Source organism: Osmerus mordax, chromosome 24, assembly GCF_038355195.1.
Source record: "Osmerus mordax isolate fOsmMor3 chromosome 24, fOsmMor3.pri, whole genome shotgun sequence".
Taxonomy (NCBI): Eukaryota; Metazoa; Chordata; class Actinopteri; order Osmeriformes; family Osmeridae; genus Osmerus; species Osmerus mordax.
In genome coordinates, this window is record NC_090073.1 from 3,274,629 (window position 1) to 3,417,077 (window position 142,449).

Below are 142,449 nucleotides of genomic sequence, written 5' to 3' on the forward strand. Positions count from 1 at the left end.
TGGTGCAGAGAGAGAGAGACAGAGAGCGAGAGAGAGAGCGAGAGAGAGAGAGAGTAACAAAAAGAGACTGGCGTCGCGTCCGTCCACCATTAGTCAGCACATTCCTGGCAGAACAACAAAGCACGCGGTTGCCTGGATGTGCCACGGACAGTGTTGGCATTTCATAACCCCACCCACCCCACACTGGTCTTTGTTCTCCAGCCCCAGTGCCAGTGGACAGCCAGAGGGGCTGAAAGGGTGAAGCAGGCCTCCCAGAAGGTTCTCATCAAAGGACCGACTGACAGGGCATTTCATTTAGGGGACATTGGCCAGCTACAGTCATTGCCGTATTTCTGTTGATCATCTGAAGCTTCTGCAGCGTCCAGATGCCTGTACATCACATCCAAGAAACAGCTAGTCCACACCCAGACCCCAGCAGAGGAAGGGCCCAGAACCAGGGCCCAGAACCAGGGCCCAGAACCAGGCCAATAGCCAAGTACTTCCCAGCCCCAGGCCAATAGCCAAGTACTTCCCAGCCCCAGGCCAATAGCCAAGTACTTCCCAGCCCCAGGTCGAAGTACTTCCCAGCCCCAGGCAGATACACTTACCCACACACAGCATGTGAACTGAAGGACAACAAGGTCTTCATACAAACGAGCTCTGACAAATAATCAATGACGGTTCAAGGAAAGAGCAGCAAGGGAATCAGTCCCCAAAGAAGAAAAAAAAGTCCAACAAGAGGGGAAAAAGAGAGGGGGGGAGAATGAGAGAAGTGAGTGAGAGACTGCAGAGAGAAAGAGAGAGAGCGAGGGGGCGAGAGAGAGAGAGAGAGAGGAATAGTAAGGATAGGCAGGGCTGAGCGAGGCTGCCTGCTAATCTCTCTTGGAGAGAAACATCAAAGGACGTCTCACCCACTCAGCCCAGTGGAAACTAACATAGCTGCTGGGGTTTACCAGTACCAACATGCACTTCTTCCAGGTGGAGCCAAAAGAGAGAGTGAGAGAGGGGTAGAGTGTGTGTGTATGTGTGTGTGTGTGTGAGAGAGTGTGAGTGTGAGCAATAGGTCGAGAGTATGTGAAAGAGAGAGACACAGAGGTATGGAGTGAGAGGGAGCAAAGATAGACAGAAAAGCAAAGAGGTAAACAAAAAGAGAAAGAGAGAGAGAGAGGGCGAAGAGTGAGAGAGGAGCCGAAGGCAAAGACAACCCCAGAGGGCAGAAGACCGGTGTGGTGGCTGCTTACTGAGGAGGAGCGTCGGCACATTAAAAGATCTGAAAGAGGCAAACACCCGACAGGAAACGGTGTTCTAGAACGTCCCACCTGGACAGATCCATCACAGGTGACCTGCGTGGTGTGACAGGTTGAAATGCGATGTGCAGATCTGTTATGAGTGGCTCCTGTGAAGGCCCCTGTGTGTCTGGTCTAACTACACTGGGAACATACGCACACATACACCCGCCGACCCACACATACCCTACACCCCCACCCCACCCCAGGGGGCTCATGGCTGTGTGCGTCAAAGAAGAATTTGTCTGAGGGGAGGACAAGAAAGAGGGGGGAGAAAAACAGTTTAGTCTGTTCTATTCCCGAAAAAGAGGAGAAACGCAGCCTCAAATTACTTTGGCCCGAACATGAAAGTGGAGCGTGGTGGCGGTTAGGAGACGACAGCACTTAAAATACAGCTGCAACCACCAAGCCAATAAATGGAAAAAGTATTCGAGCAGCACTTTTAACCTTTTAAACCCAGTCTTCTCTCCCTCCGTCTGTCCCTCTCTCCCTTTCCTTTTCCCCCCCCCTTCTCTCACGCCGTCTCTCCCTCCCCCTCTCTCGTCTGGGTGGGGCCTGGTGTTTGCTACCTTCCGTCTGGGCCCGGCCCGTTATGGCCTCTTGGGGTTTCCAGTCTGTGGTGGGCCGCGAGGGCGCAGACTCCCACAACCCCACCAAGCTCTCATTATAGTCTAAATACGGTCCGACACAACTGGTGCCAGTCCCAAGGTATCCTCCACAACCCCAGCGTTCATCGTTGTCTGTGGGGCGCCTATGGAACAACCCAACACTTTTTTTGGGGGGGGAAATGTTCAATTTGTTGTATGTATTTGTTTATAGTCGGGTTGTGAGGAAATGACAGGCTCTCCATGAGAGAGTGTGTGTGTTTGTGGAAGGGGGGGGGGGGGGGGTTGTTGGTCCCTTGCCTAGGACTTCAAAGATAAAGGCTTGGGACAGGACTTGGCAGAGCTCTACCCTTCTTTCCTGTCACTTTGATTCTGACGACGTTCCAAGTCCTTCTAAAAGGGAAGTCAGGCAGAAGACACATGTTCTCTCCGGTCCTGCTTGTCAGCGCTTGGACCGCGAGTTCAATGTTGTTCCTCACAGTGATGCCGCTGCCACGTCCCTGCTGCCTCGCGCCTTCTGCCTCGCTCGCCCTTGCCGCCTTGCCCCCTGCCTCCTCGGCCCCAGCCGTCTCACTCCTGCTGCGTTCCCTTCTGCCGCCTCTGGCTTAGTCCTTGTTGACATCCCGAGCCCGCTAGAAATCAGAGGCAGATGTGCTGCGACCACACTCCAGACAAGGGAGAAACGGCAGGCGTGACGGCGGGAAGACGTAGCATCCGGACGAGCGGCATACGAGCTCCGCCTCAGCGCTCAGCGCCTGACCCCCGGCATCAGGGCCGTCCGAGTACAGCACGGGGCCAAGGACGTTGGGATGGAAGCAGGCAGATCAGCCCTGAAGGACCAGCGAAGCTCTCTCCCTCGGGCCAGGGAGGTCAGGAGGAGTCCAGAGGTCAGGACTATTGATCGGACGACAGCTTGGTCATGGCGACGCTCGTACAGCCTCCGTCGTTACAGCCGGGCGGTTCGGGCGGCGACATGCCTCTCCCGTTCACACGAGCGCCTGGAACCCGATAGGCCACGTCACAGGAAGGGGCCGGCCTAACACTGCAGCATTCTACAAGGACATCCAACAGGGGTCAGTGGACGGGGTTAGGGTGGAGAAGCACCTCACTGGTCATAGGGGTGACCCTTCAAGGGGTCTACAGAAGGTCATCAAGACAGAAGGGTGCTCCGAAGAACGAGGGCTTGTGGCGGTCACAACTGCTCGGCCTATGAACGCATCTATATCGCTGCTCTTCAGTGGTAGACGCGTCCACAGAGAACACGTGAGCTGAAGGAGACTTAGGCCAGTAACACTTCACCTCTTCCCAATATCTGGCTCAGCTTTAGGCTACGAGGGGCTGAAACAGCCACCGTGAGGCTCTGCGGAACCAGGGTCAGGCTCATTCCCTTGTCATCTGATTACTTAGCTATCAAGCAGTCAAACTGAAGGCGACCGGGGAGCTGGTTTGGGAGTGCTAGAGTTGGGCGCCTGGTTCCTGATCATCTCCTCTCGCTTTCCTTCCCTTGGTGCAGAGCAAGTAGCACACTGACATCATTTATTATTTTTGGCCCGGGCAGTACAAGGCTCTTCCCCCCCCCCCCCTCCTCCTCTTCCTCGCACACTCAGGCAAGGCTGAGGGGGTGTTGGTTTTAGGGGGGAGTGTGGGATGTGGAGTGTGTGTTGGTGGTAACGGCGGTAACGTCTTTACACAGGAACCCTGCCAAGCAACCGACCCCTTCTCTACCTGCTGAGGTCTGGCCACCACTGAGCACTGAAGGTAGTGTAAAACCCTGGGGTCCCACTCAAACAGCAGGCTTCCCTAACCTTAGGACAAGACGAATCAAGTGCTCCTTTCACAGGAGGAGAGGGTGCTTAAGGCCCAGACCCAGACAGCAAACAGCTTAGGGGTGCAGTGGTTTTGAAGTCAGAGTGTGGGTGGAGGGCACCACACAGGAACAGGCAGACGAGACAGCAGGCATGCAGATATCGCCACTTGTTTTTTGAACTTCGTTAAGTCACAATCTGATCATGTCCCAAAAAACTCACGGTTCTTGTATAACGTCACCGTTGGAAATAGCTCGAAAACTGTGGTCGCCACAGCCTCACAGAGAAGTGACAGAAAAAATAAATTTTCCACACAAACAAATGATAAAAAAAAAGGGAGCCTGTATAACTTTCTGCTGTGTCGGTCACACTGGCCCTTCTTTAGTATAGCTTAAAAACGAAAAACAACATGAGCTGCCTCAAGAGTGGTTAGAAAATATGCGAGCTAAGAAAGCAAACCTAAATGGAGAAGGTGGTTTGAGACGTAAAGTTGAGGTCCGAGGTTTCTGTTTGCCAACGCAGCCAAATGACCGGAGCTGTATATAGACAGAACCCATTCCTTAGTAAATACCCCCTCGCTGGACCCAGCCAGAAGAGACGCCGGAACACTTTCAGTGGGTCCTGTGAGAGTCGTGTGACAAAATGGTTGGCGTTTTGACTGAAAATGTAACACTCAAAATGCACCAAGACACACCATTTCTCTGCCTCTGTAGCTATTCGTTCAAAAGCATGTGCCATTTCCAAAGAGAAGACTGTCCCCAGCCAAGCAGTGTTAACACAGTGAGCAGCCTAGCATGACGATAAGATAGGAAGACAAATGCGCAAATGACTCACTCAACACAGACCCTGCAGTGTGTGCGAGATAATAAGATGTGTTTGCGTCCATCGGTACTACACTGACACACGGGCTACTCTACGTGACGTACTTCATCAGGTTTGAACACTACACTCACCAGTGCCAACACATTTCCAAATGCCTTGACACCAGTGTCGCCAACACTACATTTGGATATTTCCTTACACCATCTGCAGATTAACTATGCTGACGCCACCACCAGAATGTCAACTAAATCTCAGCTGGTATCCCCTTACTGGTCATCCCTGGTTATGGTTGAGGGCGAGGTTCTGTTAATAGACATTAAGCATTTGTTGAAGCACCTATTAAACATCTGCAATCAAGTCAGTGCTTGAATCTTCTGCAATGAGCATGGCCTTCTCAAAACGTTGTGATAAACCGCTCTTCCCTGTCCTCCTACTAAACTGTGACGGCTTAAAGATGCTTGGTCCACAGATACTGACGGATCAAATGCGACGATAATACGAACTAGGCTTTTGCACTCAGCCTTCAAAGAGCGCAAGTTAGCAAACTTTCATCTGGGGCACAAACGTTTTAGTTCCCCGTGTCGCCTTTGCTCTCGACCATTGCCGACAGTAAAAAGCACGTTTTCACGTTTATGGCCTTAAACAGAGTAGGCCACGAGGCCGATTGCAGTACTAACAGGACCGTATGGATAGGTATAAGAAAAGGTGCATAAACCTACGGGGCATGCGAAAAATGACTGCGCATATATAGGCTAGGCTAGCCTGCTATGCTAGACTACCAAGAGGACCATACAACCCGCTTTTTACTAAGGGACCCCTTTAAGTGAAGTGAACATACAGATACCCAGAATAGAGCCATGCTTTCTGACATGATGGAACTAGGCCTACTTGGCTTAGGATGTGCATTTTTTCCCCTGGCGAAACAGATCTCAGACTTCAAAAGACTTGTTAGATAGCAACAAAGTAACTTTAGAGGGAAGAGGTGAGACGTGTGCAGTGCTTGAACATGCCGTATCTCATTTAGACTACCCATAAAAAATAATTACCCTCAAATGAAAACAACTTTTAATCGAATCACTTTCTGGTATTTTAAGGTACACATGTTTCCAGTCCCACATTCTAAGAGGATGATCTTATTTTGAGAGGCTGGGAATAAAAATGTCAGTGATAATGTCTGTAATGATCGTGTCAATGAAATCCCTGTGCACCTTTTCTTTCATTCAAGATTTTACGAATGTCCGTAATATTCTTGAAACGATGCTGCACGCTGGGATTTGGATCTAAGCAACAAAATAACCTGTTATAGGTTTCTCTGTGAATGAGTTCCACAAGACAGGAGCCATCTTGTGACCACATATGCTTGCAACTTAGTACCATCCTCACACATACACGCTCACTGTGCAACGCTACCCCCCCCCCCCCCCTCCCTCCCTCCTTCCCTCCCTCCACACCAACACCAACACCCGTGGAAAAAAGTTTTGGGAGTAGAACGACTAAGTCAAATCAAAGCGCACACTCCGCTGAAAGGCAATGTGTTGCGGCAAGATAAACGACTTGTCATTACCAAAACTGAATGTAGTTCAACATACTTGCACGATCTCGCCCTCCGCGCTGATTGTGGCTCCAGCTTTGGAGAACCGTCCTTGCAAACCAGTCGTGTAAGTAGTATAATCTCCATTTGGACTGGATTCAAACAGAACTACTTCCACAAAGGCTGTATCCTTGGCAAAAACGCTTCCAAGAGAAGTGGTGACCACGAAGATCACCAAGACCACCAAATCGGCTACACAATCTACCCTTCTCCTTGGTAAAATCATCATCTTGCCGGTTGTATCTGCGCCGATCGGAACATAATTTCCAAGGATTATTCGATGATAGTGCTGAAATCAAATAGGAGCAATAGCGATGCGTCAAAAGAGCGCCCTGTTCTCCGAATTGTGCAACGAAAGCTGTGCCTCGACCGAAGCCTGTTTATTTCACCATTGCAGCCTTGTCAATTACATGGCTTGCTTGCTAGCGCTAGCGCTCCCCCTCTTTCTCCCTCTCTCTCTCTCTCTCTCTCCCTCCCCCTCTCTCTCTCTCCCTCTCTCTCTCTCGCTTTCTCACTCCCCCCTCCTCTCTCTACAAAGCGGATCTCCTTTGATCTCCAAACACGTGATTTTTTTTCTTTTTTGATTTTTTTTTCTTCCTCCCAAAAGGGTTACCCCCACCCACCAATCGTTCTGACCCTCTCCTTTTCCACTCCCCGCTCTGAAGTGCCAGCACTCGCTTAAGGACGCACGACGCTTTCAACAGTAACACAGACGAATACACGATTGTTATGTTGTTCACTGAAACACGATTGTTATGCTAAAGACTGTTTTACCGAGTAGCCTACATGCTTAACATGACCATGTGTGTTAAATCAACAGTAAATTCCGACAGAGACGTTGTAGCCTATTGCATTTGTTGTGCCTTTTTTCTATTGCGATTCACATATTGTCGAAGTTATGGAGATGAGAACTACCTTAGAACAAACATTATCCTCTTCATTAGTTCACCGGGCGTTTTTTTTCAGCCTCTACTGATATGTTTACCCCTGTTTTACAGTACAGTTATATCAAACTCCCACGGACCGCCCCTGCTATCCTGTAGCATCTTCAGTTTGTTAGTAATTCAAAAATACTGTCACGGTAATGCCGCGTTTGTCAACGTCCAATATATTGCTATAGGCCTAATTTTTAATGAAAGAGAATGCATCAAGTGTTGTAAAAAGGCTAATATAAATGTGTCAATAAGTGAGTGAATTCGTACATCTGCTTTTGTGATAAAGTGCACTTAACTAACAGTTTAATAGTTTTTACTCTAACTTATTATCAGTAATAGCCTAGCCTACTAAGGTAGTTATGCCATAGGAGCTCTTCACTAAACTAATTGATTTCATCAACTCAATGCTCGTTATAAACCATCACTAATTCCCTGATTTAACGCTGATCTTTAACCTGTGGAGCACATAGGACTAAACAGGCCTTGTTCCAAACGCCAGCTGTCGCACTCACTTCGTCATCAGCAGTCGCTTGGTTTCAGAGGTGACACAACAGCAGTAGATTCACTCAATCGTGCTGCATTTAGAATGTCAGGGAATGAAAGACTTGTAATATATTCTAACATTGCAGAAATTATAAACATGAATCTTCCTCGGTTCAGCTTCCTTAGTGTCAGTAACATATGAAGGAATTTACACTGTATTGCTGTTTGTTGTCGTTTTGTTTAGTTGTTTATACAGTTATTGATTGTACTCTGTAAATGCAACAAGCTTTGTGGGACCAAGACTTTCTCTAAGAGAGAGAGAGAGAGGGGGGGGTGCTCAGGGCCTGGAGGGAAACAAAAAGGACAAATGAACAATATCCCGTCATTCAAGATCCTCACAGTGGTTCTCAATCTGGGACTGTCTTACGATTTGGATCCGTATTCTTATTATATGAGGTTTCTATGTGTTGTGTACTGAGCGCACCAGACCCACGCATTCTCTGGAGTAGCTAGGCCATGCAGTCTCACAGTCAACAGGACACACTGCGATAGTTTACTACTTAATAGACTCTTATCCTGAAAGCTCGTGTATAGAATCATTCTCTGAGTCAGACTTCGCCTTGTGTTGTGTCCGTCATGTCTCAAAAGAGCTCTTCACCGGTCTGGGTTCGATAAGGAATAGTCTTTTTAATCCGTATACGGAGTTCTTGATGGACGTTAAAAGCACAGAAACAGGTTCTGGGGGCCTACTAGGGACAATTATGGAGCGATCACATGCAACTGAGGGATGGTATTGTACTAAACCTGATCAAGTCCACATGTGCTAATCATGCAACACACACACACATGTATGATAACCGTAATCGGTATCAGATGTGTAAATAGTGTAATTACTTCTGAAGAAATACTTCTATTTATGAGTTGTCAAGTAATTTACAATAACAGTGATCCAAAGGTTTTAAATAATAGTTTGTATGGGTAATTGCGAGTTGGTTGCCTGTAATTTGTTAAAATTGTTTTAGAATCTAGCGTAGCCCTGTGTCTTGACATTCTAGAACAAATGTCTGCAGTTTGTTCCATTGTTGCCCTCGGAGCACTTGTGGTCCAAATCAGCGGAATCATTTAAAGCTGTTTGGGGTTGAGGAAGAAGGCAAGCAGAAGATTCTCAGAACCTCCTCTACCGTCATGTCTGGCCTGAGACCCAACAACAAGTCCCCAGTCTCTGATGCAGTGTGACTCAAATGCCTTCGCAGTGACAATGCGTCGTAGGTTAGAAGGGGACAGGCAGTGACTGAGAGATCTCTGTGCGATACATGAGACACGACGACTGGGAGAGGTCCAGACGTCGTCTGTGAGTTCGACTGATCGTCATCCAATTACTGATAAGAAACGTGGCTCATTAGCGGGTCGCAGGGACCACAGGGGTCAGTCTGTGTGCAACAGCCGTTTGTACCTAGAAAACTATTCCGGGTACACGTTAAACCATAACCATGCTATAACATAAAAGGCGTTCAATGAATGAGCATCCTATCAGCAGGTTATATTAAATTATTGATATTTGGGTCATTTTACCAATAAAGTTGAATCATCATCCCAAAAACTTTTTGTTTACATCAAGGGCGCCCTCTGTTGGTGAGTTTAAGACCTGCATAGTGCTGCCTGGACTCTGCCATGATCCACCCCAGCTGAGAGGCATCCCAAACACCCCATATTCTCTCGAAACCAGGAAGTAACCTCAGTAAACTCTCCCAGCATGAGGAGAGTCAGAAGGCTGTGTGTTTGACTTCGAGAAGTGTTTCAGGAGAGAAGCCCTCAGGAACTTGGTGGTGGCGTCTTATTTATGAGGCTCTCAATATCCAGAGAAGAATGTAAACTTGGTACGAAGACAAAAGTCCAACACTCACACACACAGAAACATTCTTACACACACACACTCATTGTGCACTCAAACATCCAAATAAATTGTACTGAATTGGAAACACTCATTGGCCATTACACTTTCATTTTTGATGTCTGTGCCGGCCAGCATCTTGATGTTATCCATTTCATCCCAGCGCGAGAAGAACACAGCAACTTTGCATGAATGGATGAATGGCTTTCACTGAGTCTTCACTTTGGGGTACACTGTGGATGACATCACTGTGAATGACATCACTGCTAACATGCAACATACTTCCAGTTCTCTGACCTGCTGGAGTCAATTAGACACACGCACACACACACACACACATGTACACACACACATACATGTACACACACACAGCACACAGTCATGGTGGAGGCTTCTCCTGTGGATGCCTTTGGGCCCCTTAATTGCTTTATGTAATAACACACTGTTGCCTTGCACTCCTCTGGTAGCACCGAACAACAGCACCCTGCCTCTCCCCCAGCCCCTCATCCCCCCTCCCCCATCAAAAACATAACGTCAGCACCCACGGCAACAAAGAGGCCATTTAGCGGGAGCGAGGCCCGGCTTCGTGCGCGGGGGTGCGCAGTGATGTGTGGATCGAATGGCTCTTACCCCGTCCATGGTATTAATAGTAACCCCACGACCTCAGCTGTGTGGCCGCTTTCTCAGAAGTTACAGTTAAGGGCTCGGGGGGGCTGGGAAGGTTAAGGCAAGGGGGTGATGGGGGAGGGGGGGTTGTGGAAAGATAGCGTTTTCCTGGCCGAGGAAGCCCCTCGCTCATGGGTTTGTTGCTTAACGCGTGCCGCACAGAGAGCTGCGTTCTCAAGCACAGTTCACCCTCTCTCACAGTGTTCTGAACCCCTCCGCCCTCCCCCGGAGAAGTTCACCCTCTCTCACAGTGTTCTGACGCCCCTCCCCCCTGCACCTGCACACGGAGATCTGCACGAACAGGTATATTCTCAGAGGGGGTGGGGGGGGGTGGGGGTGGAGAGAGGGAACGAGTGAGAGCTGTGGGAGGAAGAGAAAGACAGGAGGGGCAGGGGAAGGAGAGGGGGAGGTAGAAAGGGGGAGAAGGGGAAAGCTCCAGTCAGCTATTTTAGCTTCCCTATCACCTTTCTAGGAACGATTAAATTGAGATTTGGTTCTGCAAAACCCATGCACACACATGTTCTCAAACGCACATCAGACTATAAAAGAATAAAACGTTGAAATGTCACGTGACATGACCGAGTGACACGATTCCCTCCAGTTCCTTCAATCTCACACAATCTCTTTTTTTCATTCTTTTCTTTCCTTGTCTCTGTCTTCATTTCTTTCTTTCTATCTCTCTCTTTCTCACACACACACACTCAGTATAGAAATCCACACAAAACAAATAAACAGTCAAGGCAGACAACACAGAATAGTGTTCATCTGACAAAGCAGGCTTGCTAGACTGGTGCCAGGGTTCCTTGTTAAAATAGCAACCTCATCCTGAAACAAGGCTAACATTTCTGTTAACAAGCAGGCTGTGAGTAATGCCCTGGTGTTGGAGGGGGGATAACTGGGTCAGTCATGATCCATCAAGCTGCTGTAAACTCGGGGTCTGCCCTGCTTTGTTGTCCATGACAGGAGAAGACATAATGCTACAGCAGCCCCGTGGAGATACGATGGAGGAGGGAGGAAGTGATGGAGGAGTGATGGAGGAGGGAGGAAGTGATGGAGGAGTGATGGAGGAGGGAGGAAGTGATGGAGGAGATGATGGAGGAGGGAGGAAGTGATGGAGGAGATGATGGAGGAGGGAGGAAGTGATGGAGGAGTGATGGAGGAGGGAGGAAGTGATGGAGGAGATGATGGAGGAGGGAGGAAGTGATGGAGGAGATGATGGAGGAGGGAGGAAGTGATGGAGGAGATGATGGAGGAGGGAGGAAGTGATGGAGGAGATGATGGAAAATACAATGGAAGAGATGATGAAGGATGTGATGGAGGATACGATGTAACAGATGATGGAGATGGTGGAGTAGGTGACAAAGGAGGTTGTGGAGGAGATCGGTGGAGGACGAAGGCAGGGAGCACAGAGTTTGAGAAAGTTCTTTATGGTTTGGAAACAATCAACTTTTTAGATGCAGGCATCATAGCTGGGGAGGTAGAGAGGCCTCACTGGGGTGTGTTGGCCCAAATGTGTTTGTGTAAACACCAATCACACAGTAAACAAGAGAAGATCCATTGAAAACACCACTGTTGGACCCTGTGGTAAAGCTCCTCTGTGAAGACCTGCCTAAAGCAGTTTGTGAGGAAATTCAAGTCCCCTTGAGTATAAACATCCTATCTTTATGACGCAAGAAGAGACTTGGGGATTGGGAAATAGATTTATTGCAACATTGTGTTAACATTGTATTGTTAGGGGCCTTTCACACTCCAGATGAACTTTCTACTCAGCTAACTGCCTAACCATCATCCCTCCTGTACTCCAATCAAAGACTGAAGCCCCTCAACAGCGTGACTCCAGGATTTGAGAAGGTGAATGGAGTGGTTCAACCCCAGCACCACTTGACTCTGGGCTGGGTAAGTCTGAGATAGGGGTTGGAACCCAGTTGAATACTTGGGTGTTCAGTGTGACCTGCTACAGTTCCACCAACTACCCGAGGGGGCTGCAGTGAACAAGCAGGGTTCTGATCCGGTCTCAACATCAGCGTCCTTCATGTCCTGACATCCTCTGTTCTCTTTGATCATGGGATCTAAAAATGACTTCCTGTCAACCACACGGCCAGCAACAGGAAGTTTTTAGGCTTTGTAACCGACAACAGGAAGAGTCGGGGGGGGGGGGGGGGGGGGGCAGAGAGTTGACAGCCTATAGGCATCCAGCGCTGCTGGCGTCTCTGCCAGAGTAAACACTCAATTAATGTGACCAACAATTAGTTTAGTTTCACACTGTGTGTTTGTGTTAGCAATGATGAGATGGACTCAGCAGCCTGGTTGGCTGGGGATGAGAGAGAGGGGAGGGGGTCCAGCCAATCCAGAACTGAGTTGACATCGAAAACCCATATCAGTGTTAAAAGTCACCGAGGGGCTGGTAGTTCATTCTAAAAGGTCACACATGAGCTTTAAAAATGAAGTTTCATCTTGGTTGGTTTCACTTATGTTGAATAAGTATTATTCTTGTGCTAAATTGGCACACTTTTCAGGATTGAGCTGGAACAGAAACAAGAGTGTGCATGTCAGAGACCCACCGGCACAGGAGCCTACAGAGAGTAAAAGAAGTCTGACATGATGATCTCTGTCAGGTTGAATCCTCAGCTGTTAGGGTGGGTGTAAACATGTGTCACTCAGTTCACAGAGCTGAAACAATTTAGCCACTAACTGGCTTACTTTCTTATAGTCTCCTCTCTCGGTTAGCTAGCTTCGCGTGATTCAACCCAGAAAGTGTGTGGTGTTGCTGAATGAATCGGTGTAACATAATATAAAGACAAATGCTGACGACATGAGGAGGGGGAGGTGTTGTATTAGCTCTAAAACCAGATGTATTTAACCAGCGCAATCAGAAACATATCCAGTCAGTGTTTCCACTTGCAACAGAACATCATGAGGTGATTTAAGACAATGCTGCTCACGTAAAGATACTCCATTGTGTCTGTGTGTGTGTTTGTGTGTTCATTTTTTGTCTTTGCATAGCAAACGTTTTCCCTTTTAAGAGGCTGTTGGGGACTAGTCCATCACATGGTTTGTGTCTATCTCACATGTTGTAATTCAACTTTATTTGAATCATTGCGACTCCAGTCTCTGGAGGGAATGTGTAGAACGCAGTCTGTCTTCCGATCCCAATGAGGCCGGGCCAAGCGCTGGGAAAACAACAACGCAACAGCCGCCAAAAAACAATCCTCTCTTTGTGAAGCTGTCCAGGTCCGTGTCGCTTTTGATTTGAGTAGGCTACAAACCTTTTCTCGAGGGGGGTTGTTTTCGTTTTTTCGTTTTGTCTTGGCAACAAACTAGTCTCTTAATCACAGTCTTTTGACTGGTCTCATGTGTCATGATCGAGACAGGATGTTATTATGTTTGGTCGATGGAGACCGTTTTACACAGTACAATTCTCTCTGATCTGGCTTCATCTGGTGGGGGAACAACCGTACTGCAACATGATCAGTCAACAAAACAATAGGAAAAAGCTGTTCAGTTCACGGTGATCTCTGCCACCAGGGGGCAGTCAAAGACCCATGCATTGAGAGGGGACCAAATCGAAAGCCTTGGATGAAAGGGGAGTTTCTAGAAGTTAACATCTTTTCCCCCCTTCTATCATCATGGTCAGCTTCCAACAGCTGTGTTTACTTTGACAAATTGAAAATATTTATCCAGATATAAAAAAGCATAATTAGGCTATCACCTCTGGATACATTCAAAATTTTTGGCCAGGACATCTCTCTTCCTCCTTCAGTGTAGTAACTGTCTGAGTCAGATGTGACTGTCTAAAGACATTTTTACTGGGTCTCTGTCATCATGTCAAAGATCCCCACTTTGAATGTAACAATTCATCAGGATATTGGAACAAACTAGGGAAGTTGTAGTTTGACTGCCTTGCTCTATAACACACCATTCTGTTCGCGAGCAAACCAAGCCTAGCGGAACAGCAACCCCACATCCCTGCTCTCTATCCCAAGCGTGAAATGTCCATGGCAACAGGATATTATGGACTGCCTCGTTTGATGTCACCCCGCCGCTGGTGTTTTTTATCGTGGCGGCTGGTTGTTGTTGTTGTCGTTTTTGAGTCAGACAGAGCTAGGCTGGGGCGGGGCGGGGGGGTGGGGGGGGGGGGGGGGTGTTGACGGGCCAGTGAGTGGAGAGTCCAGCTTTCTCCCTCCCCCCAACAGAACAAAGCCTGGCTTATCCAGCGAACACAAGCCCTGGCCGGGGCCCTGAGACCAGCACAGGAGGGGGGGGGGGGGGGCACCCCACTCCAGGATTCAGGTCAATTTACACAGCAACATGGTTCTGGCTGCACCAAAACGTTTCCCAGCGATGGCGTCCAATTAGCAACAAGGACACTTGTGATGTTTGCGGAGCGGCCAGGAGGAAGCAGAAGGAAGGTGAAGAGGATCGATGATGGTCCGTTGGATTACCCACTGGTTTGCACAGGGAGTCAGGTGGCTGAGCGGTGAGGGAATCGGGCTAGTAATCCGAAGGTTGCCAGTTCGATTCCCGGTCATGCCAACTGACGTTGTGTCCTTGGGCAAGGCACTTCACCCTGCTTGCCTCGGGGGAATGTCCCTGTACTTACTGTAAGTCGCTCTGGATAAGAGCGTCTGCTAAATGACTAAATGTAAATGTAATGTCTTCTCAGAGCTGGGAGAGGGAGACTGTGTGTACTTTATGTACTGTCCGACTGGGACTATGTTGTAGAAAGGCTGGCCTGGGGCTTGTTCGGTACAGCCTAGCTCTGCATCGTCTCGGTGTGCCGATGCCCAGGTACAGCGGTGGGCCTCTTAGCAGAAGGAGAGCGAGAGAAACAGATCAAAGAGAAAAGGCAGAAAAAGGGTGACGGATTGTGGGAAAGTCGCAGCCAGTGCAAACACCATATAGTTGTAGTGTATGTGTGTGTGTATGCATGTGTGTGCATGGATGTGTGTGTGTGTGTGTGATCAGGTGGTGGAGGTGTGTGTGTACGTGGACGTCTGTGGGAGTGTGTGTGATCAGGGGTGGAGGTGTGTGTAAACACGCAGGCCTGAGGCTTCTCACAGCTGGATAGCGTCCCTGGGTGTGACCCACTCCGCCTTGTATTGTCTCAGCCAAACGGCAGCCTTCTAACTGGTGCGACAGCAGGACCTGCCTACTACGCACACACGGGTGTCGGTGTTGACGTAGCAACACTGTTGACTCCCACAGCACCCAGGCTCTCTACGGAAACTAGTCTTCTGCAGCCCTCAGCCACGTGAAATGAATGTCAAATGAATGTCAAATGAATTTCCCTCGCGAGACAAGATCGGATGACTTTCCATGTAACTGTAAAGATGTATAAAATACATAGCTGTACTCTTCGTACGTTGTTTTCGAACTGAAGAACCATATGATCGTCTCACGGCGTGATGATTTAGCTGCTTCTTTGTGGTTGCAGTCTGTTTTATGGTCCTGGAGGCATGTGTGACCAGCACGGTCTTTAAGTGAAACAACGTTACTGCAAAGAGAAAGAGAGAGAGTAGGAGAGGGAGAAAGAGAGAGAGAAAGAAAGAGAGAGGAAGGAAGAAAGAGAGCGCTCCTCTGACACAACCCTCGCTGTGTACAGATCATCCCCAACCAACCACCACAACAGCCTGCCTAAAAGCTCTTCCACACCAGAATCAGAATCCCAAATGTGTTTTGATTGCCATGTACGTTTTCACAGACACAGAATTTACTGTGGCAGGAAGGTGCATACAAGAAACATAGACGGATCTTCACTTTGCATACTGAAGTTACCACATCATTAAGGGTCATTCCCTTCCCCCCCTGTGGCCACCTGGACTCCTGGAGGAGGGGAAGGACCCAGGAGACAGTGATGAATGTGGACCAGGTCTCCCCGAGTGCTGGTCTGTCATCTTCCTAATCACAGAGTCCAAGGCACAGCCCAAGGGCCGGGGGTGGAGTGGGGTGGGGTCCTGCTCGAGCACGTAAGTAGTGGTTAAGCCACTGAGATGAGGGAGGGAGGCAGGGCAGAGGAAGAGGGGGGAGGGGGGGGAGGATGGAGGGTGCGTTGGTGGTTAAGCTGGATCTATCTGTGCTGACAGGGCGACTCCCTGCTCATTGTGGACTGGTGCCACCCTCATGGTCCACGACGGCAAAACGTGAATGTGGAAAAGCGACTCCCTCTGATGGTCTCTCTCCACAGGGCAGAGGTGGAGTGTGAAGGCGCTACATGTCTGGATCAAGGGTCCTCCAGGTTTGAATAGGTGTGAGTCAATCTCACAAATAAGCTTCATGCAGACCAAGGCTTCCTTTGAAAAGATCTTAACACAAATCTGCAGTTTCAGGAATGACAGGGTCACAACTTCATATCATCCAAACGTTTTCGAGTCAGTAACTGTCTGGGTCTGAGGCCCCACATCTAACGTGCTCCTCTCCTGTTCCGCCATCTTCTCTGAGCTCCTCTCGGTATCTCTGACCGTGGCTCCTTCTAACAACCGGGTCTGTCTAATCTCTTCCTCACAAGGACGGCAAGGTCTATGTGTTCCTGTGTAACTGACAATAAGTACTCAGCCTGTTGTCTCTGCTCTACTGCACACACCCACATAATGATATCATATATGACAATGAATTGAGCTTCTATCCAATGTGACATGCAGTACATTTGAACAGGGATTTGAACTGTGATCGCTTGAACCTGTTGTCAAGTGTTTTACCACCGAGCTGTTCCCTCACAATGTGTATACTCTATCCATTCATGTAACAGTTACTTTGATATATTTTTTTCTATCAAGTTACATTTAGTCATTTAGCAGACGAGCGACTTACAGTAAGTACAGGGACATTCCCCCCGAGGCAAGTAGGGTGAAGTGCCTTGCCCAAGGACACAACTTAATTTTTCACGACCGGAAATCGAACCGGCAACCTTCTGATTAATAGTCCGATTCCCTAACCGCTCAGCCAGCTGACCCCACAATTCAGGACAGGTTAGAATATATATAACGTTGTGTTTCCCTTCTTCAGCTGTACGGCTTGTCTCTCTTACGGTCTCTCGTCAGGTCCCAGAGCTGTAGTGTAGCGACTCCATCTCACTCTATCTCGCCTCACAGTGTGAATCATCCTCTAGACGTCTAGGGGCTGTGTGCTCAGCCCTCTTCTGTTCTCCTTGTTCACTCATGACTGTGCGGCAACCAAGGCCGTAATCATAATACATATTTGGGGGGCCCAATATTCAAATCTGGTCAAAATGTCCCCCCCAATATATTGATATAAAAATATAAATGTGCTATGCTACGACAGGCAACCAATATTGCTTGTCCGCTGTCCGAAATTATCATAACAAATTGTTGACTCCATGCCTATGTCCTTGGCAGCAATGCACAGCTCCGACCTCCTTGTTAAGTTTGCTGACGACCCAACCATTGTGGGCCTCATCTCTGACAGTGATGACTCAGCCTACAGAGAGGAGGTTGATACCCTGACATCATGGTGTAAGGACAATAACCTCTCTCTCAACATCAGTAAGACCAAGGAGATGATTGTGGACTATAGGAGGCGGCAGGAGGAGGAGCATGCACCCCTTCACATCAACGGATCCGAAGTGGAAAAGGTCAGCTGCTTCAGGTTCCTCGGGGTGAACATCAGCAATGACCTCACCTGGTCTGCTCACACGGACAAGGTGGTCAAAACAGCCCGGAAACGCCTCTTCTTCCTGAGGAGACTGAAGAAGTTTGGCATGGACTCAGTCATCCTCACTAACTTATACAGATGCACTATAGAGAGCATTCTGACTGGCTGCATTACAGTGTGGTATGGGAGCTGCACAGACAGGGACCGCAAGGCCTTACGTAATGTGGTCCGGTCTGCTGAGTTCATCATCGGCAGGAAGCTCCCAGCCCTACGGGACTCCTACCACACACGATGCCTCAGGAAAACAGGCAGGATCCTAAGAGACTGCTAGCACCCATCCTTCAGTCTCTTTATCCCGTTGCCTTCTGGCAGGCGCTACCGTAGCATTCGGTCTCGCACAAGCAGACTGGGCAATAGCTTCTATCCAAGGGTCATCAGGCTTCTGAATGGACATTGATACATTTATCACTGGTCACTTTACATTGTTACATTGATACATTTCTCTCTAGTCACTTTACACACTGTCACTTTCAGCTCAATATTGCACTATTGCACTAACTGTACCCCACCTGTCTTAGGCCAGTATAGGTCTTGTCTTAGGCCAGTATAGGTCTATAAGGTTAGTATAGGTCTATAAGGTTAGTATAGGTCATTATGTGCATTAGTGTATAATGTGTATTGTTGTATATTGCATACTTTTTTTTTGTACATTGAGATGTACTATTATTTTATTTTTATTTTATTCTATTTTATTGGAGCTTATCATAAAGGTAATCTATGTTCTTAGTACTTATATGTTATGTTATGCTAGGTTGCTTGTGTTGTCTTGTCCCAAGAATTTCAGTGCCCAGTCTGACCTTGTGTTGTTCCGTGCATCTGACGATAAAACTTGAAACCTTGATGCTGTAACTAAAGATCGTCACTTCAGGATGGTTAAATGTGATAGCAGGCGTGGATCTCCAACAACTCCCCAACAAGTCAAAAATAACCTGACGCCTCCCGACCCCGTGGTACAGACCCTCTCCCCACCCCGGCAGCTCTGCTACAGGGGAGGTCCCCTGTCTGGAGGGTTCCACAGCACAGTCACTGAAGAAACGTAAAAGGAGATTTTTTGGTATGTAAAAGGGCCATAAAGAAACTCCTGTCTCTTGTCTATTTCCCCCATCACAAGGGATTACGAGCCAAACTCCATGAGAGGAATTGAGCCGACTTCCCTCCACAGTGAGAGGGTCGGATTCAACGGGTTCTGTTGTCCTCCTTCGTCTGCCGACTAGACAAGAGAACCTCCTCCCCCTCTCCTCTGTCTTCCTGCCCCCTGCCTCCCATCTCCCTCCTCTTCTCGTCGCCTCTCCTCTCATGCTCTCCTCCTCTTACTGCTCTCCTCCTCTTATCTTCTCTCCTCCACCTCCTCTTCACTTCTCTGCTCTTCCCCTTCCTCCCTTCCTTCCTTCCCTCCTCCTCCCCCTCCTCCTCCCCCTCCTCTCATCCTGATGTTGTTTCTGGAGCCGTGCAGCAGTGTAAACAGACATGTAATGGACAGTGTTTGGCCTGGGTGTTGAACCCCCCACTGAGGTGACAGAACGGATGGCAACAACCACCCCTGGTAAACGCTTCAGCTCTGCATGGCGACAATGCTGATTCCTCACTGTTAACAGACAAATATTCTAGTCCTTTGGGAAATGCAAGGCGATATTGCCTGATAGCGACCTTGTTTGGCACTGTGGTAATAACACTTGATGAACAACTGTGAGCAAAATACGTTTGGAAACATGATGTAGCTGTAGGAAATATGTGTGAACGAACACAGGAACTGAGATAGAATCAATGAAATCAGACACTGAAGTAATTCTATGGAACTGTTGTGTTTCAGGGTGATAGATTAACTGTACCACATATCACACAAATTATATAGAATGTATATATATTATAATGTATACAGTTCTAGTTATAGAGTATTTACAGTTTGTAAGCTTTGGTTGCAAAAGCATCTACTAAATGAGTTCATGTAAAAGGTAAATAAAGTATTAGTTGTAGTTATTGAGTTGTAGAAATAAATAAAATAAATATTCTACTTCTGGTTAAAACTCATCTAGTTCTTGTTTACATGAGTTTGGTTCCTTCCTGAGTTCTAGAGTTTGAGCACTTATTGTTCAAGAGTTTTTACAGAGACTACACACCATTAGTTATTGGATTCTTGAGTGATACACTTTTAGTTCTAGTTTATACACACTGTTCAAACCACCAGGAAAAAACGGGGGCAGAGTTGAACAACTTGTTTCAACAGAATGATGAAATTCTAACAGACAAGGAGAAAGAGATTTCAGAGATAGAGTGACTATGAGAAAAGTAGAAAGAGAGGGAGAGAGAGAAAATGAGAGACAGAGTATATACATATGCATGGTTGCACAACATTTTTCAACATGATAGTTCTGCTGAATTCCAAAATAACCTCAAACACAGGAAACGGTCTTCAGGAAATACACTTTCAGGCTTTAACGAAGTATTTTCAATGCATTCAAATAGGAGCCTAGCGTTGCTGGAATGCAACAGAAACGGCCAATTTGGCCAAGGTTTAAAAAGCACTGACGTACTCTAATCAAAGTCAATTGTGTATCCCAAATTAAGCGGCATGATCAGTTATATCCCTAGATCATTAGCTACGTCAGTGAAGGACATGTAGTCTCACTGTAAAACGCCTTATAACAACATTTACACATCTTTGTTTTTTATATGTACAGAAATGCATACATTGATGATACCCCTTAAATGAATATAATAACATTGCACAAAATGGCTTGTTTTGTAAAGGTCTGTTGCTCTCTTGTTGGTTTCTGTAATCGTTGTGATTTGTTTGGCAAAAAGTCCCAAATTTTAGAGTTCAGGCTATAGACACCGTTATGTCCAAATCAGACAAAACCGTTTTATTTTTAACATTCATTAGAATAAAAACGAAACGACACATTAGTATAGGGAAAGCCAAAGAGAAAACTATTACTGGTCTCATTATTCGTCTGGGAAACTTCTATGATGTTATTGAAGCGTTGCCTGGACGGACATTACTCAGTCTCGAAACGTAAGAAATAGCTGAGCACTACGTAAACACGGTGAAACTTTGAATGCAAATTACATCAGCTGCGTGGCCAATAAGAGAGCGAGTGGTGATTTCATCACAGACTCTCTAAACCTATCAGATTTCACCACGACAGTAGATATAGATTGCTAGTGCTACACCCATATCACTATTATTAGAGAATTTACAGGGGTGAGAAGATCCGGGAAACCTTAAGTTTCTTTGGGCGTTAGTTATAATACCCCTATATTTATAAACTATACAGCCCATATCCCAACATGGTGGTCGTCACAGCGGCGTCAGGCGGCACACACAAAGTGCTCCTGATATCTGGGAAACAGAGCGGTTCATCCGGCGCAACACAGGGAAGCTTTAGCCGGTCAATCTCGGTCGTTATGCCGTCGTCTGCAAACCAAGCGTCGTCGGATTCCGACTCCACTTCCTCCACGGGGCCTCCGTTGCGCAAAAGACAGCGACTCACACATTTGAGCCCAGAAGAGAAACAGCTTCGCAGGTCAGTAATGTGAAAGTAATATTTGCCGTGCATGTTTGTGACGAAGACTTGTATTTTGTAATACAAATGGAGGTTTACGCCCTACTATATTGATTTACTGATTGATGGGATAACAATAGGCAAGTCCCGTGATAAGTCAGTGACACTGGATGCCTTACACACGTTAAATGGAAAGCGGTCGCTTATATTTATTAAATAGGCTACCGGTTCACACCCCGGACTAAAATGAACCCATTGCCATATGCATCCACATGTATCAAGGTCTAGATTAGTATTCGTCCTACAAAGGCTGCCTGTCAACCTTCGCCTTATCACATAGATTTTGAGTAACAGTTAGCTGGTCCCATCCAGTTCTGCGAATGTGGAGCAGGAGGTGGATATCCTGTTCTGCCTGCGTGGCAGGAATATGGCCGAAGATTACGCAATAGCCTAGCACCACCAACTCAGTCTTGTCATCGACTTAGTCAGCATCGCGGAAGGAATGTTTTTTTAAATTTCGTACCCTCCCCCGCTTTCCAGGAAACTGAAGAACAGAGTGGCTGCCCAGACCGCCAGAGACAGAAAAAAAGCCAAAATGGGAGAATTGGAACAGCAAGTTCTGGACTTGGAGATTGAAGTAAGCCAGTTTCCTCATGAGTGAAACGCTACACTTTCTACTTGCAACTTTTTAAACGTGGCAGCTAACAGTTTTCAACGTCTCTGCAGAATGAGAAGCTTCACATCGAGAACGAGCTGTTACGGGAGAAGACGTGCGACCTCATGAGCGAGAATGAGGAGCTGAGACAAAGGCTAGGGCTGGACACCCTGGAGGTCAGAGACAAGGTAAGAGGATTCCTACTAATTCTAATTATGATGAAGATGAGTGGAGGAGTGGGGGGGGAGGGGGGTGTACAACCAGCCACATGGTCCACAGACATCATGGAGTCTATAGACTTTAAGTAACACTCGCCTCTCTCCCTCCCTCTCTACCCGTCTTCTCCATCTCCCCCTTTCCGTCTGTTCCTCCCTCTCTCCCTCCCTCCTCAGGTCCAGGTCCAGGTGCTGGAGTCCAATGGGATGGATGCAGGTTTGGAGACGGGGTCTTCTGAGTCCGCAGTACTCAGGCTACGTGTGCCTCCGCAGCAGGTGCAGGCCCACCTCTCCTACCTGAAGACGTCCCAATGGATCCAGCTGGTCCTGACGCTGCAGACTCTGAGGTGAGCCCAACTACATTACCCAGCAGCCCTCCCCGCGGTGGGGCCAGACCCAACCCCATGCCACGCCCTCTGGAACAGACCCAGCTCAGCCTGGGATGAAGCGCTAGTGCTGTCATCACACCACCATAAGATGTGTGTGTGTGTGTGTGTGTGTGTGTGTGTGTGTGTGTGTTAGAGCCTCCATAGCTGATTTGTCTGGTTGTAACCCCTGGTCCTTTCTCCACCTTCTCTTTCTCACCCCCCAGTCTGATCTCCTGTTGGGCATTCTGGACATCCTTGACCCAGAATACTTCCTCCAGGGTGGTGGGGAGGAGCTCCAGGAGCAGGCACTGCTGCTGGGAGGAGGGGGGGCTCCAATACCGGCCCCCGCACTTGCGCCTCTGGGGCCCGCACCAGTTAAGCTGGAGGCCCTTAATGAACTGATCCACTTTGACCACATCTACACCAAGCCCGTGGAGGGCGTGTGCGAGGAGAGCGTCACCGAGGTCAAGATGGAGGAGGAGGTGCTGGTGGAGGAGGAGGTGGTAGTGGTGGAGGTAGAGGAGGAGGTAGAGGAGGAGGTAGAGGAGGAGGAGGAGGAGGGTCGGAGCGTCAAGGAGGAGACGGAGGAGGTGGACATCCCCGAGTCTCAGCCTGACGTCAGCGGGCTCTTCTCCGCCTCCCCCACCCTCTGCGGCGGCTTCGACGAGGCGCCGTGCCTGGCGGACGCCTACAGCGATTCCGGATACGAGCGGTCCCCTTCCCCTTTCAGCGACATGTCCTCCCCCCTCTGCCCCGAGGGGTCATGGGATGACGTGTTTGCCAACGAACTCTTCCCCCAGTTAATCAGTGTGTGACCCCCCCCCCCCCCCCCTCGCTGTCCAGTCCATGAATATTGATTCTCCTGCCATTCAGTGTAGTATTATGTGACTACAGAACATTTGCTTCATATTGATGTATAAGAACCTATTTTACCAGTGAGTTCTCTCTATATATATCTCAAGATTACTTTGTCCTTAGGAAAATTTTCTCTTGGACATAAAGGCTTCATAAATACATATAATCATAGTGTAGTAAAGTACCGAGTTGAGTGCATTCAAGTTAATGCAACACACTGCCCCTATTTCACACTACTTATATCCTGAGATTAGGAGATTCACTGAGTGGATGCTCGGGCTAAAATTAAGAAAATAATCTCCATTAATACAGCCGGACTGTACCAGGGGGTCATCCTGCATTGACTTGTGGGAGAAAGTTGTTGACATTGTAATTTTGGCATAACTAATTATTCGTGGGGGGGAGGGTTTGTAGGATTTCTATAGTTTTGCTAGCAAGGACGAAATGTGGGTGGAAAAATCCAGTATTTTGTGTAAATTGTCCATTTTTAAAGGGGAATGGGACTGATCGTTGAAAATACAAATTTTATTTATTTGTGTATACCGCTTCGGAGTTCTCTGTATGTAATCCGCCTCAGCATGTAAAATGGCGTTCTCTACCTTTGGCCTTAGTGTCGCTCTCCTTGTAGCCAGTAATCTCTGCATTAAAAAACTTTTGCATCGCATTTTGTCTGTGGATCGTCTCTTCTTCACTTCTCTTGAGCCGTAGAAAAGGATCCTTTTATACGTGAACCTTTCAGGATGTGTTCCCGATAGCTACTGCTGCCTGACCCTCATTACAGTCAGGTTGTTTTTAGGGCTGGGTCATGTGGCATACTCGTAAAACAAAGCATCAAAGGCCAGGGTTCTGAACAGCATGGCTTTCCTTGATATTGTTGAGCTTTGGATGACACAATTTCCTATTGTGTATTTTGTCCTAATTTGTCACCTGTTTCTGAAGTCAGACTTGCTAAGAACCTACAGGAAGTGGGCTCGTTCCTGTGCTCTTGACTCTTGATGGTAGTGTGGACGTTTCTTAATCTCTGAAGAGAAGTTCTGAACGTGGCAAGTCTCATGACTCCTGGGACCTGGCCACCTGACAGCACAGTTATCTGCTCTGGATAAGATAACAGCGATCGCGTTGGAGCTGCGAGGGCAATGATTACCCTGGACGCACTGGACTGGAGGATTAAAGCCCTTCCCATCAGGTCACTCCAAGGGGTAAAGGGCATCAGGATAAGATTTACGGGAAGACAGGCAGCCAATATTTGCATTTGAATTCCCTCTCAGTTTGTGTCACTCTGACACCCACACACCTGCACACTATCTGGTAAATGGACCGGGTTCTAATGTTGCATAACAGCTCGATGAACGCAGATTCCTGGAAGTAAAGAACACGACAACCGGCGAAACTCGGGTCTTAAATGGGCCAAAGGTATGGATGTCTGTCAGATGCGTGTGTCTGTGTGAGTGATAAAGACAGAAGAAGGGGACAGCCTTTCTATCCCAGGCATTCTAATCTCATCATCACATTAGGCATTCATGCTTGTGTTGTAGACTGGATCCACCTAACGTGCCCTGTCAGCTCCAGGGGGCTGAAGATGGTACGACCCTCAGGATAGTATGGCCCCTCCAACAGGCTGAGAATGGTATGACCCGCTCTCTATTGATATAGAGCAGCCTTTCTCAACCCTGGTCCTCATGGTCCCCCTTTCCCGGATGCTCTAAATGTTTTCCTCTTCCAACACCTGATTCAAATGAATGATAACGACCCATTCATTTGAATCAAGTGTGTTGGGAAACATCTAGAACATACAGGGCAGTGGGCCCTGAGGACCAGGGTTGAGAATGGCTCATCTAGACTGAGGCCCTGTCAACACAAGCTGAATGAATCAACACCTACTACTGTGATGTCATTGACCCTAACTCCTTGTAATTGGTCTGTAATCCATTGTCTTCTTTGCAGACAAGGTATACAGAGTTGAGAATGTTAGAAGCTTTCAGTGCATCTGACGGGTATCGGTGAAGTGGTGTTCGCAGAGGTGATGTTCGGACCGATTGGATTACAAACACGATAACAACGTTGGTTTTAGGCTGAGGTGGAACTAAGTTTATTTCGGTGTTTCGCACTGAATCTTCGGTGTGACGCATTCCCACGCAAACTTCTCTAGAAGAGTGCGGTGAGCAGCATCCTGTCTCCTAGCCACTAACCACATTAGAAGTTGAAACCAGCTCACAGCTGCTCAGACGAAAGCGAGAAAGCCCCGAGTCCTCTCGACAGGTCTCAGATCTCCGCCATGCCGGAATAGACACCAAACGCCGAGATCCTTCTGGATTCGACAGCATGTGAATGTGACCAATCGGCTCTCGCTGCAGGCTGTCATCACACTCAGACTGGGTTTGCAGTGCTGTGTCATGTGGTCTACCTGTAAAAACTTCAAAAGCTTCAGTTTTCTGAACTGTCTTTCATGTCTTCTGTCTTTCGTGGATATGATAACATCTTTGATCTTTGGCAGAGATGAGACAAAACTGCACTCCGTAAGCAAATAGCAGTGGTGAGGAACTTACAAGTCTGGGCGTCGCTAATTCATGTTTTCGTCGAGCGTTGTCAGGCAGAACATTGAGTCCTGTCCTCTCCAACCCTGTCAAATATGAGGTCGGACAGCATTAGATGTCAAAGTTCAACCCTTAAATTAGCGTCCAGCTAATATGACGCTGTCATCGCTTGTGGCTTGAATTGGTTAATCCCACGGACGGTCTCATGTTGCCGTGCTCTGTGGTCCTCTGAAGGGTCTGGGGGGGGGGCTGGGGAGTCTGGAAGGGTCTATGGGGGTCTAGTGGGGGCCTAAGGGCCAGCTGGCTCTCCAGGAGAGGGCTCACCACCTCTCAGGAGAGTCTCCTCAGACGTCCAACCCTGCGACGGCCACGGTCCACCGGGGCGTTTCCGGGGCGCTGTGAGAGCCGGGCTGAGGGGGGTGAGGGACACACAGCTGCAGGCTGACCTTGGGGAACACCGCTCTGATGCTCTCTCTCTTTCTCTCTCGGTTTCACTGGCTCCGAGTCTGAAAAGGCAGAGCAAGAGACAGGCTGGCAGATCTGACTGGAAACCGAGGCATGATTCAGAACGAATGGGGAACCATGAAGTGCAGGCGGTCGACAATCACATGCCCCCACCCCCCCCCAAATCCTCGAGGGAAGCTGGCGGTTGAAGTGGCGGTAGCAGGAGGGGGTGGGGGTATGCTTCAGCATCAATGCTTCTTAGTGACCTAAAAGAGACAGAATTCCCTATGGTTGTTAGTCCTAGTCCCAGAGACTAGTGTTCAGGTTTGGGATGGTCCTAGTCCCAGAGACTGGTGTTCAGGTATGGGGTAGTCTTTGTCCCAGAGACTGGTGTTCAGGTATGGGGTAGTCTTTGTCCCAGAGACTGGTGTTCAGGTATGGGGTAGTCTTTGTGTCAGAGACTGGTGTTCAGGTTTGGGTTAGTCCTAGTCCTGGAGAATGGTGTTCAGCAGGGTTATGTTCAGTCTTAGTTCCAGAGACTGTGTCATTGGATGAATAATTCACTGTGGAAAAACACATTCTCAGCAGGCTAGCATCTGTTGCTGCTCTTGTTAACTTCCTGTTTTGGGACATGGAAAACCCATCACATGGGTCACATTCAATCATTAATGGGCAATGCAAACTCGCAGAGACTTGTTTAATGGAGTGATTAATGGAAAGAGTCTTTTAGCCTTTTCACTGTGTGAAGACACAACTTCTCCATGATCGCCTCACCCCTCGTCACTGTTAAACCTACTTCATTGTTTAAGCTGTCATCCCTTACAATTTCAACAAGGAGCAACCAAAGAATTCTGCGAGAGTAAAACATGTCTTTCCGGAAGACAGTAATTGTTATGCGTCGGCAAGGCATTAGTGTGCGTGAGCTTGTTTGCGCAAGAGAGAGAGAGAAAGCGGCGGGCGTGTGTGTGTGAGAGAGAAAGTGTGTCAGCAGACAAACAGAGTGTATGTGTGGAGACCAGGACCCCTGGAGGTCGGTTGGTTTCTTAAGACTGGGTCACAGAGCCTTCTAGAAGCCCAGACGCCCCCTCCCCCACGTCCACGCTGGCTAACCATCTCACCCCCTCAGCTAAAACAAACAGCGGAGCACAAGAACTCCTTCTCCACAGTCACCCCTGGCAACAGAGATTCCTCACATTCTGGGAACTGTGTCCGTCCTGTGCTGTGAAGCCCAGTCTGAGGAGCATTGTCCTTAAAGGGGGGGATTGGGATGTGGTGGTGGGGATTGAAGTGTTTGTATCACGTACAAGCAGGCCATTTATGCACCATGGTCACACGTATGCACGTCTGTGGAAGGGTTACAAAGGTTCAGTGAGGAAAGTGGATACAGTTACACTTTCCTTGTTAGTATCCACTTTCCTCACCGTAGAGTGGTATGGGAGTGAAAGGAAGAGGAACTGACCACCAGTAAAATAAGCTGCTTTCTCGTTTGTTCTGGTTAAACCTGAAATGGCACCACAACAACATTCCTGTTCAGAAGAAGGAGAGCTGCCTTCTTTGTCATGGAACTTGACAGTTGAACTGCCTCACTCGACTAGTGTGTGTGTGTGTGTGTGTGGTCAATGACAGCGCTGATCCATTAGGTATAAAGACATCCTGGAGTGCTTGTCATGCAGCATGCTGACTGACGCAGGCAGTGTTGCCTCGGTCACCACCTGAGGATGACAACATTCCTCCGCAGACAAAAAAGCAGGAAGGTCATGAATAGAAACCGTCCAGTCGATGACAGGAAGATGAGTACCCTGGGGGGCTCTATTGAGGTTCTATCTGCTACTATCCCAGCATTAGAGACAGCATTAGAAGCCACATTAGAGGCAGCAATTGAGTCAGCATTAAAAGCAACATTAGAGGCAGCAATTGAGTCAGCATTAGAAGCAACATTAGAGGCAGCAATTGAGTCAGCATTAGAAGCAACATTAGAGGCAGCAATTGAGTCAGCATTAGAAGCAGCCATAGAGACAGCATTAGAGGCAGCCATAGAGACAACATTAGAAGCAGCATTAAAAACAGCCCTGAGGAGAAAGTCACCAGACCTGGAGAGAGCTGGGAACTAGCGTCATGGCTCACATAGTCCCACATCACCATGGTTTCACTTCCTGTACATGTGGCAGATGAGGTAGCATCAGTCCTGAGTGGTGGAAATATACCAGAGCCCCCCCTCCCCTCTCCCCCTGTCCTCCCTCGTCAAAATACATGAAATATACAGGCACACACACACACACATGCACCAGAGGAACATAAACAGCTTAAAAGGAATGTCCATAAATCAAACATGTTTTGATATAAACAGGCTGCAGCTTGAGCACTGACATCAGCACAGGTACAACAGATGGCAGTTTGAATTCTCTCTCCAATTTCCTCCCCATACAACACTGCTATCTGTAGGATTCAGACATGGTCCAGAGCAGGATTGAGGTGTGTACGCAGTGTTTCCTTCAGTGTAGGTGAAGACTATCTTTCCTCCAGGCTACCAAGCCCTGTATGGGGGTCAGGGTCAGAGGGAGTGGCGGTGGTGGTGGGAGGTGTTGCTCTTTCCCTGTCTGTTTTCAATCCCCCCCCCCCCAATCCCCTGTGGGTTTAGGCTCACAGTCAGGAGTTTGTAGGGATTAGCACAATCAGGTGGTTGTTGCAACTCTAAAGAAACGTTTAGCATACTGAGACGGACTGAAAGGCAGAGAAACAGACCGCCAGACAGACAGGAAGACAGAGAGACAGGCCGACAGGAAGCAGAGAGACATGCAGACCGACAGCAAGGCAGAGAGACAGGCATTTAGGAAGGCAGGCAGCAGGATGCAGCCAATTCACCCCAGCTAGGATCTCGAAAAATAGACGACAACTCATAAACAATCTTCTCAATATGGAAGTAGGCTTTGTGCCTGATTCTTAGAACACAAAACAAAAACGAGAGAGAAGCTCAGAACTCAATGCCCGTGTGAGTGTGGTGAATCAGTAGAGGCGTGTTGTGACTCCTGTCCTAGAAAGGTCCATGTATCAAACATCAGAAGGTTAAACCAGCCTGTGAAATTCCATGTCATGTTTCTATTTTCCTATCTGGGGGAAGATAGCCTGTGGGTCATGGTCAGATGTCTGGAAACAGAGCAGGTCACAGCCAACTTGAAGCTAAAGCTGGCACTGCCCGCAAGGTTGACCTAACCTAACTACCATCAACTTGACTCCTGCCTTTCTCTGCCTAGATAAACACGGTCCGGAAGGCCTGGCTGGCTGTTGTTGCCAGCTGGTAAATACTGAAATCCAGCAAGTTAGGTGCTTTGAACCGGGTGATAAGACAACGTCTACCTACACAGAAGTGCTTGTGCCCAAGGGGAACCTTTATCAGATGGGCAAAGGGCTGAGTGGGACTGCTGTTGGAGCAACACACATGGAGCAGGGACACAAGACAACAGTTTGAAAGTCTGTGCTGTTAGCAAAATGGGGGACAGTTTGAGGTAATTGTAGCGATAATGTAACCGCGACAGTGTATTCGCTATGTAAATCTTTTTAAACAAGGCTTTTTCAAACAGCCTTCCTTCGGTCGTTCCCTCCCTCCCTCCCTCCCTCCCTCCCTCCCTCCCTCCCTCCCTCCCTCCCTCCCTCCCTCCCTCCCTCCCTCCCTCCCTCCCTCCCTCCCTCCCTCCCTCCCTCCCTCCCTCCCTCCCTCCCTCCGTCTCTCTCACGCGCGCGCGCACACACACACTTTCACAACCACAAAGAGAGCCTGACGGTAATTGAAGATCAAATATTGAGTTTTCCGTGGGTGGCTAGCTGTGCTTCTGCTGAACAAAGAAGCCCAAGGGCTCGGGCGGTAAGAGCTTAACCCGGTCCACACACTCCAAGCACACGCTCACCGGCCCCCATTCCAAACACGCTCCTGTTTGGACACGTTCTGTGTCGTTCACACGGCCATGCCAGCAATGCTGCTTTTAATTCCTACTTATCCGCTATTCCAATGGAGATGCTTTGATGAGACAAACATCCCAGTAGCGGTGTGGTCTACCTTGGTCTAGACGTGCCGCTCCGGGGCAGAGCTGGGGAGAGAGAGGTGGGGGGGGGGGGGGCACCCCCTACCCCCTCGGCTGGGGTTAAGCTCGGAGGTCCAGGCTCAGACTGTGTGGTATTCCTGAAATGTGTGCCTCTCTGATCCCGCCCCTCCTCCTTCTCACTCCGCCCTTTCCACCTCAACCCCCCCCCCCCCCCTCCCGCTCCCTCCCCCTCTCTAAAGGGTCTTTACAGCCTGCTCAGAGTATCTTCTCACCCTTTGATCCCCCCCACCCCCCTCCCCCCCACCCCCCACCACCACCACCACCCAGATGGGGGCGAAAACACACCGAACAGCTTATCAGCTCGGATAAGGCTGCTGGAAGGTTCTCCGCGCAAACTGCAGAGTCCACGGGAATGGCGAACGCCGATAACTCTGCAGGTTGTTTTTCAGTTCCCAGCTGTCTTGATTACAATACAAGCACTCATGAGATTCGTGAAGGGACAAGGCAGACCAGAGTCCAACCTGGACAGTTTATTTGTGTGTGTGTGTGTTGCAGCCAGGAGGATATTGTAGCAGGTTGACAGAAAGCACTGAGATACACCCTGTCTTGCCCCTGGGAAACATTGTGACCTGCCACACACACACACAAACGCACACACACACAAACACAACCGCGAATGGAGAAACCGGAGCATCTACAATGCAGCCATTTTGGTCACGCCCTGCAAAGGAATAATGTTCTGGAAGAATCCTCCCCAGAGTGCTCTGACGGCTGGGTATACAGTATCTAGCTGCCATCACGTGACCCGAGATCCGAGTGTGTGTGTGTGTCCTTCAGTTGGTCAGGGTGGTCCGACGGGGGCAGAGGAAGCCTGGAGGCCAGCCAGGCGTCGTAGTCCTGTCTGGACATCTGGACCACATGTTCCCTGACGATCTGGAAGGGTGGGGATGAAAACAGAGAGAGAGAGAGAGAACCGATTCACACAGCTGCACCCGTACACACACCCCCACGGAAAAAAACACCCACTCTCCCATACGCGTGGGCTCGTTTGACCGCGTGCGTGTACCTCGATGGCGACGCAGAGGTCAGGCAGACACAGTTCCCAGGGCTGCAGCCCCCCCAGCACCCTGAGGAAGTGCTGTGTTCGTACCCGGGGGGGGCGCTGCTCGGCCCAGCTCCTCAGCCTCCCCAGAACCAGGCCCACCCCATGGTCCTGGAGCCCCCGGGAAGCTAGCTCCTCCAGCACCGAGGACAGCCTGGGGAGGGAGGGGGGAGCAGGGGAGACGTGGGGGGAGGGGAGAGGCAGGGCGGAGGAGGAGGGGATAGCAGGGGGAGAGGAGGTGAGAGATGGATATGGGTCCGGACAACTCGACTACCCCGAGTTCTGCTGAACACGCACTCGAGGAGCCCAGGAAGTGGTTGCAGCAGACCACACACCCACCACAGGTTGTCGTGGTTCCGCGGCCTCTCTGTCGCCTCCGTCTCGAGGGGCTTCCTCTCCGCTACCGAGGAGGTCACGTGACGGGGGAGGCGGTGAGGCCGGGTCACATGATGCAGGGCCTGAAACCTCCTGAGGCTGCTGTCCAGCCTCTTCCTGGATGGAGAGAGGAAGCAGAGCTGGAGCTGAATCGCAAGTATGGCAACACACGCAGCACACACGATTACATAACAGTTCAAACAGTACAATTCTGAACATTTTGTACTATTGTACAGACCAGTGCTATCTGTGTTTACATGCATGTACCAGTGGTCTATCTCTGTTCACATACATGTACCAGTGGTCTATGTCTGTGTTTACATACATGTACCAGTGGTCTCTGTGCTTACATACATGTACAGTCCTGTCCCGTGTGTATGTAGACACGGGGCAAAGTAACCTGACACACATTGAGGATGTCCACATGGAGGGGGCCATTAAAGATCCCAAAGTGCAGGAAGTCTTTCAGGCCAAACATTCCACCCTTCAGTATACTATGACCTAGAGGGTTAGGTGAGAAGGGAAGGGGGGGGGGGAGGAGGGAAGCATGGTAGGACAGAGGGGAGGAGAGGAGGAGGGGCGGTAGAGGAGAGGAGAAAGGGAGGAGGTGGAGAAGAGTGGGAGAGGAGGGAGGTACGGTTGGGCAGATATCTGAGAGGAGGGGAGGAGAGGAGCAGGGGAGGGACAGAAGAGGAGGCGGAAAGGGGAGGAGCAGACCTCGAGTTGTTCTCCAGGATGTCACAGTAGCTCTGGGCCCGCTCCTGGGCTCTCTCCTGGAACACCGTACTCATATTCAGTAGCATGGAGGACTTCCTGTTGACCATCAAGGACTTCCTGCTGAACTGATGGCTGCTGGCACTCTGGAGGAGCTTTGGACCGCAGCTACACACACAGGACACACACACTTTAATAAAAGACACACGCACACCGTTTAATACAGAACACACACACAGGACACACACACACTCTAATACAAGACACACACACACTTTAATACCAAACACACACACAGGACACACACACTTTAATTCCAGACACACACACTCTAATACAGAACACACACAGAGGACACACACACTTAAATACAGAACACACACACTTTAAATACTGGGTTTGCTACAGGACACGCACACTTTTTAAACTGGAGGTGTAATTAGTAGAGAGGCATAGTTAACTGGGGTGTGGTTGACCCCTATATACCTTTTGGGCCGTAGGGTCTCTGCTGCCCTGGGACTTGGAATCTGGCACCTCTTCAGGGAGCCTGGACGCGGGGCCCCTCCCTGGGATGTTGGCTGGGGGGGGGGCAGGCCGGAAGGGGGGGCAGTTGCCACTTTTAGGCTGTTGGTTCGACATAGTTTAAATCTAGTAAACATTTGCAAAAGAAACACTAAGAAAACCGTTTGGGGTTTAACTGCCAAACAGCTTGATCCCACTGTCCACTTGGTGTGTATTTCAATGTGAATCGACTTCCTGAGCTTGGTGCTTGCTCAGTGGGTATGTCTGATGGAGGCGCATTGGCACAGACAGACGACTCCAGCCAAATGAACTGTATGAAGATAGGACATCCGTTTCCATGGTAATTTTGTGGGGGAACGTTAGTTCTCCTTATTTGACTACAGGTAGGCCATGGTCTCTACTAGATAGTTAGTTCTCCTTATCTGACAACAGCAGCAGTTAGACAAGGAATGCAGAAGAGAACAGACTTGCTTGGAGGGTGGAGGGGTGTGTGGGCGCGAGGATGTGCACGCAGGTGTGACTGTATTTTGTGTATTTGTGTGTGTGTTTGCACGAACGAGTGTATGAAGAGAGCAACTACACACTGTCCTGTGGGGCTGACTACCTGTCAGTCAAACTGCCGTCGCCGTGGCTACGGGTCTCAGGAGCGGTGAACTCCTTCCTGACGCTCTCATGGACAGCTTCTAGAAGCTTTCGGAGATCTGTGAGGAGGAGCGAGAAGCAAATGAGTCAGGTGGCTGAGCGGTTAGAGAATCGGGCTAGTAATCTGAAGGTTGCCAGTTCGATTCCCGGCAGTGCCGAATGACGTTGTGTCCTTGGGCAAGGCACTTCACCCTACTTGCCTCAGGGGGAATGTCCCTGTACTTACTGTAAGTCGTTCTGGATAAGAGCGTCTGCTAAATGACTAAATGTAAATGAGAGAAGACCAGGCCTACCCGAAGGGCAAGACCAGTACGTTTCAGCTTCTCGAAGAACAGATCTTAATATTACGTCATTAAAATATAAATATGAATACAATCAGAAGAATGCGTGTGCAATGAGCTTATCTTGTCTTCTGGCTCTTTAATTCTACTCATCTATTGCATGTAACATATACACATCTATTAGAGGTAGGCATGTTGTTAACTCGTTTAACGAAAAACAATCCCATAGCTCCCCCTGCTGTTCACACACTGTGATCACACCCAGGTTCAGAAAATTACTTAAAATCCTGTAACACACAATGATCTTTATCAAGTACCCTAAATCTTAACAGTACATTGATTAAAATGTTCTCAGTACCCCCCTGCATTAACGAACTAGTAGGTGATACCAAATAAATCACAGAATGTGTCAGGGAAGGCTTTTATTAAAATTCCTCGCTCTGAATTCACACAAGAGGAAGCCCATAAAATCTGCCTCCGAATTACAAAAGGCAATAACTCCTCCAAATTGGCTTGCTTTACACTGAATAAATATACTTACTAATTGTCCCATTTATGAATGTTTGGGATTAAATATCGGCACGCTTCTCAGATTTTAGGGGCGGAGGAGGGAGGATATTCAATAGCGAGATAAATCAAATTATACGAGCTTTTCCGGAAATAATGAGCGTTATTGACGATTCATTTTGGACTTCAAAGACGTTCAGACGCAGGCTGGCGTCGCTAGCGCGCTCTGGCGGCGTCGCTGCGAGAGCGGGGGATCTGGGAGGCTTAATCCGGGATGTGAGACACAGCGACAGGGATTACAGAGAGAACAGCGGCTAATTGCTTTAACCAACAAGCCTGAGGAAATCCTCTAAATTCGGAACTCCTTTCACCAAGACGGGAGAGGGAGGAAGAAAACCCAGAAGAGGGACAAGAGCCGGCACAGATGACACGCAGGCGCGCTCGCCATTGTCGGGCGGTCGATAATGAAGACGGATTGGGGTGACATCAGAGGGCTAATTATGCCAGATCTGAGTGAAAGGCATTCTGGGAATGGAGTGGGTAGTCGGACAGAGGGCAGCTGTCCTACTTTTGCACAGACACACACACACACACACACACACACACACACACACACACACACACACACACACACACACACACACACACACACACACACACACACACACACACACACACACACACACACACACACACACACACACACACACACACACACACACACACTAGCAAGTGAAAGAGACCCCCTGCCGTACTGACAGGAGTGGAGTGAGGTTTTGTTTTCAAAAGGAAAAGATCTCTTCACTCTGGCTCCCAACACACGCCTGCCGGCTGTTCCTATGACGACGGGAGCGTGCCGTTTAGGGTGTGTACGCAGATGTTATCCTGTGGAGTGCTGGGGCTGATGGGAAACTGATGGGACTCATTCTGCGCTCCACACAGCTGGAACGAGATGGCACCAGGAAGTGTACCGCTGGTCCAAACACACACACACACCCACACCCACACACACACTATCTAGACTCTGCAGCACATAATGGGTCTGGTTTCCTACGCTTCAGCACACCCACAGATGTACTCGTCCCACACACACAGTTCCACACACACACACACACACACATCCACACACTAGAGATCGGATCAAACATCCTTTGACTGAGTCAAGTGTTCTGTTTATCTAATAAAATCCTCGACATCGCTACGACAACTAGACCCACACAACCTTCAAACATCTAGACCTACAAATCCCAAACAACTGCAGACCTTCACTTCTAAAAGAATTCACAGACTTCTCAACATCTATAAACCTTCCATACTGAAACATCTATCCCTGCACCCATAAGGACCTACAGTACTGAGTTTAACTGCAACAAGCACAGACTGGTGCCATCATGGGTCTCATTCAGAGTTCCCACCAACATGGACCTACAGTCAGACAGCGGCGGCTCTATCTCTGCATCCCCGCCCCCTGGGGCTTCCGCGGTGTCCAGGCTGGCCCTGGGGGTGGTGCTGACCCCGGGCCCCAGGGTAGAGTCATCTGTGCCAGGCCCCACGGTGTCCAGGCTGCCCAGGTTGGGGCTGCCCAGGGCTGAGGAGGAGGATTTCCACAGGCTGGGAGCCCCGGAGGAGGAGCGAAGAGGCCAGGGGTGAGGCCTGCGAGGCTGGGGAGGAAGGAAGGGGGGCAGGTGAGAATGTCTCTCGCGGCACAGCAGACACACAGGTGAAAGCAAACGAAAGCACGAGTTCATTTTGAAACAGTATAGTACACAACCTTTAGACCTAGACCTTTTATCTGCTCCTTGTCAATGAAATAACGAACTCCCATGAGGGAATAACATACACCTGGCCATGGAACAGCTGAGCAGCCAATTGTCCAATTACTTTTGGTCCCTTAAAAAAGGGGGGCCACATATCAAATGTGTTGTAATTCCTACACCGTTCACCTGATTTGGATGTAAATACCCGGAAATTAAAGCTGAAAGTCTGCACTTAAAGCACATCTTGATTGTTTCATTTCAAATCCATTGTGGTGGTATACAGAGCCAAAATGATGAAAATGGTGTCGATGTCCAAATATTTATGGACCTAACTGTATATCGCACACACAGAAACACCCCCCCCATACACACGCACAGTTCACAGATGCCCCCGGCCCCCCCCACACTCACACACACTTCACAGACCACCCCCCCCCCACCCACACACACTGAACAGAGAGCACACATTTCTCCTGGGCAGAGGAAGACGTGAGAGTAGAGGAGAGAGTGTGGAGTCTAGCACCACTCCGCTGCCTCGCCATGGCTAAAACAGGAGCAACACTTCAGCTGCAGTTCTCATCATATCTGACACACACACACACACACACACCCCTGAGGACCTGCTGTCTGCCAGTTAAGGTGTGTTTGTGTGTGTGTGTGTGTCAAAGCTTCAGATTGTGTGTCAAAGCTTCAGACGAGGACCCTTTGAGAGGATTTTGTGCTCTTGATAGCGTGTGTTTGTGTGACACACTCGGCTGTGTGGTCGTGTGCGCACGTGTGCAGTACTTGGACAGTGTGTGTGTCTGCTTCCTGTTTTTCTGCTGAGTGCGCCGTGAAGGGACGAGAGCGTCGCTTGGGACGCCCAAGTGTCTGAGGGAGTCAGGTGGCTGAGCGGTTAGGGAATTGGGCTAGTAATCAGAAGGTCGCCGGTTCGATACTCGGCTGTGCCAAATGACGTCGTGTCCTTGGGCGAGGCACTTCACCCTGCTTGCCTCGGGGGGAAATGTCCCTGTACTTCCTGGAAGTCGCTCTGGATAAGAGCGTCTGCTAAATGACTGAATGTAAATGTGTCGTCCCTCCCAGCGGAGGCAGGGGGTTAGCACAGGGGGTTAGCACAGGGAGTTAGCACAGGGAGTTAGCACAGGGGGTTAGCACAGGGAGTTAGCACAGGGGGTTAGCACAGGGAGTTAGCACAGGGAGTTAGCACAGGGGGTTAGCACAGGGAGTTAGCACAGGGGGTTAGCACAGGGGGTTAGCACAGGGGGTTAGCACAGGGAGTTAGCACAGGGGGTTAGCACAGGGAGTTAGCACAGGGAGTTAGCACAGGGGGTTAGCACAGGGGGTTAGCACAGGGAGTTGGCACAGGGGGTTAGCACAGGGAGTTAGCACAGGGGGTTAGCACAGGGAGTTAGCACAGGGGGTTAGCACAGGGAGTTAGCACAGGGGGTTAGCACAGGGGGTTAGCACAGGGAGTTAGCACAGGGGGTTAGCACAGGGGGTTGGCACAGGGGGTTGGCACAGGGGGTTGGCACAGGGGGTTGGCACAGGGGGTTAGCACAGGGAGTTAGCACAGGGGGTTGGCACAGGGGGTTGGCACAGGGGGTTAGCACAGGGAGTTAGCACAGGGAGTTAGCACAGGGGGTTGGCACAGGGGGTTAGCACAGGGGGTTGGCACAGGGGGTTAGCACAGGGGGTTAGCACAGGGAGTTAGCACAGGGGGTTAGCACAGGGAGTTAGCACAGGGGGTTAGCACAGGGGGTTAGCACAGGGGGTTGGCACAGGGGGTTAGCACAGGGAGTTAGCACAGGGAGTTAGCACAGGGGGTTGGCACAGGGGGTTAGCACAGGGGGTTGGCACAGGGGGTTGGCACAGGGGGTTGGCACAGGGGGTTGGCACAGGGGGTTAGCACAGGGAGTTAGCACAAGGGGTTAGCACAGGGGGTTAGCACAGGGAGTTAGCACAGGGAGTTAGCACAGGGGGTTAGCACAGGGAGTTAGCACAGGGGGTTAGCACAGGGGGTTGGCACAGGGGGTTAGCACAGGGGGTTGGCACAGGGGGTTGGCACAGGGGGTTAGCACAGGGGGTTGGCACAGGGGGTTAGCACAGGGGGTTAGCACAGGGGGTTAGCACCGAGACGATACCTTCTGCAGAGAAACAAACTGCTCCCATCTCGTCTCGATGGCTCGCTCCTTATTCAGGCTCTTCGCCGTCGTCCGTCCCCGGCCAGGGTCTCTGTATACCAGGGGAGAGCGAGAGGCGTGAGTGACCTTCCCCCCCCCCAGCGCCTCAGCCAGCCCTGGGGAGAGGACCAGGCCTGAAGACCCTGGATGCTATCGCCACCATAACTCGACTCAGAGATGCCCCGCGTGGCTCCCGGCTGGTCGCTGGGCAACCTTGAGATAATCCCTCCCTCTGCCTTGTTCTCTTGCCCGTACATCCGTCTTTCCTCCTCTCTCTGTCTTGCTTTCCCCTCTCTCTCTCTCTCTCTCTCTCTCTCTCTCTCTCCTTCCTTCCTTCCTTCCTTCCTTCCCAGTCTTCTTCTTCTCTTTCCCTGCCTCTACCTCTCTCTTTCTTTCATTCTCTCCCGGATCATTTCCCCACCACAGATTAAGACTTTATAGGAAATAAATAGGATTTGGTGCCAGAAGAAGGCTTCAGGGTTGTAATGCCACCTTCTGAAGAAGATTCCTGTGCGGTAATATTCCCACCCTCTCTCCCGCCCCTCCTCCTCCACCTCCTCCTTCATTGGTGAAAACAGGAGGTGTGTGGATCCACCGGGTGACAGTCAATCCTCCTCCTCCTCCAGTCCAATCATTTATCCGTCTATGTCCCGTCTATCCGGGGTCTCTCCTGGTTGTCTCTGACCTGTTGCTAGATTGCTGACGGCTGGAACAGACCCAGTTGAATGCCCAAACTCCAAATACAAGGCACTGATTGGCCAGGCTGAAGGGTTCACCGAGTTAATGAGCCAATCCCTTGATTAGTGTGATTCAGCCTGGTCCCCCGGCTCTCTCTCATTAGCATTCTCAGACAGTTACAGATTTATAGATGAATAGAGTAACAGATTGACGACGGGCGCCCAGACTGCGTTGAAGGAATCTCTTGGTGTTTGACATTTGAGAAGTGTCTCTGTCAGTATAATTGGCACCGTAGACGCGCTGTGCGTGGCATGATGTCTAATGCAATGTTATCATTTCAAGATGTTTGGGATTTCAAGTGACACGCCAGCTTGCGAGATGCAACACCTCTGACAGTTTCCCCCAAACTCAAATTAAACTGTCGAGCTCACAACAAAACTAAAAGATGCCAGAACGAGAAATGACAGATGGAGGAGGAGAGGAGAAAACTAGAGCAATAGGACCCGGGGCCAGGACCAGAGATCAATCATATGAAAATCATTCGGGCTCACCGGGCCATCCCAGGGTCCAGCCAGGATGGCATCTGACCTTACCTGGTGTCCCAGCAGGAGGGGAAGGGTCTGGGCCTGGCTGGGCGTTCCAGGGTCAGGGTCTCCAGCAGCCAGCTCAGGCAGCACAGCTGACGGTACACCAGCTCTCTGCAGACCACAAGCACAAGCACACAGAGCGGTTCCAAGCAGGACGGCTGATGATGACAGTGTTTCTGCCTTAAGACCCCCCTGACTCTGCAAGGGGAAATTTGCTCGGCGGTTTGCCGGAATCCTCTCTTTCCAAGGTGGACTAACCATGGAAACCGTGTTTGTGTGCATGTGTAAGAGAGAGAGAGAGAGAGAGCTGAGAGACAGAGAGAGAGAGAGGTGAGAGACAGAGGGAGAGTGTGTGTGTGTGTGTGTGTGTAGAGAGAGAGAGAGAGAGAGAGAGAGAGAGAGAGAGAGAGAGAGAGAGAGAGAGAGAGAGAGAGAGGTGAGAGACAGAGGGAGAGAGTGTGTGTGTGTGTGTGTGTGTGTGAGAGAGTGTGTTTATGTGTGAGACAGAGAGAGAGAATGTGCTTATGTCTGAGACAGAGAGGGAGAGAGAGTGTGTGTTTGTGTGTGAGAGTGTGTGTGCAGCGGTGCAGGGTGAAGCAGATCATCGGTCCTCTGCCAGAGCCAGCCTGTCACCTGTCCTCAGCCTGCAGTCCGTCACTCAGACAGCATCACTTTCCCTGGGCCCCAGCAGTACGCTCCCTGATGTCTCGGCGCACATCAAACACAATATGGCTGCCTCTCGCTCTACCTCTCTGTTTCTCTCTCACCCCCTCGGGGACACCTCACACCTTGCTTTTCTTCTTTCCCCCTTTCCCTCCTCTTTCTCCTTCTCCTTCTCCCCCTCTCTCCTTCTCCCCCTCACCCCTCTCTCTCCTCCCCCTCCCGCCTTTCTCGCCTCCCTCCGCTCCCCCTTCCCTCCTCCCCCTCCTCTCGTTCTTTTCACATGTCCCTAAACGAGGATGAGACCAGCCTTGCTAGGGGAGGTGCATCCATTAACGGAGCAGACATCTGTCTCCGAGGCAGATGAAGTCGACTCGTTTAGGATCCATGAGAACACGGATAACAACCTCTGAAACAACCCGTATCTCTCTCTCTCTCTCTGTCTCTGAGTTATACTTCGCATACCAGCTGTGTCACAGGAAATGAAGTCACAATGCCAGCTGTGTCACAGGAAATGAAGTCACAGGTTTCAGTCAGAAGTGACATATGGCACGTGTCTGACATCCGTCAAAACATTTGCCTAGGAAGATGAGGCTGAGAAAGACACGAGGTGCTCAGGACACATATCCACGCCACGGAATGGTCCGGTACATTTTCATATGACGGCACAAAGGTCATGATACAATATCGTGATTGTGTCTACCCACGTATTGTGTCTGCTGGACAGCAAAACAACCGTATCCACTAAACAACCGTCAACATTGCTCGATATTTTGTGCAGCCACGAAGCACAAAATGAAGCATGTGCTCCTGTATTTCGGCTCGGATAGCGACTACCTTCCGACACTACGTCCCCCATAATACACCTGGGTCTATGAATCCGACGACGGTTCACAAGTTCCCACTCTCTCAGCCTTCTGCCAGGGCCTGGCACTGCAGGGGGAAGCTGAACGAGGCGAGGTCGTCTGTGCGGATCACAGATGTGTCTGTGCATCAAACGCGTCAGATTAGTACGGGAGAAACTTGACGCCTCTCCTCTGAAATGTCAACTCGCGCTGCGGCGACATCAAAGGACGCCGTGGAAAGGCTGGGAGGAACACGAGGGATGAACGCTCGGAGCGGGATCTGTCGTAGGGATGTTTACTATTCAACACATCAATTTGTCTTGGCGTGACTGTTGGTTGAACATAACGGGGAGCAGAACGGGGGGGGGAGAGAGAGAGAGAGCACGCAGTTTGATTCAAAGTCAAACAGACAAGCCTGGTGAAACAGTAGAGTTCTCGGGGGAGCAGAGTTTCCTGGATTCAGCCACCTCTCTACTTATGACGCTGCTTCTGCAGGGGTCTGACTGCGCCACCCTGGTCTGGCCTTTCTCTTAGCAAGCACAGCCCTACCGCTTGATGGAGCATTGACTATGCAGCCCTACTACTTACACATTGACACTGAGACGTGAGGGCAGGGCACGACCAAACTCTTAAAGGCAGGGTATGCAAGTTGCGCGAAGCTAGCTATTTTTGCTTCTTTTTGACATGATTCAAACCAAAATATCCCACCAACTCCCTTCAAAACCACTCCCACAAAACTACAGTAACGAGCATTGAGTGGAGGGGCAGAGGTGCGTACAGGTAGGTAGGTAGACAGACAGGTAGCCCGTCCAATCAATAGTCAGGGTACCCCTTAATGATTGGTCGCGTTTATTACAGTATTCCGACGCCCACAGATGTCGGAATGATTTCATATTACCGTCAAACCTTTAGATATACTGGTTGCTATCAAGATGTGAAGTTACGTTTGGCAAATACGACAAAAATAGCTTCTCAACAACATTGCCTACCCTGCCTTTAAATCCTTCTACCAATGACACTGCAAACTCACTGTGGTTAGGGTCACTACTGTGCACTGCTAACTCACTGAGGTTAGGGTTAGAGTACCGTACACTGTTGACTCACTGAGGTTAGGGTTAGAGTCACTATTGTACACTCACTGCGGAGCCTCGCTGAGTTGTGGGGACGTCAGAGAGCGGTGGATGGGGGTGAAAGGCCGTGCCAGTTGGGTCTTCTTCCTGCGAGGGCGTGCTCCATTCCCCAGAGATCCACTTGTGGTGAGAAGGGAACATCTGAGAAAGTTAGAAGTGTTAGTCCGGGGGTGGACCTGAGGCATGCAAGCTACACATCCACACAGGAGTGGGCTTAAAGAGCTGGATTCCAGATCCATATGGTAATCAGAACCAGTTAAGGGTCTGTTTGATACGATTCACATTCAGCACTTATGGGGGGTGACAATTTGGATTCATTGCAGTTAGTGAGAGAAATCAAGCACACCCAAGTGTTGTCACCTTGCACTCGTTCAGTAGTAATGAACCCAAGTATGAAGGATGTGTCTCCATGATTCGGGTGAGTCTTGAATCAGATCTACAGACAGAAATGGTGGGATTCGTTTCTTACCGATCCCGCTCGTCGCTGTCGGAGTCCGACGACCAGCGTGGCGGGCGGGGCTCGGCACGAAGCCACGCCTCTTTCCTCTGGCGCTCCTTCCGTAGCTCCTCCTCCTGCTCTTGCTCCTCCTTCTGGAGGAGGGCGAAGTAGGACCGTCCCTGTCTGACGGCGGACACCAGGCGCCTTCCAGTCAGAGGAGAGGTCACACACACACAGTTTGAGTGGCAGTTCATGTGGGGAGTGAAAATTCGGTTCCATTCAAAAATGCGGTCTACCCTAACCCTTAAACCCAAGCATTTAACCTTAACCCTGACCTTAAAAACAAAACAATACCTGAAAACCTAACTAACCCTGCCTCCTATCCCTAACCCTTAAATTATCCCTGACTCCTAACCCAAACCCTTAATGTAATTCTGACAATAACGCAAATCCTAACCCTAAAACCCCCAAGATATAGCACTTCAACTTGTGAGGTTAAAATTCCCCTTATTTCACTGTTCTTGAGGGAACTTATGGTCACACGCACGCACACAAACACACACGCATTCACACGAACACCATACTTAAATCAAATCCTGACACGCGAACCAGCTGACAGTCCAAAATAAAGAGTGAAGTGTGAAAAACATCACTAGAACAGTTTGATTATTGTGGTGGGAGCAGGCAGTCTGTGTGATTAAACAGACCACCCTCTCAGGTCATCTGTATATGACCGCTCTCTAAATCACAGCCAATCAGAGAGAACCAGAGCTGCAGCCGGCTGTAAACCCTCAATAGAGAATTATGAGAGGAATGACTGTCGCCAGGCAGATTAATGACTTCATTACAGCGTTTTAGCTCCAGTCCATAACCTTTCCCCCAAACCCTGTTGACTTGTTTTCCACACACTGCATGCATAATTAACTTGCGTTAATGCACGGGTGGAAATGAAACACTCGCGCCGAGTGTCACGGCAACCGTTTGACTGGTGAATTAAGGAGTTTAATACGCCTCCTGGTCCCTTAATCATTCCACATGAGCGCTGCTATCGCTCTCCGGTACACTGAGCTGAGGAGCTCAAGGGGGGGGGGGGGGAGTCTCGGAGGCAGAGGCAAAGGGAAGGGGGGCTTGGGGGGGTCTCAGAGGCAAAGGGGGATGGGAGGGGGGGCGGCACAGAGGGCCTGCAGAGAAACCTATAGGTCAGTAAGTTGATTAAGCTTAGGTCAGTCAACATGTCGGACAGTCTTACAGACCTTGATTCCCCACTAACGAATCCTGGTGGTAGGGGGTGGGGGGTGGTCTTGGGGTCTCGAGGGGGTGGAGGGTCTTGCCTAATTTCGTCCTCATTTACATTCTCCAGTCCAAGTGTATTTATTGACATTCCCCAGTCCGAGGGTTTCCGTTGAACGCTCCCAGAGTCAGCGGAAACATTGCTCTGAGAGGACTCCTGTCGACTTCCTGCTCCAATCTGACAACAAGAGACATCGGGAGATGGACGGCGAGCGACAACACGAAGGAGTGGAACGTGCTGCGTGGCGAGTTATCCCAGGGGGGACGTTACCCTCTCCCCTGCCGCACCTCGCCGCTAACCAACGCCGCTTCACTTCACGAAGGTCAACCGAGACAGCAAACAAATAAACCCTGCATATGTCGGCACGCTGGGTGGAATCATTCCTTCTTATCTTGCGAGCAGCCGGCGTGCTATTTACGCCTGGAAGTGGAGCCATACGCGGACGCCTAGCTGTGGCACAGGCACTCCAGCTCTTGAATGTTAATTTCTCTCTGCGTCGTTGGAGGCTCAAGTGCTACTCGGCTCGGCGGTATTCGCGCGCCATCTGCATGCGACCCTCCGTTCCAATCAAACAAATATTCCCTGTTAATCTTCGTAGACAGAAGCTGATGTCCCAATCAGGACAGCAACAGTCTTAATCACAGTTTACCCCCCCCCCACACACACACACACTAGCCAGACACAGTGTCTCTGAACAGGGTTCCCCCTCCTGCTGCTGCTGGTGTCAACAGAACCAGATCTGGGGCATATGGAGGGTTACTCTGATCATCTCAAATGTTCTTCAGTTGGAACACATTCACCCTGAAGAACTCATACTTCACTTGGGAAATCTGGTAGTATAGTACATCATAGTATTGTTCTTCATTTGATAGCATAGTACAGTGCAGTAAAGTAGAGTACAGTGTAGTATAGTGTAGTTTGGTAAACAAGAGTAGAATAGAGTATAGTATGATATACTACAGTATGGCATAGTATAGTATAGTATAGTATAGTATAGTATAGTATAGTATAGTATAGTGGAGTCTAAATTATGTTCACTAGCACCACAAGCTCAAGTCTTGAGACCTTGTGATATGCAGGCAGGTGGCGAAGGACAACTCAATACAAGACGAGAGATGTGTGTGTAGTGTTGTACAGCGAGGTGTGTGTGTGTCGGAGTACACATGAACCTAGACTACTCTGAGACGGTACCTGTTTCCAACGCCACGATCACCCCCGTCCGTGATCACTGGATCGAACACACTTCAAAGCGTTTGACCTCATAATCAATGCTTCTTCGAAGGACGCAGTGTATCTTTGAGCGACACATACTGTGTGGGTTTTAAAGACTCCAACACAATACGTCAAAGGTGGCTTGCTAGTGACAAGGGTGAGGTGAGGTGTCAAGGCACTAGGGGTTACTATGTCATAAAAAAAAACACTATCCTAACATTAGTGCTCTTCAGATCAATACCCTGGATTTCGTTCGACGTACGGCGAGTGATTAGCCAATCAAATGCTTGCGACGGAAGTAAGTCATCAAATCTGATCCGGCTCGACGGATGTATTAAAAGAACAGACAGTTAGCGTTGGTTAAATAATTGATCAGGGTTTGGGACATTGACAGGCTGTTCTGAGAAGGGAACACCAAGAGTGTGAAGAAGAGGCCTGTTGCCAGGCAACAGAAGGACAGTTTTAGGGTTCCGGTAGGTGAAATCAAAGTTTCGTTTCTGGCAGTGTGAGACACAGCTGCGCTCCATCTAGCTATCTGTGGATCGCTCCTAAATATCACAAATCACCCGTTCCCCATCTCAATAAATCCTCGATAAACAAACAACCTTTTGATAATCTACGATGCACACGTCTGAACGCTCAGCGAATTAATGATGTCATCAGGCCAGCAAACTCAGTCCGGCCAATGAGGTGTGCTGCTACATACACGACTAGTAAACTAATTAAATCATGTTCAATCAATCAGACATGCAGGGGCTGAATGTGGGAGCCAAACCAATCCGCCAGCCCATCGCGGCGTGCAGAGAAGGGAAGCGCGTTGGCATTCTGAGAGACGAGGAAGAGGTGGAGTCTGGCGATGCCTCCGAATGGCATCATGAGAGCGCTGTCCAACTGTTCATCAGACCCCCCTCACCCTGGCTCAGGGGAGGAGAGAGGGGGGGGGGCACCACAGGCATCCATCTATTCAATCACACCACAGGGAAAATGCTTCTGCATATCATTACTGTCAGAAGAATATGCTCATAACAAACAGGTGTTTTCTACTGATCGGGCACACGCAAATGGCTAAGATAAATACTAGTAATTTCATATGATATAATAACTAGAGAGGATACAATTTCTGGGGAAATTGTAGGGTGTGCTTGCTTGCGTCGGTTGCACAGGGGTCTGTATATTTTATATAAAAATGCATCGGGCCTACTTATTATTTATAAAGATTACATAGATTTAAAAGCATCTTTTTTTTGCTGCTCATTTACAACTCAAAATATGAGTGAAGTGTAGAATGAAATATGATGTCTTCTCATTTCCCCTGCAAGAGGCAGCTGACAGGCTGAATCAAAACGAATACATTTGGCAGACCGGTGTACAAATGGACCTAATCTCTATGACTTAAACGTCCTTTTAAGTTGTCCCTTCTCGTGATATTTTCAGGCATTTAGACTACTCATATTGCATTCATTCATTAATAAAGAACCCCCTTTTAAGATTATTCTACGACTTTACCGGCAGAAGATAGAATCGCGATTCAAATAGTACCATCTGCTAACTGAAAATATGCCCCCAAAAACGTAAATAAGCTTGACATTTATTTAGTGGAAAATAGCTCATTCATAAAAAGCTCACTGGTAGCGATCATTGTCAGTAACAACTCAAAATGCGATATAGCCCTGTGTGGAGAAGCTGCCCCGGTAAATTCTACTACTACAGTACAGTACTAGACTACTGCTGTGTTCGTCTTGATAGCGATTGCGTTGGTTGAATTCGATTAAACGTTCCGTTGTACGGTTTAGGCTGAAATTAATTATTTTCATGAACAGATTGACAAAGTTTAGGCTGTGGCAATGAAGTTCAGGTTAGTAGTCAGATAGTTTCCCTACTGAAAGACTTTTGAGTAAGGGGAGTGCCGAACATGTTCTGTTGCCGTTTGACTTAAACAGCTGAGGAGTTGTTGTTAGCTACTCACACTAGTGTCTCGGGTACAGTAGGCTACAGCGTTGCAGTGAGCTACACTGGTTTGAAACCACAGGTAATGGTAATTTCACCAACAAATCGTTTTCTAATGTCAGAATAAATCCTACAACGAAAATGTATATGTGAGGAATGTTTATTTTAACGATTGAAAACAGATAACGCTACATCATAGACCACTGTAGTATGTGTTGCCCGGGAAACACAGGCTAATGTCATGATGCTAATACTTCAGTGAAATAGTAGACTACTGTTTCCGAAAGTAGATGTACTTCCTTAATAATATCAGCTTATATTGTACATTACACATCACAATTGTGTGTCATATCACAAAGTAAAATGAGTAAATAGTTATCACCCTGGCCTCTTTTCTTGTGGCGTTTCTGCAGCTGCCTTGCAGTAAAGCTATAGTTAGCCTAGCTATCCCCCAAGTTAACAGATGTGAAACGAATGTTCTGGCAAAGGTAGTCACGCGTGTTTTCGTGACGTTAGTGACGCAGTGACGTTAGTAACGTCAGTGACTGTGGCTAGCAAATTAGCCACCGTTAGCTTCACTTTTCGCCACAAAAACTTAACTTACGCTTAAACCATGCAACGGAACGTAAATTCCAATAGAAGCAACTCAATCGCTACCAAGACGAAACTTTTGACACCTACGTTGTCTATGTAGGCCAAGTATTTACTGAGTTTTAGGGGGGCAAAAAGAAATAAAAATAAAAATAATAATAATAATATATATGTGAGAGAACAAAGGTTGTGCTCTCGCCGAAGGCTTGAGCACACCCAATAACGTGGCACTGTGATGTAAATTGAGATATTACATCCAGCTAAGGACTTCTGATGTTGGATAAAATGACAAAACAAGGCTGTAGCTGTGACAACCCCCCCCCCCCCCCCCCCCAAAAAAAGGTCAATTCCAATTAAACTTCAACATACATAACCATACACAAGACTAGTACATATCACTTAGCAGTGATGAACACAAGATGACATAGGACTAGTATAGCCCTGAATCCTACCACAACAGTGGCTTTGTGACCAGGCTGAAAATGAGGCTGCCATTTGGCCTCCAAACCCATGCAATCCTCTGATCATCACCGCTTTATTGACACTTAGGGAAAAGCACCACAATTCATTACGGGGTTTTTCTCCTGTGAAACTGGCAACCTTTTCCCACATACCTGTATGAATAATTCAGAGCGCCGGAGCTCTATCAGAGGCTGTCAGAAATGTCAGCCATCGCACAGCTCCCCTGGCCCTCCCTGAGAAGATGTTGTCTCTAGACCCCGTTGTTTGGCTGGGGGGGAGGGGGGGGGGGGGGGGTGTTATGACACACACACACACCCCACACCAAATGCAAAGGCTTGTCTATGCCAGGTCTGCACTGCGCACACAACACCGTGACAGCAGAGAGAGAGGGAGAGCCTGTGGCAGGCAAACTGTTGCGTTTGAACTCTGAGAGGAATATTTATCGCTCTGGATAAGAGCGTCTGCTAAATGACTAAATGTAAATTGATATCCCACCAGAACCGAATGGGTTCGAGGACCTGACTGGTTATAAGTGAACAGGTGGTGGTCTCACCTGGTCTGACCTAGATGTTTCTTGAGCGCCGTCGTGTCCTCTCTCCTCCCAGCCAGAGCACGGCCAAACAGCAGACCCTGCGGGGCGGAAACACAATCCTGAAATTCCACGACGACAACAACGCACAGGCTAAAAGCTATTCTGTTTCCTCTATTCGCTCAGGAGAGCTTTACGACACGTCCTCCATCAGCTTCCTCCACCACGCAGGCCCCGGGCTGGCGTGGTGCCAGGAGCGATCTCGGCGTGGCTGATGTGACATCGCTCGTGGAAATGACAGATAATCCGGCAATTAATCCTCCAGCAAAGTCTACTCGATAAAGACCAATTTACTATCGAAACGCACAACGCAGTAACACCTGGTCTGCTGCGTACTGGAGATAACAGGGCCAAACAGGAAGCTAATGGAGGCTTGGTGATAAACGCTCCCACCTTACTTCCTGCGGTGGAATCTGGCGGCTGTGTGTTAATCAGCTCAGCCTCAGCCCAGGCGGGGTCGTCACCCTGGGACACCTACAGAGAGCAAACAGGGACAGATGACTGGAAAGTAGGGAAGGGCAGATGTGTGTGTGTGTGTGTGTGTTGGGCATACATCACAAAGCTCACGTAGAACACACACTGTCAGACACACACCTCATGACTAATAACGAATGACGATGAGCATTTTTGTATCCTTCAAAGTCTTCACATGAAATATGCTATGCTCATACTAATTGACGACAGTAAATTATGGTCTAATACGTACTGACTTCTGATGAACTAGAAGCACCACTTTACTTTCTGGCCCAGTCTCTTGCCTAGTTCCTGATCTAGCAGGTAAGTTCTAGATTCTTCATTCTAAAATAGTGGTCTTCAACCCTGGTCCTCAGGGCCCACTGTTCTGGATGTTCTAGATGTTTCCCTGCTCTAACACACCTGATTCCAATGATAACAACAATCCATTTGAAGGATGTGTGTTGGAGCAGGGAAACATCTAGAACAGCCTATCTTAACCCTGGTCCTCGGGGACCCCCTGTCCTGCATGTTTTGGATGTTTCCCTCTTCCAACACACCTGATTCTTGAAATGAATAAGTCATTACCAGGCTTCTGCTGAGCTTGACAACAACCCCTTCATTTGAATCAGGTGTGTTGGAGCAGGGAAACATGTCCAACATCCAGGGCAGTGGGCCCTGAGGACCAGGGTTGAACACCCCAGATCTAGAACATCCAGGGCAGTGGGCCCTGAGGACCAGGGTTGAACACCCCAGATCTAGAACATCCAGGGCAGTGGGCCCTGAGGACCAGGGTTGAACACCCCAGATCTAGAACATCCAGGGCAGTGGGCCCTGAGGACCAGGGTTGAACACCCCAGATCTAGAACATCCAGGGCAGTGGGCCCTGAGGACCAGGGTTGAACACCCCAGATCTAGAACATCCAGGGCAGTGGGCCCTGAGGACCAGGGTTGAACACCCCAGATCTAGAACATCCAGGGCAGTGGGCCCTGAGGACCAGGGTTGAACACCCCAGATCTAGAACATCCAGGGCAGTGGGCCCTGAGGACCAGGGTTGAACACCCCAGATCTAGAACATCCAGGGCAGTGGGCCCTGAGGACCAGGGTTGAACACCCCAGATCTAGAACATCCAGGGCAGTGGGCCCTGAGGACCAGGGTTGAACACCCCAGATCTAGAACATCCAGGGCAGTGGGCCCTGAGGACCAGGGTTGAACACCCCAGATCTAGAACATCCAGGGCAGTGGGCCCTGAGGACCAGGGTTGAACACCCCAGATCTAGAACATCCAGGGCAGTGGGCCCTGAGGACCAGGGTTGAACACCCCAGATCTAGAACATCCAGGGCAGTGGGCCCTGAGGACCAGGGTTGAACACCCCAGATCTAGAACATCCAGGGCAGTGGGCCCTGAGGACCAGGGTTGAACACCCCAGATCTAGAACATCCAGGGCAGTGGGCCCTGAGGACCAGGGTTGAACACCCCAGATCTAGAATATCCAGGGCAGTGGGCCCTGAGGACCAGGGTTGAACACCCCTGGTCTAGAGTGTAGTAATCCTGCGGTCTCCGAGCTATGAGGAGAGTTGGAAGGAGAGCTGAGTTCCCTCCCGTCTCTACCGTCTGAGGAGAGTTAATAAGAGTACGAGAGTGTGGAGATGATAGGGGACGTTTTTCACAGTGAAGCGGGCTGCGGTCGCCCCCACCCCATCCATCCCAGTCTGGCCTGCCCTCTAGCTGCCCCCTCCCCACCACCACCCCTGGGGATGATGGAAGACAACATTTTGCAGTAAATCTCTCGCAGTTACACTACAGCCCCTGGCGCCTTCTCTTTTGCGACACCCTGCGTTTTCCCTCTCCCTCTCTCGCACACCAACCAACCCACACTCTCCTGGTGTCTCTTCCAGACCTCTGTTTTGAAAACGCTACGGTGTCATAGCGGATGACGTGTCGCTATATCAGGGCGGAAGGCTGTTTCTCTAACAGTCACAGTGCGTTCTGTAGCAGTGTTATGTCCACTAAGGCTCGCTGCTAAGGGAACATGTGCTTGTTATCCACCCTGCAGTTATTGTCCTTTTGATTTACAGGTGTATGTGTGCGCTATTGTTCATTGCAGCCATGGTTTCCACACACTCACAAAGTCAGTTTGTAAAGTACGAATCTGACCAACTGAACAATAACAATGAACAATAGCCTCATGGGACAGTATTACCTCCTCCTATTAGCTGTTTGGTCAACCAAAGGGAGCAGCCAAAGGTTTCAACTAAAGCCAGCCAAGCAGCAACTGAGAGCAGCGGGACAATAACCGTGACGAATGCAGCGTCCGCCGGAACCACCCCCGTCGTGCGACACTACATCCCCCACGATGCATTAGGGTGCCTGACATCACCGTGTATCCGCGGGCAGCTTTTCAGGGCCCAGCCACGGCACAGGTGTGGTCGGCACACAAACGTCGGCCTGCCCGCGTCTCATTTCGGATGTGTCTGTTCGGGGGTGGGGGGGCAGAAGGGGGATGCGCTCTCGCTCCTCGAGGCCCGACGGTGGCATCTTCTGGATGAGGGTGGGGGGTGGGGAGGGGGAGGGGGAGGGGGGGGGGTGAGGGTTTGTCTATGAGAGCTCAGTGTGCTCCTCGGAGGGTGGTTTGTGCCAGCGTAAGGCCCTCTGACCCCCTGAGCTCCAGCAGCTTAAGGAACAAACAGTCTGCCTTTCTTGACTGTGTGTATGTATGTGTAAGTGTGCCGAGTGTGTATGTGTAAGCGTAATGTGTGTGTGTGTGTGCGTCTTTAGGGTTGTGCGCGTGTGCGCATCTATGTGCTGCAGATGTGTGCGAGTGTGTAGGAGAGAACATCGGAGAGAGTGCGTTCGCGTGTGTATGTGTGAGGGATTTGCGACACACAGACGCACACCTCCCAAGTGGTTGGTGGAGTGTGGAGTCGGATCAGTGTCCATTAAAAGTAAAAGGAGGGTACTCTAAGGAGCAGAGAGCGGCGGATGAAGAGTAGATCTATAGCTGGCCATAAAACGAGAGCACACACACACACACACACACACACACACACACACACACACACACACACACACACACACACACACACACACACTGCCAGAGAGGAAATATCAGCAGTGAATTTGAGTTCAAGGGCAGAAGCTCTACTGACATATAAGAAGGGATGAGTCTCAGAGAGAGCAGACTTTTATATCAAGCTATAATTCATGATTAACAATTTGAATAGGCTACATACATCACAAACACACATCATACGTGTCAGTCTCTTCACTCAAGGCTCAACAATTATAGCCTGTCTTAATGACTCTCTTTAGTTGTTTTCGGTGCTGGACAGTTAGCCTACCTCTTCTTGTTGCCCCAGGGTTTCCAGAACTAGTCTTTTGGGTTCCAGATAGAGAGGCTGACCCACCTCCTCGTACGGCTTCCAGGCGGCCGCTCTGTACCCCTGGCGAGTCAGCTGTAGTTGTCGGCGGCGGTAGTTGTCCCAGAAGACCTGCTCACGGGTCGGGTGGCACGTACTGTACACAGTGCAGTTACTTGCTTGAAGTTTATCTCCAGACGGTTTAGCGATCGGAAGAGGTTTGATTATAACGAACTGGCGCGGGTCCAGAACGTTATTTCGATTAGTCGTCGTCATTCTATTGATTTGCTGTAGCCTATTATTAACGAGATAAAAAACAAAAACAAAACAAACAAACAAAAAATCGAAGCGTCCAAACTTGAGAAATCGATAATAGCAAGTATTATATGTATGTCATTTCTTAGAAAATGTCACACATTTCATAACATAAGACTGGCACGGTAGTCAAACGTCGTCTTCGACGTCCATTTTGACCAATGCCCTGAATGTTGTGCCCCCCTTGGCTGTTTCCCGTGGTAACAGTGAAGAGGCACAGCCCACAGCCTTCAAGGGCCACAGTGAAGGCAGGAATCACAATCACTTTAAACACCCATTAATAAATAACACAAACATGATAATCCAGTTTAACTATGCTTTATATGATACAATCTCTATTCAGAGTCAAAAAGATGCTTTTTTTAATCCACCATCGAACATAAACTTAAACTAAACTTGTCTCTTCCCATTTTTCCAAAACATGTTCCCTTCAGAGGTAACTATGGGATTAGTTTCAGTTCATGGTTGATGAGGTGAGGGGTGGACCACCACTGTCCGTTAAGTGTTGGAAGAAACTGAGAAAGACTGTGAAAATGGGCTTCTGGAAAAAACACCACCAAAAAACAACACCAACCCAACCCTGCAGGCTGCTGAAAGTAAAACACCAATCTGACGTTGCCAGCCAAGTCAGAGGATGCAACCGTCCCCGGGACTGACAGAAACATCTGTCTTCCCCTCATTCTGAGCCGGGCCCGACGGCTTGTTTACATCAACGCTGCGCGCATGAAACACTGACAACCCTGTCACACTTGATAAAGGATTGAAACACACCAAATACTGTGAAACAAGCGCGGCTCTCTGTCCTCACCAAGCCAAACCCACTTCCGTTCCCATCTAGACGGTTTCATCTGTCAAGGAGCGTCTCGGCCCCTAGCCACAGGTAAAGTTTGCCTTGTAAATCAAGCAGACATGGTCGCTTCCAGAAGGAGAGGAGGAGGGGCGGGGGGCTTCTGTGTGTGTGTGAGTCTGTGTGTGTGTGTGTGGGGGGGTGAGTGTGTGGGGTGTGTGTGGGGGGGGGGGGGGTGAGTGTGAGTGTGTGTGTGGGGGGGTGAGTGTGTGGGGTGTGTGTGAGTGTGTGTGTGTGTGGGGGGGTTGAGTGTGTGGGGTGTGTGTGAGTGTGTGTGTGTGTGTGTGGAGGGGAAGTGTGTGGGGTGTGGGTGTGTGTGTGTGTGTGGGGAATCTCAAAGAAGTGAAACCAACTTACACTCCCTCATCACAAGGCAGAGGGCCGACGGTTGCCATAGCGCCAGTGCATTTCACCGGGAAGTGAGAAGCCAGACTGTCGAGGCTCTCAGCACGAACACGAACACACACACACCACGACGGTCTCTCCTCTGGGCCAGCACTCATCCGCCAGCTATTTGTCATTTGCCCCTCAGAGTTATAAATATAACTAATTAGTATGCTGCTCCAATGCAGGCCTGGTGAGAAGGATATGGAAATCTAGCCTCCACACCCATCTGACCCTCCCCGCATTCCCTTCCGATAGACTCACTCTTGGGGCTTGGATAGCGGCTGGACAGACGGACGGGTGGATGGACACGGTATATAAGGTCCGGTGGAGATGTCTCCTAGCTCACCACACTCCGCTCTGGCAAACCTGGCTCGGAGAACCCTGCTCCAGCCCCGCGCCTCCCCCTCCTCCTCTAGATCGAGCTGAGCATCGCATCTCCAGGACAGGGACACTGGGAGACTGTTTGATCCAAACACCCAAAAGGGGACGTCCATCCTGATCTTCGGCCCCCTTTCATCTTTTCCTGCTCCTCGGATATTTTCACGGACCATGACCGAGCAGACCAAATCAGCCTCGGGCCCTCGCTCGCAGTACGCCCGCGATGCCACCTGGTACCCCCTCAGGAGCTGGTGGCAGCCCAGCCAGCAATTCAGTCAGGACTTCGGCTCGCCCGCTTCCCTGGAGTCAGGGGACCTCAGCTGGATGGAGTGGCTGCAGCGCAGACAGGCCTCCAGCAACTGGCCTGAGTTCATGCCCTTCTACCCCCTCCTCCTGCCCTCGTCCCCGGGCATCATGAAGCGCCCCAGGCCCAGGCCCGGCATGGGGGCGAGGGAGGCGGAGGTCAGGACGGAGCAGTACGTCTGGAGGGTCAGCCTGGACGTGGGTCACTTTGCCCCAGAGGAGCTGACCCTGAGGACCAGGGAAGGCTTCCTGGAGGTTGGAGGTATGGAGATGCTGATGTGGAACACCTCTTAAAGAGGTTTACGAATGTTTACAGTGTGTGTATGTATGTGTGCGTGCGTGTTTCATGATTTTCAAGATCTTTTCTAGGGCATTTTTGCTTTAATGGGACAGATACAGTAAAGAGACAGGAGATGTAAAGGAGAGAGAGAGAGACAGAGAGAGAGAGAGAGAGAGAGAGAGAGAGAGAGAGAGAGAGAGGGAGAGAGAGAGAGAGAAAGAAGATAAGAGGACATGTGGGAAGTGGCCCGGGCTGGATTCGAACCTGTGCTCCTCCTGTATACTAGGTTACATAGCAGTCTTGAAGAAGCTGTTCTCTCAACAACAACAAAAACATAGATTAAAAAACGTTCCACAAGGCCAAAGGCAACGTTTGGTGAGTTAGTACAGTATGAGTTCCTAGAATCACAATTGTTTGTGGAAACAAATTGATGCCAGCAGTCTGTAATGGTTTCTCTTGATAGAGTGGTGCTGTGGGTTTTCATCATGTTTATATGTCATCCCTAGGGCAACACGAGGAGAGAGCAGATGAACATGGATTTATTTCTAGATGTTTTACAAGGAAATACAAGTAAGTTACCTCAGTAAAGCTAATTCAAACTGTTACAATACTGTAACAGCTACATCATTTAACTACAATAGAACCAAACAATATGTTATGCAGATTTCTCTGTGAAGATACTACATTACATTTACATTTAGTCATTTAGCAGACGCTCTTATCTAGAGCGACTTACAGTAAGTACAGGGACATTCTCCCCGAGGCAAGTAGGGTGAAGTGCCTTGCCCAAGGACACAACGTCATTGGCACAGCCGGGAATCGAACTGGCAACCTTCTGATTACTAGCCCGCTTCCCTAACCGCTCAGCCACCTGACTCACCTGAGATACTAATGTCACGCCGTCACCACCAGAAAAAGAGCAAAACAATCGTTTTCTGTCGAGAGCAGGTCAGCAGGGTTTTGTGTATCAGTGTTATTGAGCATGTGTGTGTGTGTGTGTGTGTGTGTGTGTGTGTGTGGCTGGCTCCAGGCTGCCCATCGGGGTGGACTCCTCCCAGATCCAGTCCACGCTGTCTGGAGACGGAGTTTTGTGTGTGGAAGCTTCTCTTCCTGTAGCTCCACTCCCCGGGAACCTCATCATTCCCATCCAGGTAGCAACGGGGACACAGCTAAGAAACACAAACACACGTATTACTTTATACACAGGGTACATTTAAGTGGACGAGAGTGACACATGCAATAGCCTAGCACTAAGTAAGCTTAGTAGGCTTTAAGAAGATACCAAATGATAAACAGAAGATAAATGAAGCCTGAGCTTTGGTAATTGTTGTGCTGTTGTTTTTTTACGTGACATCCTTCTGTATGTCTGTCCCCTGGCAGGTGGAGAAGAAGACCACTGGAGAGGAGGGAGATACAAGGCCAGGAGAGGCCCACGAGGCTGACGTTGAGAGCAGACCCCCTCCACCGTCCGCCCCCGGAGCTCCAGACACCCCTGACTTGGCATCTGGTAAACCCGCCACGGAGGGCCCTGACCTGGGGGAGTCTTCACTGGAAGGCCCCGGAGGTGAGGCCCATCCAGGCAGTTCCGTGGTAGGACATGAGGAGCCAGGAATGGAGGGGAGAGGTGGAGGAGAAACGGGGCTCCCTGCTGAGCATGCTGGGAAACCTCACGCCTCCGGCTCTGCAGATGCCGAGGGCCTTCCGGAATCTTCCGAGCACCTGGAGGCTCTGGATGATCCAGACAGCCCCGACACACTCACCTCCGACCAGGCGGAGCACGCAGACCCGGCCCAGCACGATGGAGAACCAGGGGGCTCAGGAGAGTCTTTTGAGGAACTCCCCCAACCAGAGCAGCCTGAACCGGGTACGAGTCAACCAGAGGAGGCCCTTAGCCAGGAGCCAGAGGCTCCAGACATGGAGCAGCAGGAGTTCATCAAGTAAAGAGGGAGGAGATCCGTCACAGATTCTACATGTCCCCCTCGCTCCAGAAAACACCTCACACCCTCCCGCTCCCCCCATGAGCTTGCATAACTCTCCTTCTACCAATGTGTGTGTGTTCAAGACAATGGAGCTCCAATAAAATGATAGCATGACAAAACACATTTTGCGTTTCCCGGTCCTGTTAGGAGGCATATTGTGATCCATGTATTATATAGTATCACAAACTTCCTCCACAGTGTCGCTCCAAATCCCCGCTACGCACCGGTTGATGAGCCTTAAGGGGGAGGTATGTGGCAGCCATAACACGGGCAGACGCGAGCCTGTCATTAATCACCACATGCCCACAGGCTGCATTCATATTTTATGTACAACATGACTCATCTGCCCAGCTGTGTTGGCATCAGATCAGATTGAGGAACCTGCCCAGTGAGGAGAGAGGTTACTCAAACACAGAAGTTCGACAGCAGCACGAACAGTGTCCATACTTCACGTACGCACGTCTGTATATGTTATATATATATTGAGGGATACGAGCAGGAGATAGGCCTCTAATCAGTCTACTGGTACTGCCGTAAACATACAGAAGATAGATAGAGGTATATATATAAAGTACGATAAATACATAATTGATACACAGTTGAAAATATGGAGGGTCTAGCAATGCAACCAGAAGTATTAGATAGTAGATAGACTACACCAACATGTATAGCCTGTATTATGCAACAATGCCCACTACATTTACATTACATTTAGTCATTTGGCAGACGCTTTTACCCAAAGCGACTTACAAGAGAGAGCTTTGCAAAAAGTGCATAGGTCAATGATCATAAACAACGAGATAGCCCCAAAAACATTGCGAGTAGCCAAACCATGAAGCATACATTGTGAAAAGCAAATAAGTGCCAATGGGTGGAACCAGAAGAGCATGTAGTTAAACAAATTTCAATTAAACAACATGATCCTTAAAAGTGCAAGTGTACCTGGAGGAAAGCAAGCAAAAATAATATAATTCACAGCGAGGACAAGCAGTTAAATCAGTTACAACTAACCAACAAGTGCAGCGAGTCCCTCAATAAGAGTCATTGTGTTCCTGGAGGAAATAAACTAACATCTGATCCAACAACTCTTTCTTAAGTACCATTGTACTCCCGGAACAAGTGCGTCTTTAGCCTTTCTTGAAGGTGGGGAGACAGTCAGTATCTCTGATGGAGGTGGGGAGATGATCCACCATTGGGGGGCCAGAGAGGAGAAGAGCTTGGGTTGGGAGCGGGCGCTCACTAAGCATGCACATGCCAACGTTTCTATCGTCTATCCTTCCTGCATCACGTCTTCATGCTAACCTGTCACCTTATTACAGTTGTTGTGTTATAACAGCCAGCAGCATGCTGGGTCCAAGCCTGGCCCCTTACCCAGAACTGCACAGCCCATTCCCCAGCCCCAGCCCCAACCCCAGCCCCAGCCCCAACCCCAGCCCCAGCCCCAACCCCAGCCCCAAGCCCTTCCCCAGCCCCAGCCCCAAGCCCTTCCCCAGCCCCAGCCCCAAGCCCTTCCCCAGCCCCAGCCCCAAGCCCTTCCCCAGCCCCAGCCCCAAGCCCTTCCCCAGCCCCCCACCTCCGCCAACCCCCCTGACAGAGCAGACAGATCCCAATTGGAGAGTTTGAGGAGCTTTATTGCATGAAATGGACAAAGACAGGGGGGGGGGGTTAAGGGTGTGCGAAGGGTTCCTGCCTAAAAATAAATTCCTTTGCAGCCGACACACAAATCCATCGTTGTACAAGTAGAAAAACAAAAATGGCGGCTAGCAAAGTATCCTTGTTTACAGGCCATGTACAGACGGTCGAGGGTATTTACAGTAGTTTGAATACAGTATCGACACACACACACAGAGATCACACGCTAATTCTACGAGAAAAGGCCCATTCAGCCCTCCCATTGAAGACAGCTGAAGCTAGCAGATGACTTGCCTATCATTGTCACTGAGCTACTGTTCATTTACATTTCATATAAAACAGCGTTTTTCATACAACGCTCTAGTGTCACTTCATGAATGAACAGACACATACATAGACAAACCAGGCGTCTCATTCTCATTAGTCAGAGTGGACCTCAGCAAGCTACACTGAGCCAGAAGCAGTTTCTTACGCACATAGCTAGGATGGCTAATGGCATATCATTAATTCATTTAATCATTACGTAACGCATGAGAAACGCAATCAAACATTGGTATAGGTTTGATATGGGATTTTAGTTTTTCTTCATGAGCCAGTTAAGCTTCCCTCAGACCCACCCAGATCTGCTACATTATGAAGGATTGTAGGTTTGAAGTTTGAATTATGATTTTATTCTCAGAATCAGAATCACATCGGAAAATGTCATTAGAATAAGGGCCGCGCGTTTAAACCCTTCACTGTTGGGTGTCTTGAGGTGGGTGGCTGAGCTTCCGTCTCCCCAGGGAAGGTGCTCCGTTCCTGGGCTGGGTGCCTAGGCCTGGGTGGGCTCCTGGGACCCGGGGGGCTCCACCTCCAGGCCCTCCCCCTGGGGGGTCTCGCTGCTGAAGAGGTAGTAGGGAGGCGTCTGCCTGGCCTCGATGATGAGCACTCCCTCAGGAGATAGAGAGGCAAACACTGACAGAGGATCCACCTCCCCAGGAATCCTGGAGGGAGGGGAGAGAGAGAGAGAGAGAGAGAGAGAGAGAGAGAGAGAGAGAGAGAGAGAGAGAGAGAGAGAGAGAGAGAGAGAGAGAGAGAGAGAGAGAGAGAGAGAGAGAGAGAGAGGGAGAGGGAGAGGGAGAGGGAGAGGGAGAGGGAGAGGGAGAGGGAGAGAGAGAGGGAGAGAGAGAGAGAGAAGGTGAAATTGAGTGGAGGAGAAATCGAAAGAACTAATTTCAGCGGATATGAACCAACTTGAACTTTTTTAGTTAGGGTTAGGAGACAACAAAGGAGCGAGGGGGAGAGGGAGGAGAGAGTAGAAGAGCTGGACGGCAGCCTGAAGGGACGCCTTTGCACGTCGTTTGAAGTGATAGAAACAGTACGGACCTTTTTCTATATTAGTTCAGATCAGTAAACAGTGTTATGTGCCTAGAGGTTTGATTGACATCTTGTCAATAGTTGTACAACCCGCAGGTTCTTAAGATTTCACACAACCTTGGCTGAGGATTTGATTGGTACTAAAAACGTTCTCGGCTTTTAGCCCATCGCACACTCCAAATAAATCTCACACCCCAGAGATAAACTAAAGCATTTCAGGGTTTTTCATTATATTCTGCTGGCCAACGTCAAGCGGTGTGAAGGAAGAGACCACGCGAGTGGTCTCTTCCTGAGTGAGAGAAAGAGAAAGAGAGAAGCGAGAGAGAGAAACTCCAAGTATGGAATTGAGAAACCAAGGCAGATTCCATTACTGAGTAATGTACATTAGCGAGACCGTCTGACAGAATGAAAGAGAGAAAAAAGAAAGAGGGATGGAGAGAAAGCGAGGGAGTGTCTGTTTGATGGAAAGTTTATCACCTGAAGTTCCTGTCTGCAAACTTGTTAATCAGCTCATCAGACAGATGGGCAACAGCCAATTTCATGTCAGGCACAATTTTTTTTTTCTCTCTCCCTCTCTCTCCTCCTTTCCTTCCCTGCTCTTTTGTACTGCAAATGTGATTCGTTTATGAGTAGATTAGCATAAATAGGCTTTCTCGTAGCGTGTGCAGGGAAATAGAAATACTCGGGAGAGAGAGGGAAAAGAGATGGAGAACAAGAGAGGGAAAGAGAGAAAAAGAGAGAGAGAGAGAATTGAGAAGTGGGGTGAGCTTCGAGTTTAAAGAAGCCCAATGGGAATGTGATGGTCCAGATGTCATCCAGCGTCTTGCGGGGAGGAGGCGGTGCTAGCCGGGATGGCACCGTGTCAGACAAACAAAAACGTGATTTACACACGACCTTGAGATGCACCCTGCTCACGCGCAAGTCCAGTTTCAGGCCTCTGCCAGACGTTGACCTGCACGTTTCCCATGCTTTCTTGCGCGTGCGCAGAAAACGCGTCCGCGCGAGTGAGCACGCGCGCCCACGCATTTCCTCCCCGAGGAAAGCACGATGTCAGAGAGAAAGAGATGGAGGAGGGAGGCAGAGACTGGGGAGAGAGAGAGAGAGAGAGAGAGAGAGAGAGAGAGAGAGAGAGAGAGAGAGAGAGAGAGAGAGAGAGAGAGAGAGGAGAGAGAAGGAGCGGCTGAGTGAGAGGAACAGACTGACTCTGGTCTTCGTCAGACGACATGGCCAAATAAAGTCTGGTTGCACTTTCCGTGGGAGCTGCCAAGTGCCACTGGGAGCTGGGGCGAGCAGTCCTGTCAGCCCTCTCTATCGAGGCCCCGCTCTTTCTTCCCTCATTTCTCTTTCTCTTGCCCATCTCTCCTTATCTCTCTCTTTCTCCTTTTCATTAGCGCAGACATGCCACTGGCTTGCTGGCAACTGTATGTCAAGGAGGAATGGTGGAGAAGCCTGTGAGTGGACACACCCATGCGCGCGCACGCACACCCCCCCCACAGGGTCCACAAAGATCATGGTCTATTATCCCCTCCACCTATTTCAGGAGAGACTGGTGAAGCCAGCAGTCGTTCCTCTGTCTGCCACAGCCCAGTCAGGGCAGACATATTACCAGGGACACAGACACAACCTTATCTGCCCGCCTCCTGACTGGGTTTGCCTCGGGCTACATTTTGTTTTATCTCACGCATTGATTCTGTGCGGCTGCCAAAAAACTTTTTTCTCTGATTTAGTAGTGAAGCATTGCTGGAGGGAAGAGATGCTGTGTGTGTGTGTGTGTGTGTGTGTGTGTGTGTGTGTGTGTGTGTGTGTGTGTGTGTGTGTGTGTGTGTGCGTGAGCAGTAGAGAGACACTGAATCAATCTGGACTAGTCCTGTTTGATCAAATCTATCACTGGGCCAGAGACTGAGCAACAGTGACATCAGTGGTCCACCCACAGGCATACAATCCTGGACTAACATGACTGTAGAACTCTACCAGAGGAACAACACTAACTGGGACTCTTGTTAATCTGCAATAAAAACCCAAACTTTGCCCCTAGGACATTTACGGAAAATACTTTTCTTGTTAATAATTGGCTTAAACTCTGGTCTTTGAGCACAGACCCAGAACCAGAAGAGGCTGCATAACTAAATGTCTAAAAATGGGGGGGGGGGGGGGGGAGAGGAGAAAGTCATCCTACTTTTGATATGGTGTCGGTATGTCATGCATATACATAAGGCAGGGAAGGAATGTTTCTCCTCTGAGTGTTCAGCCAGAGGATTTGTGTATTGAGGACAGTTATTTATAAACCAGTCCCCCATCCTATCTGTCCCATGTTAGGGTTTTTTGCATTGCTGGAGCCCAGACTGTATTCAAGGGGCTCCCAATTAAAGTGGATTGCGATATGAAGAGTTGTGCAAGCATAGCCCAGCTGCTTATTAATTAGCGAACAGGAAATGAATACCGCTGAAGTGACGCGGCAGAAAGGCAGTGTCCTGGGCTGCCGGTTAACACTTCAGTTTGAAGTTTCCAACAGTCTAATTATAGATGCCAGACAGCCATAGACACCTCCTATGCCCTGTGTTGTTGTGAGCGGCCATTTTGTGCAGTCATGACAGGACAGTGTTGTTTAGCGGACAAGAGTAATTAGGTGGGTGAGAGAGTATTGTGACGAAAAATGTTCTCTTCCTCAACTGCAACACAAACGGACCAAGTAACTTTTTTGTACCTTGAACTATCAATCATGGTTATATTTACCAATCAAGTTTGAGCATAATGATAATCGATGGTTGAATTCAAGTAAATGTAAACTAAAAGAAGTTAAACTATATTAAGGTGTCGTGAGAGAGCCAGTGTTGACCACCTATTCTTGGTCTGTGAGGAGATGAATACTCACTGTATCTTCTTTGTGAAGTTCTTGGTCACTATGCCTCCCTCATCCTGCTTCTCCTCGTGTTTCCCTGTGGAAGACAGCAGCACACAAGTTCATCAACACAGTTCGACGACCTTCTCAAATGATCCCATTCCCTATGGGCACAGCCATGGTCAGGTCAACAATAATTAAACAATTAAACCTTTGGCTCCATCCACAACAGAGTCGAAACACAGAGATTCCATATTTACAGGACTTCAGTCCTGTCAGTTTGGACATTTGAGAGTCGTGATCATGATTTATCGATAGCCAAACAAATGATCAGAGGCAGATTGCTGCTCATTAACCCTCGTGCTGCCTTCGGGTCACATGACCCAAAGGTTCATAACGAACCATCGTTGTGTTTACCCAATTTTACCCAATACAAAAACAAATTAAAATAATTTTCTTTTAACCTTTGCAATGTGGGGGGTCTGAGACAGCCTAGCTGTTAAAAGAAAATGCTTCACTTTGTCTTTGTATGCGGTAAATCTGTCGCAATACGACGGTGGGTCACAATGACTGATGGGTCAGAATGACCCGAAGATAACACAAGGGTTAAGACTTCCATGACAGCATAAAGCCTTGAACTGATGGCTCTGGGGTGTTCCAGCACATTCTGGAGAAACTCTCTCTCTCTCTCTCTCTCTCTCTCTCTCTCTCTCCAGACAGACAGAGAGAGAGAGAGAGAGAGAGAGAGAGAGAGAGGGGGGGAGTCTGATGACGAAGGAAGAGAATGATGAAAGACACCCCTTCCCTCCATCCCAGAAGAGGTGACTCACTTACAATCGCAGAGGATTCTGACTGGGGTAAGGCCAGGCAGAGCAATTTGGAAACCAGACCTCCTCCCCTCCCCAGGGGGAAGAACTAAGGCCTCATAACATCCCATTGCTGTTTATGAGTTCTCTCCTGCAGCTGCTGCTGCTAAATGTCAGTGTTGCCACCTCCCCCCACCCTTGGAGCAAACCACCCCAGACCACTGACGTCTTCACCTGTGGAAAGTGCCAGACTGGGCTGGATCACTAGCCTGCTGACCCTGAGGATAGCATAGTAACAGCTCGCTAGCTAGACCTGAAGAGAGCGTACTAACAGCTAGTCAGCCGCAAGTCTCGGCTAGCACACTTGCAAATGGGTCTGGACTGGAACCTCTCAGCTCTGGACGCAATTGGATGGATTGGATTCAACCAGTCCGAGCTACAAAACGTCATCTTGGTTGTTTATGAAAACGCTTCAACGGCGTCCTTCTGTAGAGTCATTAAAACCACCCCATATCAGATGGACGGTTGTGATTGGCCTGACCAGACTCTGGACGAAGAGGGGATCGGTTTGAATGGGAGGGTGGCCAGACCCATCTGCCAGAGCAAATAAAACATGAGCTGGCAGATTGGTCTGGTTCCCAGGTTGGTTAGCCACTAGTCTACGAAACAATGCTAACAGCTAGTTAGCTGCTAGGCCCTGAGCAGAAAGTGTTAACAGCTACCTCCTGTAGAGAGAATACTAAGAGCTAGCTAGAGAATACTAACAATCTAGCAGCTCAGCCTCTCCCTCCCTCCCTCACAGACTCCACACCACATTCCAAACTCCCCCAGTAACACACACTCCTCCCAACACAGCAGCTGTCAAATAACATTTGTCTCTGAATGCTGGATACAGCATAGCCCCACACTCATTAAAAAGTTGTTCCAAGGACAGAAGTTTGGGCACTTTGTTCAGGAAGAGTTGACGAGGTAGGAAATGAAGGCTGTGGTTATTTCATACTAAAACAGTAAGATTGGGTTGAAGTCCCAGGCTCTGGGCTCTTCACGTGGACAATTCACTCAGGCACGGTTTTAGAACGAGGTCAAGTCACTGTGGCAGGCCACTGACTGGATGACCCAACTGGCATACCGACAATGTATTTAAAAAAAACTGTGACTGAGCCAACAGAAGCGTGCCTTATTCTGCGAAACCTCCGGTACATCTATAGAATTCACATTCTCCTGCCATTTGCTCAAATTAAATCCGTACTTTTTAAGCTTAAGAGAGGAAGAGGAAGGATCGTTCCAGAACATTCGGTCCAGTGCTTAATTTAATAATAGATTGACTTATTGTCAACAAAGACTTGTCGTCAAGGTCCTTATTTCCATTTAAGTTGAACAGGTGTGGAGGCTTGAGCTGGCCATCTGCAAGTCATGGAACGGATTTCAACCATAGGCCTACAGAAAATATAACTGGAATTATACTGACTCAAAACATGTTTCTATTGATACTTTTATCTTGGATGCCTGTAATAAACTGATTCTCAGACTTATCAGTAGGCTTACACTGTAGATTACATTTTCTAATGGAAAGGTGTTAAGATTATGTCATGCTTTATATTAGGCCAATTTAGGTAGCTGGATTGTGGCCTTTCAAGTTGTCAACAAAGGGACTTTCTCACCTGATACCTCTACAAAACCTTCCTTAGTTTTGACGTTAAGTTCCTCTGGTTTGAAGCTGTGAACGTTAACGCAAACTTTCCAGGGCTCGCCCGGGGTCAACGTTGGAGAACTTCTGGGGGACTCGCTGTATCTGGTGCTGTACACAGGAGACGCGCCAGTGGATAAGCGCGTGGGAAAGCCGGACCGTAAACTGCCTGAGAAAGGCGTGCTGAGGCGCGAGCTGAGGCGCGTGGGACGAGTCCACTCCGGCCAGTCCATAGACAGCTCGTCGGGGAAAGGTGGCAGTCCAAAGTCATCCTCCATAAACCGAGACGCGAGAGATGGCTCTCTGAACGGATCTCTTGGTACCCTCTGCCGACTTCCCATGGTGTAGAAATCTCCGTCAGCCATGTTCAACTGTCCCGCACACCAAAAGCCTAGAAGTTACGGTAAACGTTATAGGCTACACTGGCGAAGTTATGTCCAAGTTCTTCGGGACAAGAAATAAAATCCTAAATCTGTTATTTCCTGAAATAGGTTATAACTTATATCTGTTTCCTTCCTGTTCCGGGCTCATAACCGTTACGCACCAAATCACCACATCAGATCTTCTGGCTCAAGGATGAAGACTTTTGAAAACCCTTTGTCACAAAAACGAACTGACCTTAATCCGACGGTCGTGTGTTATATACGACTCTCAGCAACTTGCTACAGTCGGAGGGCCACGGAACAATGTCCAGAAAGTGCGAAGTGCATCGGGACTCAACTAGGCACAGCAGCTGACAAGTGAAGACCCTCCCAACTTTTCCAAGTTTAGTCTTCAACTCGGTGTCAGTCATTCAACACAGCAATGTGTGTTGAAACCTCTTCCCACTGTGACTCATAGCTTTTTAATAGAAGACGCGGTAACGCATGACTTTATAGCACACTGATGTCACCACACATATAAAACAATACGGCTAATGATTCAAGTTCGCAAGCCATATGCTCAGTCAGTGTGAACAGCGGGTGTTCACAACTAATAAACTACATCGCATGCATCTACCATTCGCAATATAGGCCTACAGTAGGCCTAAACCTATCAACTAAACCTATAAACTTTATATATATATACTTTATAACTTTTTATATTTCAAATTCAAAGTGGTCGAATAAACTTGGATTTTAATATTCATTTTTATTCTTAGTTACATAGTTTCCAGACACAGTATGGAGGACACATTTATTTTACAGGATCATGGTTGGGACACGTCAAGTGAAACATGATTACAGGATGTCAAGCAAACACTTTCACGGTGACGTCTGATTGGCTTCAATGGCTGTCCGTTCGCATGGAAATGAGAGCATATGCCTCATTAAACACCTACACATATCTCTATTGCTTTGCCACTAGCGACAAACCTTCAAAACACAACACGGTCAGAGATATTAAGCTTCACTCTCAGTTTCTATACCATAATTGATCCGGTAAACAAAAAAATAGAGATGCAACGTTGATGGCAAGGAGGCCTTGTTCATCACAGGAATTCATACCAGTGCAGTTAAAGCAAACCATTTCACATATTTCTAAATGAAATAGACGAAATCACACCCCTCTTATGACGAGCATACACAGGTCAAATGCCTATTTACAGCACAGTAGCCTAATTCATATTAATTTGTACAGTTTACATAATGACTTTGGGGTATTGGGAGAAGGTATTTCATACATCAGTTGTGTCCTTAAGTCCCTTTTTCATAACCCTTGGACATGTGCTCAGTGCACACTGAGGGAACTCATCTCAATCTATGTACAATGCAAATAGAGCTGATCCTCATGCCTAGAACACAAGGTGAAATTTGACAATAAATAAATAAATAGGACCGTCAATACATAGCAAACTGATGCATAGAATATTCAAATAACATTTCAAGTTGTTCTTTAGCTCTGATCACCTCATCTTGTAATATACCACACAGTGTCTTACAGTGTCTTCTGTGTCCTTCCTGTCCATGTTTCTGTTCTACTGAGGGAACCTTCAGTAGAACTCCCTAACAGAAACTGATGTTTCAGCCAGTCTCTGAACAGAGAGGAGAAGCCAATGGGGACCTGACTGAACCTGCAGGTGACTGTGCTGTTAATGGGGTTCCATGGTGACTTGAATGTCATTGTGAATGTCTCTTTATTTGAGTTTGATTGTATTTAGTTGAGTTTGATTGTAATTAGTTGAGATATTTTGCCCTGATGGATGCATACATTACAGCAGACTCATAATATCGACATAAAACAATACAATGGTGTTGCATAGAAACAAAGCGATTCAACTGGAGCAAACACAAGTGTATAAATATTAAACACATGATAAATATGCATCAAACTGTGCGTTTCACAAACTAACCTTCAATGGGGCAAACGAATACATACGACACATGAGGTACAAGTTTGGCTCTGCTCAAATAACAAACACATCAATGCTTTTCAGACCACAGAATAATTAACCAGTGATGGACACCCCTTTCAACCTCTTCAAGTCAAAGGATTTAAATAAATAGAATGCACACAAATACATAGATGGACAGACGAATCAACAATGAGCTAAATATGTAAATTATGAAGAAACGTACATTACTGCTATAAGATCTTTTTAAAGACTTCTTTAAAGAAATCCTATCCACATTGTCCTAGTTGGAGGCTGTGTCGAAAAACACCCTACTCTTCTGGGATATTTTCTAGGATCTTTCCATCAACAGCCACTTTCTCAGCCGTGTATGGTATTTAGGTTGTTTTCCATCATATTCTCCGACATGACATTTCAATTGTTTTTCACTTGATCAGAGGACAAATAAATCTGGCATTTGAGCTGACAGGCAGTTTGTTTGCCGTCAACTTTACTGCCTCCCTCTATTTTTCAGAGGAAGCATGTTTGCTCTCTACCTTTTCTGAAGCACAGACATCAGAACAATTTATAGTTTCTGGCAAATTCCTGAAAAACGTCTCTCTGACTCCATCACTACAATGATCCCCAGTGAAGCTTTGGCGTACATCTCAGGGTAGAGCTTGGACATTACATTGCACTAAATGTAGCTTGAGGCTGAAAACGATGCCCTGGTTGGCTTTATTCTAGGACTGGATCACAAGGAGAGTCACGAGTAGGAACAGTCTTAGCCATTGCGATGGAAAAGGCTGGGAGACACACAACAAACACCAAAACAAAAAGAACATTACATCTTTCCCCCACGATGGTCCCTGTTGAGACTGTGGACAACATCGCCTCAAATGAACCCTCTAACAGGGGAACCCAGGCCCAGCCTCCCCCACCCTCTCCCAGGGCCTAGGCACACTGGCGGAAGGCCCCTACCTCCCCCGGCCTCCTGCTGACACTGGGAACCAGGAACGCGGACTCAGCCTCCTCCCGTAGCCCCAGCCAGCTGAACGCTCAGCGTCGGGCCTTGCCGGGTTCGTCCAACGAGACGTAGCTACGACATCGGCTCCGGCTCCTGCTCCGCCCGCCAAATATGGAGTTCCAGGACGAGCTGCGGCTGTAGCTCCGGTAGCTGGAGTCGCTGCGGCCCCGGCTGAGGCTGCGACCCCGGCTCGGGCTCCGGGTGAAGAGGCTGCTCCACGACGACAAGCTGCCGGAGCGACTGCTGGATGAGGGACTGGGGCGGAAGTAAGGGATGGGCCTCTTCCTCGCGCTGCGGATAAGCGGTCGGACGCGAACACAGAGAGGGGTCAGAGAGGTTCATTCTGTAAACGTCACTCTGTGTCCTCTCTCACTCGGATTGGGCTCCCTGTCTAACGTATGTTGGCGTTCGTTGGCGTGTTAAGAAGGATGATGGTGTTGTTGGTGACCTGTGAAGGTGAGAGCCGTGTACCTGGTTATGCGACGGGCTTCCAGGTGGCTGGGAGAATCTCTCCTCCGTTTCCTCATGGGAGAGTAGGACTTGCGTCTGTGCCTCTTTCTGGTACTCTTCCGGCTGCTCTTTCCGTCCCTCTCTCGGGAGCTGCTGCACCTCCTCTGCTCTCTGACTCTGCTACAAGAACAATCATTTAGAAGCTTTTAGCAGCTGGCTGTAAATGTCGATAGAGGACTCCAAAGTACGGTAGGACCGCCCTTGTCATTTCATGTTTGAACAGTAAAAACAGAACATGGAGATGTCAGAGGAACGGAAATGTCAAAATCCCACTGATAAAGTGTGGTCGGATCAAATGACATGACCTGCATAGTCCAGGAATGATTTGAGGCATTAGCTTAAAAGGCGGAAAATCGAGTGAAATGAAATTCCCCTAAATTCATCACCTCTCCTCACGGCAGTATCCTACCTGTCTGGACTGTATGTGGAGTAGCTTCTACTGGAGCGGCCACTGCCCACACTCCCTCGCCTCCTCACACTGCCCGAGTAACTCACAGAGCGCGAGTACGACCTAGAGACAGCAGAGAGACAATGACCTCAGCGAAGCCCTACACAGCCGGGCCGAATCACGCTGGTCCTTGAGGCGACTCAGCGTTCGCGCCTGAGGGAACTGACCTGTCGGAGGACGGCGAGCGGCTCCGGGAGTAGCGGCGTCCGGAGAACCTGGAGCTCCCCGAGGACCGGCTCCTGCTCCTGCTGCTGGACGAGCGCCCCCGTGTCCGCCTTCGCGAAGAGGCGTCCGCCCTCGCCGGGGAGACGGCGTTCTGCTGTGTTCTCACCGCCACCGTCGCCCCGCATCTGGGGGTCACCGGCTCGCTGCTGAAATAACACACAGCCACCCAGCAGGCCCTTAGTTTGACTTACAATCGCACGTTTCTCCTTGGCTCAAACACGGCAGCTGTTTTAATGAAGGAAGGGAGGGAAGAGGGGAAGACACCGAGGGGAAAATTGAAGGTGATGCCTGTCGTCTCCACCAAAGCTCACCTCTTGCAGTTCCTGTTGAGAATACAGGAGACCAAACCACCTTCCACGCGAAGAGTTTTGCACATGGAAGCATAGCTGGTCACAGAGTTTCCTGAGTCGGATGCATTATCTCCCTCTGGGAACTTGTGCTTCTCCAGAGAGGCCAGTGCTGGGCACAGGATCCTTTTGTCGCCGGTGCCATTTACCCGTGAAACACCGGTTTTAGTCGATGGCGGTGAAGACGTGTCATTCCCAGAATCGTAATCCTGTGGTCCTTTGCTCGGAGGTGGTAAAGTGTGATGGTGAATCCCTTTTGCGTTTAAAGTCTTGACTCCAGGTTTTGCTGGTAAAGACTGTAAACAGACAGTAAGACAGAGTTGTTTTAGATCCACAGAAGTTTTTGGTGACTTCAGACTGCTACCTGTTTGATGCACTGTGAATATTCTACAAAGGCACACATTTACCTTCAAAACACAGAGAAGAAATAGTTTTTTGTTTTGTTGCTTTGGGCCAAAAACTCTGAAAGATTAAGACTTCATGCAAATTCATAGCATGCAAATAAGGTTAAAAGAATTAGAATATCAACTAAATTAAAAGAAACTCAAGGTTTTCCGTTTATTAACTTTGAACGAAAACAAACATAAGAAAGGAACAACAAAAAAGCTAAAATAACTGAAGTAGAAACTATGTGACTTCAACTACCAACGGCTCTAATTCGAGTGGGAGAAAGAGGAAACAGAGATAAAACAATAGCCCTATTAAGAAAGCCTCTCGTAAAGAACACTGAAAAAACATCACAAAATGGGTATTATGTAAAAAAAAAAAAAAAAGATGAAAAGAATTTCAGACAGAGATATCCCATCAGTTTAACTACTGTACAGAAAGCCCTCATTATGTGACAGATCACTGTGCTTTTGCCCTGCAGGAAGAAAACAAATGAGCCTGCAGCGACCTACAGTAAATCCCTCAGTCTGCGGATAGTATCGACTTACCAATCAAGATTTCCTCCTTAAGTAGGTAGGTGTAAGAAAAGGGAAGAGCGGGCAACATAAGGGCATCATTAGAGTCGTAAATGGCAAGATAAAGACAGTATCCCTCTCTTCAAACCCAGAGCCAGTTAGAATTTGAGTGGCATGTTGTTCCGTAATGGTGCTCGTCTTAATATATTCCTAAGGGGCAGGAAGCTAGTCACCTGAGCCGGTAACCTTTTCAGCCTATAGATTGGTCCCACATAGATTGTGATCTCTCTATCTATTGATCGCAGAGTAATCACTCGGCCACTTCAAGGTTAGTCTGCAGCGCCAGACCAAGTCCCAAACGGAGAGACCCAAGGAGAAGTCTGATCCAGACCTGAGGGGACTGGTCAGTCACTTCCCTTTCTTCTTCTGGGTTTAGGTTTTTAAAGGACAGGGAGGACACCTGAGGTCATCTGTACTTGAGAGAGCTACTAGTCTACGCAAGTACTCGTATAATTTGTTTCAGATTTTTAAACAGCCTCTCTTTAACATTCAGAGGACATAGGGTTTACTTCATAAACGACATATCTCACTGGCAGCACTACCTACTGTAAATGGACAAATGTAGGAACTGAAGACTTGTTTGGTAAAAACAAAACAAAAAAACATGTTAATTGTATTTGTTCATTTGTGTCCAAATGATGTCATACCCACCTGTTCCTGTATGGGTTGACTGGAAAGAAATACTGAATCAAACATACTGGAGTAATCCAGCCTTCTCTGAAATAATGGAATGTTTACTTTTTAAAATGGCCTTGCATTTCAAGGATATAATTTGCCTTAATCAATGATTCATTAACAATGTCACTGTCTCTCAAGGACTAACTCACTTTAATTAATTGTCAATTAAATCAAAACCCATGAACATAAACATTATAATCATAGATAAGTGTTATTTCAGATACATTGCCACTTCTAGGTACCCATATATTACATAGAATCCTCTCAGAGAAGGGGTCAGGTTTTCTGAATAGCTTTAACATATAGCTTAGCCTTCCATTTTTCAATTACAAACCCTGTGTTGTGTGATTAAAAACATCTGTGGATGTAATTAGCATAATTTAATGATTGCTGGAGAGAAATTAAATGTTTTTCATGCATTGGTGAGCGTGAGAGAATTAGTTAGTGGACTTAGCTGGTCTGTTTTCTCATTAAAAAGAGGGACAAAGTAATTCAAAAAGTATTGCAAAGAAAGTGTGACTACATTGTCATTGAGAGGTACAATATATATTATTTTGTATTGATGTGCTACGAGTGTAAGTGACAAGTAGGGTAGGGTACTACCCTAGGGAAGTAGAGTATCACAAAGTGATAGTGATTTAGTGCAAATAGAATGAAATACTTTCTTTCAAAAGAAATAACAACAACAAAAAATGTTTTGCCTGCAGCCATGATGATGTTTCTAATCCATGCCTCATTAGTATTGCCCCAAAAAAGAAAGAAAAGTTTCTGTCGTACACACGTCATCATTAGCAGCTTATCAACAAGAAATACCCAGGCCATCATTGTTGCTAAGCACTACCCTGCATGATGGTGTTAGATCAAACAGAAAAACAAGAAACAGATGACACTGCTACTGAATGGGAGATTCATTATTCTTTCTACTCCTGGACACAGGCCATGGAAAATTAATTTGTTCCGGATCAACCCAACCTCTAACAAAAATTATCAAAAGAGAGAAGCCATTGACTACAAATATGTGGTACTGTATACTGTATGCCCAAAGAATATTTGAGAATGTCAGGCTTCATCTACTCATCGTATCACCAATAATATAAAAAGAAGAATTGAAAAAAATGTATTACAGGGATTCATGTCCCAAACCTTTAGGTCCGTATCCAAATATCTAATGCTAATGACCAGAACCTTGCCTCTGAATTCATGGCTGGAGATCAGGTCAGCAGTTCTACAGGACCACATCATCAGAGCAGTAACTGTGAGTCTGTACTTCATTAGGTACGTCTCGGAGCCTTCTGGAACACTTACGGTGCCCGTGGATAGGATGAAGCGATGGCTCGGAGCCGTTTTACAGACTGACTTGGCCGTAGGTCCCCACGGGTGTCCCCTGTGCTCCAACGTTGCCGTGGCGACCTCTCTAAGGGCGGACCGGTCCAGGTGGCTCCTGCACACAAACGTGAAGGATGGCCGTTGTGTCACTGCTCACGATGTAGGCTAACAGTTATGTTGTCAGCTGTAGCTCAATGGTTAGAGCATTTGATCGAGGGACCCAGGTCCAAATCTTCCCTTTACATTGCTTTGGATTAAAGTGTCTAATAAATGAATACATTGTTACATTATTATTCTCGTAATAGCACACACCACTGTGCAACATTCACATTCACCCAGTGATTCTAGACATGTTCGCTGGTGTTGATCTCTTGAGAGTCAATTACCAACAAAATCAGTGTATGAAATAAACAAAAAAAAGATTCTATGAGAGGTCTTCAAATGCACCAGTTGCTGTACGTTGGAGCTGTTCTATTCTAGCTCTCCCCGAAAAGCTCTCGCTCAGGTCCTCTACTGCTCGTCTTGCTAGGTATGACAGGATGGGGGCTCTCTCCAGCGGGAGACCAGACGACCGTCGCTCCTGAAGCCGTGTGGAGAAGCACCAGACGCCACGCTGCACAGAGGAGCAGCGGCAGCTGAAGGGAGCGCCGACCTGAGCAGCTTGCCGACTCCGCCTGCAGCCCTTCAGCTCGGCAGAGCTCACACAGACAACGTGTCTCCGCATAGCCCCCAGGCACAGGCTTGCATGGTCTGACCTTGACAGAACTGGCCCAAAAGGACTGTTGTGGCTAGTCTAACCATGCTACAACTGGCCCAAAAGGACTATGCTGACTAGCGTAACCATTGCTAAAACTGTCCCAACAGACTGTGTCGGCAGGTCGGACAGTAGAAGTGTCTCGACAGACTGTTGTATCAGATCAGCAAAGCCTCCATAGTCTGGAAGTTTTAGTGCATCAATCCGCACTAGTATGGCTGTGAATACCAGCTGACATGTAAGGAGGTCTTTATTGGCGGAATTCAAGATTATGCAATTACAGGATGGAATTGCTGCGTAACGGTTTTCCAAGGGGACGATTGTTTCCCTTGGAGTGTTTGAAACAAGCTTGCCGTTTCCCTGTGATTGGCCGCCCTCAAACACGCCTCCAGAGGAGAGCGACGCCAAACTGAGCGCTGTTCAATTTTAGTAATGATTTGCGTTGCTGAATGTCCCAGAAAAATTCCCAATAATGGAGAGATCCAGGGGGATTTAAAAGCAATCTTCTGTTGCTAAAAAATATTTCAATTTGAATCATACACAGGCTCCATTTTTGTCCCTGTTTCCAGAATGAATGAATGAATGAATGAATAAAAAATGTATGAATGATAATCTGTATGCTCACAAACAGATTAATTATAATTTCACACTGTGACTGAATTATCAAGGGGAAACCGCAATTTTGGAAGTTGAGACATACTGATAACAATCCAATTCATTTAATTGCTTTAGTTAATTTAGAGATCTTGTCTGAATGCCTTAGCAAGGGAACACTCAGTCTTTACTATCAACCTTGATGGACTAATCCGAAGTTCAAATTTTAGTCGGTTGGTCCAGTGGATTAAAAACCACTCCACCCAAGGTAATCTGCCAAATCCATCAAACTATATCTCTGACATTGCAAGAGGAGGCTGTCCTGGCAGTATGTCTTTCTAATTGTGTGGATTAATCTGAGATCCGAATTTCCTGTGGAGCTGTGATAAGAGTCTGGACCCCCAGCCACCTGCCAATCACTCATCACCCTAGCAACACCAGGCTCATATGATCAGATAAGTGTGTGTGTGTGAGTGTGTGTGTGTGTTAGGGGTGTGCAGAGATGCCATTATCTGAATCTGTTTTCCCCCTAAATTATCGTTATCTGTATTCGGATAGAAACCGGAAGTGGATGGGGCTTAAACCGGAAGAACCTTTATTTGTGTATTGACAAAAAGGCTTATTAAAGGATACAAACGTAAGGGGATATTACTGTAAAATATAGAGTACACTTAAAATAATAATAATAAAAAATGATATGTCAAGATGTAAATAAATGTTTGGGGTCACAGCTTTTAGGATACAGCGCCGGCTCTTCACAAAACAAAACAGAATGGTGCGCAGAAAAACCGAACACCTTTGTGTTTGTCAAAGCTAGAGAAAGCTAGCGTTGATGTGTTCATCCATGTGCTTATACCACTGCTGTCGGTCACCCGTTCTCTAGCTAGCTTGGGCTGAGCACAAGAGTTCTCATATCATCCGAATATTACAGATAAACTAGAAAAAATTATTATCCGTTTACAAAGCATCATCGGTGCTAATCGGTATTAGGGTTCCGATACATCCATAGTGTGTGTGTGTGTGTGTGTTTGTTTGTGTGCGTGTCTGTGAGCCTACCTGCTTTCTGCGCTGGAGGAACGGCAGGCTGAACTGTCGGACTCGGACCTGCGGCATCTCTTTTTGTGATGGGAGTGACTCCGAGAGCTGAGGGAGGAGGGAGAGGGGGATGAGGAGAGGAAAGAGGGAGAGCAGAAGAGAGGAGAAGAGAGAGGGAAAGCATGAGGAGAGGAGAGGAGGCAACCAGTCATTTTAATCATAGATCCTGTCAAACCACAGCTTGACCCACTACACCATGCTAGTCAAAACAATCTTGGACATTTGGAGCACAGTGATTTATAATGTCACACAGTAGATTAACTGAGCTGTGACTTGGCACACATTGACAACACCAATCGCGCTGCTGGAAGCTTCTTTGTAGTAGCAGGCAGGGCTATGCCAATCAGATCAATTCAGTCTGAATACAGTGTTCCTGCCCTCTACGGAACACTGCGTAAGAGCAGAAGAAAACAGATGTTCTGAGGGGAGACTGTTGAGAGCGGATGAGAGGGGAGGGAGGTGGAGTACAGCCAGGCAGCACGAGGAGACAGAGGAAGAGGAGGACGAAGAGATGAAAAGAAGGGTGAGGTGTTCTTTTTTTTTTTTTTAAGGGCGCTGTCGCCGAGACCCTCTCCAGCGAAGTCGCCGCTTCTGAGCAGGTCTCTGTGTTCAGGAACGCCGTTCAGCGCTCGGCGGAAGAATTATAAATGTTGCAGGTTCACAGCGTGAAATTGGTTTCTCTGACTCTCTTTCGGTCCCCTTTCTTCTCTTGCTTTGTGTTCCCCTCCTTTTAATCTGTTTTTTTCTCTTTACAGTGATTTCAGAACATGAAAGCCAGGCGGCTGTGTCTGGTGTGCAAGCTCTAAAGCAGTCTGGAAGATGCTTTTCTAAAGTGTGTTCTTTGGTTCTGTCTGAATGCCTAGTTGTACCGAGGGGATGGATGGAAGAGAATGGGAGAGAGTGAGAAGGAGGGAAAGAAGGAGGGAGGCAGAGAGAGGGGTAAAGAGAGGGAGGGAAAGAAGGAGGGAGGAAGGGAGAGACGGAGAGGAGGGACGGAGAATGGGAGAAAGAGAGAAGGAGGAGAGGGAGGGAGAGTTGTGATCTTGGTAAGGTGAAGCAAAGTCTCAATGACTAACCTTTTCTTTTGCTTTCGATCCTCTCTCCTCTTTCTCTTCAAACTTGAAGAGCTACAGAGAGGAGGAACATGAAGGATGAATATCAACGCAATCAATAAAGCATCACCTTGTTCCTGTGAAAGACCTTGCTGCCTCCAGGACAAAAATTCTTTCATTTATTTAGCAATAAAATCCCTGAACACCCTTTCAACACATTTACAGGACATTTTTGTTCCCTTCATGCAGCCTCACATGGGGGCACATACCTGTGCTTATTCTTTTTTGAAGAGCACCTAGACCAGAAAAAGATACAAAATTTAAAACATAGACCAAAGCACTCATACATAATGTACATATCCAGTGGCGCTGGTCTCTGGAGAGTATAGAGGAATTAACAAAAGCAAACAAACTGCTGGTTTTTATGTTTTTTGTTTTTTTTTACTTTACGTCTATGAAACGTACCTGTGCCTTTTGCTTTTCTTAGAACTTTTCTTCTTCTTCTTCTTCTTTTTCCTCAGTGGTGACAGGCTGTAGGAGGGAGACCTGTAGCACAAGCACACACACAAACACATCATTTGAGGGCTGTGGTCTCCTTGAGGATTGTTACTTCCTGTGTGTTCAGAGCGGGTTGATCGAGCGTGCGGCGCTGACCTTTTCCTCTTCCTCCTGCGCTCAGACTTCCTCTTCTTCCTCTTGCCTTTGGGAGGAGGACGAGGAGACATGTCACCCACCAGGGACAGGCTGCAACAAAACACAGGTATGGAGAGATTAGGGGTTACTGGTCTTTTTACAGGTATTGCGGGGTTACTGGTCTCTCTCCAGGCAAAGAGAGGCAGGTATGGATGGGTAGAGAGAGGTATGGAGGGGTTACTAGTCTCTCCCCAGGTAAAGAGAGGAAATGATGGATGGGTTACTAGTCTTTCCCCAAAGAGAGGTCGATATGGAGGGGATACTGGTCTCTCCCCTGGTAAAGAGAGGCGGGTATGGTTACTTTTCTCTCTTCTGCCACCAAATATAGAATAATAGCATGATATTGCAGGATATTCACAATCATAATGTGTGAATGTGATATTTTAATGACTATTGCTTTCTCCCTTTCATACCCTTTACTGAGCTTAACCTGGGCCTTCTAGCACACAAACACCTGACCAGAACCACTTCAACCCCTCCATCTCTTCATCCCTCCCTCTCCGTAATGCGCTGGTGCAACCCACCATGGCTCTGCACACTTGTTAGATAGGCCTTTCAGGAGGAGATTGAGAATAGAGGGTAGGCTAGAGGGAGGCTAGAGGGAGGGAGGGAGGGAGGGAGGGAGGGAGGGAGGGAGGGAGGGAGGGAGGGAGGGAGGGGAAAAGAGAGATAAAGAGAGATGTGCAGGTAGGGGACTTTAAATGCAATTCTTTTGTGCCGTTTTGCCAAGGCCTCATTAAATAGCCTCGGTAAACAATCAGACTGGAGAGTGATGTTCCTGATAGAGAATACAGAGGAGAGACACACACATTGTTCAGACACATGCTCGCACACACACACATGCACACCCACACACAAGGACAACCAACCAGGGAGTGATTGAGGGAGTGTGCTTTACAGTGAATGAGTGAGCGAGTGAATGCATTTGTAAGAGAATTAAAACGAGTGAGAGAGTGAGTTAGAGTGTGAGTGAGTGAGCGAGCGAGTTTGTGAGAGAGTGAGCGTAAGAGTAAGAGTGACAGAGTGAGTCGCTGAGAGAGCGACACCGCTAGAGACCTATTAGAAGTGTAATTCTAACCACGGATCCTCCCAGAGGAAAACAGATCTGGCCTATGGCCATCGCTCTGGGGATCTTGTGTCTGTGTGATTGGATGTGGCTGCCTCGGCGCTAACGAATGATAGCTGCTGGGGTAACTTCTCTCAACTCTAGCAGCTGAAATGCATTAGGCCTGATTAGAAAGCCTCTCCAGTAATGAGAAAGCTTTGTCACTCATTACCACCTCCAGCCAAATCTTGCAGGAGTAGAGAAGCAATTTGCATTTGCAGCAAAAGTAGCTGTTTCTTCTTAGCTGGCAAAAAGGAGGTGTGTGCGAGAGACGGAGAGAGGTTGAGGTTTGTCTTTGTGCAGGAGGAAATGTGGATGGTTAGTGTGTGTGTGGGAGGATGGGTGGAAGGTTGGAGTGTGTGTGTGTGTGTGTATCTAGCAATGGGAAACAGTTATGGATGCCAATGAGACTGGAGACTGAATTCTGTCTTGTGCTGAACCATGAGCTCTGCTTCAGGCCTTCCACCTGGCTGAGCTTAACCTGGCTAATAGTAACCTAACTAATCCTAACCTGGTTAATGCTAACCTGGCTAATGCTAACTTGACCACACCAGATAGATAGTAAAATATAAAATAAATATAGAAAATATTTTTAAGGCAGTTCACTTGTTTTGGGATCAAATGGAACGGAACTGAATTACAGAGGCAATTGATACATTTAGCAGACACTTTTATCAAATGTTTTTAATAACTGTTCAACAACAAAGGTCAAAATGTTGCAACGCCTTGAAGTATTTTTCCACCGGGCTCCGGCTAACTACTAACGCTCACATTGGCTGAGTGTTTGGATTGTGATTCTACAGAGGAGTGCACACCCTCTAGGTGGCCCTGCTTTTGAAGGGAAACTTTTTATCTTCCACGCCTTAATGAGAAATGGGTTACGCTTTATGCAAAGGCTGCTGGGTAACAGAGTGAAGATGAGACAGTCTTTACACGCTGTAAGAGAACTGAAGGAAACATGGCTCCTTTTCGACGCGCAGCCTCCTCTCAACTACAAAGACAGCAAAGCCTCAAAGGCGTTTTCTTAAGGGACGACTTCTGACAAGAGTTTCCAGAAATGGAATAGATCGTTCCTGTGGTACCTCGTTCCCTCCCTCGCAGGAGAGGGAATCTTTGAACAAACCTGCCGTGACGTGTGTGTGTGTGTGTATGTGAAATAGAGTGAGAAAGGTAGACTCACCTCCGTGGCCGGCGACGGCAGCCATGCTTGCGTTTCTTGTCTCGGATGCATCTCCGTCGATCAGAGATGACCACCCTGCCGTCTGTGTCCTCCCCTTTCCTCTCCTCCACACTGACGGCTCGACACACCGACGTCTCTGTGCTGCAAGGTGAAAGGGGAAAAAAATCGTTTTCTCTTTTTCTCCATCAAGGGAGGACAGAGGGGGGTGGACAGAAGGAGGGGAGGGTGGGAGAAGAGGAGACGGGAAGGAATGGAGGATGGGAGGACAAGGGCACCGGAGGACGGAAGGAGGGGGGAAGGACGCGAGACTTCTATTTCCTGTTTTCCAGACAGAACGCAATCGGCCCCGGGAGTCAGATATTCACCATTCAAATGAGACGTCAGCTGAAAGGCTGTTATCTACACGCTTCAGTTGGTTTGGGTTTTTATTGGGAAATTATATTTTTCTGCATCTGTGATTTAGCAGGTTAGCAACAGGAGGCTGGGTTCTATTGGGAGTTTGACCTCCACGGAAAGCTGTGGGCTTGAATAGCAAATAAACACTGTATGCGCTTTCCAATATCCTGATATCGCCTAGTTTTCTACCTCAGGACAGTTAGCAAAGCAAATAAACGAAAATGAAACCATTGTATCATGTTTTTCTGCAGCAAGTCATTTCCCCCACTTTGAAGAGTGTTTCAGCTCCTCGTTTTCTTTTCGCCTCCTGACCAGTGTCCATGTCCTTCGCTGAGCACACCAGATTGCATCAACCAAGACCTCAGACACGAGGACTAAATAAAGTGCAGTGATCAGACGTGTCTGCGAATGTGCCTCGGCTCATCAGGCCCTGTTCCAGTCACAGGAGATTTGAGCATAATTGCACAACCTTCTCTCACTGGAGAGGCTCCCTCTGACTCTAATGAGAAGATAATCAGACCCAAAGATTAGACCTTGATTGCCTCCTCCCCATCCTACTCACTTCTCTCTCTCTCTCTCTGTCTCTCTCTCTGTCTCTCTCTCTCTGTCTCTCTCTCTCTCTCTCTCTCTCTCTCTCTCTCTCTCTCTCTCTCTCTCTCTCTCTCTCTCTCTCTCTCTCTCTCTCTCTCTCTCTCTCTCTCTCTCTCTCTCTCTCTCTCTCTCTCTCTCTCTCTCTCTCTCTCTCTCTCTCTCTCTCTCTCTCTCTCTCTCTCTCACCTGCCACCCCTGCAGATCTTCCTGGGTCTCAGGGCTAATGGAGAGTAGCAGCCATGGAGCTTTGACTCAGGCCGGCCTTCACGGAGGATGTGCGAGAGGAGCGATGACGGAGGAAGAAGAAGTGGAGGTCGGAGGATAACAAAAATACGGGGGCCGAGGGTGACGACGAGTAGCAGCATCAGGAGGACGATGAAGTGATATTTTGATACCAAAAATGCTAATTGTCCACCTCAAAAAACAGTCGAAAATCTGCTGAAAGGCTGAAACATTTCATTGGAACATTTCTATCGTGGCCCGTCTGTGCCTGTACTGACCCAATTTAGACTCTGAAAACTCTCAAAGCTATGAACATATGGATATAGGGCAGGTTTTTTTCATCTGTCACTCTCTCCACCAACCCTCCACATGTAGACACACACGCACTACCTCTGCACACCCTGGTCTCCAACTGTGCGAAAGTCTTTTGTTGAAAGGGCCACAGCCACTCTCTTCGAGCAGAGTTAATGAAAGACAGGAAGAGGACCACAGAAAGGACAACACAACAAAGCCTTTATTTGAAGCCAACACAGAGAGGATTAAATGTGCATCTGAAACGTCAGGTCTTTCTAAATAGGAATTAGGGGGACGGTAATCCTCAGATTAGCCCAGCGGGGATGAGACAGGTAGGTAGTCACACAGGGCTAGGCTACCTTGCTAAATCCGCTTCTGTGCTTCTCCGCTCGCATTTCTGTCCGCATATGTTGGTACTGTGCACATTTACTGTATCTATTTGTGTCTTATAGAGGGATGACCTTCCATTATGAGGCTGGTGGTGGGGGCTAGGGCTGGATTGAGGCCGGGGCTGGAGCCATGGCTGGGGGCTGGTCCTGGGGGGTTAGGTGCTGGCCCTGGGGACTGGTTGCGGGGGCCTGGTTCTGGGAGTTGGGGGGTTGGTTCTGGAGACTGGTTGCCGGGGGCTGGTCCGGGGGCTTGTTTATGTTGTTGTCAGAATGAGGGACTCATCCCTCCTGGCGTGTGGGTTCCGCTACTCTGTCACATGCCCCCGCTGGTCGCCATGGCGCCCAGAGATAGGGCAGGTGGTGACAGATGGTCCAGAATCATTACAACCAGAACAAAGATGTACTGCATCGCACCTTCTGTACAAGTGTATGTGTGAGTTTGTGTTTACAAACACTAACAACTACTATCATGATACTATAGTCAAACCAGCGAATGGCATTTTATTCATAATTGTCTAGACCTGTGTACACCACCATCTGTGTGTGTGTTTGTCCATGAGGATGTGTGTGTGTGTATGTGTGCTCCCCCAGCAGTTCTGCTTCAGTAGAGGCATACTTAGTCCATGAGAGAAGAGGGAGAGGACGTATGTATACATCTTCAATAGTATGTTGACCAGATGAGCTGATTCCTTATTAAGAAGGACATGAGCGGTAATCCAACTATCTGGCCATTGTCACCTCTGCCTTCTAAATCCTAAGTCATGCACCCTAACAATAAGAGCTGATGAACACATCTCTCTGTCAGCCTGATTACTGGCAACCGAAAGGAGGAGGAGCCGGCTGTTCCTGAGCTCCTTTCAACCCACAGAGAGTGTGTGTGTGTGTGTGTGTGGGGGGGGGGGGGTTGTGTGGTGGGTGTGTGTGTGTAGTGGCGTGCGAGTGTGTGTTTGTGGTGGTGTGTGTGTGTGTGTGTGTGTGTTGGTGGTGTGTGTGGTGTGTGTGTGGTGGCGTGCGAGTTTGTGGTGGTGTGTGAGTGTGTGTGTTTGTGGTGGTGTGTGTGTGTGTGTGTAGTGGCGTGCGAGTGTGTGTGTGTGGTGGTGTGTGTGTGTTGTGTGCTTTCTCACTCCATGTTGCCATGGGTGATTTAAAAGTTCCCTAGCCACTCCTGTAGTTCAGGAAAGGCTAATGGTCTTTTCATTATGGCTGTCAAAGCTAGTGGTTGCCATTGATAACCATTACTGTTGGAGTCCAGATAGTGGTGATAATTAGAACAGAGTGAGATGATCTAGCACTACAATTACCAGCAGAGAGAGGTGGCAGTTCCTGTGTACCCAGTGTTAAATTACACTTTATACTGTTTAAGTTTCATAATAAAAGCAAGAACAACTTTTAATGTGAGACTGCCCTAGATATCTACACCAATAAAGGAAAGCATGGCACTTGGGGAAGTTTATTTTGTAATGAAAGTTGTGGGGTTAGCTGGTGTACGGGATGCTTTCGTGAGCTTTTATGTGAAACAGTGGCCAGTCCACCACACGTACATAACATACACACATAGACGGCTGTACGACACACACCCACATACGGAACAAACACGGCCAGTACACTCACACACACACACGCACCGCACACTTGGACGTCTCAAAGGAGCAAGATGCCGTCTTAGCATGGGGCTGCTTCCAGAGTTAGCATATGGCGGAGGAGTGAGAACAAGTGCGGGTGGAGAGCTCCCAGCTGGGGCAGTGTTCCTTAACACAGGTCACTTCACTCGCCACCTCAGTAGGAGATGCCATGTTTCCGGGGATAATCCGTCAACAGAGCGTCCACTGGATGTGGAAGATAGAGTTTTCCCTGTTTGCAGGAAGCCAGAGCTGTGAGATTCCTGTGAACGTTTGTGTGTGTGAGTATAAGTCGCAAATGGTGACCTAGTTGATCCCAGTCAGTGAGGTCGCGATTAAATCAGGCGTTCTTCTTCTATCGGGGGTAGTTGTTTGCACACATTTTCAACAGCCACTGACGTTTTCATTTGTGACCAGCATGAATTAGGGAAAAAAACAGGGAATTTATCAAACCAAGAATGCAATGTGCAGGATGACAAACGCAAAATGGCCAGTGAGTGATTCTGCGTCATTAACAGTGCACTGCTCAATCTTTTCATAATCGTTCCCGGTTGAAAACGTCTTGTAAGGTGGCCCTGGCTTAAGAGAGAGAAAAGAATCCCATTTCACGGGCCCCTCAACAGCTCACCGCAACACACACGGGTAGATAATTGATTTGAAGAAACACCCCTGTTGGAATGAACCATGGGGATGGACGCAAATCCATCTGGGCAGCTGAGACCTGCTCTGATTGGCCGCCTCGCTCTCCTGCAGTGCATGATGGTTGGGCGGAATGATGGAAGCAGACACCACAGATTTAATGGCCGCTCAGCTGCTGTTAGGAGGTGTCGCTGGCAGCTCGTTGGTTCCTGTCTCTTTGAGTTTGGTCCAATTGCAAGGTCCAACTTCACTGTACAGGTTCAGAGAGAGGTCGACGGTGAGTCGACAAAACATGGCCGTCTGTCTCATTGTTTTCGAATGCTGATCTGAAAATTAGCATCGTGCCTTCAGTCCGCCAACCCTTCAGTCAGTCATCTCCGAGTCAAACGTCAAGAGGTCCCTCGTATTTAAATACAAAGTCGTATATACTGCGGGTTCTCCCAGTGCTAGGTACAGAGATGAGCGTAAATGCTAGCTTGTCTCTGCCCTGAGGCTGATGACAGACTGAGGAGGGTTATGATGTTAACATGAATCTTTCTTCTCAGTCGAATACGATCAAATCAAAATCGTCCTTTTTTACAAGCCATGTCACAAAGGGCTTCCCAGACATGTACAGATCAGCACCTGTTTAACCAACCCAAAAACCCTAAAATAGAAGAAAAATAACCAAATAACTCTTCAGAGATTCCCTTCTCCTTGTTGATGCATAGAGGCGCACACTAAAGGCTGGAGACACTTACAAAAAAATATATGTATTCATTTTTTTATATAAAAGTGAAAATGTGCAAATGAGTAGTCAGTGAAGTCCCACTCGTTCTGAATTCTGCATTTGCGTAGCATTAACATTGTCCTCTATTGGTACTTGACAGTTTGGGGGACGGTTTGCGGTCGGGTAGGTAACTGCTAGGAATCAGACAGCCTACTGGAGAGCTGGGTTGGTAGGTAAGATTTCACACCTCTCCACGCAAATCACAGCGGTAAGTGACTTTGAAGAAAAGTGAGGTTGTTTTATTCAATTATTTCATCCCGATGATAAAATGGGGCAACATAATGGCTTGATTAATTTCCTTATCACGGTGAGCACAAAGACTAATTACAACAAAGTCCACCGCTCGGCGGACCGCACATCAATCAAATTATAGCATTTCTTCCGTGTTTCTCTCTCTCGTTCTCTCTCCCTCGCATTCCCCCTCTCTCTCCCTATCCTTCTCCCTCTCCCTCTCTCTCTTGCAATCACTTCCTCCCAAACAGAACAAATGAGATGATTCTGTCAGCCCTCTGCCTCGAGCTATGGAAGTGTTTACCTAGGAACGGCGCTCGGTCCGCGAGAAACAGAGGTCATGGAGGACGCCCGCGATGCCAGGAGCATGATTGGAGCCATAATTAGATTAGCTGTGTTTATGAATAATTACAGTTCCTTCCACACAGGTGTGTGTGTGTGTGGGGGGGTGGGGGGATGCTTGCGTTCTTAGTTTGGGTTTGTGGTATTGATGCCTAGTGGCCCTTCTGAAATGTTAAGTCATGTTACACACTGAAATGGGCTAGAAAAATTGTTTGGAAGGTTATTTTATTAAAACCTGTTTGTTGTCTCTGTTTCCTCTACTGTAGATAGGAGAGGCAGTGTGGCTGGTCTGGACCAAGGAAACTCAGGGCTATCCACAATCTGACTTTTACTACACACTCAACCGCCCAGTAAAAGATGGGTTGTGTTTAACAACACAGGGCACATTAACCTCACACGGAAATCAATGTTGCAGGAACAGGAATTAGTGCTCACAAAGGATACAAAGAAAGGATCCATACAACGCAATCGGCTGCTAACTTCCTGGAAACGCATCACCTATTGGATTGTTCGGCGCTGATCCTTCTGAGGAAAGTCACAGATTCCCTGTGTGTGTGCTGTGTGTGCGCGCTGTGTTGTTGGCTGTGCTCACGATGCGCTGTGTTCATTAACCGTGCCGCGGTGTTAACGTTCTGTGTGGAGCGGTTGTGTTATTACCATCTTACTAACGGTTGAGCAGGCTGTCGAGCTCATTTGCGCTCACATCATCGAACGTACAAGACGTTTCAGGAGATGGCAGCAAAGAACCGAAATAATGAAGCCTCACAAAGTGAGGTCATAAAAATCAGCGAATATCAAATTGTAAATGCCAGTAATCATTCTCAATAGAAATACGTAACATAAAGTCATATTTTCAAAGACCCCCAAGCGCTTAAACCAACTCAGACACCGTGCCTGGAACACACTATTTATACACGATGACTGACTTCTTCGCTTCGTTATTAGATCTTCTGCACATCAAGGGCTGTGAAAGCAGCTGTGGATGAAATCACTCGGAAAACACATTCGCACATCGGAATCCCGGCCCGGAGGGCCTCGGCGCCGCGCACGCAGGCGGGCCCAGAGGACTCGGCCGAGAGACGAGCCGGAGTCACAGCTCTCTCTCTCCACGCCGCCCAAACTGTAATTCACAGGACGGCCCTCCTGTTCACAGGGGCCACTGGCCATGTCTCCCCTGGGAGCAGGGAGGGAGAGGAGAGAGGGGAGGAGAGGCAGGAGGGGAGAGGGAGGAGAGAGAGAAAAGCGAGAGAGAGTAGAGAGTGTGACGAAGAGAGGGAAGAGAGAGGCGGCGAGAGAGGAGAGCCGAGAGTGTGATGAGAGAGAGAGAGAGCGAGAGAGAGAGAGAGAGAGAGAGAGAGAGAGATGGAAAGAGAGATGGAGAGAATGACGGATAGTGAGAAGAAAGCAAGATAAGTTTGGTCTCGGATGAAATATCATTAGGGAACAGAAATGAAAAGGTAATTTCAGGAGAAAAAAAAGAAGAAAAAAGGATTTGCTGTTTCTTAAACCTAATTACTGTTCTAGTAGCTTGATTTGGCTGTGGACTGCAGAATTCATCTGTCCAGCAACAGAAGCTGTGGAGTCTGGGCCTCTGCCCCCTGTCCAGCCCATTGGTCGGAGAGGGTTCTCTATTCTTCCTGGAAAGGGGGGGAGGGGGTTGGGGAGGGGGCAGGTGACCCCACAGCCCCCTTCGGGGTCCCTTGTCCACCTGGTGAGGCTGAAGGCTAGGGCAGTCTCTCTAGCACGGGCCCCCCTGTCAGAATCCAGCACTGACACACCAACAGCTTCCTGTCTTTGCAACTGGGGCCCATTCAACGCTAATTCAACATCTTAAAATACCCCGCCCTATTTCGAGCCTGGATCATCACCATCTGGGGGCAAACAAAACTAAAAACGTCAGAATCCCTGAGCACAAGCTGGTGCTCGATAGACTTCTCTCTAAATCAAGTTACAGATGATTAGGGGCTTCTTTATCAGGAGGCAGAAACCGGAATGCGGGGGTGAAGAGAGGAGGCGGGATGGAGAGGGCGGGAGGGGGGGGGCGAAACGGTTTAATTGGCACTTCCTCGCGGCTCTTCCTGTGCTGACAGCGTCGCGGAGAGCGCCGCAGCCCTCTCTATGCTAATGTCACGGGGAGGAGCGCCGAGCTGCATTCGGCGCACTCCGTCTGTAATTAGCGTGGCGCGGCCGCGGCAACGACCCCGGCTCGACGCGCAGCCACCTGGCGGATAACCTGAGCGCGACGACAGCAGGTCATTTGATATCCGCGGGAAGGGAAAGGGGGGGAGAAGAATCGGGCGGTGTGAGGAGGTGGTGCCTCGGTCCCATCGGCTTTCCGCGCACGGCGACAAGGAAGTGATCCGGTTCCGACTTCCGGCCAATCGGATTCGAAGAATGGTGGCGGGGGGGGGGGGGGGGGGGGGGGGGGGGGCGTGGCTGTCGGAAGCCAATGAAATGTTGGGTTTGTGGCGGCAGGCAGATACTAGAGGTGAAGCTTTCAGTAACTCTGGGCCTTGCGGTCCCTGTCTCCGTTTCAGAAAAGGACAGAAACTGGGATAGTCAAACTTTCTTGGCAACAAAACAAAAACTTTCCCTCACTCATTCCATCACTAGCTGTGTTCTAAAGGGCATAAAGTATGGCTGGGAATATATAAAATGCCATCTGAGTCGAGCTTTAGCACCTAATTGGACAGGGAACATTCCTTCCAAACAGAAAATAATGAGTAAAAATCAGAGTTCCAGAGCATGGAAATGGGAAGCAGTTTCGGGGCTGTTTCGACAGAGCACCATCTGCAGCTGTGTGTGTGAGAGGCCTGCTTTTGACTCTCTCTGCTCGGCTGCGCTCCAATTACGTCCCATCAAGTTCTCTTCCATCCGCCCGATTGGTGGAGAGGCTGCCCACTGTCAGGGCCTGCCAGGGGATACAGGAAGTGTTGTTGGAGCACCACCGGACACCGCACCTCGCCGCCGCAACTCAGCTGTAACAAGCTGCCTGGCTCCCCATGCTAATTTGTGTCAGTAAACAGGTTGTGTTTGAGTTGAGGCATGGCAGGGAGAGAGCCACCCAGAGAACAACGGGGTCTCTGTGTGCGTGGGAGAGAGACTCCTGAGAGGTGGTCTTGACAGGAGCTGGATGTGGAGGTAATTAGCTGGTGTTATGAGGAGGCTAGGGCATTAGTACACTACCCGAGGTCTGTGCTCAGCGATGCTCAAGAGAGAGAGAGAGAGCAACGCCGTTGCTTCCTCTCTCTCACTCATTTTCTTCCTCTCTCTCTCTCTCTCTCTCTCTCTCTCTCTCTCTCTCCCTCTCCTCCTCTCTCTGGCCCCCTGGAATTTCTCTCTCTCTCTCTCTCTCTCTCTCTCTCTTGCTTTCCCTCTACCGCTCCCTCCCTCTCTCTCTATCTTTTCCTCTTTTTCTCTTGTGCTTTCCTCATCCCTCTCCACTCACAGCTCTGTGTGTTGTTCACAGGGGCAACTTCACAGCCAGCAGTCTCTCTCTCTCTCTCGCTCTCTCTCTCTCTGTGTCTCTCTGTCACTCTCTCTCTCCTGACGAGGGCCCCACGGCAGGAAACACTGAAGAATGTAAATAAAAATTGGCACTGCACCGCACTCACTTTCTATTTCCCCCAGTGGATTCATGGGTTCTTATGAAAAGAGAGGGAAAGCTGTCAGAGAGAGAGAGAGAGAGAGAGAGAGAGAGAGAGAGAGAGAGAGAGAGAGAGAGAGAGAGAGAGAGAGAGAGACAGACAGAGAGGACAGAATGTGACAGGGAACATCTGCTCAGTTTGATGTTGAGATTTTCTCCTCGATGTCTTATTCATGATGGGGCGGAGCCACAGTAAAAGTGTCTGCTTTAAATTACGATCACGTGACGGGATGCAGATTAGAATGCTCTGCGGGGTGCGTTAGTGCGGTCATTATAGCGCTGAATAGAGATTTGTTGTGATGGCTGTGTATAAAGCTTGCGACACCCCCACAGGGCTGTTAGCCCCCTGCTGACAACCTTCCTGTTGGTTTACACCGCAAAGACAAAAAAGAAAAAAAAAACACAACCAAAACATTTCCTCTCGGGTGCAGATTTAAACTGGAAGACTGTGCAATGCTAATCTAAATAGGTAACATTACATCTATGAGGCATCCGTCTCTCCAGACTGCACACAGGTTGTCACAACGCAATGTCCTTTCTAGAACATTCCATCATCGCATGGTCTGACGTCACTTGTGTTTCCACTCTGCGTGCACCCTGGCCATCCTCCCACTGGTCAGCCCTGCCCTGCCATCTGTCTGAACAGGCTGGCTCCCACCAGGGGCTTCCCCCCCCCCCCCTTCCACAGTCTTTCACCCCTGGAGGGGGGCACCCCAACCCCCGCAGCCCCTTCAGAAAGATGCCTTCCGGCTACTGGCTGTGGATTAGGACAGGGACAGATGGACGCACAGCCACCTCCACATCCCAGCATGCCCCTGGAACATCCACAAGTGGGTTGGGATGGAGCTTAGCCGACTAATTAGTTTTGAAGCCGTAGTGACACGGTGTATTTCAGGCCTGGACCTTTGCTTGGCTGTCTAGAGGAAGCCTTTAGTTGGATGAGGTCAATCTGCAAGCCTTCAACTGGGTTTTCTATATTTGCATGGGGGCTGCGTGGGTCTCAAGTGTGCATCTCCATCGCCTTTGAGACCTGCTTCTGTCTCTGGTGGCGTTGCACTCAGAAGCCCCTCATCCACACACAAGAATCCATATCATGACCTAAGGTCCTCTGTGCTATCGCTGAGCCATCAAATCACACACACACACACACGTTGCTGTCTGTGGTGAAATCACCTACACCCCCATCACCAACAGCCCCTACCCCCCCCCCTATACCTGAGCACCCACCCTCCCCTCCCCCATTGCCATTTACCAGGGAGAACAGAAGCTCGTGTTTCCTCCGAGGCAGAGGAGGTGTCAGGCAGCCGTGTAATAAGCGGCTCAGCACCTCCGTTCCTCGTGACCGCGCCGGTCGCACCGCCACAGAGTGTTAGAGACAGCGACGGAGAGCAATCAAGACACCCTGCTAGACACACGCTCTCTTCGCTTTATTGTGGTTATGATCATGGGCGGTGCTGCCTGGCTGTATGAATTAGAGCAGGTAAGAAGATCCGGATCTCTCCGGAAAAACCACGTAACACGACCCAGCCTTCCACATTGCTGAACCCGCTGGGGTGAGCGCGCCGCAGATAGGCCGATCCCGCGTCGCAAATGCCACGGTTTGCCGTGGCCGAAACCTTTTCGAAGCCGTTCCCAGCGAGAAGCAGTCCCTGTTTTCTGCCTCGACGAGGCTGCCTCGACGAGGCTCTTTCGTGCCTCGATGTCAGAAGAGCCCCGTTGAGGGTTGTCAGACCGGCTCATCCTCCGAGGCATCTGGAGGTGACCCAGGTCTGTGTTGGCACGCCTAATTACCGTTCCCACACGGGAGAGAAGTTGATCAATGAGACAGTGACCTTCCCTCGGTGGGGGGATGGGGGCGGGGGGGGGGGGGGGGGGGGCAGGCGGGAAGGTGGGGGGGGGGGGGGGGGGCAGGCGGGGAAGGTGGGAGGGGCAGGCGGGAAGGTGGGGGGGGGTTGTTCTCAAAGACGGAGTAATAAATTGTCTCATCTCACCTCCCCTGTTCTCTGTGTTATTTAGTGGGCCCATCACAGGGAGTCCATTAGCTTTTTATGGGAAGAAGGTTCATTCAATTTGCTGAGGCCCGTCCAGGATGTGTCTCTGAGCTCAAGGGCAAGTGGATTATTTAATTCGGTTTAATGTGGTGAAGGTAAAGACATTAACACCGGGGGATTAGGACCCAGGGGTGCCCAGGCTGTCTGTGGAGCCGCTGTGCTTTGTGAATTTGGAAGAAGTAGAGAGTGTATGACACATGAGCAAATAAACCCTTTTTTTGTTGTATTTTGTGGAGATAGTCCAGTCAGAATGAAAGAACTTCTATAGGACTTTATGTTTGAAGTTTTATCAAACGAGGTTACTCCAGTTTTAATACACCTTGTTAGGACTATCTACAGAATACAATATTGGAAATGTAATCACCCATCGATTCATCTCAGGAGGCAAGACCAGTAAGTACCTCATCCAGCCAGAGGCATCGATTGTAAAGTTCAATCCTAGAAACAGTATGACCAGTAAACCACAATAAAATTGAAAAAAGTCAAAATGGTGGAGTCAAGGCTAGAAGTGACTCAATGAAAGAGGTGGTTTAAAGCGTATTAGAGCGTAATCCCATCTATCAAAGCAGCCAGCCGGCTTCAGCATGGACCGCTGTCATACATATTCAATTCGTCTCATTATCTTTTTATACATGTTCAAGATATGTTGTCCGAGGCGCTACGGAATTGCAGCTCAGTTCCTGTTGGAGGCGGCGACGCAAAGAGAGATCATTGCCTCGGACGTTATTATGCAGAATTTGGATGAAACTGATTGGTTGGGATTTCATTTTGCGTATGAAAGCCTGTGAGGTCACAGGGGCCACTCGGCCTTCTCGGCTCCTCATCTTCATGCCGGATCATGAAGTGTTTGATTGCGACAAGGTAGGCGTGCCGTTCTATTAGCATTCCAGGTGGACTCGGGGGTCTTTGGGGGGGCCACGACCTTTCGAATGGGAACGAACACAATGACACGTTTTTCCCATTCCCTCTCCTCCTCCTCTCTCTCTCTCTTCTCTGTGAGAGACGGATGAAAGTCTGAAGGGATGGGAGAGAGAGGGAGAGAGAGAGAGAGAGAGAGAGAGAGAGAGAGAGAGAGAGAGAGAGAGAGAGAGATCCCTGAGGCTTCGGAGGAAGTGAGCTGAACAAGCCCATCAGTCTGCCAGAGATACGTGACAGCCCCCTCTCCATCCCAGACGCCGTCGCTCTTTCGCCCCGGATCGCGGAAGAGAACACGGGTAGCGCTGGGCGGAGCAACCCCGGAGACATCCTTAATCTGCTTCCTCCACAGCCGTCCTGTAAGCACCTCGCCGGCGGAGATGGAATCAGAACTGGGGCACGAGGTGCATCATCGAGGAAGGGGAGGAGAAAAGGAGAGTGAGGGGGAAAGGGTTTGGATGAGGGAGGCTGAGGGGGTGAGGTAAGGAGAGGGAGGGTGAGGCGGTGAGAGAGGGAGAGGTACGTGAAGCGGGGAGGAGAGGAAGGGCGAGGAGGAGAGGGGAGGGGAGGCGTGAGGGAGGTGACATGTGAACAAGTCCATCTCTGAAAGTGCTGACGGGGCTCGCGGAGAAGGGAACGAGCCTGAATCCTCGGAGACAGCCAGATACCTCCTACCCTTTACTGTCAACAGTCCGAAGCTTTGTGAGGAACAGCACTCTCACGGGTGGTCCGTGTCACAGAGGAGAGGCAGTGCATGTTGCTTCTCACTAAAGGAAGTCTTGAGTTACATTTCATCGGACTGAGATGGCTGGGGCCCACAGCTCGCATACGAATGAGGATCTCGAGGAAGAAAGTGTCTGAAATGAAAGTCAAGGTCTCTGATAAACAGATTATATAAAATGCTCTATGTCCCTCTAGCCTCTGACTTTGATATCTAAGTCTATTATGAATGTCCTTTGGCTAGAGTGAGTGGGATGGTGCATTATGACACCAGCCAGGACTCATTTGCTTACGCAAATCATCACTTGAAAGGCCACCAACACCAGCTGAAGCTGCATATTTTAAACCCAATGAGGGCAATGCAGCATAAACCGCAATCAATCCACAGCCCCTAGCGCATTGACTCTCACAGGAGACTGTGTGTACACATCAGACTCCACAATGGCTATGAGTGGTGCTTTGGGATGTGCTGTTCTTGTATATCATCATCACGTATATGGTTCATGGTGGGAACACCACTCATGAGGAACAGCTTGAAGACATTCCAAGTATGTTTATTTAATGCTTTTCCGAATTCCACAGTATATCATCTGACTGAGGATTACATTTTAAAGAACCCAGAGAGGAGAAAGAAAGAAATGGGGGCGTTGTTTAAATAATTGAACAGCTTCTGAGAGTGAGAACGTATTTCGACAAAGACAGGAGAGTCTATGGGATCAAAGCCCAGTGATTAATTCCGATCCTCTGGTTGTAGTCAGATCTAGGGGTTTTACTGCGACTAGAATTCCTTAAACTGTCTTCAGAGTCAAAGAGTTTTAGAGACAAAGCAATTCCATTACTTTCACAAGGACACTGTGGAGTATCTATTTAATTGAAACCCTAAAATAGCTGGCTAATTACACCACTATCTGGAAGGCTTTCATGTTTTTCAAATGAATCAGAAGAGAGTGATAACTTTTATGTCGACACAAAACGAATGAGATTGGTCTGTTAAAAAGTTAGGAAAAGGAGTATTCCAAACTCCTATCGAAAGGGATATTAATCCATTGAAATTGCTTGTGAGACAATAATTGAGGCCCCTCTTTAATTAGGCTTAAAACATCCCCTCGAATCGGCAAGAGATCCATGCAAGATAAATTTAAATAAGTGGTCAAATGCAGTCTATCGCCCTCAGCCCAGACACATTTTCAAACAGCCCGGCCAATGTTTTTCGAACCATTTTGTAGAGTAAGTCATCAGCGCTGAACTGAAGGAGCCAGCTCCGTCCCTACAGCCCGGGACGAAGCTAGACCTGTCCACTTCGCTCTCCCTAATCGCTCCTCAGATAGGCGTTCAGTCCACAGGGCCGTCAGCCAGCATAACCATCCCCGAGGACCAAGCCGGGAAGATGTGTCAGGGAACTTTGCCGTCATTCTCCCAGCGTTCCTCCCGGCTCCGGACGAATATCGTTCGACGACTTTCGCATGCACGGAATCCTAGATTCCCCCGATTTTCTGCATTTGCTTTCTATTCTGTTTGGAGGCAGAATTGTGTCTCTTGAGTCCCATGAATCTTATAAGTGTTTCGCCCTGACTGCTGAGGACTCCCTGACCTCATACAGAGAACAGTGGAACAAACACTCCATCCATCGCCCCCGGACGGCCGTGCAAAAGCAAACAAAGGGTCCGACGTCACGTTTGGGAGTTCTCAGGGCTCTAATGGCTCAATCTCAGAGACGGGCGACGACGATGCTAAGAGATCCAGAAAGAAAGAGGTATCGAAAGAAGACGGTCCCAGAGGCTTCTTCTTCACCGGTCAGCCCACGTCAACATCCGCAGGAAGGTTTTAACCTTGACGGCTGCGTCGTCGCGGCGACCCACCATGAGACTCGGGCTCTCTCTTCCTCCCGCGGGGGGAGGCAGGGAAGAGGGGGGAGGACGAAGGAGAGGAGTACAGAGGAAGGGGGGGGAGGGGAGGAGGAGGGAGGAAGGAGGAAGGGGAGGACAAGTACTACAACAGGAGGCCAATTAATTCCACCTCTCCCATCAACCAATTGCCTCGTGTGACATAGACACTGAAATAGTTCTCCCCCCATACGCTGCCATCAGCTATGCAAATGGAGGCAATTTCCCCGTGAATGGCAGATCGCCTTCCTGAAAACGAGGATGTGCGAGGGAGGGGAAATGAGAAACGAAAGAGGACGGCGGCCAGTCAGCCTTGAAATGATTTAATTTAAGTGATGAGGGTTTGACTTTGATAAGTTTGCATTCCCATAATGGCCTTCGACCGCTTGGAGGGATGGGGGGGGGGGGGGGGGGTGGGGTGGTGGGGGGAGGGGTGGAGGGAGGGGGGTGGGGGGGGGGGTAGCGGCCTGGCTACGGAGAAAACCGCGTGCCTGGCAAGTGGGAGGCGACGCAGGGGGAGCAAGGGGATTGGTTAAATGACAAAAGTAAAGCACCGAGACGAAACACAAGCTTGGGAAGCTGAAGTTTTAACGACACGCCCGCTGTCTGGCTGTCCCTGCGCGGGCACACCTGTTGTAAATATTCCGCTCCTGCCTGTATCCACCTCAGACAGGAATCTGCCACCAGGGAGTCTCTTCGACGGCCTGTTACACAGGATTTTCTTCTTTTCCAATAACCTAGCTGAGTGTGGGGATGAATATTTAATGAGTCTTGGGTCTCTGTGCAATCTTCTGGCTGGGAAGTCATTCAAACGGCTTCGTCATTATGAGCGATTGCGTTACCTCGTGGAGCGATCCAGTTGGATGTAGCAATAACCATCCCTCTCTCCCCCAAAGCACTTCGGATCCTATTAAGATTATGACTTTTTCACAGCACATTCATTTCAGATCTGTCTCTGTGTATCATTTTTACATTTCTGGTTCCTGCTCTTGAAAGGGGGGGGGGTGTATTTCGGGTTCGTTATCCCAGGTGTATTAGCCCACGAAAATGCGATGTGAACGACAGGCCACAAAGCACCATGGCTAGCTATCATGCCTCTTACAAAGCTGCAGGCTGCTTCACCGATACACCGGATCAGTCTCGTTATAAGTGGGCTTCTTAATCCCCACCAATCCTGCGACACTGCACATTTGTGACTGTGGAAGCAAGACTCCGTGGGAAGTGATGCGTGCAGGCTGCCTGCGAGAGGTGTAGCCAACTGACATTAGCGGATCATTCCCCAGGACGATGGTTAACTAAATCCTGTCGAGGGTAACTGATCTCTGGTCAGTTCATCACACACACACACACACATACACCCCCCCCCCCCCTCCTCCACAGTCTTGCTCGTTTCAGGGCTGTGAGCCACAATGACCTCAGATCATCTGAGCGTGTATGATGATGTTCAACTCTTGTGTGACTGTGCGGGTGAAAATCCTCCTTCCCTATGTCAACTCTGATCACTGTCCTTTTAAGGGACATTCTCTTTTTGTCCCTCAGCATCATCCTCTATCACTGGTCAGTATCTCACTCCCTCAGCATCATCCTCTATCACTGGTCAGTATCTCACTCCCTCAACATCATCCTCTGTCACTGGTCGGTATCTCACTCCCTCAACATCATCCTCTATCACTGGTCAGTATCTCACTCCCTCAACATCATCCTCTGTCACTGGTCGGTATCTCACTCCCTCAACATAATCCTCTATCACTGGTCAGTATCTCACTCCCTCAGCATCATCCTCTATCACTGGTCAGTATCTCACTCCCTCAGCATCATCCTCTATCACTGGTCAGTATCTCACTCCCTCAACATCATCCTCTGTCACTGGTCGGTATCTCACTCCCTCAACATCATCCTCTATCACTGGTCAGTATCTCACTCCCTCAACATCATCCTCTATCACTGGTCAGTATCTCACTCCCTCAACATCATCCTCTATCACTGGTCAGTATCTCACTCCCTCAACATCATCCTCTGTCACTGGTCAGTATCTCACTCCCTCAACATCATCCTCTATCACTGGTCAGTATCTCACTCCCTCAACATCATTCTCTATCACTGGGTCAGTATCTCACTCCCTCAAAGTCATCCTCTATCACTGGTCAGTATCTCACTCCCTCAGTATCATCCTCTATCACTGGTCAGTATCTCACTCCCTCAACATCATCCTCTATCACTGGTCAGTATCTCACTCCCTCAACATCATCCTCTATCACTGGTCAGTATCTCACTCCCTCAACATCATCCTCTATCACTGGTCAGTATCTCACTCCCTCAACATCATCCTCTATCACTGGTCAGTATCTCACTCCCTCAACATCATCCTCTATCTCTGGTTAATCTCCATCTCCCTCAACATCATCACAAGGTTTTAAATCAAATCAAACTTTATTAATATAGCGCATTTCTTATCAGGAGGCAACACAATGCGCTGCAGAGTGGGGGAAAAGGGGCTTGGGGGATACGAACACTTATGTTTGACACTCCTTTTCCAGAGTCAGGATAAGGATGGTCAGGGTAGTCAAGATAAGCATTAGTAGTACTTCCTCAGAGTAGTACAGGAAGATCTCATTGCGTCAGAAACCTTTCGAAATGTATTCTCTTAGCGCAGTGGCGGATCGTTAGAGTCGTTACTAGCCTCCAGGTGTGGGAGCTGTAGAAACTAACCCAGCTGTCCAGCAAGCCTCCAAAGACCATAAGGAGAGTGGTCAGGGGTGATATAATAGGTAGTAATGACCCGCGGCAGTATTGCCACTGCATGGCCTTAATGATGGCTCGGAGTATAGGGTACCTTTCTATTGTCCGGGAGATGAACTGCTCTCCGTGTGGGTCAGTAGCAGGAGGAAGACAGGGCAGTGACTAACCTCTTCTGTCACTTGGGGTCATTGAAGGGTCACGCAGCCGTTTACATGCTCCTCTGATGCTGTGGTAATGATTCTCCCTCCCCTGACAGGGTGCAGCAGTGGAAGTGGGAGACTTCTTACAGGGACAGTCGTGTGTGTGTGAAGGTGTGTGTGTCTCCCTGGGTCTATATCCTCATTTACGGTGGTGTAGTACTGTCTCCTTCGGTCCATTAATGTCGACGACGTAACTCTATTGATCACCACACAGCTTTATTAAAAGTCATGCTTGATTTGCATTCTGCCCATCTCCTCCTCTTTTCTACCTCCATTCATCTCCCTCCCTCCCTTCCTCCCTCTACCTTTTCTCTTTTGAGCTAAACCGGCCTAAATGAGACAGGGAAGAGTATCCGTTTTTTATAGCGCCTTCCCTAGAACATGCTCCTGTTTGTGAATATCGCTTTTATTTCAAATCCCCCTATCTTCCCTGTGCCCCCCCTCTTCTATACCCCCAGTACCCCTCCCTGCCCCCCCCCCTCCCTGGGCCCCTCCCTCGGCCCCCCCCTCCTGGCTCCGCCCACCACCCTCTTCCAGGAGAGCTGTTTGGAAAGGAAACAACGCAAGCCTGTAGCGAGCCATTGTAAGGAGGTGAAAAGTGCTGTCCTGGGGACACTCAAGCCTCTCTGAGCACCTAAATCTGAGGATGACGATCATAGACGTACGTTATGACCAGACGCTGCTCAACTGCGGTACTGGAACTCCACTGAAGAGAGGAGCGCTCAGGAGATCCAGAAACGTCCTGTTCGTCCAGGTGGTGCATCTTCTGCCCGTCTCAATGCTGTTTTACAGAGAACCATTCACTGTTGGCTTCCTGCTTCTAGCAGGTGTGCCCTGTGGAATGTACATTATGAGGGCACGCTGGAGTGCTCTCCTGAATCTATGGTCTTACACGAAAGCACCACTGAAGCCACCCACAGTTCTGTCAACATAAATGTCTTTAAATGCCAAGAGTCGTTTTGAAATGTCAATGCATTTTATTTTTAACATCAAAGTGTTCCAGCTGAGCACAAGACGACAGGCTTTTATACCACATAACCACTTTTACATATTCTGTGTTAAACACAATTGGTAAGGCTGTCGACACTTGATTGTGTAGCCTCTCAATGTTTCAGAAAGACTGAAGTTCCCAAAGAACCAAGCAGGGCGGGGATGTAACAGAAGAGCCCTCTAAGATCTGCAGCTGCATGATCAGTACGGACCGGGTTCAAAAAGACGTAATTCCAGTGAAGTCGTTTGTCGAGCTGCGAGAGAAACCTTCTGAGAGAAGAATGCCGTCTATGCTTGTGATGAATTATTTCGCGAATATTTCCTTCTGTGTGACAGAGATATCTCACTCCTGGCTGGTGACAAACATCGAGCTTCCATCAGAACTGCTTCCTCCCACCCATCTTTCTCTCACTCAATCGTCCTCTCATTCTCTCTCATCCTCTTTTCCTTTCAAGCTATCATCCTCCTGTCAGGTTTTTTTCTGTCGGTCATTCACTATCTTTTTTTTTAGACCCTCACAGTGAGAATGGTTTTTGACCTATATGGGGTGGTCTGTGGACCTATATAGGATCAGGGGACCCCCCCCCCACAGGGAGAATGGTATGATCCAAAAGGAAATACGAAACAGCCGCGGAAAGAGAGGCAGCCAACCAGGACAGATTCAACCGACGATTCCATTGATTTGATTTGTCCCTTGGTCACTGAATCGCTGCTAAATTGCTGTCGTTGGCCTGTGGATTTGAGGACAATCTAGTGGGGACAGTTTGTGAGGGACTGTTACAGACACACACAGACACCAGGCATCCACTTGTTTAATGGCTCCGTTCTGAACCAGTTTTGGTCCTTGAGGAAATGTAACAAGTCAGTGGCCCCTGACCTGCTATACAACCCTTCACCCTGATAGAGATGCATCTGCCAGGTTAAGAGATTGGCCCTCTCACACACCTTAACCCCAATCCATGCCCCCCCCCCCCCCCCCCCCCCCCCCCCCCCCACACACACACACACAACCCATACAGATACTTTCCCCTGCCTGCCATCTGCCTCCTTGCTGGACATGACCCCACTAACACACCCAACCACACACACACACACAGTCACCCCAAAGCATCACTAACCCCCCTCCCCTTTGATTCTTTGCTGGCCTGCATTTTTAATGAGGAGCGGCCGCTGGAACAAAAACAGCTTGCAGAGCTAAAGAGGCTGAGACCCCCAGCTGTACATACTCATCTCTCTCTCTCTCTTTCTCCCTCCTCTCTCTCTCTCTCTCTCTCTCTCTTTCTCCCTCTCTCTCTCTCTCTCTCTCTCTCTCTCTCTCTCTCTCTCTCTCTCTCTCTCTCTCTCTCTCTCTCTCTCTCTCTCTCTCTCTCTCTCTCTCTCTCTCTCTCTCTCTCTCTCTCTCTCTCTCTCTCTCCTTCTACCCTTCCCTCCCTCCACCCCTCTCACCCTCCCTCTACCCCTCTCTCCCTCCCTCTACCCCTCTCTACATCCCTTTCCCCCCTCTCTCTTTCTCATCTATCTCCCTCCCTCCTTCTCCCCCTTCTCTATCTCTCCCCCTCTCTGCCTCACCCCCTTGCTCTCTCTCCCTCTCGCTCTCTGTCCGGGGGTGAAAGGGTTGCGGAGGAGGTTCTGGGGAGGACAAACGACCGTGTCTAATGACTCCACTGTGACTCTCGAGCCTCAGTGACATTCGGTGAACGGGAGGACAAGGGGAGGAGAGGGAGGGACAGTGGAGGAGACGGAAGCAGGGAGAGACGCTGATTGAACGTGAAACATCTCTCTCGCTCTCTTCTCTCTCTTTCTCTCGGCCCCAAACATCCCTGGATTAGCCCAGCATCTGTTTTTCACCCTTCATGTTGGAAGTACAGTCCAAAATAATAATGCGTCCTCTTGAAGAAAGAGAGATAGAAAAGAAGATGGTGGAAGAGGGAGATGGAGAAAAGTGTTTAAAGGAGGGAGCGAGAGAGAGAGAAAGAAGAGTGTTAAGTGGAGAGAGAGAGAGAGAGAGAGAGAGAGAGAGAGAGAGAGAGAGTGCGAGAGAGCACCCCCCACTGCAGGACAAACAAGCCCAGCCATCAACTGTTCCCGGGGATGTTAAACAATCCCAGAGGTTGTTGATGTTGTTGTTTACTAATTTTTTTTACCACGGGCACCATCCCCTTCCCCTCCTCCGACCCCCCGAGGATGGGTGGCGGGAGAGCGACGTCACGGGCGCCGGGCCGGGAGAAGCAGCAGCATTTGTCCTGCCGTAATTGCCGCTGTCGTCCCACCCTCTCCTCTCTCTCCTCTCTGACGCGCTCGCATCATTGTCACTGTCAGACGACCCCACTCCCAGGAGGAAGAGGGGGGGTCTGGGGGGGAGGAGGGAGGGGGTGCTTTACGAAACGACTCAAATGGAGGAGACAGCTAACCACCCACCCCCTCACACCCAACAGCTCTATTAGCACTGCTCAATTCCAGGCAGGGCCGGTACCTCTCTCGTGCCATCGACAGAAATAGAAACGAGACCCTCCCTCCGATTTGATCCAATTTCAGTCCGGGCCCGGGAGGGGGATGAGGGGGGGGATGAGGGGGGGGGGGAGGGAGGGGAGTGGGTGGAGGGGGCTGGAAGGGTTGGTGGGGGTGCGTAGTGGAGATTTGTTTCCGTTGAACCGGTGAACCGGGCCGTGACGGAGGGTCGGCTGTGCGTCGGGCCGTCGTCTGCCTATAAAACGACCCGGTCGTGTCCGCGGCCGTCTGCTCCGCTCCGCACGCGGGCAGCGGAATCCCTTCTGGTCGCATTAAACGCTCCGCGGTCCTTCATATCCACCCATGTTGAACGTAAAGGGAAATGGGGCATTCTAATCCCCATTAGGCTGGCTAATTTCTTGTAAGAGAGAGCTTATATTGTGTCAAGGCGATACAATTACAGTGGTCGTCAGTAGTAAAACTCGTTACGACGGCGGAAAGAAACGCCGGTGTGTGTCTGTGAGTTGCGTTCGCAAGCGCCAGTCCCTGCTGGGGGATGTTCAGTGTTTGCTAAACACGTGTGTCAAAATGGGCTGGACTGAGACACAGAGTTGTTGTGAGGCTGGGATCAGGACGGATTGGGTCGAGGAAGGAGGGAGGCGGAGAGGGACGGCGAACATGTTAGGGGAAGGGAAGCACGCATCATCCTCCTCTCTCTTCTGTCTCTCACTGTCGGCCTGTGTCTCTCTCTCTCTCTCTCTTCCCCCTTTTCCTCACTCTCCGCCCCGTCTATGTCCTCCACCCTCTCTCTCTCTCTCTCTTTCCCTCTTCCTGTCTCTCTCTCGCTCCCTGACTGTGTGAGGATCCTAGGTAGAAGCCACAGCAGTGGATACAGACTGGCACAGCCATGTCACCAGCGAGGAGTCATAGACAACCTGTCTGCTTTTTAAAGGTTATATTAAGGAAGCCATCCGCCATGTGTAGTGTGTGTGTGTGTGTGTGGGGGGGGGGGGGGGATGAATGCGTGTGAGGGTGTGCCTGTGTGTGTGTGTGTACATGTGTAGTGTGTGTGTATGTGCACGTACATGTGTATCGTGTGAGTACATTCAAATACAACTGTATTCTAAACACAAAGCTAGATGAACATAGCCATGTTCTCCTATAAGACGTCAACTATTCAGTCATACACAAATATGATGTGTACTACTACACATTATATATTGGTACTGTTGACTGCTTTCATTTCAAGCCGCTTTCTTCACATCCTAGATGATTAGAGATCACAACCAGACAGGCGTTCTGGTGAACCCAGACTTCTTCACACCCACTCTCAAGGTCCCATCCACACTCCGAACACAGCCCCCGGACCCACAACTCACGTCAAGATGACAAAAGACCACACTCGAGGCAGAGCGAGAGAGGAAGAGGGAAAGAGATGCAGAGACAATTGAAAGAGAGAGGAAGAGAGAGAGAGAGAGAGAGAGAGAGAGAGAGAGAGAGAGAGAGAGAGAGAGAGAGAGAGAGAGAGAGAGAGAGAGAGAGAGAGAGAGAGAGAGAGAGAGAGAGAGAGAGAGAGAGAGAGAAAGGCAGCCGGTAAACTCACCTAGCCAGTCGGGTCCTCGCCGTGATGCTGGCCACAATCACGCTCTCTGGTCTGGGTGTGGCCACAGCCTTGAAGGTCCCCTTCCAGAACTTTTCAAACAGCTGCTTCTCGCCCAGGTGCCCCTGCAAGCTGACCAAGCTGCTGGGGAGAGGGCTGGCGAGGCTGGGGATGGTGGAGGGCAGACCAGAGAGGCTGGAAGGGAGGCTGAAGAGGCTGGGGAGGCTGGGGATGGTGGAGGGCAGACCAGAGAGGCTGGAAGGGAGGCTGAAGAGGCTGGGGAGGCTGGCCATGGTGCTGGGGGCGCAGGGGGGCTCCTGCAAGGTACAGGAGGGCTGCATGTGGATCGGACGTCTCCACACCCCCTCGGTGATGGTGGACCGAGACAGCTTGGCAGCTGACAGCAGCCTACATTCGTGTAGACTCACAGCTGACGTGCTTGGCTGGGTGCTGAAAGTGCTCCGGAGCTGTCCAAGTTCTGAATCCACAACGCAGGGGCAGGCTGGAGCTTGGAGAAAGTGTCCGTGTTTCTCTCTCTCTCTCTCGCTCTCTCTCTCTCCCTCTCTCGTGTCGCTCCGCTCCTCTTCTATGTCCTCTTTCGCTCCTCTTCCGCCCGTCTGCTGGGCTGTTCTCTCTCTCTCTCTCTCTCCCTCCCTCGCTCCTCTCTCTCTCTCCTCTGTGTCTGCTGTCGCTCCTCGGTTGCCTTGCGTTAGTGTGTGCTCTCGCTCCCCTCCTGTCTCCTGGCTGGGTCCTCGCGCGGTCCCTTTCTCTGCTGTGTGTTCGGCGGGAGCATGTGGAGGGAGAATGCCCGGACAAAGGCTGCTACTCTGCTGCTAGACTGCTTATTGTTCTCCTGCTACAGCCTCCCCCCCTCTGTCACATCTGCTGCCGGGTCCGTCTCTATATACCCCCCTCTTTAACCTCCCTCTCCGCCTCTCTCTCTCTCTCTCTCTCTCTCTCACACTCTCTATCCCTATCTCTCTCCTCTCTCTCTCCCTTCCTCTCACTCTCTCTCTCTTCCTCTCTCTCTCCCTCCCTTTCTTTCTCCTTCTTTGTCTCTCTCCCTCTCTCCCTCTCTCTCTCTCTCTGCCTCTCTCTCCCTTTCCCCCTCTCTCTCTCTTTCTCTCTCTGCCTCTCTCTCCCTTTCCCCCTCTCTCTCTCTCTCTCTCTGCCTCTCTCTCCCTTTCCCCCTCTCTCTCTCTCTCTCTCTCCTTCCTTGTCTTCAGTGAGCTCGGGGCTCAAGGATCCTACAGCAGCATAGTTCTCTAATGTGGTGGGAGGCTCGTTGTTGAGCAAGTAGAAAGTGCCAGAGTGGTTTTGTAGTCGGAAGAGAGGCAGAAAACACACACACCGGCGGCAGACCGGGATCTGAACAGGAGTGAAGTAGAGCACGCAGCTATATGATATATATATGTGTGTGTGTCAGTGAGTGTGGAGTGTGTGAGTGAAAGTGTGTGCGAGTGTGTGGAGAGCGTGCGCATGTGGCGTATGCTTGTGTAAGTGTGTGTGGAGTGTCTGCGCGTGTGTCTGTGAATGAGTGTGTGTGTGTATGTGTGTTGTTTTGGCTGCCTCAGGTCAGGAAGACTAGAACACCTTGTGTCCTTCTCTCTCTTTCATACCTTTCATACATCTCTCTTTTGCTCTCTTTCTCTCACTCGCTCTCTCTCTCTCTCTCTCTATCTGTCACTCTGTTCTCTCTAGTTCCCCATCATCCTCTCTCTCCCTATCTCTCTGTTCCCATCTCTCTTTCTCTCCCTCTCTTTCTCTCTCTCTACATATTTCCCTCTCTCTCCCCCTATCTCACTACACCTTTCTCTCTCTTCCTATCTCTCTCTTTCTCTTTCTGTCTATCTTTCTCCCTCACTCTGTCTCTCTTTATCATTCTTTCTCATCTCTGCCTCCTCAGTGTGTTGGACAAAAGGCCAGGCTGGTTTCCTTCATTAGCATAACAAAGGGTTGGGTCTGAGAGGAGCAGCCAGGGCATGTGCCTGACACAATGCCCTGGGGGGGTGCAGCCTCTCCTGCTTTAGCACACACACACACACTCACACACACACACACACACACACACACACACACACACACACACACACACACACACACACACACACACACACACACACACAGACAGCTCAGTACAAACCACTCTCCTCTTCCCTCACCCCTCCCCTCCCTTCCCTTCCCCTCCCCTCCCCACCCCTCTCTGGGTCTCACAAGTGCAGGGTTCTAACAAACAGAAGGCCAGCTGCCTGACATGTAGCAACATGCTGCATCCAGACTGGCTCAGTACACCTGCTGTGCCGGGGCTGAGTACACATGTTTGATTAGTCGGTGGCATGAAAACATTTCAAAACATTTGTCAATCTGCACGCATCTCGCCAAGCAGGGGATGGAGTGATTCCGCAATCCTAAGGTACCCTCTGAAAGTACAGACATTAACCCAGTTATATCACCTCCCCCCCCCCCCTCCATGTCAGTCCATTCTATTACACACAGAATGCTGCCCACCCGGATGATGCACACACAGCCATGACACAAGTTGATGACGAACAACCCTAAGAACTCTTTCAATGTGCAGAGAAGGACGAATGTGTTTGTCATCACAAGACGTAATCCTGTTTAGTGGTCCCTGTTTGACATAAGAATGTGAAATTGAGAATCTAGTGGAAACAGATGAAGGCATTGTTCTGTTTCTCTGCTTGTTTCCATCAGAAACACTTTTTTCTGGGATCAATGTTGTTGTTACTCAGAAACCGATAACCGTCTACCTGTTGCTTTGGAGTGCGACGTGACTATGGTGCGGCTCATGCTTGTTGAAGGGAATCTGTAAACACAGTCTCTCAACCAGTAGTCTACAATCAATCAAACAACTGTTCTTCTCAGTACTAACAAGGCTCGTTTGAGACACGGTGATGATGGACTCAGGAGTGGGTGAATACATCCATCCATCCACAGAACAGAACAAGTTAACAGAAAAACGAGAGAGAGAAGGAATTTATTGTGATTGTGTGTCGAGATTGTTCTTCTCAGCAGGGTATCTCGCTTTGGACAACAAAGAGTAATTGCAGTGGTTCGGGAAAATGAAAACACCTCCATGGATTTGTTTTGATGTTTGTCTCAGAAATATTCAGTGGAAAATAAATAATTTTGTTGTAGTGCCCCTTCCTCGTGAAATAATAGGTTTCAGTCAGAATTGTGTTGCCCTGCACGTTATTAATGCCTGTGTTTCCACCTGCTGTTGGTAAGGAAGAGACTGATGACCGGGTGCTAAAACCAAAGGGGAAAACTCCCATAAAAACAACCACTAAGACTCGGATCATAGCAACAACCTACAGTTCAAAAACTGCCAAAGATTGGTAAAAAATTCTGCATGTATAATGAAAAACCCTCCTACATAAATCTGCCTGTCATCTACCTCAGATCACCTTTTCGCTACGTGCTTCATTAGAGCTAGTTTCAGCGCTGGCAGATTTTTTTTGACACGTCTGAAGGTTGAACAGTTCCCAATGTTTAAACTTTCAAGCTTTTCTTTATTATGAACTAGGAATGATAATTTTTTAGAAGAAAAAACTGTTACTGGTGAAGAAATGACCCGTCGAGAGGAATCAGTCCTTGTTTACTTAGTGTGTGCGTCCAGTTTGTGTGTGCATGTGTGTGTGAGTGTGTGTTGAGAGGGGTGGGGGTGCTAATGCTGCCAAAAAAAACTGGGGGATTTTCGATTGGGTTAATGTTTTACTCCTGCAACCTTCATTAAAATGTAAAGTCAAAGTCCATGCTGTGGGCTCGGCCTGCAACAGCCTGATAAGATATTCCATTTTCTAGCTGTTACATATTTTGGAAAGGCTGTATGGAAACAGCTGAGTTTTGATCAAAAGCCTTTTGGCACCTGTCGACTATCCACGATGGACCTTCCCTGTTGTGGTGGACTGTTGAGGAAAGGAGAAAAGCTAAGTCTGTCTGAACAAAACAGTTACATCACATTCACCGGTCGTGCGCACCCTCTCTGTATAGGGACGCCTGTTAGATGTGCAGGCGGTGATTGTGGATGTTCTCGTTCCGTCATGTTCCTGCCGTCTCAATCTCCCGGGCGTCCTGAACACTCTCCAGACAGCTGACAGTGGAAGACACTTCACTGGTGGTTGTAAGTCAATCATGTGATGTGTGTAAATGGATCCTCCATTAGCTTCATTATGCATTTCTGCCCACCCCATACACTCCCGTCACAGATACAGAGGGAGAAACAGAGGGACACAGAGAGAGAAAGAGAGAGAGACACACAGAGACAGAGAGAACGCCTTAAATGAAAGCAGCAAAGCCATCCACCTCAGAGTAATTACTCATCATGTCATAGCGAGCTAGCAGTCTTCCTACCCTGCCTCCAGGTACGTCTGAGATCAAACACAGATTGTACAGTCCCTGCACAGGACAACCACCTCGACGCTGGTCGCCATGGAAACCTGCCGTTACGCACGTCTGGGTGTGTTACAGAATAGTGATAACTGTAAACGGTGAAGTGTATTCTTCTGTTATGAAAAAATGATGTCTGAATTTGAATTGCCAGACAGACAGACGCATTCAGTACTACTTGGATGCCTGTCGGCAGGTAAGGTGGATCAATAGGTGTGCGTCAATGCTGTAGTCCAGCATGCTAGTTGACCAATAGTTGACCCAATAGGTCTTCCCCTCACCTGACCACACTAGAGGGGTGAAACCAACTCTACCATTAGGCACAGTAGGCAGCCGCCCAGGTGAATTTTCACCTCCGCGGTGAAAATTCTACATAGAATTTACAAAAATATTAAATATAGTACAGTATGTTATTTTTCATATTTATGTTTCTCCCATACATGTAAACAAATAATATCCTGCCTTCCATTATATTATTCATGTGCGAGACAAACCCAAACCCCCCTATCTTGCACAAATGGTTTGTCCCATATTGTTTCTCAGCCCAGCAGCGCGAAACACGTTAGGTAGCTTACGGTTTTTCTCAATTGCTAAAACACTAAAACCCATTGGCTGAACAAAGTTCTCAGTTGCCTAAACTCATGTAACTAATTGTGCAGTCTGTTATCAATACCTTAAACCATTTCACATGGTAAAACACAATTTGCAGATCTCACGGACTTTTCAGCAAAACTCAACACATTCTCATTCTCAAAACACATTCTTCACTCTAATGCACATGTCATCCATACTGGTAAACACAAATGGCAACAATCAAATACAAATAGAGAAAACATGTCATTGACTAAACACAACCACTCAAAATTGAATTTACTTGTTTCAAATGATGTGACAAAACCAATATAAGCCAGTTCAGAGAGCAAACAGGTTGTTGAAGGTGGGACAATATTGCTTGTGATGTCGATGAAGTGCTCTGGCCTGACCCAGCCCAAAGACAAGAAGAAGCACATTGATCACGTTTACTCCTTTGATTTTTGTCCCTTTTACTGTATAATATTGTATACTGTAGTACAGTGCATTGTAGGTTGTATACTGTACAATGAACAAATGGTATGGCCCCTGATCATTGTGCTTTCCATTTGTTACAGTAACAGTACTGACTGCTCAATAGATTGACTGGTTGCAGGTTCATATCAACAAAGAACAAGAGTGAGTTGTGAGATGCAGGGTACAGTACTGTATAGGGATACAAGGAAAAAAATAATAATAATTGCAAAGAGCAAAGCAGAGTAATTTTGAGCTACTATGAAAATGTTTTCGTTCATCAAAAGACTGACGGATAAATATGAAATTTGTTTTGAGATTAAAAATGTACTTCCCCCTGAATACTATGTTTTGAACAATGTGTTTTCTATTTTTTGGTGTATTGTTTACTGACTGCTTGATAGTGTATATCATTTTGATCACTTTGTTTATGATTTGAGACCAGTGTTTGATTTTGAGCACAGGCAAATCTGTTTTGAGGCGAAAGTTTGATTTTGAGTACAGGTAAAACAGTTTTGAGGCGAATGTTTCATTTTGCAAGAGGATTCAGAGGTTTTGTAAATAGTGCTTGAAGATGAGGTTTTGTGTTTACAGTTTTTCACGATTGCTAAAACCCATTTCTTGAAACAGTCACCCATTTTCTCAAAACTGTAATCAGTTACCCGACAGTAAGAGAGAAAGATTGAAACGAGAGACTTTGAAACGATATTATGAAACGATTATATGTTAGCAGTGCAGCAAAAAGACGGAAGAAGGAGGAAAAAAAACTTTTATTGCCACCCTCCCAAAGGTGACCACTTTTTTTTCTTCTGCCAACAATGTTAGCAATAGTGGTAGTAGCGGCTGCGGCGATCTTTTTTTTATTTTATTAATGCTTAGTGACAATACATAAATACAAATGACAGCCTACATTATACTTGTACAGCAGTACACTAAAGTATATACAGACAATCAACAATGACAACAGAAAACAAATAGAAATAAATAATAAACACGGAACAAAGAGGAAGGAATTTGTTATCCTTTAACAACTGTGTGAAGGAGGCATAAAAGTCTATCATTTTTTTGGTTAATTTTGACCAAACGGAGAGAATTAAGAAGAGTGGCCATTTCTAGTTGAAAAACACGACAGCATGGCCGTCCTGGTAGCCATTTTTGTTTGGGAAGGAAAAATTTGGCTTGCAGTGTAAAAAAGTTCACAACAAATTCCAAAGAGTTATTTACAGGGTTCTTATAGTAAAAGAAAAAAATCATTTGCAGTAAGGGAGTACGATATCCAAAAAGGTAATCATTTAACTCAGTAATAAACATTTTGTCTTCTCACAATCAAAAAAGATGCAACAATGTTTCATCTGTGTTGTCACAAAAGGAACAAGCAGAGCTTATGTCAGTATACTTTGCTATATTGACATTCACTGGGTATATTCTATGTAAGATTTTGAAGTGAACCTCCTTTATCTTATTTGTAATACAGTATTTACTCTGTAACAGCCAGATAATGTCCTGAACCAAAGATTCCCAGTAGAACTTCCCTCCTTTTTCTGAATTGAAAGATCTGTTTATTATCACACTTTCTGTCTGACATCAATCCCATTCAAAAGTAATTTATGTTGTGTCGCATTACCCATACCAAAAGAAAGGTGACTTTTGATAAGTTGGATTAACCCCTTAGGGATAGTAGCGGCTGTGGCTACTAGAAGCTAATGTGAATAGCTTTGCGGCTGCAGCTATCTACAAGAGAGAAAGGTATATGAATGCATTGATCATAATTTAGAAACATTACACTTGAACAACATGACTAGGTGCTTCACTGTAGTTGAACAACATGACTTACTGTAGTCGTTGCTGATGAACAAATATCCTTAAAGATGCTGTAAAGCAGAACTGAAAATGAGTTTAAAGTTCATCACACCACAGAAGAATGTGTTGTTAACTACCCATCCAAATTCGAATGAAAAAAAAACAGACAAGTATGTTAAATTAGGCTTTGAAATCTGAGAAAATCAGCAGTCTTCTCTGCTTGATACTGGGGGGGGACGTGTCTGAAGCTGAAGCTCCGCCCCCTCGAATTTATTGAATTAGCAACAACAGCAACAACTAGCTAAATCAATTGCAGATATCAGAACAGACCTACCTGCAGTCTGAGTGTTTTATGTGTTAATTACTTTGTCTTTGCATCGTACCAGCTGAGTAACAGAATGCAGGTTATATAAACCGTCTGTGATCTGACGTAGATAGGTTGGGTTTTGCCCCGCCTACAAAACCTGATCTGAAAACGATTGAGAAACTGTTTAACGGTCTAACTCCACATTTCAGTGCAACAAAGTTTTCCGCTTTGCACATGCTTTCAGCAACTCATTTCACACGTATATAATGTACTGAGAAGCAAATCATAGAATTTGCTTTAAATAATCTTTATAATTTTTTTTTCAACTTGTTGATTTACTCTCTTCAGAAAGGGGCAGCAATGCAAGTGTCTTAGGAACCAGCATTTCCAGTCAACCATAAAGGAAGAAGGTATGTTCAAATTGTTGTCGGTATGGCTCAGAATGTAAATAAATACATTATTTAGGGGCCTCAACCAGTCTCCGCCTAGGGCCCCCAAATCACTAGAACCACCTCTGGGTGAAACACACTGACCCAGTCAGCCTCACTCCTTACCCCATGCTCTGCACCCTTCACCCTGCCCAGCCCAGAGCAGACCAGAAGGGAAACAGGAAGTCCCATTTGTCCCCCAAGTCAATCACAGGGCCCCCAATCAGGGCGCGAGAGATAGAGGGGCGGGAAGAGAAAGAGGCAGAGGGAAAGAGAGAAAGAGAGACAGAGGAGAATGGACAAATAGAGAACCTGGAATGGAGAGAGATAGAGCTAGACAAAGGAGCCATAGAGAGAAGCCCAGACGGAGATGTGCTAAGAGTAAGGCGGAATCCCAATTCTCTGTCTTACCCCTTCCCCCTTCCCCTTAGTTTTGCATGTTCACGTGAGAGTAAGGGTTATCCCAATTCTCGTTTTGATCGGGTGGTAGGACTAAGGGGAAGGGGTAGATACCTCTTAAAACCAAGTATTTTCGTGAGCTTATTTGAAACCAAGGGGTACCCAGAATACACTGCGCTACCGGCAACAACGACGGCCAGATCATCCAGAGTCTCAAATGTATTTTCGGCTTAAATAATTGATTAAAAAATTACGACAGTCTTGTTTTGTGCTCTACACAGTCCTGTACATATATATTTGCACCATGTTCTTAATTGAAACGTTTTTTAAATCGCTAGTTTGCTACGCTAACGTTACATTGCTGATTTGCACAACAGTCCCGCATTTCTCTGACTAGCCTTGAATGGACTCCATGCATGTCTACAGTTTTAACTAAACTCCATTAGCAGCTAATTTCGTTTGATATTAGTGCATAAGACTCTTGCTTTGGAGACATCGATACATGCTAGATGACGTAACTGTAACCAAGTGGTGTCTCATTTCATAGGGGCATGTTTTCACCCCTAGCCCTACTACTCGGTTTCGAGGGACAAGGGCTAGGGGTACACAAAGGGGTAAGGGGTAAGACAGAGAAATGGGATTCGGCCTAAGCCTGCAGTTGGAGGGTCATCGGTAGCGATGTCCGTAAAGCAGCAAGCAGAGGGCTGCGATGTGAACATGGAAAAGCCGTAGTGTTGCAACGTTGGCAGATTAAGGGTTGGGGTTACGTATGGAACTTTGTGGATGCCTGTTTGCAAGCCACATTAAAACACATGCATGCTTTACACAATACAATTACACAATGGGATTAGGCAAGTCTAACGAGTATTTTAGACTGACGTTAAAGTGACCGTTCAGCTCATGCATCTGCAAGTGTTCTTACATCAATGAGAGTTTGTCGTCTCAATGCTATCTGCTCATACAGTTCTATTCATTCGTGCTTGGAACACAGCAGCCATGGACTCAACCTGTGTCTGTAGATTTCCATTTATTCAGTCCTCCAGCACATGCCCCCATCCTCACCCTCTTCCATCCCAGACCCCCCCCCCCCCCCCAACCGCACTCACACACGCACTCACCTTCCAAGAGGGTCTTATCTGTGAATACAGGTGGTAAGAACAGGTATTAGTTGACAATCCTGCATGGTACTTCATTTATAGACTTCCAGTGTCTCTGAGAGCAGACTGAACTCCTTCTCTCCTTCTCTTCTTTTCCCTCTTTTTCTCTCAGGATGGGGGAGTGAGGAAAGGTAATTGACCTCGGACATTCTATTTATTTTGCCAAAATTGATTCAGCCTTTCAGCCCGGCCTCTCTTCGGCCTTTGTCCATCAGCCTCTCTCCGGCCTCCCCATCTCTAGCTTCCATCTCCCTGGCCTCTCTCTATGCAATATCTTCCAGAATAGTGATGGTCAGAACAAACAACAATTAAACGGATGTATGAGACAAATGGTGCTCTGTTTGATGGTTTCATCTCGTAGGCCTATACGTTTATGTTCAATACGTTAAATATCAAACTTGGCTAGATTTATGTCAACTTGTATTGTATACTGTGCTAGCTGTATGTGGCAATATTTACTGTATGTAGTTCTGTCTTCAAGTCTTTTTAAAAATATATTTCAAAATGGCTTCTTTGTCAATGTGCAGTAGCCTACTTAGTTAAAAATGATTACTTGATTTGTTTATTTTCATTAAATGTATTTCTATTTCAAATCACATAGGCTACAAGGTACTGCAGCACATCGAGTACTGAATTCTCTGTGACGGACATACATTAGAATTAATTACCAATTAACCTTCATATGTATGTGAAATGATCTAGTATAAACGTAACTGCAGGGCATGCTGCGGAACAGACTCTTAATGAGATTTTACAGTGAATAAATAAGTCGTCTTTCAGTGAAATACAGTCCATTTAATTGCATTACTTATCAGCATGTCAGAGGTACTGGTAGCTGAATGTGTAAGTATCGAAGAATGTGTCCGCTATGGAAAAATACCCATATGGAGTTCTACCCATAACAGCTTTCAAATCCTCACAAATCATAAGGATCCTTTGTAATGCAAAGAAAGTGAGAAAGAGCGGAGAGAGGGTTGAGACAATAAGCAGGAGAGAGAGCACGTTTGCTGTGTGGAAAGGATAGATTTGCAGCGAAGTCTAAGTTGGTCAGGGATGTGCGGAATACGGTGATGTCACGGTTTACGTTTCATTCTTTTTTCATTTTTTTTTTTCAAAGTGGCATGCAAATAGTGCTAAAAGAAAGTCCAGCAAAAGTGTCTAACTAGTATTTTCGGAGTCAAGGAATGGCCTGCGTTTACTAGCCACAGCGCAGAGTCACCACATCTTATAGGAAGGGAAGTCAGCAGAATGGGTCAGAAAGGGAGTCCCTCTGGTCCAACATCCTAATTTCTGTTCCTGAATGGAGGACATTATTCATCTGAAACTGCTGAGTTCATGCAGAGGATCCTTGCAAGACATTGCTTTGATCTTGAGTCCTTGTGAGCGGTGTCTTAAAAGTCGTTTCGGTCCGAGTTTGGAAGCACAGCAAACCAGAAGGGGGTAAAGACTTTCCGATATCACTGCAACCAACCATACTAGACAGGAACACACAGCAACACTGTGTGTAAAGGCTGCAGGCTCAGTGTGTAGGCCTCAGTCTAACCACACACACACACACACACACACACACACACACACAATATACACACTCAGACCCTTATTGAAACAACCTTATTGAAAATAGTGGGATTTGATTTTGCCTATTGGACTGTAAAAATTTACTCTTTTAGTTTGTGAGGCCACAGTGTTCTGTGTACTTCTGTTCCCTGTACTCTTTATAGAGGTATTTCACAGATGTACGGTTTATGCTTCTTCCTTTTTGCCCCTAAGATAAGACCATTTTCATTGTGTGATGGACAATAACGATTTCATGTATTGAATTGAATACCAAAGACAGCTCTGACGGCCCCTGATCTGTACTGGCCTTGGGCCACCCTGTTGTCACAACTCAGAGGTAGTGTTCTCCGTGTGGGATCCTTTACAAACATCCGCCGCAGGGAAACTGCTTGAAGATGTGAGTAAGTCCCTCAAACGCATCAGGGAGAAGAGCGTGTCCCTGCAAACTCTGCAGACTAGAGGAGACGGCTGGACGGAGCCCTCGTTTACCATGAGAGCCTTCTATCAGGAGCGCAGGATTTTTTTTACGTAACCTCAAAACGCATCTGACATTCCGGGGTTGTTTTTGAACGCACTGTGCATGTGTTTTCCTGGATGCACTGTAACGTTTGGGTGTTGTGACTGTTCAGTATGTGTGTGTTCTATGCGTGTGCGTTCTGTACGTCAAGTGTTCTGTGTGTGTGTGTGCGTCTTGTATGTGTGTGTGAGCGTTCTGCATGTGTTTGTTCTGAATGTGTCTCATGTTAGTCATCCCATTGCAGAGAGAAGAAAAAGCTAATGTGCTTCACATCAGGCTCTCATATCTGCCAGTTTAGATGGAATGACTTAATGCTAAGTATGCTGCAGTGCCTGCACGCCCTCTGTGTTCAGTTTCAACTGTGAGGTGAAGTTCAGCCACATCGACATGCCGGCAGTTAGTTTTGAGACTGTGTGTAGGTGGGGGGCAGCCTGTATCCAACCGATGCTGCCACAGTTACCATGGGATTACTGATGTACTTCCTGAAAATAAACCATTGTTGCAGCTCATAATTACCCTCAGACCGCCTCTGGGAAGGTCTGCTGGAAGCTCGAGGCCTTTTCTCTGGATGTGGAAGTTTGGTTAGTTTGACAAATGGACCTTTCTTGTTACTTGTCAGTCGTGAAAATGAAACGATCAGCCTAGTGGAAGCCACTCAAGCTTAACATGGAGCTGGGTTTATTTATTCCTCTAATATCATTAATATATTTGTGATTCAAGTTTGTGATAGGATCAATCAAACCAAACTTTGGTGGTATTTGCGTATTTATGTGAGGGTGTAATACACTGCACAGGAAGCTACAAAACACAGAAAACAGGAGTACTCATTAGAAGCCATGAATAACGGTGGAACCCTGCTCTACTTTTGATAAATCTTCCTGCAGATTATTCACTTTGTCAGTATGAGGGTCACACAGTCAAATAAAGTTACCATATTTCTTCGATTAAACGCTGCATCGTTTATTACACAATTATCATTTTTGGTATGGCGTTTATTCGAGGGCGGAGTTTAATTAGTAAGAGAGATTTAGTGAATTGTAGCTGTAGTGCGGCCATAGACAAACAAAGAATAGACAAGGAGGTCAAACACAAAGCCTCGTATATCTAGTGTATAGTGTAAAATTGAAGCCGCGTGTTTAGTCGGGAGTACAAGTGCGAACCATTCACAACGCTTTTACAAAGACCCCACTTACAATGCTTCGTTGCTGGGGCAACTTGGGGTTGATGAAAGGCGAATTCGCGAGTGGCGAAGTACATTGTAGCCTACGCTTGTGATTTACTTGTGTAATAAATACCGTGTTTTAATAAAACCAATTAAATTACTTTTCAGATTTTTTTGGTGCAGCTTTTAATCGAGGGCAGCGTTTATTTGAGGGCAGCGTTTAAATCGAAGAAATACGTTATCACAGATTACTGAATGCTTAACAGATGATGATAACAATCTTATTTAGTCTTAGCAAGGGTATGACGTTACAATTAAACCAGGTAAAAGTAGCCATATTTTGGTCAGAAATGCAGTACACACACACACCTCTGAAGGAGTCTACAGTAACTGTTTCCATGTTCAAAACAAGACAAAAACTGACCCAAGACCCGGGAAAAATACCTCAGCATCTCATCAGGTCAATAAAATCTTGATTTTATTACAGCAATGGCCTGTCATCTTCTTTAGAGATGTATTACACCACTGAGAGACCCAGTTTTCTAAAGACAGTTTGTTTTTTGTCAGATATATGCAGTTATTCCATGATGATGCACATAACGCTCCCATGTTACCCCGCTCCTCATCTCCCTGCACTGGCTTCCCATCACGGGCCGTATCAGATTCAAGACTCTGGTACTGACCTTCCGAGCGGTGAACCGGACTGCACCCGACTACATCAAGTCACTCCTCCAGCCTTACGCAATTTGAAATGGATTGTTACTCATCCCGTGATGATGCACGTGGCAGTGTCGATTTCGTTCCTCTTCATTCTGGGAAGGTTCACAGAAGATTTAGTTAAACAAAATTCAGAAGAAAATTGTACAGGTAGGGTCTGGACTATCTAGAACAGTGGTCTTCAACACTCATCTCGGGCTCACTATACTGTATTTAGATGTACTGTTTTAGATGATTCCCTGTTCCAACACGCCTTATTCAAATGAATTGTTGTTATCCGGCTTCTGCAGAACTTCAAAACAACGTTAACATTTAAATCAGGTGTGTTGGAGTGGGGAAATGTCTAATATACATGACCTGACCACACTACAACTCCCATCTGCCACTTTGTCGACACACCTGATCACCATCTCAATTACACAACTGATGCTCATCAGCTAATCAAATGTATGAACCAGTCTAATCAGTAGCTTACTATAAATACTACTTATCTATGCCAGCCACTTGTATGTCTTGCATCCCACTCCCTCCTCTACTGCTTCCCAGGCACGTTGAGGTCAAAGGGGTTGAAGACCCTAAGTCCCATCCACCTGGAGCACTCTCACATCATTCATTCATTCCCGCTCATCATTTGGGGTAAAACCCCCCCAAAAACATTTTCAGTTGGCATACTGTGAGACACCAGTTCGCCAAAGCAGGGGATTCCCCCTTGTGGAAAATGTCTTGCTAGGCCACTTTGATAATGATGTAATTGAAAATAATCTAAAGTCTACATTTAGCAGACGCTCTTATCCAGAGCTAAGTCTAAATAAGACAGTTTGTCCTGTGAGGGCTATGAAGCGGTTAGCTCTCCTCTTTGTTCAAGGCATTGCTGGGAAAACCAAATCATGACAATATTGATGAAACACAACTTTTACACACATGATGCAAGAAATCCCATACGCTGACTAGATGTAGCATGATCTTATCCACTACTCACAATACAATTTTATTCAGGGTGAAAGTTAAATGTTACTGTAGGCCTATGCCACCGGGTAACCAGTCATGTACCGCCGACGGGGCTATCCAGCACAGAACAAAGTTACGTTTTGTTATGAGACTGAATTTAAGATTACATAAACCCCACCATTTTTTTGTTTACATCTCTGTACGAATACAGACACGTATCAAACAGGGCTGGGTATGCAGCCACACAGACGATCAGTTTGTCCTTCATCTTGAAACTGTGAAAGCTAGAAATGTTTACCATGATCAACGGTTGCTACGTTCCAAGAAACACAAAAACAAGCCGATTGGCCAACGCTCGCGAAAATCGCTCCTCATTTACATAAAGTTGAGAACATCTCAACTTGGATTGCGACGCTCCACACAATGCACTGATTTTCACCAAATGAAAGAAAAGCATTGGGCCGCTCGCGTCGCTGTAGTGGACACGCACTGTAGTGGCTTTCGCGTCCGATCGCATACTGCAACTTTTAATCTTTCACTTATACAATACGAAGCAAAAGAAAGAGCCAGAACTAAGGTGTGTATAGCAGATAACATCATGCTATATCTAGCCAGCGTATCGGATTTTTGCTTAATGTGTGTGTTAAAGTTGTATTTGATATCAATATTTCGAGTAGGCCTACTCGAAATATTGATGCAGACTTGGGTTTACGTAGACCCGGGTCTACGTAAACCCAAGTCTGCACACTTTGCAGACTTGGGACACAACCTCTGTTCTCTCACATATATTATTATTGTTTATTTTCCAACCGCTAAGGATCCGTCAATATTTAGACTACATAGACAACGCTTATGTCAAAAGGTTTGTCTTGGTAGCGATTGCGTTGCTTCTATTGGGATTTACGTTCCGTTGCACGGTTTAGGCTTGAATTAAGTTTTTGTGGCAAAAAGTGCCTTGTGTGCACCAAGGGACCTCAGTGCTAGCCTAACGTCACCATGTCAGCAATGACGCATAGATAAGCCGTTCTAGTAACACAGACAGCGATTTCAGCGAGCTCTCAGCATTAGTACAGTAGCTGAAACTAAGAAAGTTGAGGCTACTTTTCGCTAGGTACCTACGAACATGTCTTAATCTGCTAGACAAGTGGGTTCCCCTTTTGGTGAGCAGTCTCACAAGCCCTACTTACTTAACCCCGGCGTCATGGAGCCGACCAGTTATTAGCACTAGCGTTTCTACCTGCATATACCTACAGCGGCAGCTGTGCTCCGTTTTGCGCCTAGATTCAGACCTAGCCCCGATTAATTGTAGAGCTAGCTAACTACTAGACTTCTGCTGTGTGGGAATCGGCGTCATGGAGCCGACCAGCTAAATAGTTATTTATCACTAGCATTGCTACCTGCATATACATGCAGCTTTGCTCCGTTTTGCACCTAGATTCAGACCTAGCCCTGGTAAATTGTAGAGCTAGCTAACTACTTTTGCTGTGTGGGAATTGCAGGAGCTAACCAGTCGAAGGGCGTACAAAAATACAGGGTGTTGATATTCACAGCCTTGAAACATCGTTTCCAGGCTCGTTGTATGCTCCACAGACAAAACTTGCACCACCATCATCCTTCTGCAACAAAGTGTCGCCGTGTCTTCCTGTATCGGCCCTACTGCTGTCACTTCATTCAATAAACACATTGAATCCTTCTGGTTAGGCTAGCTACATATTACAAACCTCCGCTCGGCGTCTAGCTTCTAAAGGCTACTTGTTACTAAGTAACGACTTTGTTGCATGAGCATGCTAGCACCACAACAAAAAAAAAACGTTAAACAGTTATCCTCTCTGTAGCAACTAGTAATTTTGCTTTGAAATTGAAAATGTAAGTTTTGGTTTACAATTTCAAAAATAAAACCATGTATTCAAACTAAAAATAAGTGTAACAATTTTTCTTTCAGTTTGAATAACATTTAGATTAAACTTTGGAATTATTATTTCTCACTTTTAGATTTGTTTTCAGAATCTTTTTTTTTTTTTAAGGCTTCAAATATTTTTCAGTTTCAGATCTGTTTTTAACTTTCAGTTTTTTTCAGCTTCAGATTTCTGACCCCGATTTTGCATAGGGGGCGTGGCTTCAACACAGAGGGGCATGGAATTATGAGTGACAGCCTAACAAAGAAGGCAGAAGACTCAGTCATGTTGCCTTCAAGAAATGGTGTTACTGCGAGAACTATGACTAAATGCTTTCTATCCACCATATACATGTGATTTTTACTAAACAAACTGATGCCAGTGACAAATTACACTACAAGAGCAATAAACTGTGCTAGATTGTGCAGTACAGCAGGAACAATGACTTCTCCCCACGTCCACGTACGACTTTGAATGCATGCACCACAGTATTCACTCGGCAGTCTGCATGGCGTGTTGCCTTGGCGGAGCAGACGCCATGCTGAGAAAGCATTCAGTCATTCTAGTTCTCGCAGAAATATTGGTACACTTATTTTTTGTTTGAATAACATGGTTTTATTTGTCAAGTTTTAAAACAACTTAAATTTTCAATGTCCAGCTTTAGTTTTTCAACTATATGTTTTGTTGATGTTTTTCAAATCAACAAAACATTTGGCCCTGATTTAGCTCCATAATGCTAATGATTCCTCTACCACCTCGAAGTCAGGGACCACTGCTACAACGTCTGGAACTAGATCCAGTGCTTTGTTAACAAGATTTTGCACTTATTCTTTCAATGCATGAAGCCAGGATTAAAATTCATAATTTTCAGTGAAAGATATATTAACAAATACAAGTTTAACTTTCCACAGCTTTACTAAGGCTACAGTAGTACATGTTATTGTGGGCGTTTGATAATTTGGGCTGATTCGAAATTGGTCATAATCATTATTTGCAATGAAGGGTGATTTAAAAAAAAAAAAAAAAAACTGAACGAAGAGCCATTTTGAGAGCCAAATGAACTTGCTCTTTTAAGTGAACTGATCCAAGTGAGCCGGATCACTAAAAAGACTCAATTCCCATCACTAATGCGCAGTTTCCAAAAACCGCAAGAAATCCGAGTAAGGTGTTGAAATGCATCAAAGAATCGAAATCGAAATTCCAGGTGTCTTTATCGGGTTATGAATACGCCGATTAAGACCTTACCCCGACTTTGTAAATCAGATAAAGATGTCCACATGATCAGTTTAATAATCGCATTATTGCCATTATCGGGTTATGATCGGCGTATTAGTGTGCATGTAAACTCACTCAGTGACTTTAGAAAACAACAACTCTGCGTTCATCTGTCTGGACACGCCCCTGAGCGTGGTGCACTGGGAAGGCAAGCGATTCGCGTCGCTGTAGTGGGCAAGTACCGTTAATATGTTTGCAGATCTTGGGCGCAGACAGTCAATGTAATTGCTGTACTCGGCATTCTTGCAAACAACACAGTTGAAACGTTTCTGCATGAGAGATGATGACAGACAGGCAGGTAAATAGACAGACATTTATGGCTTAGTTTGATATATTTAAGAGTTAGGGCAAGAGTTATTTAAAATCTTTTCTGTAATGCAGTACAATATATCTGTTAGGATGATGTCAATTGGTGGCCGCAAAGCTGAACGACAATTACAAATGGTTGACTTGGTTTATTAGAACAAGCTCGGAATCATCTACCAGTCAAAAACATTTTGGGACTCACCCCTCGGAACTGGCAATCTGGACGGTGTTCATATTTTAACGTTTGTTTGATCTTGGAACAATTTGTCTCCCTCAAATACATTTTAAAGTAGGTGTCCACTTCAGTTATCTGTAAAAAAATAAATAAATGAAAGTACAAAAAATACGTTGACAGAAACTTATGATTCTTCCACCTTTCACAAACTACATTCGACTATTGATTTCAAATACGTTTGAAGGCTTTGAGGTGAGAGCTTAGACATGTCTCAGAATAGTCATTAAATGAAGCATTACTTACATGTGGTGTATAAATTGTTTTTTCGAAATTTATGTGTTTGGAATGTTCCTTTTTGTTGACATGGTCGATTGCCATGTCAACAATGGTCTTCTGTGTGCTGGTCAGTGAGTTGTATTCGTGTTGACCCTTTGCATAGGGGAGCATGGAGACTGCAGACAGCAGTAGGACACACAGAAAAATCTTCATCTTTCTCTCAGAGGCTTGTCACAGCAACTGTGAGCTTTGGTACACCAACCCTCACCTGTCTCATCAAACCAGAGGCTTTAATAATTCAAACTGCAAGGTCATTCAACTAAAGTGACGAGTTACAAAGTTAATGACCCACAGGACTTGAATTCAATCCACAACCAACACTGTCTTTTTCCCTGTTCAAGGCCATTTTTTGTTGACTTTGCATCTTTGTCTTTTTCCCTGTTCAAGGCCATTTTTTGTTGACTTTGCATCTTTGTTTTTGTATGTTTAGTCTAAACAAAGTTATATGAATAAAGTCCAGTTGGATTAAAGCAGACAGTTACTTACTGCATCTGTGTAGACTTCAGATGTTCAAGAGCGCATTTTCATTTTCCACTCATTCACAGCACTCAGCTGTCTCAAAATAGAGGTTTAAATCCTTCAAACTGTTATGTGGAGTTGCATCCAAACACAGGAGTAGCCAGGCATTGCATCAAAAAAAGGTGTATTCATCAAAACAGCCAAGGTACTCACAGTAACATAGGGTAAGAACAAGACCTAAATACGCAGAACCAAACAAGACACAGGTGGACATGATAAGACAAACGAGAACTGAAACCACTCAACGAGACACAGGGAAACACTAGGGCAGGGCAAAACCAAAAACGGGGGGCACGGCTGTGGCCGTGACAGCATCGGTCATTCAACTAATGCTGGGGACACACCACAGGATAATCGGGCCGATTTCCCCCCGTTCCGACAATCCTAGTTAATGTCCCAATTATCTTGATGGTTCTACAGAGTATTTTATCAGATGTTCCCTTGGTGTGAGGTGTGTTAAGAGTGACCGAACCTGCTCGGTAGAACGTCGGAGCTGCCCCGATCGCGAATCCCCCCACACATTAGGATTTCTGACCGTAATTTATGATCAGAAATCCTAATGCGTGGCGGGACAAACCCGCGCACGCTCTGGAGATTATCACGTGAAACGAAACAATATCCAATCAGAAAGCAAGCTGAGAGAAGACGGAAGCATGACAAACGAAGTCACTGCGCAGCACAAAGTTAAATGGAATTGATTTGTGGCAACAGCAAACCCTTTTCTTTTTTGTCCGTGAATTTTCTGTGAAAATCATTCCAAACACTATCATCGCAATTTCTTCCTGCGTATTGTCCGCCATGCTTATTCGCAAGTCTCGAGAGATTTTGCACATTTCTTGTGTACACAGTCGGGACACTGGTTGAAAATCTGTTTGTGTGTGGTGTCTTGTCTTTGTCACATCATGGCACACCACACACTATAGGAGCAAAACGGTTAAATCAAGGATTTTTTCGTCCTCATGTTTGTGGTCTCTCACAGTTTGAAAATCTTATGAGATTAAAAAAATATTTTAGTGTGTCCCCAGCATTAGGTGACCAGTTCTTGGTTCCAAGGTTCATGACTCATGTCTCATAGGACAGAAGTACATGTGTATTTCCACTGCTGGTTGTGATCCTGGTGTCCAGGCCTTATCAACACCCGATTGTCCGACTGCACAATGGTAACATAAGACCAGAAAGGAAGATCCTTTTTCTTTTCTTTCTCCGGCTGTCTGCCTTTATTTCCTTGATTTAACTGACTTCCTTCCTTTTTTCCTAATTGTCTTTTTTCCCTTCCTTTTGTTCGGTAACAGTGGTCCTATACTGTACTTGATTGTTGGCTGCTGTCTGCTGAGGTGTCACTGATGATCATGTTCCTCTACAGGCAACTCTTCTTTTTAATCAACCAGAAAAGTGAAGTGTGTGTGATCAAGAGAGTTCACGAGTTCAGTGACACACCAGCGATTGCATAATGATATGCTTTTATTGAAGCGGGGCTGGTAGCAAAGCCAAGCCCGAATTAGTGGAGGAGGCTGGCAGCAGAGCCGAGCCTGGAGTGGTTGGTGGAGGCTGGTAGCAGAGCCAGGCCTGGAGTGGTTGGTGGAGGCTGGCAGCAGAGCCAGGCCTGGGGTCCATTCACTGAACTCGGGGTGTGGCGGAGAGTCCTAGTGGGTCACGGCCGAGCAGCCGCTCAAGCAGATCCCCGGGAAGCCTGGATAGACGACAGGGAGAAGCAGAGAAGAAGGGGAAGGGCGGGAGGGTGACAAGAACATGCTAGCACAAGGACCAGAGGAACGGATGAGACTTCATACAGAACTCGTAATTGAAAACGGGGAGTTCGGTTCGGTCGCATTCCTCCGTGCTTTAACTGGGCGGATGCGTATGAGTTGACTGGAGTGAAGGAGGAGTCTTGGTGTGCTATCTTCTTCCTGAACTACAGTTAATCTAACTGAATTTTGTGTGTGTGTGTGTGATCCAGATAGTTTTATAGCAACCTTTAGAGCAGAAATAACATGCCTCCTCCTTCCTCTCCTCCTTCCTCACCCATCCGCCCACCTCACCCATCCTCCACCCACTCCACTCCTCCTTCCTCAGCTCAACTCAACCCCTCCTCTTCCACCCTACTCACACTTGGTGACTGCATGTATAAGCTCTGCAGCCGGGATCTAATCTCAGTCAGCCCACTGCCTTCTGGGAAATCACAGAGCAGAACATGAACCGCTGTAGCCCCTCCCCCCTCACAACCCCCCAGCCACTCTTGGACCTTTGTGGGTTTCTCATCTGATCTCTGTTGTTTCATTCCAAGTTGAAACCGCAACTCCCAGAGATCAGTGCGAGAACGGTCCGGGGAGAGTCTATGTTCAACTCCTCACAACCCACACTCAAAGTTCGCAACCCTCCAACGCCCAGTGACTTTCTAACTTTAAAACCATTTTTGCCAGCCCTCTATCTCCCAGAATGCCTTTTGTGGTGCTATCTGGGGGTGTTTAAAAGCTGTTAACCCTGAATGGCATCCCTCAGCGATGATTCTGCCCGCAACTCGTGTTCCAGTGAGCACAACAACAGGTGAAGCTGAGCGTGGCGATGCCATTGGTCTGTCATGGTCCGCAGACAAACCATCATAGGGTTGCAGAGGGGTGAGAGGAGTGTGGAGTGTGTGTGTGCGTTTGTGTGCGTGTGCGCCAAATTGGAAATGGAGACACAATCTTTGTGAAATGTTCCTGGAACACACACATCACATGCATACAGACTATGTAGGAACAAATCCACATCGTTTTCTACACAGTCTAGTCATCTCTAACAGTAGTGTCTTACAGTCCATCAGATCCTTCATCTTCCTGTGTTCACACACACACACACACAGTTGTCTAAGCCTCAGGCGCACATTCCAAAGTAGTAGAAAGACACAAAATAAATCCAAGTCCTGGAACACCAGAGAAAGTCCTTTAAGCGGAACGGAGAAGAGAGGAGCAGACCGCGGGTTCTGAGCTCCGCCCGAGAGGCTGAGGACGAGCCCCTTCCTGATCCTGGCTCTGGAGAGGCCGGGCGGGGGGAACCACTGGAGGACACACACACATTACACGACCAAGCAAGCCTAATCCTGTCCCAGCGTCTGGAAACCCATCTGCTCTGGCATGTTGGACCCTTGAATCTGCAGAGAGAGAGGGAGAGAGAGAGAGGGAGAGAGAGGGGGAGAGAGAGAGAGAGAGGGGGGGGGAGAGGGAGAGGGAGAGAGAGAGAGGGAGAGAGAGAGAGGGAGAGAGAGAGAGGGAGAGAGAGGGGGAGAGAGAGAGAGAGAGAGAGAGAGAGAGAGGGGGGGGGGGGAGAGGGAGAGGGAGAGAGAGAGAGGGAGAGAAAGAGAGAGAGAGAGAGGGGGGGGGGGGAGGGAGAGAGAGAGAGAGAGAAGGAGGGAGAGCCAGCGAGTAATAAAGAGAGAACGATGGCTCTGTGTTCTCTTGTATCTCCCAAGGCCACATGGCTGTGATGCGCCGACACCCTTATCACAGCCAGCCCTGTGCCTGGCCCATGGCCCTGGAGGTACCGGGTGATCTTCCAACAACACACTCTGACTCTCCTCCCAGACTCTGCTCTGCCTGGACTGACTCAACCTCTGTGCTGTGTGTGTGTGCGGGGGGGGTGGGGGGTAATGTGTGTGTGTGTGCATGTGTCTACGTGCATGTGTGTGAGAGTGTGGGATGATATACAAGTGAGAACACATGCAGGTCTGGATGAGAGTGGGTGAGAGGGCGAGGTGTTGTTTATTTAAGGACATATGGGTGTAACTGGCCCCAGATAAACGGGCAGTGATTAGATGGACTCAATGTTTGTTTTTGCAAGCAAGCAAAAAGTCGTTTATATACAGGTTCACCCTTCTCTATCATGCAGAATAGACACCTACTACAAGACCATTGGGCAGTGCACCTGAAGTATCAGTGTTACCTGGTTCCTAGCCTGGCCCTAACCTGGTCTTGACCTGGTTCCTAGCCTGGCCCTAGCCTGGTTTAAACCTGGTCCTAGTCTAGACGTAAACCTGTTCCTGGCCTGATCCTAACCAGGCTTATTCTCCTCCACTGCAGAATGTTTGAATACAGCTCCATGCACAGTCCTGTAGTGTTAGTTTTGCCTGTGTCACTGTGGTAGGTAGGCCACTTCAAAGTACAGCTCAGAATGTTCACTTGACACTTGCTGAGTGAGTCTTCAAAGTGGTGCTGCTGACGCAGTTGCTAAGGAGACATTTTCATGGAGAACCATCAGTCTCTGAAGCATGCAGAAAAAAACAACTTGTCTCATCGGTATGCAGAATAAACCAGCTGCCCTCATTAGTATACAGAATAAACCAACTAGTCAGTGAAGCGTTAACTTCAGTTGATACATTTTTCATTTTACGGTTATGGAACGCTTGTATCAGTATAACATACAGAGTAACCAACCAGGCACCTGATTCCATACACTGTATCCATGTATGTGTCTGAGTGTGCGATTGACTTTACGTGTGTGTGCGCGTGCATGTCCGTGTGAATGTGACCTCGTGTGTGTGTGTTCTCGTGCCACTTACCCACACACTCCTGTCAAGGTTAACTGGGAGTGTGGCCATGCAGAAGCCTGTCTCACGAACAGGCATTCGAGTTTGCCTTGAGGTCGGCTCGCTGCATTCTCACACACTTCACAGCGGCTGACTGGAGGAGCGGAGCTGTTGTTATCTCCATCAGCGAGGAACAAGTAGAGGACAGGAGGCGACGTCAACGCCCTACCGACAAAGGCCCCCCTCCCCCCCCCCCCCCCCCCCCCGTCTCCAGTGGATACGGAAATGAAATCATGTGAAGAAGACAGGAAGGAGTCCGTGTTTGGCCGTCTTCCTGTCACCTTGTCTTATCTGCCCGCCGCAGACTGACACAGCAGAGAGACCGTGAGAGGAGGCCGCTCGGCTGGATACAAAAGGCCCGGCTGATTTTGAGGAGAGAGAAGAGAGGGAGGAGAGGAGAGAAAGAGGAGAGGAAAGAAAGAGGAGAGAGGGAAAAGAGAGGCGACAAAGGAGAGACGACCGACGGCCTCTAGTTCCTGTCGGTCGGGAGAGAGAACGGACAGAGAGAGAGAGACGCACAAGGGAGAGAGAGAAGAGAGTGAGGGAGAAAGCAGGAAAGGGGAGGAAGATCGAGGAGGGAAAATGGCAGAGGAAAGATTAAGAGAGAGAGGAGGGGAAGAGAGAGAGGGGGGGGGCAGAGAGATAGAGATGTCTGAGGAGAGAGAGAAGGGGAACTGCAGGACAACCTGTACCACATCAGTAGCAAGGGAAGAGACCCTTGTGGTGTGTTGACTGACAGAACCCTAATAAAGCCATTTCAGCGTGTCCTAGATGAGGTCACTGGGTATAAACCACCAGCGCTGTCGTCAAATCGTTTGGAGTGATGACCATCATTTGGATTCTTCTTGTGTGCGTGTACGTTACAGTAACACAGGCATACAAAACCTCACACCAAACTGGACCTTTTTGACTCAAACCGTTGACCCAACACACTCCCTATTCCATCCAGGCGCCATCATACGACTGCCCCTCCCGTCCCCCACCCTCAAAAGCTGCTTTTCCCGGTTCGCGGTCTGTTGTGATGACAGAGCCGGCTGTTTGGCTAGCGCGGTGTGAACAGGTGATTTACACCTCCGCAGAGGAGCATTGATCCCTTTACATGCCCAGATGCAAGAAGCAGGGCCCAGAGAGATTCTGATGAATGTGCCGTGGAACGGAGGATGACAGACGGAGCGGAGGAGAGCCGAGCCAAGGAGAGACGGTGAGCCGGCAATACCGTCGAACCGACCAATGACGTTGGAGTTTGTCTGGCGGCGGCGTTTCGCAGGACAGCGACTGGGAAGGACATCAATCTCTCCCCTTCCCTTCGCCGTCATCAGCTCCCTCTTGCACTGCTCCCTCTCTCCCTCGCTTCTCTCCTCTCCCTCGCTTCTCTCCTCCATCTCCTGTTCCATCTCTCCGTGCCAACTGTCCCCCTCTCTCTTTCTTTGGCCCTCTTTCCACTTTTTCTCTCCTAGTTGCCATCATCCTCACAGGGATCCTTTTGCAAGTCCTTCTGACTATCTCTCTTTTGCTTAGCTCCATTTTAACACCCTCCTCTCTCCCTCCCTTCCTCCAAATCTCTCTCTTTCCCTTACCCTCCCTTCCTCCCACTCTCTGTCTGCCTCCCCCCCTCTCCCCCTCTTCCCTCCCTCCCTCCCTCCATTGCCTGAGTCAGTGTGTGAGTGCTGATAACAGGCTACGCTTTCTGATGTCAACAAGACGCAGTAATCAGATTGGGTAGTGTCGGATCACTTTTGTCTTATTATTAACATGTGAATAAACAGCACAGACAATGAACCACTCGGCAATTCTGTTGTCTCCCGTTTCGCTCACAGTTTCTCTTTCATCCATTCACTCCATCGTAGTCTGCCGGGTGGGAAGGACAGGGTGGGGGCTTGTGTGTGTGTGTGGGGGAGGGGGTGGCTTGTCCCACTTTGGTCTGAATGGGGTGCAGCAATCCAAGCAGCTTGGGCCCTCTCCCTGGTGACAGCAAGGAGGGGGGCTGGCTTCCAGAGAGGGGGGGGGGCTGGTCAGATGTGTGGCCAGGGCAGCAGGCTCAGACTCTGGGCAGGAAGCCTCACAGCGTCCCCTGGTGGGCTCCAGACTCCACCGTGGACGGGAGGGACGGAAGGGACGTCCAGTGTGGGAGAAGTAAGCTGGCAGCCTCCGATTGGCCGGCGAATGGAAGCAGGAAGTGTATTGTGTGAAGTGGGGGCCTTGGCTTGATGCCAGAGCGGGGGGCTGCCAGAGAGAGGGCACATCTGTCCTGCAGCTGATAGCACCACACACACGCCAGTCAGCATGCTCGGCGTGGTCTGGAGGGAGGAGCTACTGTCATGGAAACACAGGCAGCGGTGGCGATGGGGTGGGCTGGGTAGGGGAGGCATTACGGGGCACTGTTGAGAAATTCGTTCATCAGCCCCTCATGACAAGTGCAGGTCCATTGTATTCCCTGGGTCTTCATCTCTAGTCAGTCTCGTCGGGCATGAATCAGAGATAAAGAAGGAGTTGAGAATCCCTGCCGGATAAGGACGTAAGAAGTCATGGAGTCCCGTTGAGGCGTTACAAAGCCCAGATGGTGATGAGGAGCATGCCGTGTCTATCTATCGTCTTCTGCCTCGACCCAGCGGGAACCCAATTAGGCCTGACGCTTCGGATATGAAGAGGTTGGGTTGAGAAGCTCAGCTCGTTCCTGAGCTCCTGGTGCCATCTTGACGTGGCATGGCCGTCACACATCTTCTCTGCGCGAGAGGACACAACAGAGACCACCAGGGAGCTTGGTTGTCCTGGATACCCCGACCGAGACCCTGACGGAACAACACAATCCTCTTGGTTCAGTCCACGTCCGCAAAAAAACAAACAAACAGAAAAAGGCATTAGAATTCCAATGACAGTCGTTTTTCAGTACAAAGTGCTGTCACATTTTGGAAAGAAAATCATTTCCTGGGAGTCAGGTGGCTGAGCGGTGAGGGAGTCGGGCTAGTAATCCGAAGGCTGCCAGTTCGATTCCCGGTCATGCCAACTGACGTTGTGTCCTTGGGCAAGGCACTTCACCCTACTTGCCTCGGGGGAATGTCCCTGTACTTACTGTAAGTCGCTCTGGATAAGAGCGTCTGCTAAATGACTAAATGTAAATGTAAATGTAAATTTCCGTGCATAAGGACTTCAAAGGCTCTCTGGTTGGCTGGTACTCCTTCCAACAAGAACAGGGGGGTGGAGAATACCGGGTGATGGAGAAGGAGCCTCGTCAACATCAGTCATCCAGACCATGCTACTACAGTCCTCCAGAGATACAGTCCTCCAGAGATACGGACCTTCAGGACATGCTAATCTTGTCATGCCGAGAGATACAGTCATACAGACTATACGTTTAGTATTGTACTTAGTACTTATAGTACTGTGTGTTTGTTTCTGCCTTGGGTGTCGGCACTGAAGTGAACTACCAAGGAAAGGCTTTTCACACATGCCAGATATGTTTGTGTTTTTACATCTCAAGCTGTGCGACTGGCTCATAGCTATTTCCATCTCTGGGGCACTCTGGGGAGAGCTTAGCGACTCACTCACTCTAGAAGTTATTAGAGCCGTTGTTGTGTATAGATCTACAGGTTGAAGACGGCCGCAGTCTGACGCTTGTGTTCGACAGAGATGTACCAAAGCTCGGTAATCATCGGTATGCAGAGAATGATATGTAGGCGTCAAAATAGAGAACGCTTTGTGGAATAGCAGTTAATTAGGGTTAGGGTTGAAGTGTTCTTTGGAAAGTCGGATGGAACAATTGCATCATACGGCTAAAGGTAATTTAATTTACCATCCATTTATGCAAGTTCAGAATGTGCGTTCACATTGTAGAAGGTGTCTCCAAGTCCAAAAGCATGATAGCTTTACGCTTAGAACGGAGAAAGGCCTGACCAGAGAGAAACTCCTGACCAGCTCAGGCAGCATGTCTGCTGCGAAACATCCAACCATTAATCTTTATAAACGTGAACGAGAAACCCGGTCTAAATCCAACATTCAGCTCTTTCTAACCTGCAAGACGAACTGTGAACAATTATCTTTCAAGGCCAAATGTTTATTCATAGTCCATTTGGGTGATTAGCTCTTCCTTTAAGAGCTGAGGGCAAGAGAAGAGATGGAAGAGCGATGACTCCGGAGTTTGTTTCCGATTGTCTGCCAGGTTGCCTGCGCGTTTTATCCGTTCTCCAGCTCTCCTGTGGGTGTCTCGCCCAGGGTTGGGTGGATGTATTCTCACTGCTAAGCTAGCTACAGTATGTGTTAGCTACAATGCTAACTCAGGCACTGTCTACCTGGACACTGAGAGGGCCTGTGTCTCCCAATGTCCTTGTGATAGACACCTGTCCCCTCCTGGCATACTGTTGTTTGTATGTTTGTTATCTAAGTTAGTTATAGGCCCTTTTCTTCCTCCCCTGGATCGGAGAGCTGAGAAGGGCGAGACCAGTCCTCGTTCGATGTACACATACTTCTTCCAGACGAAGCTTCGCCTCAATAGCTTAATTCTCACAGCCAGCCAGAACCATTTATTATAATCAAACACATTTCATCCCCCCACCCCCCGCAGAGCTGTAAATTCATTAAGCCCATATCGGAGGCATCTATGATTAATTTCCTGCTTGAGATGGAAAGTTATTGATTCAGCAGTGCGAGATGCTATCGGAGATACACATGAGCAACTACAGCTGAGCTCAGACTGGCCATGTCCTCCCTGGGTAGTAACGACTGTTTTACTAGACGTGCAGAAATGTACAAATAAATGTGTTTTACCCAGACTATGGTCTGCATCGCTCTGTATCAACAGCTGTCTCTGGAGGAATGGGACTCCTCGCTGAACTGCTCCTCCCGTCTTGTTTTTTTGCCCCCTAGTATCGATTATCACGGCTAGACCAGTGATTAATATCTTCCCTGACACCCCACTCACCCTCCACCCCCCACCCCCCAACCTCGGCCCACTTCACTGCTTCACACAGCCTGTGACCCTCCCTTAACAGGAGTCATGGCCACAGAGGGGAAATGGAGGGTTGAGGGGGAGCGTGTGTGAGTGTGGGGGGGTGGGGGATTGGGGGTGGTGGTAATTGGAAAGCGCTCTGCAAGGAGTGCAGCCTCCCCTGGGGTAGAACTCAGTCACGTTAAGGGATCCTGCGCATCCGAGGTACGCAGGATAATCAAGAGTTAGTGGGTAATAGTTTGTTTTTGAAGGGCTATTTTGGGGGAGATGATTTACAGGTCAGATAGTGTGTGAGACCAAACTGCTGTGAGGGGAATAGTCCTACCTCTCTTAGGAAGATGACACAGTAACATTGACATTTAGTCATGTCCTCAACGTGCTGGAGTGGTTTGGGGCATGCTTAGTCATTTTGCCACGAAACGCATGCGTTTTTTGGAGTGTGAAATCGTTCAAATGAATACCCTCTCCTATGTTATTTCTGCTATGTAATCATTCCATAATAGGCTTAAAGCTGGAGGCGGTGATGCTAATTTCACATCAATTAATGTCATTCAGGGAGAGCCCAGTAATTGATTTGCTGTTATGCGAATACGGCAGACCATATTGCTGTCATTTCAGTTCAATTAGACATCATAATTAAAGATCCTCTCATAAATCCTAATCAGGAAGCACACGTGTAAAAAGGAACAGTAACGAAATGAGAGAAGTGGTGCTTTTCCTGAAAACAGCCACCATGCTCCTTGAAAGAACAATTCGAGTTGAAATGCAATGAGTCAAATGAAGGTGGATGACCTGAATGGACGTTCGGAGGAAGAACAAGATGGCATGAGTGGTGTTTAAATGGAGCTGCAATTCCTGTAAAGTGCCCAGGGCGGGGCTCAGTGAGTGTGGCCTGTACCACTCCGCTGCCCCTTTAAACATCAGCCTCGCTGGGTGACCCTGGTCCCCCCACGGCCCAGCCACGCTGCGCATTTCTCCAAACAACCGGCCATTTGCACAGACTCTTGACAATCAACTTGTCAGAACTGGCACATAAACGGTCCTCTTTCCTTGTCTTGAGGCATGCTGAAAACACTGGGTTGTTTGTCTGCTCTAGACAGCAGCATCAGTGTGAAACGTCTTGAATTGGAACAGGTTTCTATGCCAAAAAAAGGATTCTGTTTGGAAAAGAAACCCAAAGAGTGTCGAGGCCTCTCAGGAATCAGGGCTCGGAGGGGGCTGAGGTATTAAGTAAGAGTGGTGTGAAGGACACAAGCCTCCTCTACCCCTCCACCCCTGCACCCTCCTCCCCTCCACCCCTCCTCCCTCCACCCCTCCTCCCCTCCACCCTCCACCCCTGCACCCTCCTCCCCTCCACCGCTCCTCCCTCCACCCCTCCTCCCCTCCACCCTCCACCCCTGCACCCTCCTCCCCTCCACCGCTCCTCCCTCCACCCCTCCTCCCCCCTACCCTCCACCCCTCCACCCTCCTTCCCCCCCTCCACCCTCCTCCCAGCCCAGCCAGCCCCTGATAGATGGACGCGGCGGGCGGAGAGATGGAATGCATGACAGATGGCCGTCTCTTGACGACACCTGCTTGGACGGCTCCCACCCGCGGTCCCTTCTGACCCAGCGGACTCCTCGACCCCCTCGTGTGGCGACCGTCGTTCCTCCTCGGGGGTCCCTCCCTGGGCCACGGGGTCACGGACCTGCTCCCTGGTACTTTCCACTGGACAGGGGCACAGTTAGAGGGGTGGTGAGGGTGCGAGCCCGGGCGCTCTCTACTGAGCTGTCTTTACGGAAGAGCCGCCCGCCCTCTCCTCTGCTGCGGATCTGATCGATAGCCAGCGTCGTTCGGTCTTGACGAACATGCATTTGAGAGGAGGAGCGTGAAGGTGAGTTACGGTGATAAAAACACTGCCTTCGTCACATCATTTCATTTTTGCGTTCTCCCATTAAGACGTCATTGAAGACGTCGACCGTCGACTGATTCGTCACCCGGGGGAGGTCCGACAGGATCACAGAGCACAGTACACACGGACAGAAGATGTCGGCGTCGATTTGGAGGGAGTCTTGTACAGCAGGCTGTTTCAAAGTCAGATGCAGAGACCCTGAAGGACAGACTCAGCACCTGGGAAAGAAATGAGTGCCTCCGAACGGTGGACTGACTGAGGGATGGTGAATTACTGCAGGGCAGTCTACCTTGAAATCAGGCTTCCCTTTAGCACACACAGACAGGGTGCATATTCCATCAAAACCCGCTGACCTCTAACTCTGCATAAGAGAAGAAAGAGATGGATGTTGGGCCCCGCGTTTCATGGTTGCGGGAATAATATGTGTTAAACGGTGCGTGGCTCTATTTCGCAGAGGAGCGTGCGGCGTTAGGTGCCAGACATTTGTCTACTCGTGTTCCTACGCTCACACACAGCGCAACAGACACAGCTGGGACAGAGGGTGTGTACGTACGTGTTTACTGTCACCGCCGGACAGCCCTCCGGTCAGGCATGGAGTTTATAACCGGTATGTGTTGCTCATCCTGAATAAGGGTGGTGAAAGATGCTGGTGTTACATTGACAAATGTGTTCCAATGTCAGACACAAGGGCAGGACTTTCTGTCTGGTATTTCTGTGCTGTTCCCTTGCATGGCTAGGAGTTTCTGACCAGGAGCCCAGGAGAAGGAGTCTGGATGACCGACCGATCAAACAGAGTTCCTTCAGATATCACCAATCTTTTGATAATTAAAGCTTCCTGGGAGAGCACAGGTAGAACACTAGATATCTGTGTATATCATGGCTGAAGCTTTCTGTGTATATCAAGGCTGAAGCTTTCCCACAGAGGCCTGGGTTCGAATCTAACCTTGGCCCCTTTGCATGCGTCTTCCTCATGCTCTCTTTCTCCTTGCCTGTCCTGTCACACGTTACTTACAAACTGTCTAATAAAGCATGAGAAATGCAAAAAGAGAAAAAGTAAGTAAGTAAGACTTTATTTATATAGCACATTTCATACAAGAATTGTAGCTCAAGGTGCTTTACATAAAATCAATAAAAACAATAATACAAGTGATAAACATTCAAACAAAAATAAAAATCCCAATAAGATCTCTGTTCAAGAGAGAAAACAACTTTAAAAGTAGGAAAACCCTTTTGAGATAAAATTACTTAAATGCTTCGGTAAAAAGGTAGGTTTTAAGCTGTCTTTTAAAAATTTCTAGAGTGTTTGCTTCCCTAATATTTATGGGTAATTTGTTCCATAGTTTTGGGGCGTAATTGACAAAGGCCGAATCACCAATCTTCTTATGACTGCTTCTGGTGACCTCTAATAGGCCTGCATTTGATGATCGCAGTGTTCTAGCTGGTGTGTAGTTTATAAAGGAGTTAGCAATGTAGCTAGGTCCTTGTCCATGTAGAGCTTTGTATGTGAGGAAAAGGACCTTAAAGTCAATTCTGAAGGTAACAGGGAGCCAGTGTAAAGTAGCTAGGACAGGACTAATGTGTTCTCTCCTTTTAGTTTTGGTTAATAATCTAGCTGCAGAATTTTGAATGAGCTGTAGTCTTTCAGTGGTTTTCTTGGGAAGACCAGTGAAAAGTGCGTTACAGTAGTCCAGCCGGCTGGATATAAAAGCATGAATTAACTTCTCTGCATCATTTTGGTTTATGTATGGTCGTACCTTTGCTATATTCCTCAGGTGAAAGAAAGCTGTTTTGGTCACTTTATTAATGTGAGAGTTGAAATTCAAATCTGAGTCCAGGATTACGCCGAGACTCGTCACCTCTGGTTTAAGACAGGGGGTTAAGCCTCCAAGATTCTTAATAAGCATCTCTCTTTTGGATTTGGGGCCACATAGTAGGACTTCGGTTTTGTCTTCATTTAATTTAAGAAAGTTATCATTCATCCATTTGTTTATTGCCAACAGGCAGTTGGTAATGGAATTGATGGCCGTTGCATCGTTGGGTTCAGTGGATATATATATAGTTGTGTGTCATCCGCATAGCTATGGAAATCTATGTTATGTTCTCTGATTATGTCGCCGAGTGGTAACATATAAAGAGAAAAAAGTAATGGACCTAAGCAGCTTCCTTGAGCAGCCCCATAGCAGTTCTCATGTTTCTTGGACCTATGGTCACCTAAACTAACATAAAACTTCCTTCCTGTGATATATGATTTCAGCCAGTTCAATACACTATCCGTGAACCCAATAAGCTTTTCCAGTCTATTGATTAGGATGTCGTGATCAATTGTATCAAATGCTGCACTGAGATCTAACAGGATAAGGATAGAGACTTTATTTGCATCAGAGTTTAGTCTGAGGTCGCTAATTATTTTGGTGAGAGCAGTTTCAGTACTGTGATATTTCCTGAAACCTGACTGCGAGACTTCCAGGATGTTATTTTCTTCAAGAAAATAATTTTATTGGACTAAAACTATCTTTTCCAGTACTTTACTAATAAATGGAAGGTTTGATATTGGTCTGTAATTTGCAAGTAGACTGTTATCCAATTTGGGTTTCTTTAATAGGGGCTTTAGAACAGCTGTTTTGAAGGCATCTGGGAAGACGCCAGTTCTAAGGGATGTGTTTATAATCTCTAGCACCGGACCTGAGACACTATCAAACACTCGCTTAAAGAATGTTGTGGGTATAGGATCAATATCTGAGGTTGTGGAGTTAGATTCGCTGACAATTTTGGAAAGTTCACTAAGTGTGATACAGGTAAATGTGCTCATGGTTATGTTGCAGAATCTACTGATGTCAGTTTCGACCCCACTATTAATAATACTCGCTCTGATCAAAGTTATTTTGTTCTTGAAGAACAAAGCAAGCTCTTCACATTTAACTGCTGAGGATGGAGGTGGGGCAGGGACAGTGTTTAGCAGCTGGTCAATGGTGGAGAAAAGAATTCTGGAATGTCTGGCATTTTCTGTAATAATGTTGGAGAAATATTCTCTCCTTGCTAGACGGATGGTTTTGTTATAGGTGGTTAGTGTATCTTTGTAGATATTGTAGTTGATAGTGATCTTTGTTTTCCTCCATTTTCTCTCTGCTGCACGGCATTTTCTTTTCGTTTCACTAACATTTTATTTCTCAGCCATGGGGAGGTTCTGCTTGTGCACTTTTTGGTTTTCAGTGGTGCAACAGAGTCTAACACAGATAATAGTGCATCATTGAGGTTCTCTACCATTTCATTCAGAGAGCAATCATGGTTAGTCGGCTCATATAGAGCAAATTGTTCAGAAAATGTCATCATAGCTGTATCGTCTAAATATCTTCTATGGACTAAGAATTCTTTTTTGTTTTTTGTTAGGATAATTTCCACATTAAAAAGTATATAATGATGGTCTGAGAGGGGTAGATCAGTTATTGAAATATTATTGATATTTAGTCCAGTTGTTATCACTAGATCTAGTGTGTTTCCGTGCCGGTGTGTTGGGTCTTGAGTTAGATTGGGTGTTGGGTGTTGAGTTAGATTGAAACTGTCAAGGAAATTTAAGAGCTCAATAGTTCTTGGGTCTGCTTTTTTATTCACTTGGATATTTAAGTCTCCGTTTAAAACTACTTTGTCATATCTAGTGACACATAGTGATAATAGTTCAGAGAATTCTTGTATTTTTCAAAGTATTTTCCTCTCGAAGCAGGGTCTTTTGAACAAAGATGCAGCCTCATTCCAGCTGGGGCAGGACCCTGAAGAGACCTGAACAATGCCTTTGCAAAACACGGAAGCTGAAGGTCAACATCAAATGTCAAAGAGGAGGAACTCGACATTCCAGCCTATCTCTCGGTCTCTATTCATGTAAATGTATTCGTTCTGTCTGAGCTCTTAATGAGTACAAAGGTTCTGTAGTCTGTTACCAAAGTCCTTTAAGCATATCACTGTTTTGTTGAGAAAATATAGGAAAACCCGGAGGTCAGATAGTAGAAAGAACACTCTTGATTGCTTCTGTGGACTCGGCAGACTTTTTTTTCTCGCCCCCCCGTCATGGACTGAACTACAGTAGGAACAGCAGATCTAAGACATCAACACCGGTAATCTCTAAACATAATGAAACTACTAAGATGTTTAGTTACAATCACTTCTGGCGGACGGAATCGCAATAGGCACGGTGAATTTATCCGGCGTGGATCACAGCAGAATCAATTCAAGACTTGCCACCAATCTCAGATGTTGTGTTTTGCTCCAGTGGCGTCCACAGACTCCTCCACTCTAAATGCAAATTTAATTGGACGTGTTTGAACCCGAGGAAGAACCTGGAGATGAGAGGAGTGGGGAAGAGGGATGGAGAAAAGAGGTGTTGTTTACTAACTTATTGCGTTTTCATTGTCGCGACTACTTTGAGCAATTAAACATGAAAGAGATGTTAATATCAGACATGACTGTCTGCGACTGCTGCGATGCTAGGACTACGCACATGACTTCATGGTGATTACAGAGTTGTTTGTTTTTGTTTTTTGGGGCTCCTTAATGCTTGTGGCCGCAGGGCAGCTTTGGAACTCTGTGAAAAGTGCAACTTGGAATTCAGATCAATATGCAGTTTCATTTTCCAGCTAAAATGAAATAAGTGGTGCACGACTTTCTTTTACTTTTCAAAGAGATAGAGTGGACTTGTGGATTCAGAGACAAATTGGACTTTCATAGTTGGTCCAATCGCATAAATGATGGAGAGGATTAGGGAGACATTAAAGCAGATTACTGCACAGATTGTTCATCCATTGTCTAAGATGTCAATAATTGCCTTCTTAAAAGTTTAGTTGGGGTGATGGAAAGTCACATATGCATTGGAGAAAATTATAAAAGGAGAAAATCACTTCATTGATTTTTCTTCTTCTACAGAGGGAACAGGGCATAGATTTTCTACGTTGACAACAGCTGAAAAAAAGCCAGTTTGAAGGCAGCAGCGATCGTTGTCCCAATTGTAATCTAAAATAGAGACCAGCAGAGTCAATCCAGGTTTATCTACTGATGTCCTTCTCAGTGACACTGCGGCTAGCTTCGGCCAACCAGAAGATGAACACCAGGACGGCAGCAACAACATGGATATTATGAACACTAATACGACATGCATGCATCTACTCAAGTCTGAAGCAATTAACGTCAAGTACGATATATGGTGCAGGAAAATGAAAACTGGCAGAAATCTTCCAATGTCTTTAATGATAGAGATGGGACTGCATCTCTAATGAATTCACAATGATGTCATTCATCATCCATGTTCCTGTCGGCATCAAGAGAAAACCCCATCAAGATATATCAACTTAAAGTTGATGAAAATGCCAAAAGAAAATATCTTTAAAGAAGATATTAGAAGATACATCAATGCTCTCTTTCTCATTCTCTCTTTACACCACAAGCTATACATGTGTGAACTTGAGTTCACTTTCAATGTGATACAGGGACTGTATCTGAGCTACTGTTCCATACTATTATAATTATTGCAAGGTGTCGATACAATATTGTAAAATGTCAATATGTATTATATTGAGACATGAATGTGTATGACCATGGTGAAATAGGACATAGGTCCCAGAGGGAATCTGATTGTCTAGTCCGCCTCTGGGAACTATGACCCCAGCTGAGCCTTTGAAAGACAGCCTGGAAGAATCTCCTTTCACGCTCCCTGCCTCTCTGAGCCTCTCTCGTCGCCGTGTACTGAAGTAAAAGCTTTTTCTGTGTCTTCTCCGTACACGGAAGGCACTGAGTGTGTTCATTCAGACTGAGAGCACGATGAGAAAGGAAAAGCCAACGTGACCGCCACTGACTCATGGGCGTGCCACTCTGGGAGAGTGCCTGGGGTGACACGGGGCTCCTCTACGTTCTGTTTCCCCTCTCTCCCGTACAGACGGGAGCATCGTCGCCAGTGGCGGTTCTACACGGGGGCCTACAGGGGCCAGTGCCCCTGAAAAAAAATCCCTTGCCCCCCCCCTAGTGGTCCCCCTGAGCTAACTGATTAATAAAATTATTGTCTTTCTTTTTTTTTTTTTTTTTTCTTCTTCTAGTAGTCATCATGAAACGAGGAAGGGACTTTGCAGCCTTATTTTGCCCCAGTAAATAAAAAAGTTAGAGAAACATATTAAAGTATTGTTTAAATATTATTTGTTTCTGTTTTTGTATGTGCCCCTCTGATTAAACACTGGCCCCACCTTGGCCCCCCCAGTTAAATTTGTCTAGAACTGCCACTGATCATCGCTACCACCACAAGCTGGACATCATCCAGAGGTGAGCAGTCCTTCTCTGCATTCCATCTTATTGTAGGTTAATAAAAGACGAAGAAACGAAAAAAAAACAAAAAACGATTCAAGCCCTTTCATCCTCCCCCCAAAATATGATTTCCTCGACCCAAAACAGCGATCCATGTTTCAAAGCGACACTTGGTTCCTGCCCGGTTGTCCAGTTCTGTCCCAGCCGCCACGCCTCCTCCCTGATTCTCAGCGTAAACAAACAGGAGATGAGGGATGGGCTGGAAGACGCCTTTGTTGAAGCCGCTGCCCAAGAAAGTGCCATCCTCAATTAAATCTCGCGCCACCGTGGGGAAATTCCATCTGACATTAAGAAAGCCGCTCAGCGTCTCCATCAGCGCACACACCGCGCCGTGACTCACCACCAGGCCCACAATGCAATGGGGCAGAGTCAGAGCGCTACTCCCTCCCCCAACCCCCCCCCCCCCCCACTTAAAAAAGCCGTTTTGTGTCCGGAGGCGACAGCAGGAACCCAGATTCACTAGATTTATCCAGCTGGAATATGTGCTCAGTCGATCCAGTCAGAGCTGCATGTTGGGCAGAGAAAAAAAGATGTGAGGGTGAAGGGCACATACATTTTTTTGTCAAGGCGCTTTCCAGTCTCAGTCTAGTGTTCTTATCACTTTTGTCCTTATTTAACATTTAAGCGTTCGAGTTGATCTTTAACACTCTCGATACTAACATATTCATTTAGCAGTACAGTACAGGGGGGGGTTTGAACCTGCGACCTCTAGACCTGCAGTGCAAGTGCTCCAATCACTGAGCTATACCCTCCTGTCTTACAATTTTATTGGAGCATGTGACCACGTGAGCTGGAAATCTAAACTGAAGCCAGTCATTATTATGAGAACAATTATCATTAAAATGAGCTGATGTGTGCTGTCAGAAAGCTAGCAGGAGGCTGTTTCCTTTGAGGCAGAATGACTGAGTGTGTGGGATGTGTATCTCCTTGGGAGGAGCTCTACCATCCATGTAGCACTGCAGGCCGATCAGAAAATCAGCTTATGAAGACGATATGTGCTTTAAAGATCCGCAGAGACACAATGACGGTTAGAGGTCACAGCCATTTTTTGGGGGGGAAACCATGTTGTACAAAGCTGTCCTGTAAGCAGAGTAGGGGGAAGGAGAAGAGACATTGATTTTTCGACCCAATTACCCAGGTAAACAAAACCAACTGTCACACAATTCCCCTTCTTCCACGGCCCCCATCGATCTCTGCAACACAGCAACATGTGTACGGCTGTTCCATGCCTCTCGGACTGAAGAAGATGACGGCTGGAACGAAATCTGGTCCCATCTGCTCTGTGGCCGACCCATCTCCATCATCCCTCCTCCATCCCTCCATCCTCCATCCCTCCATCCTCCATCTCCAGCCCTCCATCTTCATCCTTCACCAGATTTCCCCCCCGACACCCATCATCTCATTGTTGAAAACATCCATCCTGTGTTTGATTCGGTTGACGCTGTTTTACGACCAAGCCACTGGTTGAAATGTCGATTTGAAAGTGGATTCGTGTTTACGATGCAGTAGATGAGGTTGGAACGGTTACAGTCGCATAACCCCAGAGCAACCTTGCCCAGAGGTGGCCTCTTATGGCTCTATGGTTTTCAATAAGGTAAGACCAGCATAAGACCAGACATAAGACCAGGGCTAGGGGGACATTTTTGGGGTCCTGATTGAGGTATTGATTCCTTTGGAGAACCACTGTACCATATAATAGACCCTGAGTTGTCCATAAGAACCACTCTTACTGTAAAAGGATACATCCAAATACAAAATAAATATAGATTTATTTTAAAGCCTCCACTTTATTCCATGAGGATTGAAACCTTTCACCCTAATAGATGACATTTTGGCAGTCACGGTAGTGCTATTCAGAGACTTTTGAAACGCTGCTTGGGCCCCTTTTAAACCTCAATTTTCACGCTCAACTTCTCAAACTTTGCGTTATTATTTGTGACAGCTTTTTCACAGACACTCCAGCGGACATGACAGCCAAAGTACATATCAGACACTTTCCCTACAAAATTGACAATCAGAAGTGTTCATTCTTTCTGTCTGTTCGTTCACCTGAGAGGAAATTTCACACTGGGTGACTGAAGAAAAAAAACAACAAAAGCTTGCGAGTGGCTCTCACTTAAGATGGAGAAAGTCTGAAGGAGCTTTCAGAAATGACAAGGACAAGATAAAAACCAAAGTGAGGCCTCTCTTAGCAACGTCAAGTTAAAACAGAATGTCATGCGTGAGTTTAGTTCAACCAACAGCCAGCCATCTTGGAAGCCTTTGTCATGACGGCCCTTAGGTCTTCTCACTGATGCATTTTAAAGTAGGAAAAACAATATAACTGCTTTCTGCAGTTTTCTAATCGATAAATGAGTCTAGACACAAATCCAAGAGCAGAATTGTAATACCTTGCCAGTCAGGAGCTCTCTGGTTTAAATTATATAAAACCCTCTTGTGTCAGGTGAACCCATAAGGCCTGATGCAGACTGCCATTGGAGTAACCACACCTCTAAACTGGGACAAGAGTCTTGGAAACCTCTGCTATTGGACCAGAAAAACTTTGTTTAGGACCAGGAAACCTCTGTTTAGGACCAGGAGAACTCTGTATAGGATCCATATAATTGTTCGAGAGGACCAGGAAACCATTTCTCTTCTCCAGAATCAGCAATGTTGTGTTAGGGTTAGTATTAGCACAATAATATATCAGGACTTGGCCTGGCCTTGTTACTGAAACCCTAGAGGACAAGCCACGAGACTGAAAGGGAAGAGTGACTGTCATATATTCGAGCATGTTTCTTTAAAGATCACACATCATGACAAAATGGTGCATAAATGTCCTGGCTGTCAAAGAAAGTGTGTGTGTGTGTGTGTGTGTGTACGTGTGTTTGAGTGTGCATGCGAGTGTGTGTGTGTGTGTGTGTGTGTGTGTGTGTGTGTGTGCATACGTGTGTGTGTGTGTGTGTGCCCTCCAGAGAAAGATAAAATGAAGGAGAGAGCCAGCTTACCTCAGGCTGAAGTCTTCTTTCTAATCCTTTCTGGAGGGGAGAATCCACTCATCTCGTTTAAGGGCAGAGCTGTCAATCACTGACAGGTCAAGGGCAAGTAGCTTCAGACTGTTCCCTCTGGGCTGGGGTAAGGAGGACAAGGGTGCTACTAGAACTGGGCCCAGAACACAACTGACCGCAGGACATGTCTGCCCTCAACCTCTTGTTTTAGGCCTATACTGGCAGGACAGCCGAGTGCTAACAAGAAAGGAGCCTCTGAATAGAACTTTACAGAACGATGTCAAACCACAGAGAGCTGTTGGAAAGTGCTGTTCA

At 47.9% G+C, this 142,449-nt stretch overlaps 6 protein-coding genes and 1 long non-coding RNA gene across 8 annotated transcripts in view; 2 read left to right on the forward strand and 5 right to left on the reverse strand.

Moving 5' to 3' along the window:
• The window catches only part of znrf3 (zinc and ring finger 3), a 50,766-nt gene extending 44,427 nt beyond the window's left edge, over positions 1 to 6,339 (reverse strand). Inside the window, exon 1 of the mRNA XM_067228278.1 lies at positions 6,087 to 6,339. Coding sequence (XP_067084379.1) covers positions 6,087 to 6,317 — 231 coding nt within the window. The 5' untranslated portion in view covers positions 6,318 to 6,339. The remainder of the gene's footprint in view (positions 1 to 6,086) is intronic.
• Positions 6,340 to 20,924: 14,585 nt separating this feature from the next.
• Positions 20,925 to 22,997, forward strand: xbp1 (X-box binding protein 1). The gene is made up of 5 exons (XM_067228072.1): positions 20,925 to 21,255; positions 21,775 to 21,871; positions 21,961 to 22,077; positions 22,282 to 22,451; positions 22,697 to 22,997. Exons 1-5 carry the CDS (start codon positions 21,020 to 21,022, stop codon positions 22,872 to 22,874), a joined length of 798 nt encoding a protein of 265 aa, XP_067084173.1. The 5' UTR covers positions 20,925 to 21,019; the 3' UTR covers positions 22,875 to 22,997.
• Positions 22,998 to 30,846: 7,849 nt separating this feature from the next.
• Positions 30,847 to 53,077, reverse strand: LOC136933039 (coiled-coil domain-containing protein 60-like). The gene is made up of 14 exons (XM_067228416.1): positions 52,651 to 53,077; positions 49,247 to 49,327; positions 48,818 to 48,894; positions 42,792 to 42,965; positions 42,332 to 42,463; positions 39,694 to 39,798; positions 38,384 to 38,474; positions 35,915 to 36,146; positions 33,660 to 33,756; positions 33,020 to 33,157; positions 32,537 to 32,701; positions 31,784 to 31,936; positions 31,409 to 31,598; positions 30,847 to 31,275 (listed from the first exon to the last, which is right to left on the reverse strand). Exons 1-14 carry the CDS (start codon positions 52,942 to 52,944, stop codon positions 31,129 to 31,131), a joined length of 2,076 nt encoding a protein of 691 aa, XP_067084517.1. The 5' UTR covers positions 52,945 to 53,077; the 3' UTR covers positions 30,847 to 31,128.
• A 1,514-nt stretch (positions 53,078 to 54,591) lies between these two features.
• On the forward strand, positions 54,592 to 57,278 carry si:dkey-1k23.3 (heat shock protein 67B1). Its single transcript, XM_067228192.1, has 4 exons — positions 54,592 to 55,160; positions 55,685 to 55,748; positions 56,209 to 56,329; positions 56,559 to 57,278. Exons 1-4 carry the CDS (start codon positions 54,767 to 54,769, stop codon positions 57,117 to 57,119), a joined length of 1,140 nt encoding a protein of 379 aa, XP_067084293.1. The 5' UTR covers positions 54,592 to 54,766; the 3' UTR covers positions 57,120 to 57,278.
• Positions 57,279 to 59,437: 2,159 nt separating this feature from the next.
• Positions 59,438 to 66,155, reverse strand: hspb8 (heat shock protein b8). 2 transcript variants are annotated; one of them, XM_067228366.1, is made up of 4 exons: positions 66,096 to 66,155; positions 65,452 to 65,868; positions 63,018 to 63,081; positions 59,438 to 59,772 (listed from the first exon to the last, which is right to left on the reverse strand). In XM_067228366.1, the coding sequence occupies exons 2-4, from the start codon at positions 65,840 to 65,842 to the stop codon at positions 59,601 to 59,603; spliced, it is 627 nt and encodes a 208-aa protein (XP_067084467.1). In that variant the 5' UTR covers positions 65,843 to 65,868; positions 66,096 to 66,155; the 3' UTR covers positions 59,438 to 59,600. The 2 variants fall into 2 exon arrangements, with proteins under 2 accessions (XP_067084467.1, XP_067084466.1); XM_067228365.1 differs by having other exon boundaries at positions 65,452 to 66,148.
• A 2,692-nt stretch (positions 66,156 to 68,847) lies between these two features.
• Positions 68,848 to 105,276, reverse strand: srrm4 (serine/arginine repetitive matrix 4). The gene is made up of 14 exons (XM_067228449.1): positions 105,237 to 105,276; positions 102,472 to 102,946; positions 79,785 to 79,925; positions 77,461 to 77,550; positions 77,272 to 77,352; positions 77,076 to 77,102; positions 76,831 to 76,881; positions 75,716 to 75,802; positions 73,291 to 73,426; positions 70,310 to 70,641; positions 69,941 to 70,144; positions 69,735 to 69,836; positions 69,287 to 69,442; positions 68,848 to 69,106 (listed from the first exon to the last, which is right to left on the reverse strand). Exons 1-14 carry the CDS (start codon positions 105,274 to 105,276, stop codon positions 68,848 to 68,850), a joined length of 2,181 nt encoding a protein of 726 aa, XP_067084550.1.
• Positions 105,277 to 114,835: 9,559 nt separating this feature from the next.
• On the reverse strand, positions 114,836 to 121,079 carry LOC136933016 (uncharacterized). Its single transcript, XR_010874790.1, has 5 exons — positions 120,866 to 121,079; positions 120,590 to 120,697; positions 120,264 to 120,350; positions 115,930 to 116,058; positions 114,836 to 114,882 (listed from the first exon to the last, which is right to left on the reverse strand). It is a non-coding gene; the product is annotated as an uncharacterized lncRNA (long non-coding RNA).
• Between the last annotated feature and the right edge of the window lie 21,370 nt (positions 121,080 to 142,449).

Coding starts and splice junctions, on each gene's coding strand:
- LOC136933039 (XM_067228416.1), bottom strand. CDS start 52,944: ATGACGACGACTAATCGAAATAACGTTCTGGACCCGCGCCAGTTCGTT. Junction 48,895..49,246: donor ATTCCACCGCAGGAAGTAAG/GTGGGAGCGTTT, acceptor TCCGCCCCGCAG/GGTCTGCTGTTTGGCCGTGC. Junction 33,757..35,914: donor AGAGCCGCCGCTGTCTGACT/GTAGGTCCATGT, acceptor TCCTCCTCACAG/ATCTCCGAAAGCTTCTAGAA.
- si:dkey-1k23.3 (XM_067228192.1), top strand. CDS start 54,767: ATGACCGAGCAGACCAAATCAGCCTCGGGCCCTCGCTCGCAGTACGCC. Junction 55,161..55,684: donor AGGCTTCCTGGAGGTTGGAG/GTATGGAGATGC, acceptor TGTCATCCCTAG/GGCAACACGAGGAGAGAGCA. Junction 56,330..56,558: donor ACCTCATCATTCCCATCCAG/GTAGCAACGGGG, acceptor GTCCCCTGGCAG/GTGGAGAAGAAGACCACTGG.
- xbp1 (XM_067228072.1), top strand. CDS start 21,020: ATGGTGGTCGTCACAGCGGCGTCAGGCGGCACACACAAAGTGCTCCTG. Junction 21,872..21,960: donor TTCTGGACTTGGAGATTGAA/GTAAGCCAGTTT, acceptor ACGTCTCTGCAG/AATGAGAAGCTTCACATCGA. Junction 22,078..22,281: donor CCCTGGAGGTCAGAGACAAG/GTAAGAGGATTC, acceptor CTCCCTCCTCAG/GTCCAGGTCCAGGTGCTGGA.
- srrm4 (XM_067228449.1), bottom strand. CDS start 105,276: ATGAGCCGCACCATAGTCACGTCGCACTCCAAAGCAACAG. Junction 70,642..73,290: donor TCATCCTATCCACGGGCACC/GTAAGTGTTCCA, acceptor GTCTGTTTACAG/TCTTTACCAGCAAAACCTGG. Junction 69,837..69,940: donor CGCTCGCCGTCCTCCGACAG/GTCAGTTCCCTC, acceptor TGCTGTCTCTAG/GTCGTACTCGCGCTCTGTGA.
- hspb8 (XM_067228366.1), bottom strand. CDS start 65,842: ATGGCTGACGGAGATTTCTACACCATGGGAAGTCGGCAGAGGGTACCA. Junction 63,082..65,451: donor AGGTTTTGTAGAGGTATCAG/GTGAGAAAGTCC, acceptor TGTCTTCCACAG/GGAAACACGAGGAGAAGCAG. Junction 59,773..63,017: donor AACTTCACAAAGAAGATACA/GTGAGTATTCAT, acceptor CCCTCCCTCCAG/GATTCCTGGGGAGGTGGATC.